Below are 142125 nucleotides of genomic sequence, written 5' to 3' on the forward strand. Positions count from 1 at the left end.
TGGAGGCTGGTGAAGGCCCTTAAGTGGCCGTTAAGTGGCAGTTTTTTGCCCACCCCGCCCTACATAAAGGGGGGCGGAGGCGGGAGCAGGTTTGGAAAGATCCCCTGCCACCATCCGGCTCGATGGGTTGGCGTAAATTCTGGCCTCTCAGTTCAAACTCTCTGGGGCCAGGTCAAAAAAAAACCTCTGGAATAGCCAGTTAGTCATGCAACCAGCTGGTCTAACAAATCCTGGCCCTTGTGGATTGTATTCTCCTTCGCAGGACCTGGAATGCGCTTCCTCACCTTCAATGTCTTTTAGTCTGCAAATGTTTTAATCCAGCCACTGCTGATCTGTTTAACAAGTCATTTCCTTGATCCAACAACTGTTAAAAATCAATGTTCATATGACAAAACCAATGTGTCTCATTCTTGGCAGGTGAGGGCCTGCATGACAAAAAGAAAAGGTTTATTGGGATGGGGCGGGTGGTGGGGTGTGGACAGGTGGTGAATGTGATTGGAGATGGGATTGCATTTGCAAATGTCACTGAAAAATCTGCTTTGAACATATGAAGTATTGAAATTTGGAGACCAGGGCTGAACATAGGATCAGAAAATAAATAAATCTGGGACTGTTCACTGGATGAATGTCATTCTGATTAGAACCTGTACAATTCTGATTCAAGAATGCCTCTGTTTCCACCTTAACCTGAAAAAGCAGGATCTGTTGTGGAGTGGGGATGGAGTGAGGTGGGCTGTGTGGAACTCAAAGTGCATCTTTCGATTTTTTTTTGAAGGGAAACATGGATTTAAATCACTCAATTTGCATATTATGATGGAAAATTATAATCATGATGGACTGGTGCATTGTATAACTCATTAGAAACATGTGGTCTCTGCTTTATTGTTATTTGCATTTATATTGATGCTAGTTTTGCAATGCTAGTTAAGGGGCAAGTCTGGATTAAGAGCCTTTGATAATGATTTTATTTTTTGTGATCAGACTCACCAATGTGTTGCATTAATCTCTATTTTGAAGTTTATTTTACAAAGCATCCTTTCCTTTCTCAGCGCTTTTCAGGGCTGGGTGCAGTTGAAGCTCAGGAATTAAAACTTGGCATGAGGCCCATGCTATTGACTTTGAGTCACCTGACTTGGTGTCTTGTTTCCATGGTTGCAGAGCAGGAAGTTTTTAAACTGTGCAGCATTGTTTCTGCCCTGAAGATTCGGGACTGTTGGTCTCTAATCCCATTTTGTGACACACAGGAGTGCTTTAGAATGAGACAAACTACACAGAGGGAAACCCAGTACTCTCTACTGTGCATGCGTCTGAGCTTGGCTAAGCAGATGAACTGACTTCAAAGAGATTTCTCTGCAATGTGAGACTAAGCTGAGGCAGAAGAGTTCTAAGATGCAGTTGATCTAGGATCTAAATCAGGGGGATAACACAGATCATGCAGCTCTCTTGATTTCTTGCCGTGCGTCCCTTTGTAAATCTGACACAAGATGTCCATGCAGAAGCATCTGACAGTCCCAGACTGCCACAATCGTTCAGTGAGTGCTCTGGGATATCACTTGGCTCGAAGAGAGTTCCTGACCGGCTTTGAGGGTAAGCGTGTAAAGCAAGTTACTGCTGTAATCTCAATATTTCAAATCACTCCTCTCATAGATTGCAGTAATGGAAAGAAACTACTTGCACTTATTTACTGCCTTTCATAACCTCAGGCACCAAAAAGTGCTTCGGAGCCAATGATAAATGTTCTGAAGTGTAATATAGGGAAACATGACAACCAACTTGCATACAATAAAATCCCAAAACAGCAATGAGATGAAAGACCAGTTAATCCATTTTAATGATTTTATTTGCGATATTGGCCAGGACACTAACTATGTTTTTCAAATAATGACCTGTGCTCTTTTACACCAACCTGAGCAAGTAGATGCGGCCTCAGTTTAACAACTTATCCAAAATTCAGCACCTCCAAGAGCACCGTACCCGCTCAGTACTGCACAGAAACATCAAGCCAGAAACCATGACCCTCTGAATCAGTAGGAAGAGTGCTCTTCACTGGGTCAAACTAACAATTGGGAATTGGTTTTATATATTATTCCAGATTATATGGTCACTTACAGTAAATTACAAATCTTTCTTGGATTGAGATGAGACGTCACCTCACCCATTATTTATCATCTTAATCACTGTTTACCTTTTCATCCGCTTTTTATCCTCGCACCCACCATTTAGCATTGATTTAGTCACATGGTACAGCACAGAGGAAAACAAAGAATCCTGGCACTGTCCTTGCTCAACACATTCCCAGTTTAGCCAAGCAATCAAAGGGAATGTTCCATGTGGAGATGTGGTTAAGGAAGGAGAAAAGAAAGGTGAGTGAGGTGTCAACTTCCCTCAGTTGGATAGAAGGTTGCCGGCTGAAGCTCTCGTGCCAGAACTAAAGTTTACAAACTAAGCTGGCACTCCATTATGGAACTGAAGTACTGCTGCATTGTCAGAAATGTTGTCCTTCTGAAGAGGCGTTAAACTGAGGGGTTATCTGCTTCTTAGGCAAGGCTGAAGCAGAAATGGGTTAGACATCCTGGAAAGGTGAGATCAAATAGGCTGAAGAACGTTCTTTATCTGAACACATTATGTGGAGCTGTTTCCCCCATCTTAAGTTTGAGGTTATTTAATCCATTATTGGCCTGAATTTCTTAGGTTTTCCTTATTGATTTCAGCCGGGCTAGCAGTTAGGTGTAACGGTTGGCCTCAGGTTAAGGTGGGAGGAAATCAGCTGCTGATACCTATCAGGGAATGCATGTTTGCATAGGAGCAGTGAGGATAGGATTGAACTATGCTTTATCCCAGCCAAAAGTTGACTGGCTTATCTACATTTAGGAATAGATTTGATGAGAGCACTAAAAACTAGCTAATCCTGGTTCACAGCTCTCCTAAAACAGCACTGACAGGAATTTGGCACCATCATATTTAGCACCCACACTCAGCGCTCAGTAAGTCCACTCCTTCGCTGTCTCTGCTCAAACGTGAAGAAATTCTGAAGGAACTGTGCACCCTAAAGGATTCACTGGCTGCAGAACAGGGGAACAGAAATAATGTGAAATAGCAAAGAAACCACAGCTGCTGATAATCACAACGGGCAAAGTGCAGTTAATGAAGATCTAAGATGGAGAATTTTAGGGGAGACATAAAGAGGATTATAAAATTCCCTCGTATCCCGTTCACACCCCACTCACTCTTCCCAATAATAATAACCAGAGTCACACAAAAACATGTGAAGAGGTGATGAGAGCATTAGGAAGACTTTTTAAAAAGTGCATCCCAATGAACTGTGGGTAACCCTAGTGAGGTAAGCAACCTGTTGAGGACCGAGCATAAACAATGGTATCTCGTCTCATCTCAATCAAACAAGGTCAATTTAATATGGATTCCTGACAGCGTAGGACTTTAGTCACAGTGTTTGCGGAAAGACTATTGTTTAGTAACCATTTGTTTTCCCAGCAATTACTCCCTTCTGCTTCAGGCAGTGCGAGTTAACTATGCAGGGGATAGGGAAGCAAAATGGTCAGCAGCAGAATAATCATTATTATGGGAGAAGAAAAATAGAACAGCTTCCTAAACAATCCAATGAGGCCCACCTACCAAGAGCCTCTGCTACTCAGTGCCTTCCTACAATGGCAGCAGGAGACTGCTATAAGAATGAAGATGAGGAGAATAATGTTATCCACAACTGATGTAATATTGACCCCCAGCGCAATGGCACTCGTAGACAGGGGTGGTCCTTATGTAGCCCCCGCAAACCTACCCCAATTACGTTCATCTACTTCAACCTTAGGATACTGCTGTTCCCAGTGTGCGAAACTGTCAGTAATGGAAGCATTGGGGTGGATCTTGTATGATAGTGTATCACAGGTGATGAGCTGGCAGCATGTTTCACATCTCTCCCATTTTTATTTCTACTGACCGAAAAACCAGGACATAATATAAAAATTAGAGTAAAGCGTGTTACGACCAGGGGAGAAAGGGGTCTAGGGTTCCCTCAGCCTTCACCTGGTCTTACCGCAATAGGACTTAATTTTAAACATGCCATTTTTTTAGCTCCCCCTTAGTGAATCCTTGTTCACTAACTTCCAATTATAAGGCATAGAAACTAGCCAAACAGGTTTTCTTAGGTTTAAAGAACAAAAGTTGAACTTTATTAAACTTCAACTCTAATTCGGTTAATGCCTATGGCTATGCGACACGCCCAGGCTAGCATGCATACGTGATACACACATGCAGATAGAGACAGAAAAGAGCAGAAGAAATAAAGTGGAAAAGTTTGAGGCAATATCTGAAGGTGGTTTTGGTTACTGTTCTTCGAGCTCACTGTAAAATCCTTGATTTTAGGTAGGTCTTCCTTTATGTTGGAGCCCAGTATTTTTCTTAAACCTTGTTCAATGTAGGAGACTTTTCTCTCTTGTGGTTCATGTGTCCTCAATGGGTCCAGAGGCTTATCAGAAAGAGATGGGAGCAGGTAGGAGAGGTCTTCTCACTCCAGGAGCAAACAGTTTTTCTGAGTTCAAAACCTCTGTGATGAGTTCAAAAAACCCTGGAGCAGCCACTTAACCATGTGACCAACAGGTTTAACCAGTCCTGGCTTTTGTGGATTGTATCATCTTAGCAGTCTCTAGAATGCTCTTCCTTACACCTTCAATATCTGGTGGTCAAAATCCATTGTAGATTGAATGTGTCAGGGAATGGTCCTTTTGTCTCTGCAAGCACGGTCTGTTAGTATGCAATTTATTTTTAGCTAAGTGCCTGGCAGCCCTTGTAACAGGCCTCCTCTTCTTCCCAGCAAGTTTAAAATCAATGTTTAAATGACAAAATTAATATGCCTCCTTCTTGGCAGGTGGTGGCTTGCAAATGCCAAAGGGAGCAAGGGATATGGGGAAAAAGTGGGAACAGGGTACTGAATTAGACAATCAGCCATGATCTTTTTTGAATGGCAGAGCAGGCCCGAAGGGCCGAATGGCCTATTCCTGCTCCTATTTTCTATGTTTCTATGACAAACCATTCAGGAGCAACATCAGGAAGCACTTTTCCTCACTGAGGGTAGTGGAAATCTGGAACTCTTTCCTGCAAAAGGCTGTGGATGCCAGGGTCAGTTGGAGATTTCGAAAGTGAGATTGATAGCTTGTTAAGTAAGTGTATCAAGGGATAAGGTGCAATGGCAGGAAAATGGAATTTATGTACAGCTTAGCCATTACCTAATTGAACAGCAGAACAGACTCGAGGGGCTGAATGGCAGACACCTGTTCCTAATTAAAACTTTGGGATGGGAACACTGAATATGGAGTGTGATGTTTGTTCAATAAACACTTTCTCTCTTGTCTTTGTTCAGATGGTGTTATTAAATGGTGGGATTTGGAAACCGGGCAACTGACCTTTTCAGTCTTTGAGCACAATGGTATGATCACACAGTTTTTGTACTGGGCTGAACCCAAGCTCCTTTTCTCAGCATCAAATGATGGGACTATTGTGGTATGGACTGTCGGAGCCACCGTATTTGACCGGATTACGGTAAGTGCTGCATCATGGGGGTTTCTACTTTCATCCTTGTTTTTTTTTCATCATTGTCATTATGGCTGGAGTTTTATGGTGGATGGATGGGAGCCAGACTCCAACGTGAAAGTCGGTGGCGAAACTGCTTCCGCCTAGCCTGGGGATCCTTCCCGTATTTTACGGGTCCCCAGGCTTTAATTGTCCCGAGGCGGGACTTCCACCAACTTGAGGGAGGAGGTCCCACCTCAGTGAGCTGCCGGCCAATCAGTGGGCTGGCAGCTCTTAGGCCCAGCAGCGCCACCGGGAGCGGTGGCCACTGCTGGGACTGCAGCCCAGCCGACGCCATGGATCGAAGAGGGAAGTTAAGTAGGGGCATGCCTCACCAGGGGGATCGGTCCTTCCCTGGTGAGGCTGGAGTGGTCCTTTGGAGGGAGGGGGGTGTCTTGTGTCTCGGGGGTGAGTTGGGAGGCGGGGGCGGAACTCAATCGGGCACCCTATGCCTGACTGCCATGCACCCCCCCCCCCACCCCCCTGGGGCACAGACAGGCCGGCAGCTATCGCTGGGTAGCCTTTCATGTCCCCAGCACACCCGCTTGCCGTTAAGTGGCCACTTAAGGGTCTTGATTGGCCTCGGGCAGGTGGGTCGTTTCCCAGCCCCCGCCCCCCCACTTGACCTCCGTAAACCTGCCCGGAGGCGGAATCGGGGTTGGTAGGCCTCCTGGAGCCTGCCGCTCAATTTTATGCCGCCTCCACGCCACCATCCGACCCGCTGGGGCGATGTAAACTTTCGGCCTATGACTTTCATTCTGAATTGCCAAGAGGATTGGTTAAGTTGACACTTGTAAACAATGGTGAAAAGTTAAAATTCCAGAGAGCACTAATAGAAAACAAAGTTAAGAATAAGGAGGAAAGTTTTGAAGGGTCGTCGCTGTTTTAATGTAGTCAATTTGCACACAGCAAGCTCCCCTCAGCAGCAGTGTGATAATGTCCAAATAATTGGGTTTAATGTTATTGGCTGAGGGATTAGTAGTGACTAGGACACCAGGAGAGCACTTCTGTGTATCTTCAAATACTACTATGGGATATTTTATATGAACCTGAGAGGGCGAGCGGGGTCTCGGTTTAACATCTCATCTGACAAACAACACCTCCAACAGTGGAGCACTCCCTCATTATTGCAGTGGAGTTACTGCCTGGATTACATGCTTAAGTCTCAGGAGTGGAGCCTGAGCCCCTGGCCTTCTGCCTCAGAGGCAAGGCTGCTACCACTGAACCACAGCTAGCATCTGAATGCCTAGTAATAAATAATTTGATTGGGGCATATGTATACTGATTTAAGAAAGAAAGGGAGAACTCGCAATTATATCGCACCTCTCGTGTCCCCAGGATGTCTCTCCCTTTACAGCCAATGAATTACTTTGGAAGTGCAGTCATTGTGGTAATATAGAAAATGCACTGGTCCATTTGTGCACAGAAAGATCTCATAAACAGCAAACAAATGAGCATTACCTGCTTCTGTTGATTCTGTCTTTTGCTTAATTCCAGTTAAATACTTCTATATTTTGCATGGCGATCAATCACCGGAGGCATCAGCTCATCTGTGGATTCAAAAAGAAGCTCAGGGTCTTTGCTTTGGATGATAAGAAAGATTCTGGTCACGTGTTAGATTTGGGCAAGAGCTTCACTGATCACAGGCATAAGGACATTGTGTCAGCTGTAGTCTGCCTTGATACACGAATATACTCTGCTGGGTGAGTACTTGTAAAACAACGATAGATAAAGACATCATTTTATTTAAGAGGCTTGAAGTCATATTATGGCAAAATGTACAGAAGCAGAGTCTGTGTTTGCCTGGTGTAAAATACGCCCTCTCTCCTCACGGTGAGACTTGCCGCTTAACAAATTCAGAGATCTTAAGCACAGCTTGACTAGTACCAAGGCACAGGGACTCCCCAAGCGTGTTCAATGAAAACAACACTTGCATTTATCTTCTTCTTTGGCCTCCTTATCTCGAGAGACAATGGATAAGCGCCTGGAGGTGGTCAGTGGTTTGTGAAGCAGCGCCTGGAGTGGCTATAAAGGCCAATTCTAGAGTGACAGGCTCTTCCACAGGTGCTGCAGTAAAATTTGATTGTCGGGGCTGTTACACAGTTGGCTCTCCCCTTGCGCCTCTGTCTTTTTTCCTGCCAACTACTAAGTCTCTTCGACTCGCCACACTTTAGCCCTGCCTTTATCGCTGCCCGCCAGCTCTGGCGGACACTGGCAACTGACTCCCACGACTTGTGATCAATGTCACAGGATTTCATGTCGCGTTTGCAGACGTCTTTAAAGCGGAGACATGGACGGCCGGTGGGTATGATACCAATGGCGAGCTTGCTGTACAATGTGTCTTTGGGGATCCTGCCATCTTCCATGCGGCTCACATGGCCAAGCCATCTCAAGCGCCGCTGACTCAGTAGTGTGTATAAGCTGGGGATGTTGGCCGCCTCGAGGACTTCTGTGTTGGAGATACGGTCCTGCCACCTGATGCCAAGTATTCTCTGGAGGCAGCGAAGATGGAATGAATTGAGACGTCGCTCTTGGCTGACATACGTTGTCCAGGCCTCGCTGCCGTAGAGCAAGGTACTGAGGACACAGGCCTGATACACTCGGACTTTTGTGTTCCGCGTCAGTGCGCCATTTTCCCACACTCTCTTGGCCAGTCTGGACATAGCAGTGGAAGCCTTTCCCATGCGCTTGTTGATTTCTGCATCTAGAGACAGGTTACTGGTGATAGTTGAGCCTAGGTAGGTGAACTCTTGAACCACTTCCAGAGCATGGTCACCAATATTGATGTATGGAGCACTTATGACGTCCTGCCCCATGATGTTCATTTTCTTGAGGCTGATGGTTAGGCCAAATTCATTGCAGGCAGCCGCAAACCTGTCAATGAGACTCTGCAGGCACTCTTCAGTGTGAGATGTTAAAGCAGCATCGTCAGCAAAGAGGAGTTCCCTGATGAGGACTTTCCCTACTTTGGACTTCGCTCTTAGACGGGCAAGGTTGAACAACCTGCCCCCTGATCTTGTGTGGAGGAAAATTCCTTCGTCAGAGGACTTGAACGCATGTGAGAGCAGCATTTATATAGCACGTTTAATGTAGTAAACTATCGCAAAGCATTACACAGGAGTGGAATTGCTGGCAAGGCCAACATTTATTGTCCATCCTTAGATCACCTGAGAAAGTGGTGGTCGTGGTGGTGGACCTACACCTAGAATTGCTGCAGTCCTGGTAGTCATGATGCTTCCATGATGATGTTAGTTAGCAAACTGCAGGATGGTGACCCAAACTGAAGGAATGGTAATATGTATCCAAGTCAGGAGGGGATGCTTCTTGGTGGTAACAGTCTTCTCATAACATTGCTGCTCTCCTGTAGTGTAAACTGGCTTCTGACTAATTCAGGAGAATGTTCATCCAGTGAATTAACAGAACTGCATATGAAGTGATAGCTAGAGTGAATAGAGTGTTGGGGTGCATTTGTGGGACAATTGACTATAAGACAAAGCAAACTACTTTGCCTTTGGTCAAGCCTCAGTTAAAATACTATCCAGTTTTGTTCTCCTCACATGGTGGGTGATACTGAGACTTTGAAAAAGATGCAAAGGAGACTTAGGGGTGATTTGATTGATGTTTATAAGAGGATGAAGGGAATAGGTTGTTTCTTCCAATTCATAGGTTAAGGAGGACCAGGGAGTCACAATTTTATGACATCCAAGGTTAGGGGTGGCACAGTGGTGCAGTGGTGAGTACTGTAGCCTCACAGCTCCAGCAACCTGCGTTCGGTTCTGGGTAGTGCCTGTGCGGACTTTGCAAGTTCTCCTTATGACTGCGTGGGTTTCCTCCGGGTGCTCTGGTTTCCTCCCACAGCCAAAGACTTGCAGGTTGATAGGTAAATTGGCCATTGTAAATTGCCCCTAGTGTAGGTAGATGGTAGGAGAATGGTGGGAATGTGGTAGAGAGTATGGGATAAATGTAGGATTAGTATAAATGGGTGGCTGTTGGTTGACACAGACTTGGTGGACCAAAGGGCCTGTTTCAGTGCGGTATCCCTCTATGACTCTCTCGGTCTGGGTTAGATGTCCAGAGGTAGTTCTTTTCAGAAAATCATTCACCTCTGGAACAGTCTGCCAGCTCATGCATTTGATACTGATTTGCTGAATTCTGTCAAAAGAGAACAGGACCTATTTCTGGCTGGGGCACAGATCACCCCATACAAAGTTAAGCACTGCTTAGAATTATCAGGGCTAGAGTGATCTCCTGGACTTGTTTTGATTGTCCTTATGGGATGGAGAGGAATTTCCCACATTTTTCCCCCAAATTGGCTTGGGGTTTTATCTGTTTTTTCACCTCTCTCAGAAGATCAGATGGTTTTGACTGGGGTGGGGAGTGTATATATTGTATGGGACAGGCTGGGTGGATCAGAGGGCCTCCTTTCGTCAGTCATTATTTGTATGTTCATATTAAATTTTGAAGCTAAGCTTTGCTTAAATATTAAATGACAAACAGGGATCTTAAGCTAAGTCAAGTTGCTGTTTTGGTTATAAATTCATGCAGAGTGAATCGGAAGTACATAAATTCACCAAGCAATACTGTATTCAGGTGCAAACTGTCTAGAAATGCAAGTGTACACAGGAAGAGGAAATACCTCCATGAGATGGCAGAACTGGTAGTGTGGGCTTAAGTGTAAAGATAGAAAAATAGAGTGAATTGCGAATGCTTAGGGTCAACACTGCTGTTCAAATAGCAGGCACAGGAAGTTGATAAATAATGTGTTAAACATCCTTACATGATGCTTGATCAAAAGAAAGAATTTGAATTTAAAGCACATTTTTTCACCAGGATTGATCTGTTTGAAGTGTTGAAGATGTTAAAGTGATTTGAAAGAGTGAATACAGAGAAACTAAATCCTCTGGTGTAGGAATCAAGAACAAGGGAGCCTAATCTTAAAATTAGAGCGTGGCCATTTAGAATTGATCTCAGAAAGCACTTCTTCACACAAAGGATCGTGGAAATCTGGCACTCTCTCCCCCAAAAGACTGTGGATGCTGGGGTTCAACTGGAGCTTTCAATATTACGATCAATAGATTTTTGTTTGGTAAGAATATCAAGTGATTTGAAGTGAGGTGCAGATAACCCGTGATCTGATTGAATGGCAGAATGGGATAGAGGGGCTGAATGGCTTTCTCTTGTTTCTATGCTCCCCCACCCCTCCCAGTAGAGCTAAAAGAAGCTGAGGGAAGGTGACAGAGACACTGACACTAAGGTAATCATCTCAAATAAAACATTTTTTTAACCCTTGGACTGACAAACATTTCCACTCCTCTTGTATAACCAGGTACGACAAGAAACTCATCATTTATAACACCAGCTCATATCCTAATAGCAAAACCCTGCAGGTTGTCTACTGTAACCCCAGTGCTCACGATGCGGGAATCACAAATCTCATGGTCGTCCGAGAATATGAGAGCACAAGGTAAGAGCTGCTGTGATTCCTCGCTGCCGAGCATGGCAGAATGTGCCTCCTGATTATTAATAGTTTGGTCTGGGATGCCTTACCAAGCAAAAGATTTAGATCTGGAAATTTGGCCGTGCGGTGCCCATTTTTCGGGCATGAAACCGCATCCTATACCTCCAATATGGCAGGCAGGCAGGACATGTACAGTCATTAACGAGCCAAAAGTGTGTCCCCCAACATCTTTGTAAAGGTGCTCAGTGCCCAATACTTAACTTGCACAGGAGAAAGAATGTACTCTCATAGAAGAGTTATCATCATGCATGATGAATGAAGAGATGTGGAGGACACTTACATTGGCTCTGACAATCATTATTTGAGGACAATGATTTCCTCTTTCAAGCCTGTTTTCATACTTCACTGTCTCTGGGTCAAAATTCTGGAACTCCCTAATTAATAGTATTGTGGGAGTAACGTCACCACATGGACTGCAATGGTTTAAGAAGAGGGCTCACCACTACCTTCACGTGGACAACTAGCAATGGGCAATTAATGTCCACCTTGAAAGTGGTGCCCAGTTCCCAAGAATGATTTTTTAAAAAGAGGAGAAAAGGAATACTAAGCGAGGTGAGGATTTTCATTGAATTGTGTGTGTTTGATAAAAGGAATGCATTATTTGGACTGACTTTACGATGTTGCTGCATTTGTCCACAGAGATAGTATTAGCGTTCAACTTTAACGAGCTTTCTCTCTCAACCTTATATAGGCTGGTGACTGGCTCTTTCGATAAAAGTGTGAAAGTCTGGTCGCAGGATGGACAACTGATCACGAAGCTCCCTTACTTTGCCAGTTTTATAAGCAGCCTCTGCTTTGTGCCCTGTGTGAACTCTGTCTGGATCTGCAGTGGTGTTCTGTCCCCTTCCATCTTTGATCCAAGCTCGGGAGAGATTGTGAGTGCACCCATTCCTTCCCTCATTGAAATAATTCAGGGACTTGGAGAATTTCTGACTGACGGTACTACAATTGTGGATTTTGTTTACCAAATATCCCGACTCTTCCAATAGGGACAGTCTCTTGCTGGGGGATCAGGGACCTTCTCTCAAGTGGTCTAGGCAGTGAACATTGGCAGGCTAGTCAACTGTGGTAGCATAACAGCCAAGCCCCACCTGTCTTCCTCCAGTATCCACACATATACATTTTCTAGCAGGATGAAAGAACTTTCACTTATATTGCACTTGTCACATCCTTAGGACGTCCGAAACAACTTCACAGCCAATTAAGTGTTTTTGATACAGTTGTTATGTAGTAAAACACAGCAGCCAATTTGGGCAGAACAAGGTCACACAAACCACAGTGATGTTGACTGAGGGATAATTATTGGTCAGGACACGGGGAAAACTCCCCTGCTCTTCTTTGAAATAGTGCCATAGGATCTTTTACAGGCAGACAGGGCCTCAGTTTAATAGCTCATCCAGAAGACAGCACCTCCAACAGTGCAGTACTCCCTCAGTACGGCACCGGAGTGCCAGCCTAGATCGGGAGTGGAACTTGATCCCAAAACTCCACTCAACCAAGTTGACATTTCAATCAACCCCCCAGCATTATCCAAAATTTAGCATTAATCTCTGCTGTGAGCAATTAGGAAGAAAAATCATAAGGGGGGGGGCGGGGTGGTGGTGTTAAAAACGTTATGCTTTTCTTCACTTTCGATGAACTCTAAGATATTAGTTCTAAAAGTATTGGAAATGTGGGGTGAGAAGGCTATTTAACTGAGAGTCAAGATCAGTCAATCGGGTAATGAAGAGTCTGCTCGCTTTCCAACTGGTGTGGGAACAGTGGGGAGGAATTGCCACGAGGATGAGTGACCAACGACAGGAGAATGTCACATGACTTATTGTTAGTGTTACAAACAGGCAGTTGATTTTTTTTCTTCTGTACAAATTTCCCTGTTTTTCCAACTACCTGTCCGTAAATAGATTAGTGATGGAATTTCTTTCCCTCCCTTATAACCTAATAATAAATGACCGCATCAACAACATGGTTTTTAAAGTTAAAACAAAGAAGTCAGGTTTATTAACACACTCTTAAACTCAGGAAGGGTTTTAACTTCCCAACACATGCTTACAAATATTCAGGGGAAGGCTAAAGACCTAAAGAAGGCAAGGACATTTACTAAATAGAAATATAAACTAACAAGAATTTCAGTTAAAGGTAAAATCCATTTATATTATCACAATAAAGAGTTCAAAAATTGGAGAGCACCGATTAGAAATACCAAATAGGGGAGGAACTGTTGTATATATGTGTTCTCTTGCAAATTTATTTTTCTCTGCACTCCCAAAGGTAATAATGGAGACAACTAAATTGCTGAAGTCCCTTTCAAGTCTAGCTTCTTTTTAATTTTTTTCTTGTCGAAAAACCTTTAGAGAGAAGTCTATGCAGCATCAAGCAGTTCTTCTTGTAGAGAGGTCTCAATGAAAAGTCTCTGTCGTGCATGGCAGCTGAGTAAAGGAAGACAGCATGTACTCACAAATGTTTACAGTTTTGAGTCCAGGCAGGTTGGATAGGGATCTCCTGGGTCTTAAAGCTAGACCCTTTTTAAGTTGCTGTCCCATCTGACCTCCCTCCTCCATTTTGACAATCGGAACACAGAAGTACCAAACTTAAACATGGTGGATAAAATGGCGATTGACATTAATACTCGAATGCACACCACAATTTACAAGGTGGTTCGCATCTATTCGTGACACCTTTACCCCTCGGGGAAAGAAATGAATTCTACTTCATTTTTTGCGTTACATGGTTTTCATAAAAATCGCTCATTCATGCTTAAACGTTTGCTGAAGTCTGTGGGACCTAATACCGGATCATTTACAAAGATGGCTTTCAATTTTTTTCAATGCCTTCTGACACGCCTCTGTGCATATCACTTTTGCTTTTTGCGTTAGTGCCTCTATTCGTGGGGCGGCTAGAATAGAGGCCTGCTACCTGACCCAAACCCGACGGGACCCGGCATTCGGGCTTGGGTCGGGTCGGGTCGGATCAGACTTTAATGTTAATTTACTTTTTGGACTTTAAAGGTGGTTTTGCTACAGTTATTTTAAGCTTGTGCAGGTAAGGAACAAAGTGAAAAATGGTAGATAAGTTAACTGATGGTCAGGTCGGGCGCTGGAAAAAATGGAAGGACCCGGGCTGGGTCGGGCTCGGATGCAATTCTGTCGGGTCGAGTCTGATTTGTAGACCCGAGCAGGTCTTTAGGCTAGAGTGCTAAAGTTTGGGACCAGCTTTTGGCTCTCAATTCAGCGCCTTATGGATTCCCAAAGCTACAGAACATTTGTGTCCAATACAGTGGAATGATTTCTGGAAGGCAAGTTGTCAGCAGACATTCCTGGTTTCAGCATTTCTTCCCGAATAGTGTCAGGTACAGGTACAGTGACAGAACTAGAAGGAAAAGAGCAAATCCCATTATTCCCTTGGTTCAATGTCTTCAATTTTTGTTCTGATTGCTTGACACTATTCTGATAAAATTCAGTTAGGCCTGTTCTCTTTCTGTGGTTGTATGAACACGCAGATTCACCAAGCCAGATGAGCTCACTGATGGATTCAGATCCAGCTCCATCCCAGGTAGGAACAGAAGACGAGCAGGCTTTTGATGAATGTGCTCCTGCTCCAGGTACTCTCTCTTTGTACGAGTCTCCTAAGTCCTCTTGAAGCACATCTTTAATTACAGATATGGCTTCACTGGACAGCAAGTCAGGGTCACCTAAGGAAAGCCTTGATAGTGTCACCTTTGTAGGAGTGTTTTCACATGTCTCTGGAAAATTATGGACAATGGATGCTGGTTCCATTTTCTCACTGACCGTTAATGTTGTATTTGCTGTATGAGCACTAGTCTGATAACTGGTCAGATGTGCACCTTGGACTGTAGACCCATGCTCTGCACGGTGGTAAGGAGTCTGCAGGGGAACAGCAGGTGGTATGGGTCCATTCAGCTTTGGGACCAGTACAACAGGGGAGTTCCAACCACTTCGGCCAGGCTCAACTACATCCTTATCCAGCATGTACTAGATTTCCTGTCTAACCTCAGCTAGCTTGTCGGAGCTCAGTCGGCATGGGTCCCACCTGACTGGTGGTGTGTGTCCCACATCTACACAGCAGACTACTAGGGTGGTACACCCTGGCTGATCTTTACAGGTCCCTTTGAATATTTTTTTGGAAGGTAGACACGTCTTCCTACTATTTGTGTATTAGATGTGCCAGCTGGGTGATTAACTCTTTCCAGACTTCGGCATTTTCCAGTCTAGTAGCCGGCGATTCAATCGGGGTCTCCTCCTCCTCGACTGACTCCTCCTGGCTGCCCTCAGATATTTCCACCTTCTGGAAAATACTCACCGGTTGACTGGGCTTGATTTTGGGTAGTGGTCCCACACAGTTTCACAAAGTTTGGTCAAAGGGTTCGGCAAATGCCAGAATGGGTTGGGAGGGTGGTGGGGGGGGCATGATTTAATTGTGGCCTGGGGTTTGCCTGCAACCTAGCAAGCATGGCAAGTTTTGCAAAATTTATCCACTTCGGACTGGAGGTAAGTCCAGAAAAAGAGTTTACTTACTTGGGCTAAATTTTTCTGAGTGCCCACATGTTTAGCCATCGGGGTAGCATGGACTATCTGTAAAATCTCTTGCTGGTATTGTGGGGGCACTACAAACTGGTGGAGCACTGTCCACTCTTCCTCCGCAGGTCTCCCAGGAGGTCTCCACTTCCGCATTACTACCCCATCCCTTATGTAGTAACACTCAGGGATCGGGGTGGCCTCTGCCACAGAACAAGCTGTCTGTGCTATGCGCTTTAGTTTAGTTTAGTTTAGTTTAGAGATACAGCACTGAAACAGGCCCTTCGGCCCATCGAGTCTGTGCCGACCATCAAGGATCTCCCTGCTGGGCATCAATTAGGGAGGCTCCGCTGAGCACCTTCTCCCCTTCAGATAGGCCCTTAAAGAATGCTTCAGCTAACCAGACTTCCAGCTCATCCAGCTGGGGCACTGATTCCCTTTCAACTAATCTTGCCTGTCTAGCTTGGGACAGAGTCACTTGCAATAGGGACGATCCCTGGTACTTCCTCTTGTAGTTGTTCAGTTTCCCTGGTTTCACTGGGCTGGTCAAGGATTATAGGGGTTGCTATTATCTTGCTACCAGCCAAATAATTTCCCAGTAGGAAGTCTATCCTTGCTACCGGTAATTCTGGGACAATTCCTACAGTTATGAGGCCTGAGACTGGGTCACACTGTAGGTGGAATCGATGGAGGGGAACAGACAGGTAACCTCCTCCCAGTCCATTGATCAGGGCCTTGGCTTTCATGGAGGTTTCAGGGGGAAGGCTTAGGCTGTTTATTTATTTATTTATTTAGAGATACAGCACTGAAAAAGGCCCTTCGGCCCACCAAGTCTGTGCCGACCATCAACCACCCATTTATACTAATCCTACACTAATCCCATATTCCTACCACATCCCCACCTGCCCTATATTCCCCTACCACCTACCTATACTAGGGGCATTAAGAACTGAGTCGTCCCTGTATTCCTGAGCAGTATAATGGACATGCTCATCTCCTGGGAAGGGTAGGGGGACACAGTCCTTACAGGATAAAACTTGAATAACTCTCAGGGAATTTGTCCGGTCCAGCAAAGCATTGGGTAATATCCTCAGAGGGTCCAGGCTCTACCGTGAGGGCCTCTGCCGGTCCTGCTACACTCTTTACTGGGGGATCCTCCTTGGGACTGCCCTTGTGGAGACCTATTAGACCCACTGGTTTTCCCTTTAGCCCACAACGTTCTGACCTGGAGTGACCCACTTTGTTGCAGTGGGAGCACACTGGTTTCCAGGGTTTCTCTTTGTGATCTTGGGGTGGACTCTTTGCATCTTCGATTGTACTCCCCCTTCCAGGTGTGGCTCCCTTTTTATCCCACTTTCCCTTCTTATTCTTCCACTGCTTTTGGGGGTGGCTTTAGAAGGATCTGCCTAAGTTGCCAGGCCTATGTGTGAGGTCATAACTATCGGCAGCAACCATGGCCTCTCTAGCTGTGTGGACTGTCTGCTCCTCCAAGTGCACTCTTAGGTTGGTGGGGGGGAGGGGGGGGGGGGTGCGTGGGGTGGGTAGGCAATTTGCAGACTCCTCCAGCAACATTAGCTGGTGTAGTTCCTTATTGGTGTGCTGTATTTTTAGAGATTGGACCCACTGGTTGAAAGCAATTTGCTTTTGCCTTTCGAATTCTAAATAAGTCTGCATGGGTTTCTTTCGACATTCCTGAATTGTTGGTGATATGCCTCTGGAACTAATTCATAAGCACTAAGGGTTGCAGCTTTGGTCTGCTCGTAATTAGTAGGTATTTCAGGGGTCAGCATAGAATAGACCTTCCCTCTAACTGACCCTGAATTATGAGGGCCCACATTTCTTGTGGCCACAGTAGCTCTGCCACTACCTTCTCAAAAGTAGCAAAAAAGTAGCAAAAAAGTAGCAAATTTTGATATGAACTTAGCATACCTAAGAGCCTCAAAGCCTAATTCTGGGTTAGGGAGATTTGGGTGGTTACTGGGTGAAGTGAGATTTTCCCCAGCAGCCTCCAACTGTCTCGCCTCTCTCTCTCTGCTTGAGTCTTCAGCTCCATTTCCAATTTATTTGCTGCAAAACGCTTTCTCCTCCCTCTTTCTCTCCTTCCTTTTCTCTCTCTCTCTGTCTCTCTCTTTTTCCTTTTCTCTCTCCTCTCTCTGTCTCTCTCTCTTTCCTTTTCTCTCTCCTCTCTCTCTCTTTCCTTTTCTCTCTCCTCTCTCTCTCTTTCCTTTTCTCTCCCCCCTTTCTCTCTCTCTTTCCTTTACTCTTTCCTTTTCTCTCCTCTCTCTTTTTCTTTCCATTTCTCTCTCCTCTCTTTCCTTTTCTCTCTCCTCTCTCTGTCTCTCTTTCCTTTTCTCTCTCCTCTCTCTCCATTACTCTCTCCTCTCTCTCTTTCCTTTACTTTCTCCTCTCTCTCTCTTTCCTTTACTGTCTCCTCTCTCTTTCCTTTACTCTATCCTCTCTATCTCTTTCTTTCCTTTTCTCTCTCCTCTCTTTCCTTTACTCTTTTTCTCTCTCTCTCCTGTCTCTCTCTTTCCTTTTCTCTCTCCCTCTTTCCTTTACTCTTTCCTCTCTCTCCTTTTCTCTCTCCTCTCTCTCTCTTTCCTTTTCTCTTTTCTGAAACTCCAGTTGCATCCTGAGTTTTGCCAGTTCCATTCTGGCCATGGGAAATGGGTCAGTTTCAGGAGTTAATCCCCTCATCTATCTGTTCCAGAATGGGACTGTGTCCTAAATGCTCAGGCAGCACTTTTAGGACCTCAGTGTGTTTCACCTTGCTGGGCAGTTTCACTTGTATTTCCCCAGCTGTAGCTGTTAACTGGTCCATACTCAGGGTTGCCAATGTTTCAGTAGTTACATCACCTTGCTCCAGAAACATCTTTGAATCAAGATGTGCCATTTTCTAAAGTTAAAGAAAGTTTTTTGCTGCAGTCATTTATTTGTCTCAACAATCTTTTCAGTTACCAGATTTTCCCCCTTTGGCTTCCAATCAGTTTATTTTAATTTCCGATTCAGCTTGTTTCTTAAATTTGGTCTGTTTCCTCGGTTTATTGCGGATTTGAGCTCCCAATTTCTATGTTTCGAACAGGCAAATAACTTTTTTTCTTTTGTACAAATTTCCCTGTTTTTCCAACCACCTGTCTGTAAATAGATTTGTGATTGAATTTCTTTCCCTCCCTTAAACCCTAATAATAAATGATCAAGTCAACAACACGGTTTTTAAAGTTAAATCAAAGAATTAGGATTTATTAACACACTTTTAAACTCAGGAAGGGGTTTAGCTTTGCCATGCATGCTACAAGCATGCAGGGAAAGGTTAAAGGCATAAAGAAGGCAAGGAAATTTACTAAATAGAAATATAAACTAACAAGAATTTCAGTTAAAAGTAATGTCCATTTATATTATTAAAATAAAGAATCCAAAAATTGGAGATCACTGATTAGAAATGCTGAATCGGGAAGGAGCTGATGGAGATATCTTTTCTCTTCCAAATTTCTTTTTCTTTGCACAGTCAAGACTAATAATGGAGTCAGCTATATTGCTGAAGTCCCTTTTTTTGGACAGAGAGAAAATTGGTAGAAATCAGACTTTTCTGTTGTTACTTGGAGCTTGTCTTGTTGATTTTGCTTGCTGGATTTGTCAAAGTTTGGCTTCTCTTTAAGTTTTTCTTGTTGAAAAGCCCTTAGAGAGAAGTCTATGCAGCATCAAGCAGTTCTGCTTCTTGTAGAGAGGTCTCAGGGAAAAGTCTCTGTCGCACAAGCAGTTGAGTAAAGGAAGACAGCATGTACTCACAAACGGTTACAGTTTTGAGTCCAGGCAGGTTGGATAGGCATCTCTTGGGTCCTAAAGCCAGACCCTTTTTAAGTTGCTGTCCCACCTGACCTCTTTCCTCCATTTTGACAATCGGAACATAGAAATAAAAACTTAAACATGGTGGATAAAATGGCGGTTGACATTAATACTCAAATGCGCAACACAATTTACAAGGGAGTTTGCATCTATTCGTGACATGAGGGTTTTAGTTTCAGTTTTGTAGTGTGAAAAAGACCAGGGAGCTGGAAGCAGCTATCAGTGAGCTGTCTGGGACCTATGTTTGCAGACCAGCGAAAAAAAGACCTATTCTCTGAAAAAGAAGGCTTGCTTCTCTTGTAAAAAGAAATTCTACATTTGAGGTGGTGACTGTGGTCTGCCTGGAGAGAGAAAAGACCCAGGAAAAGAGGAGTTGCTGCTCTTTGTGCAGAAAGGCTCTTTTGCTGAGAGGAAGCCCTGCATTTTAAAATACAGCAGACTCCTATTACCTCCCATCTCCAAGAAATCTCTGTACTACCAAATGATCTTCATTTTTCTTGAGTAAGATTTTATAGTTACCCTTCATTCTGCCTCACCATTGCACCTCAGTGAGCTCATAAGATGCTGAATGCCCATCTTCATGGCAAACTGCATGAAACATTCATTTGCAAACTGTGGTCCATTGTCTGATAATATTTCATCTGGAATCCATTTGTCGCAAAGATGTCCTGAAGGTTTCTGATAACTACCTGATTCTCTGTGGACTTCATGTATTGGCTTGTGTTTATACAGGTCTCTAGTGCCTTCCTTGCTGCTGTTGCCTTGTGGCTGCACCTGCCTTCTGTTTGTTTGTGTCCTACTGTAACTTCTGGCTGTGTTTTTGGAGCCAGATTTCTTGAATAGGCTGGCCCGGTGTCCTTTTGCACCGCACACCTTGCACAGATCTTGAAATGCAGGACAACTTTGCGGCGAATGGGACCAACCACACTTACCACACAGCTTGCTTACTCTTATCAAGCTGGTTATCGTGCCGATACCGCTGGGTGCACCTCGTGTTTGCAGATGCTGTTGTCCAGCTACAGTAGCTTTGTATTTCCTGCCATCTTTTAGCAATGCATCAATGCTGTGTCCTTTCTTTTTCCCAAAGAGGTCTTTCTGAAAAGCTTCAATGGGTGTTGAGACAATCACCAGCTCCATTAGTCACTCTGACAGCTTAGTTTCTGAAAAATCATATTTGTTGCCCTTACTACAGCATCTACTGACAAATTTGTCTATTGATTCCTATGGCAGTTGCCTGTAGGACATCAATTCCAGGTGGTGAATTCTAAAATTCAATCTTAATCCGAGCTGATCTTCTAGCATTTTCCATATCTATTCGGAATCTTTCTGGTCCTCTTCCGATAAGACAGAGGTATTGATTCTGTACAACCCCTCATTTCCAACTGCTAGAAGTATTTTTAGAGCTTGCTTCTTTGGTTCTACAATTACTTGGTCTGTAAAGCATAACTGCATTCTTTGTTTAAAATGTTTGAACTCAGATAGGATATCGATGGCCTTCCAGTTCGTGCAGGGAAATTTTGTATCTATCTTTCTGCTGTTCGTTTTCTTTCTGCTCTATGTTCAACTTTGTTCTATTCACTCTTTACTGTTTACCCTTTACGAAATTCTTTTTTGTTATTTAGATGAGCTGCCTGGATGGAGAGTAATAAGTGGTTGACAGTGTTCTATGTTTATCTTGCTTGCATCACTTAAGCTTGTCTGTTTACACAGCTGTTCAATAGACAGTTAATTGCTATTTTTTTGCTCGAGTTTCTTTATAGTTTAGTTTAGAGATACAGCACTGAAACAGGCCCTCCGGCCCACCGAGTCTGTGCCGACCATCAACCACCCATTTATACTAATCCTACACTAATCCCACATTCCTACCACATTCCCACCTGTCCCTATATATTTCCCTGCCACCTACCTATACTAGGGGCAATTTATGATGGCCAATTAACCTATCAACCTGCAAGTCTTTGGCATGTGGGAGGAAACCGGAGCACCCGGAGGAAACACACGCAGACACAGGGAGAACTTGCAAACTCCACACAGGCAGTACCCAGAATTGAACCCGGGTCGCTGGAGCTGTGAGGCTGCGGTGCTAACCACTGCGCCACTGTGCCGCCCCACTCTTCACACTCAAGTGGTTTAATGATTTTTTAAAGTTTGGCTGCATTAAATGGGCTTCTGCAGTGTTCGGTGGTTTCCCGCGCTTTTTGCAATCGGATGCCTCCTATAATGACGCCGACCTCGATCAGCTTGGGAGAGGAGTCAGCCTTTCCCTGTTTTGTTTCTCTCCCACAGAGGCTTTGAAAGAAAACATCAATTATTTAAGCACTTTAAAGTTTGATTTTTTTAAACGGGGATTCCTCGACCATCAGCACAATTAATCACCCAATCGCAGGAATTTACTTGCAGCCTGTTATTCTGAGCTCTGTCTTCCACAATGGGAGGTAAGTTCTTTTCTCTTTCCACTGTTTGGGCCAGTATTTCTTTAGAACTTTCTTTCTAGTGACTGTAGGAAGGGTTATTTTCACAGCTGTTTTATCTGTGGTCAGCAAACTTAGGCTTTGTCTTTTCACCACAGCAGCCACCATGTAATGAGTTTTTTATGTTGTCTAATGCAACATAAATGAGATGCGTGGAGTCCAGTTGGTTGAAGATCTCTAACAGTTTTATTGACAGCTAAACTATTATATACAGTACAGAGAAAACTATTTACAGAACCTTCACCTGGGTTTTACAGTTGCAGAGTGATGTTGACTTGTAGTCACATGACTAAATTCTGGTACTTAACTCATTAACATACTGAGCTCTTAAAGGGACATCACTCTTAAGCAATCATACAACAGGTATATCTGTCAGTTGTGGGTAATGTCTCCTAACCCATGGCTCTTGATCAGACAGTATTGTGATGTTAGCCCCATGTCAAGCTTAAAATTTATGAGGTGTCCATTCATGTAGATATCTGCTGTCCAGAAATCTTGGTCTGGATTATTGATTTCTCCCAAGAAGTCTCCTGGTTCTTTCTCTTGTGGGTATTGCTGTACTTGATTCACTGGTGTTTGCGTCAAGGTCTTCTGCTTTGTACCCTTAAGCAAAGAAGTTTTGTTGTGGCACATCTTCCCCGAGTGCCCAGTTTTTCCACATTTAAAACACTCAGTTTTATTTGCTGGGCACTGCTCTCATCTGTGGGTCTTCTTGGCTCCACACCGTTGACAAGGTTTTCCTACGGCATGAGCCTTCTCATCCGTATGTTTTTTCTGTTCGTCAATGTGTTTCCCTGGCTTTGGCTTAACAAATTGTATGGGCATTGGACTTCTTCTCTTCCACGGCTTGTCTTTTGCTTGTAGGATGTTCCTATGCTGTTTGCGACCTTCAGCCTGTCTTACAATTTGAATGGCCATTTCCAGTGCAATGTCTTCTTTAGATTGCAACAGATCTGACAACGATTCATCAGCTATACCGACAACTATCCTGACTCCAATTAGTGTTGCCTTTAAATCACTGTAGTCGCAACATTTTGCCAATCTATATAGGTCATTAATATAGGAGTTTACAGATTCACCAATCTTCAGTGCCTGCTTATTAAGTTTGGAGCTTTCCAGGATTTTATTGCTGCAAAGATCAAAGTATTTGTCAAAAGCTTGAAGGACATCTTCAAATTTATCAGAAGCCTTGTTGACCCCTTGCCGGACAATTACACCTACTGAATATAAAAGGTTGTTGACTTGTTCAACTTCTGACTTTGTATGGAGTAGGGAAGCAATCTGAAACCTTAGGAATCTCTTCCTCCAAATAGTCCAATTTTGAACCTGATTGGGTCCTTCTAGATCTTGAAAACTTTCTAGCATTCCGAATTTCAAACCCATATTAGTTTCTTTAGTAAGGCTTTCTAGGGCGTTCCCCTTTGTTTTAAAATCTTGCAGGCTTAAATGGAGGTTTTCATGGTCTTTTGGGTATTTCCAGCACTTCCCAACCTTTCCCGCGCTTTCTCTCCACGGTCTGGCTGAGCAATGGCTTCTGACTCCACCCGACTCCTGAGTTGTCACTTCACCCAAGATCAACTTCTATACCCGTGGTTTTGACCCAGTGCACCATTAACTGTGACCGGCCCCCGTACAAAATCTCTCACCGCATCCCGGACCGCTGCCTGGCGCTGAAACTCAGATCCGATTGCTGGATTTGGATGTACCGATGCAGACCTCCACGCTTCTGTGGTGTGGTCTGAGAGACTGCAGGGCTTTCTCACCGACTGTCTGCATCGTCTGTGACTATGGAGCAGCTCCTGAGTTCGTTTTAGTTCCCCGAATAGATCTGCTGTTTTCCTGGCTCTTTTCCACAAGGTAGGGAGATCTTCAAATTTTCTTGGTTGTTTTAACCACTGATTTACTGTTGCTTTACTGCTGCCACCATGTTGCATATTAGTAGAGTTGCAGGACATTCTAGAGAAAGTATTAGGCTCAAGTAAAGGTTACCTCAGAACTGTTTATTATTTACACTTTATATACACAATCCTCAAGCTTCCTAAGCTAGCATCCTGTGTGCTGCTCCTTCTTCTTCAGCCAATCTCATATGACTGTTACATCATTCCTGTTACAGTGGGAGGGGTCTCTCTTACTGTCTTCTGTATTAACCCTTTACACCGTTATGCTACACCATTTAGTTAATATTACCTCTCTTCATTCTTCCTACCAAAATGTCTCACTTCAAACCTCTCTTCAGATCTGCCATGTTCCTACCCATTTCACCAATCTATCTATGTCCTCCTGAAGGCTGTAAATGTTCTTCTCATTTTTACTACATTTCCTGTCAACTGCAAACTTTGAAATTATGCCCTGTGTGCCCAAGTCATTCATATATATCAAAAACAGCAGTGGTCCTAATATTGACCCCTGGGGAACACCAGTGTTTACTGTCTTTCAGACTGAGAAACAGCTGTTCACCACTTTTCTCCATTTTCTGTCCCTTAGGAAATTTCATATCCACATTGCCATTCTTCCTTTAATCTTCTGGGCTTCAATTTTTGTGGCAACTCTATGATGTGTTACTTTGTCAAATACCTTTTGAAAGTGCATACACAAATCTACATCTAATCTAAGTGCATATACGTACTACACTCATCAACCCTCTCCATTACTTGCTTATACACCACCTTATCACATCTCTCAGAAGTATCACAAAGCACTACATGGTGAATTACTTTTGAAGTGCAATCAATGTTGCTATGTACCCAAACACAGCAGCCATTTTGCACAAGTAAGATGTCACAAACAAGACAAATGAACCGATAATCTATTTTTAGATGTAGGTTGAGAATATTGAGAATTCCTTTGCCCTTCTTCTGAATTGTGCCATGGGATCTTCTATGTCTAATTGAAGAGGAAGACGGGGCCTTGGTTTAATGTCTCATTCAAAGGACAGTACATCTGGTAGTGTAGTGTTCCCTCATTAATACATTACAGTGCCTGCCTGAATGATTTCCTCAAGTCCTGGAACAGAATCTTATGATCCACTGGTGAGAGTACTACCAAATGAGTCCATGAAGGGAGAGGTGAGAAAATTGAGGGCGCATTATATAGCGTATTAGGCTACATGCCGAGTACAGTAAGATGTACATGAGCTATGAGTTCTCAGCAAATGGCAGATGTGATAAATTCAATGTCTACCACTAGATGGTGGCTGAGAGCAGCTTGAAAAGGATGCTCTCCTGCTTTCTCTCTCTAACTGGCCTCTACTTTGAGTTTCCCAATGGCAGCGCAACTGTGATCATGGACTTAAAAAATCACAGGACTGAAGGACGAACCTCTATCCATGTGGCTGCTTGGCCAGAGTGCACCGCCTCTCTTACGGGTCCTTCCTCTTCTCTGTGTTGTGTCCCAATTTTGAGCCCCTCACTTTAGAAAGGATCCTAAGTCTTTGGAGAGGGTACAGAGGAGATTTACTAGAATGGTACTAAGGATGAGGGACTTCAGTTATGTGCGACACCAGAGATGCTGGCATTGTTCTTCTTAGAAAACTGCTCTCCTCTGTTGACTTCAATGGCAAAAATATTGGACTGAGTATAAGAATGCTACCTTCTAAACTGGGTTTTATTCCTGGGGTTTCTTGCCTATTTAATTTAACTGCCTGTCAATCAGCTGAAAGTAGTTAGTTCAATATGTGTTAATTACTGTAGTAGGAAGTTTAGCTAACTAGCAAGTGACGCATTAGGAACTCTATAAAAACAGTCAGGATTTCAACTTGCATGGATTGTGGGGTGTGCTGAGTGGAGACTTCACCAGAGTGAGACGTAGTCCGAGTGTGAAGGTGGGAATTTGGTTTACCTGGGAATTCGGTGCAGAGGGGGAAAGAGGGATTGATGTGAGATGTTTCAGCATAAAAGATAAGTGATTAGTTGGTGAGCATTTTCTCTAATCCAAACTGTGGAATTTTAATTGGGGTTGGGATAACATTAATTGGAATAGAAACCATAAGAATCTTCTAAGACTCAGGTTATTTATTAGTATGGTTTTATTAATTGTAGTAAGGTTTACCAGCAGTAGTAAAGCTTCCTAGAAGTGGGGCTTAGTAGTAGTGGGGTTTATTAATTATAAATTAATTAAGAATATGTTGATTAACCCCTTATAAAGATGACAAGGTCAGTGATGTGCTGTGGTGTGTGGGAGCTGGTGGATGCCCGTGTGATCCATGGCAAACATGTCTGCAGTAAGGGTCTGCAACTCAAGGAGTTTTGGCTCAGAGTCAATGAATTGGAGGCTGAAATGCATCAGGGAGAGGGAAAGTTACCTGAACACTGTTCCAGAAGGCCGTCACACACCTTAGGCTAGGGTCGTCTGATTTGGTCAGTGGTCAGGGATAGGAGGTAAGGGGATCGCGATGGTGGAGTGGTGGAGCCTCAGCCCTTGGAATTGAGCAACAAGTTTGAGGTCCTTGCAGCTTGTATGGACAAGAGCGAGGGCTGTATTGTGGATGAGCAGACTGACCATGGCACCATGGTACAGGAAGCCAGTCAAGTGCTGGGGAGTTAAAAGGAATGTCGTGGTAGTAGGGGACAGTAATGTCAGGAGTATAGACTATATCCCCCTGTTCTCTGCAGCCGAGTGTGAGAATCCAGACAGCTGTGTTGCCTGCCCAGTGCCAGGGTTCAGGACATCTGCTCAGGGCTGGAGAGGAACTTGCAGTAGAAGGGAGAGAATCCAGCTGTCATAGTCCATGTAGGTACCAACGACAGAGGCAGGACTAGGAAAGTGGTTCTGCATAGGGAGTATGAGGAGTTAGGCACTAAATTAAAAAGCAGAACCTCAAATAATCTCTGGACTATTACCTGAGCCACATGGAATTTGGCATAGGGTAAATAAGACTAAAGAGACGAATGCCTGGCTTAAAGACTGTTGTGGGAAAAGTGGGTTCTGGTTTCGTGGGACACTGATACCAGTCCTGGGAAAAGTGGGAGTCTGTAGCGTGTTTTAGCGACTCGTATAACTAGGGAAGTAGAAAGGGCTTTAAACTATTTAGGGAGGAAAGGGATCATTTAAGGGAAGATTGAGTAAATTAAAGGGAAATGACAAGGCAATAAACAAAGGTAGCAATAAAAGTAATGATATTGTGCATGGCAGGAAGGGGCAGTAATTGCAAACTTATGGGTGTACCAGCAGATAGGGCCAGAGTTTACAAAAATAGTAAAAAAAACTGAATTAAGGGCTCTGTATCTGAATGCCTGCTGCATTCCCACACCAGTCTTTAAGCCAGGCATTCGTCTCTTTAGTCTTATTTACCCTATGCCAAATTCCAGATGAACTGTCAGCTCAAATAGAAATTTTTATGTATGACCTTATAGCCATTAGAGACGTAGTGACATGAAAACCAAACTGAGGACCTGAATATCCAAGGGTACATGACATTCAGGAAGAACAGGAAGGTGGGAAAAGGTGGTGGGGTAGCTCTGTTAATTAAAGACAGATTAGTACTGTAGTGAGAGATGACTTTAGTTCTAAAGATCAAGATGTAGAATCAATCTGGGTGGAACTAAGAAACAGCATGGGCAGAAAATATTGGTAGGAGTTGTTTCTAAGCCACCAAACAGCAGTGGTAATGTAAATCACAGTATAAACCAGGAAATCAGAGGTGTGTGTAACAAGGGTAATTAAGTAATCATGGGGGATTTCAATCTAAATATAGACTGGATAAACCTAATTAATACTAATGTTGTGGAACACGAATTCTTGGAATGTATGCGCGATGGTTTTCTAGAGCAGTACGTTGAGGAACCAGCTAGGGAATGGGCTATTTTAGATCTAGCATTGTGCAATGAAAAAGAGCTAATTAATAATCCTGTTGTGAAGGAGCCTTTAAGGAACAGTGACCATAATATGACAGAATTTTACATTAAGTTTGAAAGTGATGTAGTTCAATCAGAAACTAGGGTCTTAAATCTAAGGAAAGGAAACTATGAAAGTATGAGGAGCAAATTGGCTATGGTGGATTGGGAAACTATGTTAAAAGGTATGATGGTAGATAGGCAAAGGCTAACATTTAAGGAACTAATACTTTAACGCACAAAAATTCAGCAAAAAAAGTGTTCCAACCATGGCCAACAAAAGAAATCAAGGAATGTATTGGATCAAAGGAAAAGGCATATAAAGTTGCCAAAAACAAAATGGTAAGCCTGAGGCTTGGGAGCATTTCAGAGCTCTGCAAAGGAGGACCAAGAAAAAGATTAAGAAAGGGAAAATAGAATGTGAGAGTAAACTAGTGAAACATAAAAACAGACTCTAAGAGCTTCTATAGGTATGTAAAAAGAAAAAGATTAGCAAAAACAAACGTTAGCCCATTACAAGCAGAGTCAGGAGAATTTATAATGGGGAATAAAGAAATGGTAGAGAAACTAAACAAAGAATTTGGGCTGGATTTTACAGCGACATCAGCGGGGTGGAGGGGGAGACGGAAAATACCTCTGGCAGAGGCCCACCACAGACCTCGACACCAGGAAGGCCAGGCCCGATATTGCCGATGGCGGCAAGTCGTCATGGTGGGGCACTCGCCGCTTGGCGATGGGAGCCAAGTTTGCATATTTAAAAATTGTAAATCAATGAATAAATGACTTCCCCACTCCTGCCACCATTCCGGGGTGATATTGGTGCCAGTAGCTAGCACTTCCACGTCTTTGGATCTCCGATTTTGCTAATCTTTTCCTTTTTACATTCCTATAGAAGCTCCTCCAGTCTGTTTTTATGTTTCACTAGTTTACTCTCTCATTCTATTTTCCCTTTCTTAATCTTTTTCTTGGTCCTGCTTTGCAGAATTCTAAAGTGCTCCCAATCCTCACGCTTAGCATTTTGTTTTGGCAACTTTATATGCCTTTATTAATACACAGGCCCCTGTTCTTTTCAGACAGAAAGAACATGTACACACATTGTGCCTGTTTCAGCTGAGCAAAATAAGTGACAGCCATTTGTTGGTTCATTCCTCAGGGGAATGCTTTGATCAATCAGAATCAAGCTGCCTGGTTTAAATTTCAAACAAAGCTTGACAGTTCAATGTCAGTCACCATAAACTGGTGCATTCTCCATGGAAATCCCTCTACCAATCAGAGTTCACTTGCCAACCAATCAGCACTCTCTTCTCATACTGTATAAGTTGTTGTTTTCCCTTATGGTGATTATTCTTGCATATTGTCCTGATGAGTGTGTTATGTATGTATATATTGTTATACTATCTATAAAGTGTTAGGCACTAATTAGCTAGGAACTAGTTGTTATATTTAAGTGTTCCAGTGGGGGGCCTCATTCACAGCTGCACTGGGGAGTCATGTTATATGTAACACAAGAATCAGGCTCCATAGCACAAAGAATGGTGCTGCAATAAACATGACTGACTCCAGCCTTTTCCAAGTTTAAAGTGTGATTCTTCCCAACACCTGGGAACCAGAAACAACATAGAGATGAAACATGGTGGTAGCGAATGTCTGTGAGTAAACCTAGAACATTTTTAAAAGCATCAGATTGAGAAAAATGACTCAAATTAGTGCCAGAGAAAGAGAAAGAAAAACTGAGTGGCTTGTGTGAAAACTCTTTAAAAAAAAAAATAATGTCAGCCAGGACAGGAATGAATGCACTGCTACAGCCAATCATGAATTGGGAAGCTGATGATGTCGGAGAGGGATTTGAAAAATTTAAACTAAAGTACAATTTGGCAGTTGGTAGTTTCAGCAAAGGCACTAGTGCAGAGGAGAGGGTCAGCTATATCCTTCTGTGGGCTGGAGATAAAGGATTACATTTATTTAACAGCTGGGACCTAAGTGAAGAGGACAGCAGAAACCCAGACAAAATGTTTTAAAGATTCAGCACCCATCTCCAGGTAAAATCAAATCATCGGATATATCGATATGAATTTCAAGGGCTCAGATAGGAACTAGGTGAGCCTTTTGACAATTTGCTTGCAAGATTGAAAAGTGCAGCCGGAAAATGTAAATTTAAGGACACAGATGAAAGGCTGATAGATCAGCTCATTTGGGTTTCTGCACATTCTGAAGTACAGAAAGCTCTAATCGGAGAGGACAAGCTCAAAATATCACAGGCTGTAGACACTGCCAGAGCACATGAAGCCACGGGCAGACAGATGAAGACTTTGACCTTCCAAATGGCTAGCTTTCAGTTAAGCCAAGAGACAAGCAGCAGAGTCGATGCAATGAAGCAACAACTTAAGAATGTACACCAAACAGAAAGAAATATGTGCAGAACAAGGCAAGACGGTGGTAGATGAGTCCTCAGAGTCAGAGTAACAGGGCAAAGGAACAGTGAAAGAAACCAAAACATTCATACCCTCGAAGATGGCGATGGGTTTGAGAACACGATAGACATAGGAACCATAGAATTGCACAAAATATATGGATGTGACATTTCCTAGAGAAAGGAAATTCACAAAACCATTCAGATCAAGAAGAGGCTGAGCAATAAGCCCACAACGATAAATCTGAAGGTGACAATTGATACTGGAGCGCAGAGGAACATCATCCCACTCAGACTATACCAGCAGATCTTTCCTGACAATTTGGAGAAAAATGGTTATCCAAGGGAAGGTGCTCTGAAACCAAACAACGTCATGCTAACAGTATATGGGGGAACTGAGATTCGACAGTTAGGAACAACCCAAATCAGAGGAACACACAAAGGAAAAGATGTTAACTGTATGTTCTATGTCACAGAAACAGAAGGTCCTGCTGTCCTGGGGTTCAGCAGTTGTGAAGAGCTGCATATCATCTCAGTAAACCATGAGGTGAAGGAGGTGACACTGAGGGTTGAAGATAGTACACCCATTGAAAAGTACCCTCCGATCAGAATCAAAGAAGATCTGATACAAATGTACCCAGAGTGTTTTTATGACACAGTTGGATACTACGAAGATCTTGAGTATCACATCACTATTGACCCAGCGATGAAACCAGTGATTCATCTCCCACATAAAATACCAGTAAAACTAAAAGGAAAGCTTGAAAGAGAACTCCAAGAAATGAAAGAAAAGAAGGTGATTGCCAGAGTCACAAAGCGTACAGATTGGGTAAATTCCATTGTGGTGACAGAGAAGCCAAATGGACGGCTAAGAATTTGCCTGGATCCCAAAGATCTTAAACAAGCAATAAAGAGGGATCACTACCCTATTCCAATACTGAAAGAAATCAAATCAGCACTGGCAGGGGAAAAAGTTTTTAGCAAGCTTGAAGCCAGAAATGGCTACTGGAATGTGAAGCTAGATGCAGAATCTTCCCTGTTGACAACATTCAACACATCCTTTGGATGGTACAAATTCCTGCATCTACTCTTTGGCCTCCAAGTGAGCCAGGATGTGTTCTAACAGAAAGTAGATGAGACATACAGGGGATGCAAAGGAGCAGTCGGCACAGCTGATGATATCCAGATATATGATGTAGATGGAAAAGATCATGACAACCATCTACATGAGGCCATGGAGATAACCAGGAAAGCTGGGATTATGCTAAACACAGACAAATGCCTTGTGAAAATGACAGAACACCAGTTCTTCAGAATGGTGTACAAGCCTGATGGAGTTAAGTCGAGCCCTGAAAGAATCTCAGCCATCTCGGGGATGGAAGCCCCAAGAGATAAGAGAGAGTTGAGAAGTTTCCTTGGTTTGATACAATACATGAGCTCCTTTATTCCACACATGCCAGAAAACACAGCAAACCTGCAGGAGCTGATGAAAGAAGATGTAGAGTACCAGTGGTCAGAGTCACATGACAGGAGTTTCAACAAACTCAAAAAGGTAGTATGCAAGGAGACAAGTCTGTCGTACTACAGCAGAAAGAAACCTGTCACTCTGCAAGTAGATTCCTCCACAAAAAGGCTGGGAGCAGCCCTGGTACAAGAGGGAAAGCCACCAGCATTTACATCCAAAGCTCTGACATCAGCTGAGACAAGATATGCCAACATAGAGAGAGAGCTTTTGGCAGTCATGCATGGATGTGAGAAGTTCCACATATATCTCTATGGGAGGAAGTTCACAGTGGAGAGTGATCATCGTCCACTGGAGCAGATCTGCAAGAAAAATCGATGTAAAGCACCAGCAAGACTGCAGTGGTTACTCTTGAAGCTTCAGAGTTATAATTTCACTCTGAAAGATAAGCCAGGAAGAGAAATGGTGCTGGCTGACATCCTATCTCGGTTGTTACCACAGGGGAAACATGAGAGAGAAGATCTAGGCATAAAGAATCATCACCTGGGAAATGTAACACCACCGAAATTGAGTCAAATTAGAGATGAGACCAGCAAAGATGAGGAGTTACAGATGCTATCTCAGCAAGTGATCCAGGGATGACCTGACAGGATACAGCACACACAGCCAGCAATACGGCTGTACTGGTCTATCAGAGATGACATCTCACGAGAAGATGGTGTTCTGCTGGCCGGATCCAGAATAATCAAACCCAAAACAATGCAGAATAAACTCCTCCAAAAGATACACGAAGGCCACATGGGAATGGAGAAGTGTAAGCTCAGAGCCCGATCAACTGTGTATTGGATAGGCATATACAAAGATATCAAAGATATATGGTGTCTACATGCAATGTATGAAATACCGAAACTCACAAGAGAAAGAGATGATAGCTACTAAAGTACCACCCACTGTAGGAGTCGATTTATTCACACAATCAAGAATGGTATCTCATAGTCGCAGACTACCGCTCAAAATTCCCTTTTATCCGGAAGATGAAGGACTTGAGAGCTACAACAATAATCTCAGCAGTACGAGTTCTATTCACTGAGCAAGGGATTCCTGAAAGATTAATATGTGACAATGGCACTCAGTTTACATCCAGAGAATTTAAGGAATTCGCTGACCAGTATGGGTTCAACACCATCACTTCATCACCAAACGACCCACAGGGACACGGATTTATAGAAAGACACATCCAGACGGTCGAAAGAACACTTGTGAAATGCCAAGAGATGAAGGAAGACCCAAACCTGACCTTATTGTCACTCCGATCCACACCTCTCAAGGCTGACAGGAAATCATCTGCAGAACTGTTAAATGGAAGAAAACATAAGACTACTCTGCCAAGCAAAATACGTCCTTCAAGTGACCAGGAGGAAGTGACCAACAACTCATTGCAACACAGGTAAGAGGAGAGCAACACTTCAACAAATATGCTAAATCCCTACTTGAGCTGTTGAAAGGACAAACTGGATTCTGTACGTGTACAATCATGAAAACCTGGAACCCAGCAAAGGTTGTCAGTGAAGCTGAGACTCCAAAGTCATATATCATTGAGACCGAAACCAGGAACCAAATGAGAAGGAACAGAATCCATATTCAACCTGCACCTGAGCTGAAACAACAGAAAAGACCATCAACAACACCCGAAACATCACTATCCAGCGAAACATTAACAACATCACCAGCAAGTGACACAACATTGCCTGTATAGCGTGCCAACTTGCCACTAAAAGCAACAAATGCCAAATTTACAAGATGGAGGCACAACATCTTACCAGCCAAGCGATATCATGAATAATATTTTTTAAAAAATACACACTATAAAAGACTCGAAAAAGCAGTTCAGATTGTTTCCACTAGTTGGATGATAATCATCTTTATTTATATTGACAGTTATATTGATATAGGGGCATTATTTTTGAAAGAAAGAGGGATGTTATATATGTTTATATTGTTATGCTATTTGTAAAGCATTAGGAATAATTAGCTAGGAACTAGTTGTTATGCTTAAGTGTTCCAGTGGGGGGCCTCATTCACGGCTGCACTGGGGAGTCATGTTATATGTAACACAAGAATCAGGCTCTACAGCACAAAGCATGGTGCTGTAATAAACAAGACTGACTCCAGCCTTTTCCAAGCTTAAAGTGTGATTCTTTCCAACATCTGGGAACCCGAAACAACATAAAGTCGAAATAGAGTGAAAGACGAAACGCTTCGACAACATGTCTCTATTTTCAGCAATTCTCAAAAATGAAGATCTTGCTATCTCACTCCTAGTTTATCATTCAATGCCATTAATGTGTGGATTATCACCAGCTGAATTATTAAAGGAAAGAAAGCTAAGGACACAGCTTTCAGTATTACCTCAACAATTAATGTCTGGATTGAAAATTCAAGACTACGTGAAAGTTCGTGAAAAAGGAAACCTCTACAGAAGGAAACAATCCCACAATTAAAATAGAATATTTCAAGTGAGAAGCTTACCCAAGTTGAACAATGGACAAAAAGTTTGAATAAGTGACCTGAAACTGGAAGGTCCAGTAATCCATAAACATGAGGACTATCGTATGTTATACGAGCAACTTAAGGGAACATATGAATGAATCGAAGGAATATCATTCCTATTCTGCAAAAATAACAGCCAGTAATCCATCTGCAAGATCCGCATGAAGATGAACAAACCCAAACCGAACGAAGTACTACAACCCGTAGAAATAAAAAACCAAGTCAGCAACCCAGACTTCCTACAAAGACTAATGATGGTCCCAGACAGATTACAAATGGATCAAGGAGAGTGGTCAAACCACTGATGAGACTGAATCTGTAAAGTCAGAGACTTGGGGGAGAGAGGATAGTAGAGAAGTCATAAATGTATGTATGTTTGGAAAAATGTTGGATAAAGACTTGGGGGGAGATGTAATATAAGGAAGTAAAGAGTTAATACTCTAAGAGGGATGATGTAACAATCACATGGGAAGAAGAAGAAGGAGCAGCACAGAGGATGCTAGATTAGGTGGCTTGAGGAGTGTGTATATCTAAATGTAAATAATAAGTAATTCTGAGTTAGTCTTTACCTGAGCCTGAGACCTTCTCTAGGTAGCCCTGCAACTCTCCTAATACAACTCATAACAAATGATACAATCTTAAAGAGGGTGCAGGAACAAAGAGACCAAGGATGTATGTACACAAATCTTTGAAGGTAGCAGAACAAGTTGAAAAGGCTTTCTTTAAAAAAAAGCATATGGGATCCTTCACTTTATTAAATAGAGGCATAGAGTAAAAAAGCAAGGAAATTATGGTGAACTTTTATAAAGCACTGGTTCGGCCTCAACTGGAGTATTGTGTCCATTTCTGAACACCATACTTTAGGAAGGATGTGAAGACATCAGAGAGGGTGTAGAAAAGATTTATGAGAATGCTTTCAGAGACTTCAGTTACGAGAATAGATTGGCGAAGCTGGGGCTGTTCTCTTTACAGAAGAGAAGGTTGAGAGAAGATTTGATAGGAGTGTTCAAAATAATGCAGGGTCTGGCCGATTAGATAGAGAGAAACTGTTCCCATTGGCGAAAGGGCTAAGAACCAAAGGACACCGATATAAGGTGCTTGGCAAAAGAACCACAGGCGACATGAGGAAAAACTTTTTCATGCAGTGAGTGGTTAGGATCTGGAATACACTGCCTGAGAGTGTGATGGAGTCCGATTCAATTGAGGTCTTCAAAAGGGAATTGGATAACTATCTAAAGAGAAAAAAATTGCAGGACTTTTTTCTTAATTCGTTCGGGGGATGTGGGCTTCACCGCTAAGCCAGCATTTATTGCCCATCCCTAATTGCCCTTGAGAATTTGGTGGTGAGCTGCCTTGAATTGCTGCAGTCTTTGGGGTGTAGGTACACCCGCAGTGCTGTTAGGAAGGGAGTTCAAGGATTTTGACCCATTGACAGAGAAGGAACAGCGATATAGTTGCAAGTCAGGATGGTGTGTGACTTGGAGGGGAATTTACAGCTGGTGGTGTTCCCATGCATTTGCTGCCCTTGTCCTTCTAGGTGGTAGAGGTCATGGGTTTGGGAGGTGCTGTCAAAGGAGACTTGATAAGTTGCTGCAGTGCATCTTGTAGATGGTGCCACTGGGTATTGGTGGCGGAGGGAGTGAATGTTAAAGGTAGTAGATGGGGTGCCAATCAAGCAGGCTGCTTTATCCGGATGATATTGAGCTTCTTGAGTATTGTTGGAACTGAACCCATTCAGGCAAGTGGAGAGTATTCCATCACACTCCTGACTTGTGCCTTGTAGATGATGGGCAGGCTTTGGGGAGACAGGAGGTGAGTTACCTGCCACAGAATTCCCAGTCTCTGACCTGTTCTTGCAGCCACAGTATTTATGTGGCTGGTCCAGTTCAGTTTCTGGTCAATGGTGACCTGCAGGATGTTGATAGTGGGGGATTCAGCAATGGTAATGCCATTGAATGTCAAGGAGAGATGGTTAGATTCCCTCTTGTTTGTCATGGTCATTGCCTGGCACTTCTGTGGCATGAATGTTACGTGCCACATATCAGCCCAAGGTCTTGCTGCATCTGGACACTGGCTACTTCAGTTCTGAGGAGTTGTGAATGGTGCTAAACATTGTGCAATCATCAGCGAACATCCCCACTTCTGACCTTATGATGAAGCAGCTGAAGATGGTTGGGCCTAGGGCAGGACCCTGAGGAACTCCTGCAGTGATGTCCTGTGACTGAGATGATTGACCTCCAACAGCCACAGCCATCTTCCTTTGCGCAAGGTATGACTCCAACCAGTGGACAATTTTTCCCTTGATTCCCATTGACGCCAGTTTTGCTGGGACTCCTTGATGCCATACTCTGTCAAATGCTGCCTTGACGTCAAGAGCAGTCATTCTCACCTCACCTCTGGAGTTCAGCTCTTTTGTCCATGTTTGGATCAAGACTGTAATGAGGTTAGGAGCTGAGAGGCCCTGGTGGAACCCAAACTGAGTGTCAGTGAGTAGGCTATTGCTGAGCAAGTGCCTCTTGCTAGCACTGTCGATGACACCTTCCATCACTTTGCTGATGATCGAGAGTAGACTGATAGGGTGGTAATTGGTCGGGTTGGATTTGTCTTGCTTTTTGTGCACAGGACATACTGGGGCAATTTTCAACATTGCCAGATAGATGCCAGTGTTGTCGCTGTACTGTAACAGCTTGGCTAGGGGTGCGGCTAGTTCTGGAGCACAAGTCTTCAGTAATATTGCCGGAATGTTGTCAGAGCCCATACCCTTTGCAGTATCCAGTGCTTTCAGCTATTTCTTGATTCCATGTGGAGTGAATCAAATTGGCTGAAGACTGGCGTCTGTGATGCTGGGGACCTCAGGAGGAGGCCGAGATGGATCATCCACTCAGCACTTCTGGCTGAAGATGGATGCAAATGCTTCAGCCTTGTCTTTTGCACTGATATGCTGGGGGCTCCCCTATCATTGAGGATGGGGATATTTGTGGAGCCTTCTCTTCCTGTCAGTTGTTTAATTGTCCACCACCATTTGTGACTCAATGTGGCAGGACTGCAGAGCTTGGATCTGATCCATTGGTTGTGGAACATTTAGCCCTGTCTATTGCATGCTGCTTCTGTTGTTGGTATGCAAGTTGTCCTACGTTGCAACTTCACCAGGCTGACACCTCATTTTTACGTATGCCTGGTGCTGCTCTTGACATGCCCTCCTGCCCTCTTCATTGAACCAGGGTTGGTCCCCTGGCTTGATGGTAATGGTAAAGCGGGGGCTATGCCAGGCCATGAGATTACAGATTGTAGTTAAGTACAATTCTGCTGCTGCTGATGGCCCACAGCGTCTCATGGATACCCAGTTTTGAGTTGCTAGATCTGTTCAAAATCTATTCCACTTAGCACAGTGGTAGTGCCACAAAACACGATGGAGAGTGTCCTCAATGTGAATACTGGACTTCGTCTCCACAAGGATTGTGCGATGGTCAGTCCTACCAATACTGTCATAGACAGATGCATCTGTGACAGGCAGATTGGTGAAGACGAGGTCAAGTATGTTTTGCCCTTTTGTTGGTTCCCTCACCACCTGCTGCAGACCCAGTCTAGCAGCTCTGTCCTTTTGGACTGTGCCAGTAGTGGTTCCACTGAGCCACTCTTGGTGATGGACAGTGAAGTCCCCCACCCAGGATACGTTTTGATCCCTTGCTACCCTCAGTGCTCCTTCTAAATGGTGTTCAACATGGAGAAGCACTGCTTCATCATCCGGTCGAGGGGGGTGGGGGAAGGTGTGGTGGTGGTGGGTGGAAGGCAGGTAGGTGGTAATCAGCAGGAGGTTTCCTTCCCCATGTTTGGCCTGATGCCATGAGACTTCATGAGAGTCAATGTTGAGGACTCCCAGGGCACTCCCTCCTGATAGTATACCACAGTGCTGCCACCTCTGGTGGGTCTGTCCTGTCGGTGGGACAGGATATACCCAGGAATGATCATGGTGGTGTCTGGGATATTGTCTGTAAGGTATGATTCTCTGCGTATGACTATGTCAGGCTGCTGCTTGATTAGTCTGTGGGACAGCTCTCCCAATTTTGGCACAAGCCCCCAGATGTTAGTAATGAGGACTTTGCAGGATCGACAGGTCTGGGTTTGCCGTTATCATTTCTGGTGCCTAGGTTGATGCCGGATGGTCTGTCCAATCTCATTTCTCTTCTTAGACTTTGTGGCGGTTTGATGCAACTGAGTGGCTTACTAGGTCATTTCAGAGGGCTGTTAAGAGTCAACTTCATTGCTGTGGATCGGGCGTTACATGTAAGCCAGACCATGTAAGGACGGCAGATTTCCGTCCCTGAAGGGCATTTGTGAACCAGATGGGTTTTTAGCACAATCGGCAATGATTTATTAATTGACTTCAAATTTCACTCTATGCTGTGGTGGGATTTAACCCATGCCCCCAGAACATTAGCCTGGGGCTCTGGGTTACCAGTCTAATGACATTACCGCTGCACCACCACCTTCCCATTAGAGTGAAAAGGCAGGGGAGGAAGCCTAGCAGAGTCATTCTTAAACAGAGCCAGCATGGACATGATGGGCCAAATGGCCTCCTTCTGTGTTGTAACCATTATATGATTCTCTGATTCTATACAGTGAGTTGTAATCAGGAATCTGCTCAATGAGTCTGCTGAATGAAGACTCCAGTTGACCCATGGATCTGATGTTAGTGCAGATCAGATACTGAGGACTGAATTTTATTGGCGCACCGCAAATCGTGGCAGCGCACTTTGAAGTCGGCGGCCTTCAGGTGGGATGCACCATCGCTAAGCCCCCACGATATTTCACAAGGGGACTCATTTAAATGGAGGGGGTGGAGCAGCTGCCCCCGATGACGTAGAGGGGGCGGCCGTTCCGTCCCCAGCAATGGCCTCTGCCAACACCGTGCAGGCACCGGCGTCATTTTTAAAGGGCTTCAAGCCCTTCAGTTCTGTTTAAATGTTTAAAAAGACAGGGTTGTTACAAAATAGAAATAAAATGTTATTAACACTTCCAATCCCCTCTCCCACCGCCCTCCCCAATGAATAATCCATTGATTTTTTTTGTCCTATCCACCCCAAAAAAGTGTGTTCACTCATGACCTTCCTCCCCCCCCCAAACCTTAATCCCTTTGACCCTAAACCCCTTCCCACCATCCCCACCATCAATCATAACATTTTCCCCGTTCCCACACCCCTCCCAAACTGAAGATTTCTCTCCTCCGCGCTCCCCACCAGTGTCACGCCCTGGAGTTCTTGACCCCAAGCAACTTATGCAGGGGTAAGGACTGTCAGGGGAGTGTGGCGGAGGACCTGTGCAATGTAAAAGAGGTTACTGGTGATCACAGACTGGTTGCACACTGATGCTGTGGAATTTTCAATTTATGAAGGAGACCACAGGGCGTTAATGAATGCAGTCAATGAAACCCTAATCATGGTGGAATCCTGCAATCTCTGCCATTCCCAGAGCACGATCCTGCTGCTTCTGATTCTGCATAGGAATAAAAATGTTTGCTCTAGAAAAAATGGCATCAGTCAACTGCTTAAGGAAGCAGGAGAATGTAATTGGAAAGTTTACTCTTGCTAATCACTCTAACCTTCTCTGTTCTTATCAGTCCCAACTACTGGCCTATTTTCTTAGTCGGTTACTAGCTGTTTATCTTCTTTATCCTCCTGTCATCTTTTTTCATTGAGGTTCTCAAAATGCTCTTGTTGCCTGCTGCAGGGTGAGGTCCTTTGCAATTCTCATTGACACAAGCCAAGCTCACTTCACTCGTGACGCCATCATAAATGTCTTTAAACTCTCTGCTCAGCTAAACATTAACCCAGATCATATTGCTGGAAAATGCCCATCACCTCAATAGCTCGATCCCTAACTGTTGTCCCAAATTCCTTTTTCAGGTTTCTGAGTCTATAGAAACTTTCCAAACACATGAGATTGGACAATCGTTGCATCAACTGGTCTGCATCCCAGAGACCAATCATGTGATCGGTAAGGAGTTACATCACCACACTTTCTTCAATGGTTTTGTCAGCAATGCTTTAAACTCAGTTCTTGTTCTTCTGAACAGAACAAAAGATATCTTGAATATTTTCAAGGGGACAGATTCTCAAAGGAACTTTTGCATAGTCAGCTCATTAGGTGTAGTTGAGTGAAGCTGCTGTCTCTACCTGCAGTGCTTGGTGCTGACGCTAAAGGGCTGGCTTAACTCCAAGCAAGTTTCAGGCCAGAGTTAGGGCTAACAGTAAACTCAGTCACTGGTCCAAGATCGATTTTAATTCACTAGCCTTATCTGCCCGCCTGAAACTTGCAGGCAAGTGATAGCTGGCCGGCGAGCAGGAGTGGAAGTCCCAGTGCCAAGAGGCTGCTGGACAACACCAGAACAAGGCTCTCCAGGCAAGAAGGTAAGTCATGGTGAGGAGGCTTTGGGAGAACCTCGCAAGAGGGAATGGGGGAGGGGAGAGTCTCAGGGCCTTGGAGACTGCACTTAAGTGTGGTCAATGAAACCATTCTTACTCCTCCTGGTCTCACAAATGAAAGATTTTCCCTTAACTCGTTGGGACCTTTTTATCCTCCTGACAAATTCTGACCTGGCGGGAAATCTGCAGCACCATTCCCCTCAATCAGGCCCGAGTTGAAAGGAAAGCGGTTTTCTGTAAACATAATGAAATCCCTGATCTGCATGAATTTGAGTCTTCAGCCTACTTCTGGTGAGTGGCTCAGCTGCCAGCCACAGTGAGCAGTTAAAATGGGAGCCAGCAGGAACGGGGCATGAAGATTGAATGCCAGGCAAGATGTTACTGAGGTGAAATGTGTTCTATTTTGCAGCACTAACATCCCCCACTTTTAAGAAAAAAGAAAGAGAAAGGATTCATTTGGTGCCTTTCACATCCTCAGGATGTTCCAAAGTGACTCCCAGCCATTGAATTATATTTGAAGTGAAATAGGAAAACACGGCAGTCAATTTACACACAGCAAGGTCCCACAAATGGCATCGAAATAAATGACCCAATAATCTATTTTATTGATGTTGGTTGAGGGATAAATAGTGGCGAAGAGTCTGGGGAAAACTCCCCTGCTCTTCAAAATAGTACCATGAAATCTTTTACATCCAGCCGAGAGAGTGGACAGGGCCTCAGTGTAACGTTTCATCTGAAAGACGGCACCTCTGACAGTGGAGCACTCTCTCAATATCTCACTGAAATGTTAGCTTGGATTATGTGCTTAAGTCCTGCAGTGCAGCTTGAAACCAAGTATCTTTAGACCCAGAGATAGAATTGTTGCTGTCACTGATCCAAGCTATCACATCAACAAATTAGAACGAAGAACAACGAACAGTACAGCACAGGAACAGGCCATTCGGCCCTCCAAGCCTGCACCGATCTTGATGCCTGCCTACACTAAAACCTTCTGCACTTCCGGGGTCTGTATCCCTCTATTCCCATCCTATTCATGTATTTGTCAAGATGCCTCTTAAACGTCTCTGTGGTACCTGCTTCCACCACTTCCCCCGGCAACAAGTTCCAGGCACTCACCACCCTCTGTGTAAAGAACTTGCCTTGCATATCCCCTCTAAACTTTGCCCCTCTCACCTTAAACCTATGTCCCCTAGTAACTGACTCTTCCACCCTGGGAAAAAGCTTCTGACTATCCACTCTGTCCATGCCGCTTATAACTTTGTAAACCTCTATCATGTCGCCCCTCCACCTCCATCGTTCCAGTGAAAACAATCCGAGTTTATCCAACCTCTCCTCATAGCTAATGCCCTCCATACCAGGCAATATCCTGGTAAACCTCTGCTGTACCCTCTCCAAAGCCTCCACGTCCTTCTGGTAGTGTGGCGACCAGAATTGCACACAATATTCTAAATGTGGCCTAACTAAAGTTCTGTACAGCTGCAGCATGACTTGCCAATTTTTATACTCTATGCCCCGACCGATGAAGGCAAGCATGCCATATGCCTTCTTGATTACCTTATCCACCTGCGTTGCCACTTTCAGTGACCTGTGGACCTGTACGCTCAGATCTCTCTGCCTGTCAATACTCCTAAGGGTTCTGCCATTTACTGTATACTTCCCACCTGCATTAGACCTTCTAAAATGCATTACCTCACATTTGCCCTGATTAAACTCCATCTGCCATTTCTCCGCCCAAGTCTCCAACCGATCTATATCCTGCTGTATCCTCTGACAATCCTCATCACTGTCCGCAACTCCACCAACCTTTGTGTCATCCGCAAACTTACTAATCAGACCAGCTACATTTTCCTCCAAATATTTATATATAATGCAAAGAGCAAAGGTCCCAGCACTGATCCCTGCAGAGCACCACTAGTCGCAGCCCTCCATTCAGAAAAGCATCCTTCCATTGCTACCCTCTGTCTTCTATGACCGAGCCAGTTCTGTATCCATCTTGTCAGCTCACCTCTGATCCCATGTGACTTCACCTTTTGTACCAGTCTGCCATAAGGGACCTTGTCAAAGGCTTTACTGAAGTCCATATAGATAACATCCACTGCCCTTCCTTCATCAATTATTTTCGTCACTTCCTCAAAAAACTCAATCAAATTAGTGAGACACGACCTCCCCTTCACAAAACCATGCTGCCTCTTGCTAATAAGTCCAAATGGGAGTAAATCCTGACCTGAAGAATCCTCTCTAATAATTTCCCTACCACTGACGTAAGGCTTACCGGCCTATAATTTCCAGGATTATCCTTGCTACCCTTCTTAAACAAAGGAACAACATTGGCTATTCTCCAGTCCTCTGGGACCTCACCTGTAGCCAATGAGGATGCAAAAATTTCTGTCAAGGCCCCAGCAATTTCTTCCCTTGCCTCCCTCAGTATTCTGGGGTAGATCCTATCAGGCCCTGGGGACTTATCTACCTTAATGCTTTGCAAGACACCCAACAACTCCTCCTTTTTGATAATGAGATGACTGAGACTATCTACACTCCTTCTCTAGGCTCATCATCCACCAAGTCCTTCTCCTTGGTGAATACTGATGCAAAGTACTCATTTAGTACCTCGCCCATTTCCTCTGGCTCCACACATAGATTCCCTTCTCTGTCCTTGAGTGGGCCAACCCTTTCCCTGGTTACTCGCTTGCTCTTTATATACGTATTAAAAAAATCCTTGGGATTATCCTTAATCCTGTTTGCCAATGACTTTTCATGACCCCTTTTAGCCCTCCTGACTCCTTGCTTAAGTTCCTTCCTACAGTCTTTATATTCCTCAAGGGATTCGGCTGTTCCAAGCCTTCCAGCCCTTACGAATGCTTCCTTTTTCTTTTTGACGAGGCTCACAATATCCCGCGTTATCCAAGGTTCCCGAAACTTGCCAAACTTATCCTTCTTCCTCACAGGAACATGCTGGTCAAGGATTCTAATCAGCTGACATTTGAAAGACTCCCACATGTCAAATGTTGACTTACCCTCAAACAGCCACCCCCAATCTAAATTCTTCAGTTCCTGCCTAATATTGTTATAATTAGCCTTCCCCCAATTAGTCCATAAACAAAAGATTCTCTTCATAGAAAATGTGTAACTAATGAATGGATTAAATAATTTGCCTTCCTGCTCCACTGTCTTTATTGCTATATTCTTTGTTCATGAATTATTAACCTGTACAGATCACAAAAGCCCCAGATTCACTCCTAGGTCAGTTCCAATGTGGTGCTACATTTAGACTCTGCATCAGGAGATGGGAGCAGAAAAATGAAACGGGGTCCTTGATTCCCATCTCTGTGGGAGGCTACTGCTGGAAGCTGGGCCTATGTAGATATCAGGGGAGGGCAGGATCGGCACAGGCTCGGCTGGCGATGACCCCTGTGATTCAGTAGGCTGTAGAACTGACTGGATACACATATGAAAAATATTGCTTAGGTGAGGCACTAGAGGGCTGTCTTTGCTCCCTTCCTCTCCCGTGGAACTGTAACCTGGGATGAGGCAACAGCTGCGGAGAGAGGGGGTAGGAAAAGAGTACGAAGATAAGGAAACTAGGAAATGGCTCTCTAATCTTTGCGCTTCTTTCCATGACAGGTGCCAGCAGGCAGCATAGAGATGTGACGGTGTGGAAGTACAACAAGATGGGCTGCATCACAGTGTTACGAAGCAGGCAGCCCGTGGAGTGCCTGACTTACAGTGAGTACTGTGCAACAGGAGCAGAGACTGTACGCCTATTCCAGTTCACCATCAGCTCCGGCAAGATTAATCCACTCTGTTCACTGATGAGTTTCACACTTCAAGTTCATGTTTAATGAAAGGAGTCCCAGCAAGTGATGGGGATGAAGGATCAGTTTCTGGGGAATTGAGCAGCATAATTGAGTTTGAGACAATTCAGCCTAAACTCAATGATATGCTATCTCTTTGAGTTGGAAGGTTGTGGGTTCAAGCCCGACTCCATGGACTTGAGCATCTCGCCTAGGCTGACATTCCAGTGCTGTACTGAGGGAATGCTGCACTGTCAGAGGTGCCATCTGTCAGATGAAACATGAATTCAAAGCCCTGTCTGCCCTGTCAGATGGATCTAAAAATCCCATTGCACTATATTTATCTCTCAACCAAAAAACAGGTTATCTAGTCATTATTTCACTGCCATTTTGTGGGATTGGCTACCGCATTTTCTCTGACAACACCAGCTACACTTTCAAAACTTTCTCATTGGCAGTAAAGTCCTTAGGGATGACCTGTGGTTGTGAAAAGTACTCTCCCTGTGATTGGATGCATTCCTGGAGAGGGAAGGGGTTAAGAGATATGATAAGAAGGCTGGTATGTAACGTGTCAACAAGCTTGTTGGACTTTAAAGTCCTTTTCCGAAACCATTCTCTCCTTCTTAAAGGCTTCCTGCTACAAGTGACTAATGGAGCAGGAGACAGTAGGATGGATTATTGCCATAACTGCCTGGACATAAGGTGGCTCCTGGGTGGAGGGTAGAGAAAAAAATTGCGTAGAGAGGATGGCATGGCCATTAACAAAAGGAAGAAAATTGAGCAGGACCCATTTAGAACCTGCCTGACTCCATGCAATATTTGCCTCTCCACCTAGCTGGACTAACACCCAAAATATTTATCCCATTGTTTTTTGGTCACTTGCGAGGTTTGCAAGTGACCTGATGAGGTGGCATGTATGGAAGCTGTCAGAATTGATGCACCCAAACATCTGTTTTGGAGGTGGGGGTGGTGGGTGGAAGTAAATAGATAAGACTGTTAATGCAGGGGCTGAATATGGTACTCAAGACAAGGCTCCCATACCAAATGGGCTTGGCTGTCTCTTGCAGCTGGCAAAGATTTTTATGCATCCCCTTCAAATAGCTGCTGCTCATCTCGCAGAAGCCCCTGTTGCCTTGGAATGCATCCTCTTCCAGGGCCTCCATGACCAAGCTGTTCTGCAAGGCAAAGTTATTCAGTAGACAACACATTCCTGCGATCCCTGAGACCATAGGTAGACTGTAATGCAGAGCAATATTGGATTCTTGATTTTATAAATAGATGTGTCGAGGACAAAAGTCTGGACGTTATGCTAAATATTTATGAATCACTGGTTAAGCCTCAACTGGAGCACCATGTCCAATTCTGCACACCCCCATATGCTAACAAGGATGTAAAGGCCTTGGAGAGGATGCAGAAGAGATTTACTGGAATGGTACCAGGGACGAGGGAGTTCAATTGTGTGAAGTGATGAAAGAACCTGTAATTGTTCTCCTTAGAGCAGAGAAGTTTAAGGTGAGATTAAATAGAGGCATATATAATGGGTTTTGATAGAATAAATAAGGAGAAACTGTTTCCACTGGTGGGATGATCAGTAACCAGAGGACGCAGATTTAAGATAATTGGCAAAAAAAAAAACAATGGGACGAATGAGAATTGTTTTTATATAGCAAGTTGTTATAATTGAGAATGCGGTGCCTGAAAGTGTGGTGGAAGCAGATTTAATTTGCCGGCATGGACACAATGGGTTGAATGGCCTCCATCTGTCCCATAAATCTTTCTATATGATTCCAATAGTAACTATCAAAAGGGAATTGGATATATAATTTGAGAAGGAAAAAAACTGCAGGTCCACAGAGAAAGAATAGTGGAGTGGGACTAATTGGATAGCTCTTTCAAAGAGCTGGTATAGGCACAACGGACCAAAAGACCTCCAGATCTGTAAGATTCCATGATTTGAGTACTTCTAGACCAATCCAAACTCTGGAAGAATGCATTCAAAATTCCAACAGGGATTTCTGTGAGGACTCTTGTGAAAGAATGGACCTCATTATAGAATCCATGTGAGCTACTCCGATATTATCAGCTATGGCTGGAGAGAACAACATTGATCTCCCAGGAGCCACCTAAAGTTTAGTTTAGTTTAGTTTAGAGATACAGCACTGAAACAGGCCCTTCGGCCCACCGAGTCTGTGCTGACCATCAACCACCCATTTATACTAATCCTACACTAATCCCATATTCCTACCACATCCCCACCTGTCCCTATATTTCCCGACCCCCTACCTATACCAGGGGCAATTTATAATGGCCAATTTACCTATCAACCTGCAAGTCTTTGGCATGTGGGAGGAAACCGGAGCGCCCGGAGGAAACCCACGCAGACACAGGGAGCACTTGCAAACTCCACACAGGCAGTACCCGGAATTGAACCCGGGTCACTGGAGCTGTGAGGCTGCGGTGCTAACCACTACCCCACTGTGCCACCCCAAAGATCAGCCTTTCTGGGTGAAAGAGTGTAGGCACATATGATTGTCTTAAAACAGTCATTGTGGGAAGCTACCTTGCATTCCCTTGCTCAAGGTGGTTCTTCTGGTTGCATTTCATTTTGCATAAAACGGCTTCTGTATTTCCCTGCATTACAACAGTGACTGCACTTCAAAGGTACATTTATTGTCTGGAAAGTGCTATAGGACATCCTGACGATGTGTAAGTTGCTATAAAAATAAAATTTGCTCTTTTCTTTCTGTTGTAATGCCCTGACTGCCAGTGGAGGCCGACTCATTGTGAGCTTCCTGGCTGATGGCTCAGTACCATACAGGGTGGGGCATTTACCCACTAAGGATGGAGCTGCTCTCTTAAGTGAATTCTAATTAATAAAACTATTGTCTGAATTACGCCATGTGCCCTTTCCTCCCTAGCCCAGAAGGAGCCAATGCTCTTTTTCAGTGGACACAGTGACGGGACAATTCTAAAATGGGAACGACAACAGTCATCTTACTTCCTGTACAGGTCAGAGTTCATGCTGAAACACACTTTTTATTGTGCCAATTTCCGCTGCTGTAGGTGTTTACTGGGGTACCCCTTCAAATATTTTACCCACTGGGCATCATTCAACTGTGAGCCCAGACTCTCAGGCCATCTGATGATGGAGAAGGACACCACAACCGAGATTCAAATTAGATTGATTTCTCACAGAAAGTAACATTTTGGGATATATATATAAGTAATTTGAGTCAATCATGTTTGGGAGAAGCAGGTGGCTTTGGATCTATGATTCACAAAGCTTTCCCTCCACCGGGAGTTTCCTCACATCATATCTGGGTCTGTTGTGGATAACAGATCGATTGCCATAATTTGTCAACAAATCCATTATCATTGTATCATACGACGGCCAGGATCGTAAAAGGTGAACTGGATAGGCCTTGGTCTTTTTTCATCCAGAAATTCCAATGATCTTGTTTCTGAAGCCCTAATTTCCAGCACTAGTTGCTGGATTGAGATTGAGTGGGAGCACAGGCCAATTTTCACTGGGCCATTGTAATCGAGCATGATTTCACTGTGAACCCTTTGTTAGAATTTGCAGGTATGTACCTGTGTGTAACAATCCCTTAACATCAGACCACTGATTCTCTAGGCCTCCTGGTGTTAAGAAGTTCCTGACATGGTTTATTGAGGGGTTGTTTTTTAAGTTTGTCCCCTGCAGCTTAATTCTGAAATTGCTCTTCAATTATCCTTTGATCTTCGGTTCAACCCACATAGTTCCTACTAACCAGCTGCTGTGATGTTGTTTCCCCTCCTTCAGTCATGAATTGTTCAATATGTTTGAAGCACAGTCCAAAAGAAAGGACATCTACAGCACCACCAAAGTGACGAGGAACACCAGTCGCCGAAAAATCAATTCAGTCTATCATCCTGTAGACGTAGTTTCAAGTGCGGGAAAGGAATCATCAGGAGTCACAGCATCACATAAACCCATTCAACCACCTAGCTTTACCAGGTAAATCTTAGGATTCAGCTGGGCCTCAGTTGGTAGCACTCTCACCTTTGAGTCAGAGTTTGTGGGTTCAAGACCCACTCCAAAAACTTGAGTATACATTTCAGGCTGACACTAACGTGCAAACGAGACATTAAACCGAGTCCTTTCAGGTGGATGTAAAAGACCCCATGGTACTACTTTAAATAGGAGTGGAATTCTCCCTGGTATCCTGGCCAATATGTATCCCTCAACCAACATGACAAAAACAGACTATTTGGTTACTTAGCTCATTGCTGTTTGTGGGATCTTGCTGTATGTAAATTTGGCTGCCACATTTTTTATATTACAAAAGTGACTACTCTTCAAAAGGACTTCATTGGCTGTGAAGCACTTTGGGATGTCCTGGGGTGGTGAAAGGCGCCATATAAATACAAGCTCTTTACATGGACAGCAAACATCTTTGTGCAAGAAGGCATACGGCATGCTTGCCTTCATCAGTCGGGCATAAGAGTATAAAAATTGGCAAGTCATGCTGCAGCTGTACAGAACCTTAGTTAGGCCACACTTAGAATATTGCGTGCAATTCTGGTCGCCACACTACCAGAAGGACGTGGAGGCTTTGGAGAGGGTACAGAAGAGGTTTACCAGGATGTTGCCTGGTCTGGAGGGCATTAGCTATGAGGAGAGGTTGGATAAACTCGGATTGTTTTCACTGGAACGACGGAGGTGGAGGGGCGACATGATAGAGGTTTACAAAGTTATGAGCGGCATGGACAGAGTGGATAGTCAGAAGCTTTTTCCCAGGGTGGAAGAGTCAGTTACGAGGGGACATAGGTTTAAGGTGAGAGGGGCAAAGTTTAGAAGGGATGTGCAAGGCAAGTTCTTTACACAGATGGTGGTGAGTGCCTGGAGCTTGCTGCCGGGGGAGATGGTGGAAGCAGGTAAGATAATGACGTTTAAGAGGCATCTTGACAAATACATGAATAGGATGGGAATAGAGGGATACGGTCCCCGGAAGTGCAGAAGGTTTTAGTTTAGGCAGGCATCAAGATCGGCGCAGGCTTGGAGGGCCGAATGGCCTGTTCCTGTGCTGTACTGTTCTTTGTTCTTTGTAATGTTCAAACTTTGCCTCATATGTGACAGGGGAGTTGGTAGGGGCTCTGGACAGGCACATCATCACTTCTTCATTTGACCTACAAACCAGAGTCCAGGGAGCAATTTCTTTACAGAGCTACAAAATATGGAATAGATGAGCAGATGGTAAAACTCTCAAGTTGTTTAAAAAAGCTAAGAAAGATAAGCTAAAAGAACTTCCATTGATACAGTGCCTCTTTTGTTCTCGGTACATTCCAAGATAATTCACTTTTGAAGTGTAATCACTGTTACAACGGAGGCAAATTTGCAGAGCCAATTCTCATAAAGCAAGATCCCACAAACTACAAATGACATGAATGAACAATTAATTTGTTTAAGAAGGACTGTGGTTCATGTCACCGGGATACCAGGGAGAACTCCCCTACTCTCATCTAAATAGTGCGGTGGGATCTTTTGCATCCACCTGACCAAGGAAATGGGACTTAGTTACTATCTGTTCTGAAAGACGGGACTGAACAGTAATCGAATAAAAATTTGGCACTGAGCCACAGAGAGATATTAGGGCAGGTGACCAAAAGCTTGGTCAATGAGCTTGGTTTCAAGGAGTACTTTAAACAAGGAGAGAGCGATAGAGTGGTGAGAGGTTTTGGAAGGCAATTCCAGAGTTTAGGGCCTAGGCAGCTGAAGGCACAGCCACCAATGATGGACCAAGGGAAGTAGAGGTTTTTTTTTATTCATTCATGGGATGTGGGCGACACTGGCCAGGCCAGCATTTATTGCCCATCCCTAATTGCCCTTGAGAAGGTGGTGGTGAGCTGCCTTCTTGAACTGCTGCAGTCCATGTGAGGTAGGTACACCCACAGTGCTGTTAGGAAGGGAGTTCCAGGATTTTGACCCAACGACAGTGAAGGAACGGCAATATAGTTCCAAGTCAGGATGGTGTGTGACTTGGACAGGAACTTGCAGGTGGTGATGTTCCCATGCATCAGCTGCTCTTGCTCTTCGAGGTGGTAGAGGTCGCGGGTTTGGAAAGTGCTGTCAAAGGAGCCTTGGTGCGTTGCTGCAATGCATCTTGTAGATGATACACACTGCTGCCACTGTGCGTCGGTGGTGGAGGGAGTGAATGTTTGTGGATGGTGTGCCAATCAAGCGGGCTGCTTTGTTCTGGATGGTGTCGAGCTTCTTGAGTTTTGTTGGAGCTGCACTCATCCGGGCAAGTGGAGAGTATTCCATCACACTCCTGAGTCAGGAGGTGAGTTACTCGCCGCAGGATTCCGAGCCTCTAAACCTGCTCTTGTAGCCACGGTATTTATATGACTACTCCAGTTCAGTTTCTGGTCAATGGTAGCCCCTAGGATGTTGATAGTGGGGGATTCAGTGATGGTAATGCCATTGAATGTCAAGGGGAGATGGTTAGATTCTCTCTTGTTGGAGATGGTCATTGCCTGGCACTTGTGTGGCGCAAATGTTACTTGGCACTTATCAGCCCAAGTCTGGATATTGTCCAGGTCTTGCTGCATTTCTACACGGACTGCTTCAGTATTTGAGGAGTTGCGAATGGTGCTGAACATCCCCACTTCTGACCTTATGATAGGAAGGTCTTTGATGAAGCAGCTGAAGATGGTTGGGCCTAGGACACTACCCTGAGGAACTCCTGCAGTGATGTCCTGGAGCTCAGAAGATTGACCTCCAACAACCACAGCCATCTTCCTTTGCCGAAGAAGGGTCACTGACCCGAAACGTTAACTCTGCTTCTCTTTCCACAGATGCTGCCAGACCTGCTGAGTGAATCCAGCATTTCTTGTTTTTGTTCCTTTGCGCTAGGTATGACTCCAACCAGCAGAGAGTTTTCCCCCTGATTCCCATTGGCTCCAGTTTTGCTAGGGCTCCTTGATGCCATACTCGGTCAAATGCTGCCTTGATGTCAAGGGCAGTCACTCTCACCTCACCTCTTGAGTTCAGCTCTTTTGTCCATGTTTGAACCAAGGCTGTAATGAGGTCAGGAGCTCAGTGGCCCTGGCGGAACCCAAACAGAGTGTCACTGAGCAGGTTATTGCTAAGCAAGTGCTGTTTGATGGCACTGTTGATGAAACCTTCCATCACTTCACTGATGATTGAGAGTAGACAGATTGGGCAGTATTTGGCTGGGTTGGACCTGTCCTGCTTTTTATGTACAGGACATACCTGGGCAATTTTCCACATTGCCGGGTAGATGCCAGTGTTGTAGCTATACTGGAACAGCTTGGCTCGGGGTGCAGCAAGTTCTGGAGCACAGGTCTTCAGTACTATTGCTGGAATATTGTCAGGACCCATAGCCTTTGCAGTATCCAGTGCCTTCAGTCATTTCTTGATATCACGCGGAGTGCATCGAATTGGCTGAAGTCTGGCATCTGTGATGCTGGGGACTTCAGGAGGAGGCCGAGATGGATCATCAACTTGGCACTTCTGGCTGAAGATTGTTCCAAATGCTTCTGCCTTATCTTTCGCACTGATATGCTGGGCTCCCCCATCATTGAGGATGGGATGAGGGTGCACAAGTGGCCAGAATTGGAGGAACACAGAGTTTCCCAAACAAGAGTGAAACCAACTGGGCAAAGCTGATATTTCCAAATAGTCTATTTTGTGAGTGAGATCACGAGAGTAACAGAATGGGGTAAAATGTGGCTAAATAAAGAGGGCAGTGTGTTGGGCTGACTCTGGGCCTGTGTATCTTTATGAATGCTCATGGCAGCCTGACGTCTCACTGAGAATTTCTGGCTTGCAGGTCCTTGTTTATGGAAGACCTCGATTTGCTAATCCTTGCTGCTGACGATGGAAATATTTACCTTTGGGGCTTTGATGACTCCCTTTCTAGTATCCTCAAGATGATGCCTTCAAATAGTACACAAGAGCAAGATAAGACAAGGGTGAGGGAGCACCCAGAGATGGGCTGTCACATTCTGCCAGATCAAAAGAAGGCAGTTGGTATAATCTTGACTTGAGTTTTATTGCTTGTTTTCGAATCATGAAAATTGATTTACCAATTAGGATCTCTTGGGGCTGGGTTTGATTCTAATTGGGGGTGCTGGGGGTGGAAGGGGAGGGGAGCTAGTGTTTGAGTACTACAACTGCCTGTCCATGTGACCGTAACACATCACACTCAAATTTCCTAAGGCAGGTCTAATTAAGTAATCGGGCCATTCATAGCAAAGACACTGCTGCCTTTTGGTTTACTACCATTAGAAGGGAGGGAACTATTAGTACTTCAGCAATTAAAATGATACCATTGATTACTTGGGCTAATGTCAGGGAGCAGCAGAACAGTGCAGCAATGAGTGAGAATCGAACAACCTTGAGGAGGAGGGTTGGCTGCAGGGAAGGCTCACAGATTTACTGGTGCTTTGGTGAATGTCCTTTAAGCAGAAATGAGGATTAGAAGAGAAGGGATCCTAGGGAATGAGGGCAGGAAGCCCCTTGAGCAGCTGGTGCAGACATTCTGGAGGAAGAAGAAAGAGTGAGAAAGAGAAACAATTTGTCTAGTGCCTTGTACAGCCACAGGAGGTACCACAGCACATACAGCCAACTAAGTTCTTATGTTAAGTGTTATAATGTGGGAAACAGAGCAGCCACTTTGCACACAGCAAGGTCTCACAATCAGCAATGTAGTCATGACCAGATATTCTGTTTTAATGATGTTGATTAAGGGATAACTATTGGCCAAAATGCCAGGGAGTTAGGCCTGGACTATTTGAATGAGGCCTAGGAGTTAAAACAGCCCAGGTCCTCACGTCAGTGAGTCAGGACGAGGCTGCTACTTTCCCCATCCACCCCAACACTCACCTCTCACCCCAGGTTAATATTGGGGCTCTGGTGACCAACAGATAATGAATATTAAATTGGGCCGCATAGCAACCATTTTTCAGGCGCTATACAGCTGCCTACAATCCACAATGGCATTCAGGAAGCTTGTGCACCACCCACCATATTGCTTTAGGATAAGCAAGATGTGCCCCTAACCCAAGCCTGCAGCAGATATTAGGACCATTACATCTGGATTTTCATGCCTGCTTCAGGACCCCGCTGCAATTTTGGTTTACCCTGAGGCAGCCAGCACACTCCTGGAAAACCAACCCTAAACATCGCAGACGCAACAACAGGCAATTATTTCCCCCAAACACCATTTTGATCACTGCCACTCACAGTCCCAAACTCCAGGCATCCCAAAGCCCCCGATCCCTCCCTGACCACCGCCCCCCAACCCAACCCCAACTTCGAGGACCCCAAGCCCGAGTCTAACCACTCATCACAAACCAGAAACTTGCAGGATCCATTATGTGCTGTTTCCTCCCGCAGAGCCATCCTTGAAGCTCACCGTTCATATGAAGGATATTAACAATGGGTGGGGTCTGGAAGGGTGCGAGGGGGTTTGAGGGGGGAGTCAGTGCTCCCGAATTTTACCCTCATTCTGCCTGAACGCAAAACGTAAGGGGAACCACACCAATCCTAGACTCTCAGCGGAGACATATCATGGAAGAAAGTCTAGTCAGAAAAAGGGCGACAACATCATAGTGACTTCAGGCGATCACTGGGATTGTGGGGCTGGTGTTGCAAGAAGTTGAAGGTGAAAGTTAATTACATTGATCTAGGGTCTGAGCCACAAAATGAAATTCACTTCGGGCAAATGGAAGAACAATTTCTCTTTGGCATTTTTTCTAGAGATTCGAAGTCTTGTTGGAGCAAACTGTTGACAGACAGTACTCTCCAGTTGAAGAGGAGAATGGTTCGATCAATAATCGTGTCTCAGGTAAAGGAAATGATTGAGAAACTGGCCAGGTCTGAATTATCATGGCACATACGGAAAGCCAACAATCCACCACTCAGAATCGGTTCTGGCCAGCTGACCAAAGGCATCGGTTTTGGCTCCAGCAGATGACTGGGCCCGTTTACCAAATGAGTAGCGGAGCCATATGGAACAGAAAGGTTCCAGGTTCCCTGGTCTGGGTGGAGTTAACTGATCTCAATGCATCAGTAAATTTCCAACAGTTGGATGTCAGAAGCCCTGAGTTGGAAATCCCATTTGGGTTATTGCTGCAAGGATGAGTATTTTAAACCATTGGCCTAGAATTATATAGAATATAAAGCACAGAAACAAGCCATTTGCCGCCACAAGTCTGTGCAGGTATTTTTGCTCCACACAAGCCTCGTCCACTCTACTTTGTCTAACCATATCAACATATGCTTCAATTCTTATCTCCTTCATGTCTTTATCTGACCTCTCCTTAAATGCATCAATGTTGTTCACCTTAACTACTCCTTGTGGTAGCAAGTTCCACATTCTACCTAATCTCTGGAGAAAGAATTATCTCCTGAATTCCTTATTGGATTTATTGGCAACTATCTTATGTAGATGGCCCCTAGTTATAGTCTCCCCCACACAATGAAACATCTTCTCTACATATACCTTATCAAATCCTTTTATAATATTAAAGACCTCTAACAGGTCACCCCTCAGTCTTCTTTCTTTGAGAGAAAAGAGCCTCAGCCTGTTCAATATTTCCTGATAGATATAACCTCTCAGTTCTGGTACCTTCCTTTTAAATCTGTTTTGACCTTAATCAGTGCTTCTATATCCCTTTCATAATATGGAGACCAGAACTGTTCACAGTATTCCAAGTATGGTCTAACTAAGGGTCTATTGAAGATTAGCACAATATCTCTGCTTTGCAGTTATACCTCTCTAGAGATGAACCCAAGTACTTTTTTTTCATGGCCGCATTAATCAATGTTGCTACTTTTAGTGATTTTGCTGAAAATAGAGACATGTCGTTGAAGCTTTTCATCTTGCACTCATCAGCACAATACGCAAGAATAACCAATGTAAGGGAAAACAACAACTTATACTGCATGAGAAGAGAATGCTGATCGGTTGGCAAATGAACTCTGATTGGTCGAGGTGTTGTCATGGAGAATGCAGCAGTTTATGGTGACTGACAGTTAACTGCCAAGCTTTGTTTGAAATTTAAACCAAGCAGCTTGACTCTGGTCAAGGCATTGTCCGAGGAATGAACCAGTGAATGGCTGTCACTTATTTTGTTCAGCTGAAACAGGCACAATGTGCGTACATGTTCTTTCTGTCTGCAAAGAACAGGGCCTTGTGTATTAATAAATGTAGCTTTCAGTACATGCAAATGCACCACACTGCGAGCCCTACTGACAATCTTAAATTGGTTGTCAGCATAATTCTTAGCACACTGCAGATTATTTAACAAATTTTGTCCAATCGCAGGATCACGTCTAATGTTGGACACTGTGTTTTGAGTTTTGCAAGTGCAGGCTGCTTGGGTACGGCCTGTACCTTGCCTGTTGTGAACAGCAGAAGGGACATGTTGTTTGATATGATCCACCAGTCTTTGGGACATATGGCCTATATATCTAGCATCACACTGCCATTGAAATTCATATATTACATTACGCATGTTTGTGATAGGCAGAACGTCTTTTTGGCTTGATGGCAGCAACCCGTTAGCGGCAAAAACCACATGTGTTGCTCCTGTATAGTAGCAGCATGAAACAGCTAGCTTTACCTGTTTCTCAAATTATTGGGGTACATTACCCTTGCAGGGTAATTCGAGGTAGAATGGCCACTTTTCAGGCCCAAAAATGACAGCCTTAGGCCCGTTCATAAGTTTGCGCAATATACAGCGAGAAATTATCTCATCAGAGAAGTCATTGTCATGCAGGATGTCTTTGATTCACCCTATTTCAGCATCAAGCTTGCATGGTGAGCAAATGGCTCAGGCCCTATTTACGAGGTTACCGATAAGGCCAATCTTATGGCATGTGGAACTGTAAGAATCCCAATGCGTGTATTGACCAGTAAAGGTAGGTTTGCAGTAGACTGTGGTCGAGAACTCCTTAACAGATTTCTCAACTAGTACTTCAAGAAAAGGGAGTTCATTTAACGGCTCCATTTCAAAGGTGAATTTGAGCACAGGATGGAGCCCATTAAGACGTGCAAGGAAATTATTGCATGCATCTGCGGATTCAAATATAGCAAATGTATAATTTACATATCAGAAATATGCAAGAGGTAGGCAGTTAGGTGTCATTCCATCAACAAAGTGATTTCTGACAACGTAGCGGCTTGCTGACATCATCAGTGTGCTCCAAGCTGCACATGCACAGCTACATCCTGCCAGGACTAAGTGGCACATGCGCAGGATGGTGTCAGCGCGCAGCGCCAACGCCATAGCTTATCCATGCCTGGTCCATCTTCGCGCATGCGCAATACAGCATCATCGGGTATCCAGCCCCGCACTCGGCTGGAGGAAGCGGCTGAATGGGAGACCTTGAGGCTGGAGCTCTCCCCCCTCAGCCGCTCGCTCTGGACCTCGCTGCTCCCTTCCCCCTTCCACTCCACTCCCCTGGCCGATTGTTCCCCGCTTCTCGCCACCCCGCTCTCCAGTTGCTCGCTCCCCGCATCCCCCCACCGGCTTCTACCCCGCCCTCTCCATCCCGCTTTCCCGCCCTTCCTCCAGCCGCTATCTCGAGGCCATGCCTCTTCCCTCCTCTCGGCCACTCACTCCTACGTCGCTCCGTCACCCCTTGTTTCCTTGGGCGGTGCATTGAGACCAATCAAACTGCGAGGAGGGAAGTGGCGCGGCATGGAGCTAGCAGTTGGAGGGGGTTGGGGGGGGGAAGCAGGGAGAGAGCAACCAGAGAAAAGGGTGCCAGGGAGAGGGGAACAATTGGTCAGGGGGTGCAACGAGGTCTGGAGCAAGCGGCTGAGGGGAGGAAGCGGCTGGTAGGGAGGGGGAGAAAGAAAGTTGCCGAGTCAGGGGAGAGTGGCCTTTGGGGCAGGAGCTAGTAGCTGCGTTCAGGTGAAATCAGTCCTGGTCAGTCATATAATCGAATTGCAATAACGAATTGGCAGCACATTTTATACTCTGCCCAATTTCCAATGGAAATGCAATCATAAAATTCCTTTTGCATTTAATAGGATTACTGGAAGATTAAATGGATCTGAGGATTACAGTTAGTATCCTATTCTACACAACTAGTATATTACTACGCTTCCATCCAACTTAATGTATATTAGTTTGCTAGAACGATCTAACCATAAGCATTTCCTGTGATAAATTGAGCAGCGCCATCTTTAATCCTGGCAGCTGCCTAAACGTCGCAGACACTGATGTTCCAGTTGAAGAGCCTGCATTTGCGCATGTGCAAGTACTGCGCCACCTAGTGGCTGCCTTTTCAGCAAATGCAGCCTTCCATCAAAGGCACCATTCTCATGGAACCCAACAAAGATGTTTGCGAGAGCTAGGCCTAGAAGGGATCCCATGGCAACACCATCTATTTGGGCATACACGATGTCTTTAAAACGTATAAACAGGCCTAAGGCCATCATTTTCGGCCCAGAAAAGTGCCTAGTCTAGCTCAAATTGCCCTGGAAGGGTACTGTGTCCCAAAAATTTGAGCAACGGGTAAAGCTAGCTGTTTCAACTGCTACTATGCAGCAACATTTGTGTTGCTTGCCACTGACAGGATGCTGCCATCAAGCCAAAAAGACATCCTGCCTATCACCCAAATGAGTAATGTGATATATGAATTTTAATGCCAGTGTGATGCTAGGTATACAGGTCATATGTCCCAAAGACTGGTGGATCATATCAAACAACATGTCCCTTCTGCTGTTCGCAACGGGCAAGGTACAGGCCGTACCCAACCAGTCCGTGCTTGCAAACCTCAAAACACAGCGTCCAACATTAGATGTGATTCCGCAATTGGACAACATTTGCTAAACAATTTGCAGTGTGCTAAGAATTATGCTGACAACCAATTTGAGATTGTCAGTCGGGCTCGCAGTGTTGCGCATTTACACGAAATGGAATCTAATATATTAATACACAGGGCCCTGTTCTTTGCAGACAGAAAGAACATGTATGTATTTCAGCTGAACAAAATAAGTGACAGCCATTCGCTGGTTCATTCCTCAGGGCAATACCTTGACCCATCAGAGTCAAGCTGCCTGGTTTAAATTTCAAACAAAGCTTGGCAGTTAACTGTCAATCACCGTAGACAGCTGCATTCTTCATGGCAATACCTCTACCAACCAGAGTTCACTTGCCAACAAATCAACACTCTCTTCTCATGCAGTATATATTGTTGTTTTCCCTTACGTTGGTTATTCTTGCGTATTGCCCTGATGAGTGCAAGACGAAAAGCTTCAACAACATGTTTCTATTTTCAGCAATACTCAAGTTCTGTACTACCAAACGACTACTTTAGTGATTTGAGTATCTGTATCCCTAGACCCCTTTGTTCCCCTACAACATTTGGACTCTTATTTTGCAGGAGTACTTGGCCTCAGTATTCTTGCTGCCAAAATGTACCAACTCACACTTATTGATATTGATATTCTTTTTTCAATTATTGATGGATTTTGTATTTTGCAACAATCTTCCTCACTATTAACTTTACCCACCAATTTGGTGCCTTCTGCCAGTTGCCTTCAGCTGCCTAGGCCGTAGCTCTGGAATTCCTTCTCTAAACCTCTTCTCTCTCTGTCTCTCTCTCTTCCTTTAAACCTTTCTGTTTGATCAAGCTTTTGGTCACCTATCTTACTATCCCCTTATGTGGCTCAGTGTCAAATTTTGTTTGATAACTCTTTTGTGAAGTTTAACTACATTAAAGGCCCAATTTATGTGAGGGTTGGTGTTGCTGTGTTTTGGTAGTAAGAGCGAAGGCCATTTTGCCTAGACTGTTGTGAAATGGCTGGAGGAAGCCTTTTTGCTATTTAGTTTTCTTCTCCCTATTCCATTTTTCTGAGACCCCATTGCCTGCCTTGTTTGGCCAAGAGAGCGGGCAATCGATATTTCTCCGCAACTACTGTCAATAATTAACCAGCTGCTGAGTTGCGGTCACGTGGATGATTTCCTTTCATCAGGGCCCCAGGAGAGGCTAATCAACTGGATTTGAATAACAGCAGAGATGGCTGAGAGATAACTGCTGTGCTCATTGTATGCGGAGCAGAGACCAACTGGGGCCCAATTTTAACCCATTTAAAACCCATTCACTTAGAGTTAAAATCAGTCCTTGGATAGACTAAGGCAGGAGCAAGCTTTTTTATTTCCTTAACCTGCAATTCTGTTATCGATGTAATTTTATTCCGTCATGCTGCAAAGTCTTTGCGTTTTTCATATGATTGAACACAGAATGATACGCGAAGCGAAACAACCTTCTTAGCCTGAGCTGCAGAGGAAACAGAGACTCTTTGTCCTCAATGACTCCCCACCATTACCATGTTTCTTCTTGCACTCATCCCTTGAAACCACTGGATCTTGCAAGGGTAAAGATCCTAGGCAATTTGACCATGGAGTGCTTCAAAGTTGTGCCCAAACCTGTGCACTTGACATTCACAAGTGTGCACATTCCAGCAGGGGTCACTGATCAGGAATCAGAAAAAGGAACCCAAGGTGATTGATTCCCTCCCCCTCTCATATTTACATTTTACACAAACAATCAGGTTTTTAGAGGGATCCAAGTTTGATCCTCAAAAGCCTTTTTCCTATGCTACACACAAAAGCACACTAACTGCCTTCTTTTTCTACTGTAGGGTTTGTCTGTAAGAAGGTGTTGTCTCACCATGTTCAGCCTGTGGGAGGTGTTGCTGTTGTTGGGAGAGACCAGGGCTACAGCACTGACTACCTGGTGAGTTAACTCAATGCAGCCCCTCCAACATGAACCTATTCCAAAGGAGTGTTTGCAAAACACATCTAAAAATAAAAATTCAGCTGCTTAAAAGGATGGACAGGGTGGCGAAGTGATGACAGGTGCAACAAAGTAGAAAATGTCACACTGAGCCACTGTACTGATGTTAGGATGGAGGCACAGTGCTGAGGGTGAGGAGAGAAAGCTTGATTCTCCCTCTAACCTGTATTGTTTCTGACTTGGGAGTGCTTGATCTCAAATCGCAGGACAAGTGTTACAAATTCAAATACTTCAGTCCATAAATTATCAGGTTCACTGCATCTCACCTCCCAGAGTCGATACATGCTCCCCAATATTTACTGATACAATAGTGTAACCCATGAAATTTAACAAAAGTGCCCTCTTGTGATCTGTACCAGACATGTATACCTTGTACATGTGTACCCATGAGCCTCTCCAAACTATTTCATGGGAGACCAAGGTAATGCTTGGTAACACTAGTTAGTTATAAATCATTAAGCTGCTTTTTTGCACAGCAACTTAACCTACAGTGCAACATTTATGAGCAGTCTCACAATTCATCAGTACAATTTGTCTTTGTAAAATAAAGCAAAACTAATGAACATGCTATGCTTCTCCACAGCACTAGATTATCTTGGTTGACTTAAACAAAATAATTTCTCCATCTGAGTCTGACCATATCTTCCTTCACAGCTATCTCTTTTTAATCACTGACTGATTTTGCAGCTTTTACTGAATCGGACTAACAAATCTCCTTACACATGGGTCTTTGTTCTTTTGTTTCCTTTTCCTCAAAGTATGAGATTGGTCAATAAGCCAATGGTTGGCCAGAGGACCAGCCAGTCAACGTGATGTTGTTTCACACCACTTATGCAGCAAGCATAATGGAATGTTCAATGGGAAGAGACATTCCAGGTTGCGAATGTTCACTAAGAGTACCAAAAATGAGATAAGGACTCCCCTATTGTCCCTGATTGACGTGAATAACATTGTTCACATCTGTGTTTAATGCATAGGCTCCAAATGATTGCAGTTCCTGACTTTTCTTTCTAAACATGTGTGAATCAAATTTGCTTTAAATCATAGCAGTAAAACATAGTGTAGAGGGAGCTTTACTCTGTAGCTAACCAGTGCTCTACCTGATCTGGAGAGTCTGATGGGACAGTACAGAGGGAGCTTTACTCTGTAACGAACCTGTGCTGTACCTACAACAGAAGTATTTGATGGGGCAGTGCAAAGGGAGATTTACTTTGTTTCTAACCCCTGCTGTACTTACCCTGAGAGTGTTTGATGGCATACTGTAGAGAGGACTTTAGTCTATATCTAACCTGTACTGTTCCTACGCCGGAAGTATTTGATGGTGCAATGTAGAGGAAGCTTAACTCTTTACCCTGGGAGCTCTTGACACTGTATGAAAACAAAACTGAAAGTTTGACTTCTTGGAGATGTGACTGTTTACCAAATGTTTACCTTCTAAGCTGGACAGATGTGCAGCATCCTAAACTTCCCACGCAGGTTGGCCCCTTTAAGTTACCACACCTGCAGCCACACAAAAAAATGTGACTGACCCGCGCACTTAAATAAATCGTTCATGCACTAAAAAAGTTAGACGGTGCACTGTTTCATTTCCTGTTTGATATTTGTCAGATCTCTGGGGGCTGGGACAGGAGACTTTGTGTGTGGGATCTGCAAGCAGGTGTGTTGCACGACACATTCTCCAACACTGCACCAGGTAACAGGAGTGATGTACAAGAGCTGGCCTGTGATGGTGCCATCTTAGATCTTGCCTACAGCCCAAAGCGGTGAGTAGTACTCAGCACAAAAAATTCTGACTACTTTGATTAAATCCCTAGATAGTTATCTGCAAACCCATATCTTTGGCCTCCTTATCTCGAGCGACAATGGGTAAGCACCTGGAGGTGGTCAGTGGTGTGTGGAGCAGCGCCTGGAGTGGCTATAAAGGCCAATTCTAGAGTGACAGGCTCTTCCACAGGTGCTGCAGAAAAATTTGTTTGTCGGGGCTGTTACACAGTTGGCTCTCCCCTTGCGCTTTTGTCATTTTTCCTGCCAACTGCTAAGTCTCTTCGACTCGCCACACTTTAGCCTCGCCTTTATGGCTGCCCGCCAGCTCTGGCGAACACGGGCAACTGACTCCCACGACTTGTGATCAATGTCACAGGACTTCATGTCTGCAAACCTACCTACATGAAATCCCCCTCTCCACTATTAACAGATTTGGTTCTCTGCACAGGTATATAGGAACATGACACAAACACATCGTCATTTACAGCACAGAACTGACTCTCCATGGAACAATCTAGTCAGTCCCACACCCCTGCTCGATCCCCATAACCCTGCAAGTTAACTTTCTTAAAGTGCCCATCCAATTTCCTTTTAAAGTCATTCATTGTCTCCGTTTCCACTACCCTTGTGGGCAGCTGGTTCCAGACCATTATCACTTGCTGTGTAAAAAAGTTCTTCCTCACATTCCCCCTGCATCGCTTGGCCAAAATCTTCAATGTGCATCCCCTGACCAATGTACTCAAAGGAATTTAACTGCCCAAGGCTCTACGCTTCCCTACAGGCAACAAAGCTGATCAAAGCAGAAATGATTCACGAGAATGGCTCCAGGAATGAGAATCTTCAGTTATGAAGATAGATTGGAGAAGTTGGGACTGTTTTCTTTAGAGAAGACTGAAAGGAGATTTGACAGAGGTATTTAAAATCGTGAAGGATCTGGACTGAGTAGATAGGGAGAAACTGTTCCTACTCATAAAAGGATCGAGAACAAGGGGGCACAGATTTAAAGTATTTGGTAAAAGAAGCAAAAGCGACATGATGAAAACTGTTTTCACGCAGCAAGTGGGGGTTAAGGTCTGGAATGCACTGCCAGAGATTGTGGTGGAGGCAGGTTCAAAAGGGAATTAAACAGTTATATGAAAAGGGTCATGGGGAAAAGGCGGGGGGAGTGACACTAGATGAAATGCTGATTAGGAGAGCCAGTGCAGACGCAATGGGCCAAACGGCCGCCTTCTTCATTGTAACAATTCTTTGATTCTGTGAAATACATGTGGCTACCTCTCTTCCAAATTCCCCTTATTTATAAAGCTTATCACAGCTCTCAGCTCATTTGCTATAGTCATTCAGCTCCACCCCCTCCCCCACTCCTTGCACTCATTCAGCTCCATCCTCTCCCCTACTCCCTGTACTCTGTACTCCATCCTCTCCCCTACTCCCTGTACTCATCCAGCTCCATCCCCTCCCCCACTCCCTGTACTCATTCAGCTCCATCCCCTCCCCCACTCCCTGTACTCTGTACTCCATCCTCTCCCCTACTCCCTGTACTCATTCAGCTCCATCCCCTCCCCCACTCCCCGTACTCCTTCAGCTCCATCTCCTCCCCAACTTCCTGGATTCATTCAGCCCTTCATCCCACTCCCCTCACTCCCAAAGGGAAACAAAGGGATCAGTGAATGAGACACAAAAGTGAGAGTGTAAGTGACAGAGATTTAAAAAAAAGGGGACAAAGACAAAGTCAAAAAGGGAATCAAAGTAAATTTGATTTGCTCAAGGAAATGAAAAATCGAAAATGGAGACACTCCAGAGGGCTGAAAAAAGCAACTTGAAATAAGAGCCAGGAAAACCTGTCCATTATTTCACTACTGCCAGTATCTCACAATGTGTACAGTAGTAAATGTTTATCTCGTTGCTATGGACTGCAAATTAAAAGTTGGATTATCAGCAAACAAATGATTAACAGGTAACGCAGTTCGCATGACAGTCCTCAAAAAAGCACATAAGTTTTAGTACAAGCAGGTTCGTGGTCGTGCAGGACAGAATCTACCCTAATGTTAGCACTGAGCACTTTTTCGATTCTGTGTATCGCATGTCAGTATCCCAGGTCTAACGGTGCATCGGCACATACTTTTACCAGTAATGAGCCTTAAGCCTAGAGTTGCCAACTCTGATTAGATGTGTTTCATGAGGTTTCATCATATGACCTCCCTCCTCCAAATACCCCACCCCTACCCTTCCTCCACTGATTACCCAACATGCCCATCTGCACAGAGCCCCACCTTCTCACATCTGATGGACAGTAACTCTTTATTATCCGATTGGATGATTTCAACAGCCTTTTTCCCACCTGGAATATTTTTATAAGTAATAAACAAAAATATTCAAAGATGATTATAAACAAATTTTAATGCCTCCACGATTTTTCTCTGGGGTTGCTTGCAGTTGTGTCCAGGAAATTAAACTTCAATTCTTCGAGATGCCAAGATAATTCTTCACCATCACCTATCTCAACCCTCCACTGCATTTGATTTGTCATGCTGTTTGTCTTACATCTGGTACTGAATGAGTAAAATTTCTTTCAACTCAGTATTGTGAAGACCGATGCCTTGTCATCTGTCCCTGCCACAAACGCCATTCCCCAGCCACCGACTTCACCCCTCTTCCTACCACTGCCTGAGGATGAACCGCTCAGTTCCCAAACTCGGTGTCCTATTTGACCCCGAACTAAACATCTAACCCCGTATCCTCTCCATCACCAAGAATGCTTACTTCCACCTCCATATTATCGCCCGTCTCCACCCTTGCCTCTATCTGTCACTGAAACTATCCACCCGTCTCTGGCCCGGCCTCCATCCATCTATCACTAAAACATTCCGCCTATTTCTGGCCCCACCTCCATCCATCTGTCACTGAAACATTCCGCCCATCTCCGCTCCTGCCTCAATCCATCTGTCACTGAAACTATCATCTATGCTTTTGCTGTCAAAATTAACTATTCCAACGTGCTCCTGGTCAGCCACCCACCATCTACTTTCTGTAAACTTCAGCTTTTCCAAACCTCTGCTGCCCATATACTAGCTTGTACAACATCCCATTCATCCATTACTCACGCGCTTGCTGACTTACATTGACTTCTAACACCAACATCTCAAATATAAAATTCTCATCCTTGTGTACAAAGCCCTACATGGCCTCACTCCTCCCTATCTTTGTGACCTCCAGCGAATGTTGTCAGTAGGTTGCACATGCAGGTAGCCTTGCAGCAACCCGGAATGTACCGCGCCGACCACTCAAGTTGTTCCCTTCAAAAAAATTTAAAGGTACTGTGGATTCAAATGAACAGGCGCCATACAATAAAATATATTTCGAGGGAACATTGCCTCCAGCCCTAAAATCCCTGAGATCTCTGCGCTCCCCCAATTTTAGGCTTTTGCCCATCCCTGATTTCTATCATCCCACTGTGCCTTCAGCTGCCTAGGCCCTACGTTCTGAAATTCCTTCCCTAAACTTCCCTACTCCTTTACTTTTCTCTGTTCTTTTAATACGGTCCATAAAACCTACCTCTTTGACTAAGCTTTCGGTCACCTGTCCTAATATCCTAATATGTGGCAAGGTGTCAAATGTGACTTGATAAGGCTTCTGTGAAGCATCTTGGGGCATTATACTACAATATAGGCACTTTAGAAAATCCAAATCCTGTTGGAGGCTTGGCGACCCTACTTAAACTCAGCTTCAAAACTCCACCCTTGACTGCTCCTCTTCGTTGATCAGGCATTTGCAGTTTTTCATTGTGGAGTTCACACAGACAATAAGCTCTGATGAAACTGCCTCACACTCAATACATGCTGCTTAGAGAGAGGAGACTTTCATCAAATCAGTCAAGGCTTGAATTGAACCTAGCTTCTAGGACTGTATCACACACATTCAGGTATAGTAAAATATGATAATGTTGCTAGACTAGTAACACAGATTAGTAGTGGTGATCTGCCTAAGGGCAGGTTCTCTGTTCATTTCTCCTTGCCTCCTGGTCGTGTGCTTTGCTCTTGAGAGCATCCCATTTTTTAACTTCCATGAGAAATGAGCAATATGACTATGGAAAAAGTATATGAGGTAGTTTCCCATTGCCTCCCTCATGTGCACTTTAAAGGAAACACAAGTCCTCTTCCCGAAGGATCCTTCGCCTGTAAGCAGCCGTTATCCCTTGAGGTTCCAGCCCTTCCACCATCACCACTGAAAATTCACTGGTTCCACTGTTGGCTATGACTCATAACCTTGAGCATGGGACCCTTATCTGGGCCTGGGGTGACTCGCAAAAGGGCAGGGTGACCACTCCCTGAGATCTCAAATGACTCTGCTACCTGATAATCCAGAGTCCAGGACTACTTTCCCAATACTAACACAACAGTTTGAGATTCTGAATTCGTTTTCTTTTCACAAATCTCAAAATGAATAGCTGGTATCAGCAAAAGTGACTATTAAACAGTCAGATTTTCATTAAAAAAAAAGTCAAGTGGTTCACTAATGTTCTTTCAGGATGGAAACTTGCAACATTTATCCAGTCTGGCCTCTATGTGATTCCAGTCGCACACCAACGTGGAAGACACTTAACTGCCCTCTGAGGTGGCCTAGATGCATCCATCTGGATGTATCAAACCACTAGAAAGAGGAACAGTTGTGGGAACACTTTCACTACACAGACTGTAGCAGTTCAAGAAGAAAGCCCACCACCACCAGCATCTCAAGAGCAACTAGGGATGGAAAATAAATGTCAGCCTTGCCAGTGATGTCCAGACCCCAAGAATGAATAATGATAACAAACTCCATAACCATTGTTAAAATAGAGTCAACAGGTCAGGTCTTGAGTTTCAAGTTCAGTAGCCCACCCAGTAAGTTAAGGCTACTAGATTCCAGAGAATATCCACCTGCACCAAAGAATTAATATTAAAGGCTAACTCTCAAAGCAAACTAAGCCAATCTGTCCCTGTTTGTTATTGATTATCGCTTCGATTGATTGCAATTATAAAATACATGTTTGCTGTTAGAAAGAGGATTCACACACAGTCCCCTTGTTGTTGCTTAGGAATGAATTTGCCTATTCCTCGAGTGATGGGATGGTGTACATTCGCCATTTCAGTCCCGTTACAAGTGAGATGAAGCTCATGAATGTGCTGCAGGGTCACGAGGCCGACATTACTGCTATCTTGTGGCATTCTCTCTTGAATAAGTGGCTCAGCGGTTCAGAGGATGGGAGTATCCGGATCTGGGTAAGTCCCTCACAGGGAATGTCATGTGCAAGACTGTATGCAGTAATGGATTCTGAAGATGGCCTGATAGAGATTAAAGAAAGAGCTTGCATATATATATATATATATATATATAGCACCTTTCAGAACCTCAGGATGTGCCAAAGTGTATTACAGCCAATTAAGTATTTTTGAAGGGTAGTTACTTTTGTAATGTATGAAATGCAGCAGCCAATTTGCACACAACAAGGTCCTACAAACAGCAATGAAATGAATGACCAGATAATCTGTTTTAATTAAGTTGGTTGAGGGATAAATATTGGCCAAGACATAGGGAGAACACCCTTCCAACAGTGCAGCTGGTACCAGACTGGATTATATGCTCAAGACTCTAGAGTGTGGCTCAAATGTGTGATTTTCTGACTTAGGACTGAGTGTGCTACAGGGCTGACACCTACACATGAGCAGATATGGACATTACATGGAATACCTCTTCTTCAACCTACTGTGGGCTACCTGTGAAATGATAATCTGAAAAACTGGGACAGCTAAAGGACACTGACCCATGTGAATATTCCTCAATAGTTACCTGACCATTTTCTTATAACAGAGTGAAGATGGAACACAGTGTGAGCAGAACCTGGTCACACATGGAGCAGTTAATTGCCTCTGCATCGATGAGGTCAATGGTTGCATTCTAGCTGGGATTCAGGAAATCATGAGGTAAGACTTGGTGGTTATCACTGTTATTAACAACTTTACCAGGTCATATTATAGTGTCATTTCAATTTGACTGTTTCACTGGTTTGTACATTATGCCCACTGCCTGTTCCGGAGGTGTGTGGTTAGGACTAAATCGTCAAGATCTCTCAAATACATTCACAGACACATTCAAGGAGTCAGATTCAACCTCTAGCCTAGGCTAGTGTTGGGGGTCATACCCTGGAAGCCCCTGGAAAGTGTGCAATTCAGTGAAGGTAGAATGGGCACATCTGTGATGTGCTCGAACACCATGACTATGTAGGCTAACACATAGAATTACTATTTTGCCAAGATACTATAGAGCCGGTTGTGGGCTCATGTCCCATTCCAGAAAAATCTGAATTCTGCGCTTTTGAAGATGCCGTCTTTCAGATGAGACATTAAACCCATCTGCTCTTTCAGGTGGGCATAAAAGATCCCATGGTACAATTTTGAAGAACAGCGGAGTTATCCCCAGTTTTCTGGACAATATTTATCCCTCAGTCAGCATCACCAAAAAACACACCGATTATCTGGTCATTAACATTTGGGCGGAACAGTGGCGCAGTGGTTAGCACCGCAGGCTCACAACTCCAGCGACCCGGGTTCAATTCTGGGTACTGACTGTGTGGAGTTTGCAAGTTCTCCCTGTGTCTGCGTGGGTTTTCTCCGGGTGCTCCGGTTTCCTCCCACAGCCAAAAGACTTGCAGGTTGATAGGTAAATTGGCCATTATAAATTGCCCCCAGTATAGGTAGGTGGTAGGGGAATATAGGGACAGGTGAGCATGTGGTAGGAATATGGGATTAGTGTAGGATTAGTATAAATGGGTGGTTAATGGTCGACACAGACTCGGTGGGCCGAAGGGCCTGTTTCAGTGCTGTATCTCTAAATCTAAACACATTGCTATTTGTGAGAGCTTGCTATGTGCAAATGGCTGCTGCACTTCTGATATTACAACAGTTACTGCACTTCAAAATTATTTCATTGACTATAAAGTGCTTTGGGACATCCTGAGATTGTGCAAGGCACTATGTGAAAGCTTTCTTTCTTTCGTTCAGATTCAGTGCAAGCGTACCCTAGGATGAATTATCACCTTATGAAAAAGGGGGGAGCAGAAAAAGGAAGATTGTGGATATTTAATCGGGATTAGAAGTGGATGGCCACATTTTCCTCCATTCATTTTAGCATAAATGTTAATGTGATTATAATAGCTATGCTAATCATTTACCAAAATTAAATGACAGAGGGAAAAATAGCAGGAGATTTTCTCCACATTTTGCACATGGTGCACCTTTCTGGAAATTGCTTGCTGACCTCTTCCAGCCTGCAGCTTTCTGCCCTTTAACATTTTTTGAGGTTTTTTTTACTGATTTGAGATGAAGTGTCTTTGCTTCAATTTGTATATTGCCACAAAGTTAGATTCAGTTCACAAATGGTTAATTTCCAGAGGCACACAAACTATTTGCCATGGTATCAAGAGTCCAGTTCACCAATCATCACTCTGTTTGTTGACCTAGTCCTGGTCCAGTCCCGATTTTAAAATTGTCATCCCAGTTTTCAAATCCCTCCATGGCCTCACCCCTCCCTATCTCTAACTTCCTCTGGCCCTACAATCCAACAAGATATCTATGCTCCTCCAAATCTGGCCTCTTGCACATCCCTGATTTTCATCACTCCACCATTGGTAGCCGTGCCTTCAGCTGGGGTCATGTGTGGATGTAAAAGCACTGGCTGAAGATCTCTTCTAGATTACTGAGGTTGAACCAAGCTTTCTGAAGACAGTCCCTTTGATCTCTTGCAGTTCCTTTACTGTGAAATAAATCTTGTCTTTAATTAATATTTCATCAGAGTTTATGACCCCGAATCCTTCGTACAAGTGCAGAGAAATATTGGGCACACTGATTCAATTCGTTCCATCATCCACATCCCTGAGAGAACCCAGGTAAGCCAGCCTTTTTGAGACCAATATTTTCTCCTAGACTTTTTTGTGTATATTTTCTGCTCAGCAGTGAGGGGTGTCAGTGTTGGGGAATGGACCACATTTCTATTTCAGACATCCATTGTCACATCAAACACTCCCAGGATAGGTAAGTGGAGTGTTGACTGCTGATTGCAGCAATGAGCCTCAGCTGAGAGTGCTGGTGGCAGTTGCAGAGGTGGAGAGAGGAGCTAGACTGAGCAAGGGAGAGCAGTTACAAACAAGCAGAGGAAAACTTCAACAACAATCGCCATTAAAGAGAAGAAAGAGACATTATTTTTTGGAAACAAGGCTTTGTCTGGAGGTGGGTGCTGAACACCACTAGTAATTTACTTTGGACTGTTGGGGGAGGAACAAGTGGCTGGAACAACAAGGGGTGGGGCTGCCAATTGTGCTGCTGCACAAGTACACAGGGAAGCTCCCTCCCCACCCCAATTGCCCAGCCTGGGTCAGCTGAAGCTGCCCGGCTAAACAGACGGAAGGGGATAGATAGTGCCTGGGCAGCTTCAGCTGACCCAGGTGAAGGCGCCTCCCCCAACCAGAAGACCAAGTGCAAAGACTGTTTTAAGTGTGCTGTGAGCACCACCTCCAGAAAGCAAGTCATCCCATACAGCCTGTCTTTACCTCTCCTCTATTACCTCAGCCTCTCCACTACCTGTTGTTTATTTGTTTGTTTGTTTTTAATACATATTCAATATTTTTGTGAATCTCTGGTATTTGGTGTGCAAGCCCACAATTTGGGGTGGGTTTAGCTCTTAGACCCATGGCAAGCCCTTCATCACAGGTGGCGGGGCCCTCTACTACCTATGCAGCTGCAGCCTCTGTGGCTGCCCACGTGGCCCCGTCACCCTTTAAATTGATAACATCCAGCCATGGGGTGAAGAGCTATCCCCACCCCAACATGTCTATTGAGGCCTGCGTAAAGGCAATGGCCGAGGTTGTCGGCCCCTCGGCCATTGTTGCGGCCTCAAAGATGTATGGGAAGGCTGTGTTCTTTTTGAAGACCGAGTGGGCGGTGTCCCTGGCCCTGAGTAAAGGGCTCACTGGGGGGGGGACTTTCCTGCCGGTGGACTCTCTGGGGGCCACTGCGCAGCGGATAATGCTATCCAACGTCCCACCCTTCATTCACAGTGAGCTCCTCCTCCCCCACCTGCACCATCTGGGGGAGGTGAGGTCGGGGATCACCCCAATCTGGCTTGGTCTTCGGGAACACACCCTCCAACATGTCTACTCCTTCCGCCGCCAGTTATTTATGCAGCTGGCACGGGAGGAGGACTCGGAAGGCCAATTTAATGTGGAGTTCCAGGGGACGGCCTACCGCGTCTTTTGGACCTCGGACGGGGCGCGGTGCCACGTCTGCAAGGGGGTGGGGCATGTTCGTAAGAACTGCCCCAACCTCCCGGTCGCCAGCTCCACCTCGGCGGCCCAGGGTGGTTCCACAGCACCACCTCCCACTCCCCCACACATCCAACAGACACCGCTCAGTTGGTTCCGGAGGCTGTGGTTTTCACAGCCTCCAGCGGGGAGGGGAGTGCCCGTCCGAGTGAAAGGAAGACGCGGAGGAAAAAGAAACATCAAGAGGCTTGTCCCCTGGACACATTGAAACAACCCAAGCCTGAGCTCAGCCCAAAGCCCGTTCTCACGGAATCCACCTGTCCTAGGGCTGGGCTCAGGCCCAGGGTAACTAAAAAAAAGGAGGGTGCAGAGGCGAAGGCCTCTGATGACATTTGAGGTCTCTGAGCCTCTGCGCCCTAGTGGGAAAAAGAGGAGAAGGCACCCCTCCACAGAGGTAACAAGGGGCCCTGAGGCTCAGGGTCCATCTGTTGGAGGGGAGCTGTCTCATGTTTCGGGTCCCCAGGTTTCCCCTACCGCCACCACCAAGGCTACAAAGTTCGGGCAGGAGCTCCCTATTCCTCAGGCTGGAGGGGAGGGGAAGGCCCCTCCTGAAGGAGTAAGTGGGGCCATGCTCGTGGTGGGGGAGCCTGAGGACTCTGCCCATTCTGCCACTGCCACTGGGTCGGGTGCCTGAGTAGAGGGGAGGGCAAGGCCCCAAAGGGTCCGGCCCTCCCAGCCGGAGTCCACCACCAACCCGACTTGGCTATAACTGAGAATGCTGCCCCATCTGCTGGGCCTGTGGGTGCTGGTGGAGCAGGAGATGGCCTCCTCTCTCCGCCTCCGGTCTCGGCTCCGGCTGGATTTCCGGGGTCGGGAACTTCTGTCTCCCCTGGACCACTCATTGGCCTGGGGATGGAGGTGGAGGGGGGTCCTGAACTGCTGGCGCCCACAGGCTCCAGTTTCACAGTAGAACCCAGAGAGGACTCCTCCGCCATCGATCCTGGGGGTGGGATCGTGACGGAGGCGGGATCAGCTGGCGTGGCCGGGACGTCCACCCCACAGTGTGTGGTGGATATGTCGGCCGCTGGCGGTGACAACCCGGAGGAGGGTGGGGATTCGGTGTGGGGCACGGAGGATGACCTTGATTCCATCCCAGTGAGGTGGTGGAGTCCCTCTTGCCTCCCACCGAATCTCCTCTCATCCCCACGGCGGAACTCCGGGATTTCCTCGCGGCTTGCAGAAGTTGCCGCAATAAAGTTCAGCTGGCCCTCGGCCGTTGGTCGAATCTGGCGCTGATCATCCAGTTCGTCCGTGCCGCCCTTAAGAAAGCGGGCAAGCGCGCGGGCGTGAAACTGGTTGAGAGGCGCCGTTTTAATGTGTTCCTCAATGGGTTGTTGGGGGAGTGGAAGGCCAGGTGCACTTCCACTCCCTCCTCACAGAGAGGTGTTGGTGACGGGTTTTAAGTACCTTTGACATGAAGATAACCATAGCCAGCCTAAACATCAATGGCAGCAGGTGGTCTCACCGCAGATTTCACAATCTCTCAGTCCTTAGGGAAGGGAGATACGCGGTGAGCTTTCTGCAGGAAACCCACACCGTTCCGGGAGACGAAGCCACCTAGCTCCTGGAGTGGCAGGGTGGGGCCTACATGAGTCACCTCACCCCTATTTCTAGTGGGGTGGCTATCTTGTTGGCCCCGACTTTTCAGCCGGAGATCTTAGGGGTCAAGGAGCTAGTGCCGGGCCGCTTGCTCCACCTCGCCGTTCACCTGGGTAGCGTGCCGCTCCACTTTGTGAACGTGTACGCGCCCAGGCCCGGCGCGTTGCAAGCGCGCTTCTTTGAAGAAGTGTCTGCTCTCTTGAGCTCCATCGCTAGCGGCGAGTGCATCATCCTCGAGGGGGGATTTTAACTGCACTCTTGAGGTGGGGGATCGCTCCGATCCCCAGCGCGGCCAAGCGTCGGTGGAGAAGTTGAGGGGACTGATCAGCTCCCTTAACTTGGTGGACGTCTGGCGGAATCTCCATCCCGACTCCAGCACCTTCACGTGGAGGTCTGGAGGAGGAGGGTCGCAAAACGACCGCCTCTACTTTTCGCTGGCGTACGTCTCCCGCGTCTCGGTGGCCTCCATGCGGCTGGTGCCGTGCTCGGACCACCGCCTGGTGTGGGCGGAGTTCACTCCGCTCCGCACGCGGGCGGGGTCCACGTACTGGCACTTTAACAACCGGCTGCTGGAGGAGAGCGATTTCGGGACTCGTTCTGTCGATTCTGGGCTGACTGGAGAAGGAAGCAGGGGGGCTTCCCCTCCTTGAGGCTATGGTGGGATGTGGGCAAGACTCACATCCGCGTCTTCTGTCAGGAGTATGCGAAGGGGTCAACCAGGAAGCGGGAAGCCGAGATCAGGCGCCTTGAGAGGGAGGTGCTCGAATTGGAGTCCCGCCTCGGTCATGCCGTCACGGACCCAGCCTTGTGGCAGGCGTACAAAGAGAAGAAGGGCGCGCTGAGGGGCCTGCAGCTCATAGGGTCCCGAGGCGCATACGTGAGGTCACTGGAAGATTTGGACCGGGCCTCACCGTTCTTCTACTCACTGGAAAAATGGTGGGGGTCCGTAAGCAACTCGTCGAGCTGCTGGCCGAGGACGGATCCTCCATCACGGATCCGGAGGGAATGGGCCTCCTGGTCCGTACTTATTACAGTGCGTTGTTCTCTCCGGATCCGTCCAGCGAGGATGCGCGCAGAGTTTTTTGGGAGGACCTGCCGCAGGTCAGCCCGGAGGATGCCGAAGGATTGGAGGATCCGCTCACGTTGGTGGAGCTGACCGGCGCCCTCCACCAGCTCTCAAGGGGCAAATCCCCAGGGCTGGACGGGCTGACTGTGGAGTTCCTCAGGGCTTCTGAGAAGTCCTGGGGGACGATTATTTTCCTGGGGGAAAGCCTGGCGACCGGGGAGATGCCCCTCTCGTGGCGCAGGGCGGTCATCGTCCTACTGCCGAAGAGGGGCGATCTCCGCCTGCTTAAAAACTGGCGTCCGGTCTTCCTCCTCAGCACGGATTATAAGATCTTTGCCTTGCTATGTCTACCCGCCTGGGCTCCGTGCTGGCCCACATGATCCACCCCGACCAGTCCTACACTGTCCCGGGCCGGTCCATCCAGGACAACATCCACCTGGTTCGGGACCTGATCCATCTTTCCCAGAGGACTGGTCAGTCGGTCCCCTTTCTCTCCCTCGATCAGGAGAAGGCGTTTGACAGGGTGGATCATGAATACCTTTTCGGGACTCTGCGCGCTTTCGGACTTGGGCCGCATTTCGTGGCCCAAGTCCGACTTTTATATGCCGCCGCAGAGTGTCTAGTCAAGGTTAACGGGTCCTTGACGGCGCCCCTTCGCTTTGGGAGAGGAGTACATCAGGGATGCCCCATGTCTGGCCAATTGTACACCATCTGCGTGGAGCCCTTCCTGTGCCTGCTTCGCAGGAGGTTGATGGAATTGGCTCTGCGAGAGCCGGCCATGCGGGTCGTCCTCCTGGCTTACGCCGACGACGTGCTCCTCGCGGTCACAGATCCCGTTGACTTGCGGTGGATGCGCGACTGCCAGCAGACCTTTTCTGCCGCGTCCTCCGCGAGGATCAATTGGGAGAAATATTCCGGACTCCTGGTGGGTCAGTGGCGGGTGGACTCCCTGCCGGAGGAGTTGACATCTTTTGTGTGGAGCACCACGCACCTCCTCTATCTGGGAGTTCACCTTAGCCCCGCTGAGGAAGCCTGGCTGGCAGACTGGCAGGAGTTGGAGGCGAAAGTCACCGCTCGGCTGGGGCGCTGGACAGGACTGCTCCGAGTGCTTTCCTACAGGGGCCGAGCGCTGGTCATAAACCAATTGGTGGCCTCCATGTTGTGGTACCGGTTAGTCACTTTGGCCCCGCCCCCTGCATTTGCCACCAAGATCCAGTAGAAACTCGTCGATTTCTTCTGGGGCAGGAGGAAACACTGGGTCTCTGCTGCGGTCCTGAGTCTCCCGATTGAGGAGGGCGGCCAGTCGCTGGTGTGCGTCCGCACCCAGGCTGCGACTCTCCGCCTTAGGACCCTGCAGAGATACCTGTGCGTCGAGCATCCTCCCAGATGGTGTGCGTTGGCGACGTATTTTTTCCGCCAGTGTCACTGCCTTCAAGACGACACGTAGCTCCCGGTGGATTCCGTTAGCCGCGCCTCTCTGAGGGAGTTGCCTGTCTTTTACCGGGATCTATTCCGAATCTGGAACATGGTCGCCTCCAGTCAGGGCGCTCCCCCGCCGGCGGAGGAGAGTGGAATGCCCTCTGTGCCATTCCAATCGGCGCGGAGGGGTTTCCTGTACGGGCTGCTCCTGCACACTCTCCACTTCCTCGTCCTCGTCAGCCGGCCGGACACGCCCTGGCGGTCTGCATTGCCATCTGGCGGCGAGGGGAAACCGCGATGGAGGTCGGTCTACGCGGGAGTCTTCCCCCTTTTACATCGGGGACCTGGGGTGGAGGGTGTTGCACAGGGCAGTCCCGTGCAATAGACTTTTAAGTAGGTTCACGGACTCCCAGGCCGCCTGTACTTTCTGCGGCCTGGACGAGTCCGTGTTCCATGTATATATGGAGTGTGCAAGGTTGCAGCCCCTCTTTGAGTATCTGAAGGGGCTGCTCCTCAAGTTCTGGCTGCACTTCAGTCTCACATTCCTGATCTTTGGGCACCCGGTGCGGAGGGGCGTCGGCCGGGAGGAGGATCTCCTCGTCGGTCTGCTCCTGGGCCTGGCCAAGGTGGCAATTCACAGGTCCAGGCTGCGGGCCGTCGGGGGGTCCGTCCTCCCCAATTGCCTGCCCCTCTTCAGCGGTTATGTTCGCGCCCGGGTGTCCCTGGAGAAGGAGCATGCGGTGTCCGCTGGTACGCTTGAGGTCTTCCGCGGCCGGTGGGCACCGCAGGAACTGGAGTGCATTGTCAACGCCGAGAATGGCATTTTAATTTGAGTTTTTGTTTATTTCTGCTTTTAATAAAGTTATTTAAAAAAATATAAGTATGTATATAAAGGGGGCCTGAGCAATAAAGGCCCCCTTGACATGAAAAATATAAAAGGGGCCTGGGGTATAAAGGCCACCTTCCAAAAAAAAATGGGGTTAGTTGCTAAGAAAAAAAAAACAGGTTAGATATAAAGTAAAGCTCTCTCCACAATGTCCAATCAAACAGTCCCAGGTCAAGTACAGAACTGGTTAGATACAGAGTGAAGCTACCTCTAAACTGTCTCATCAAACACTCCTGGGTAATGTTAAGGGGAAGTTTAATGGAGGTGTTCAACAAAAGGAAAAAGAGATAAACCAAGTGATTATTGGTCAGTTAGTCTAACATCGGTGGTGGGGAAACTTCTGGAGACAATAATTCGAGACATAATTAATTGTCACTTGGTAGAACATGGGTTAATAAATGATAGCCAATATAGATGTATTGAAGCCAATTAATATCTGCTTAATTTAAGATTGAGTTCTTCGATGAAATAACAATGAAGATAATGCAGTTGATGTGAATATTGACTTTCAGATGGCATTTGATGAAGTACCACATAATAAACTTATTCGCAAAATTGAAACCCATGGGATTATAAGGGCAGTGGCAGAATGGACATGAAATTGGCTGAGAGACTGGAAGAAAGTTTCCAGTGGTGTGCCCCAAGGGCTAGTATTAGAATCACTGCTGTTTGTGATACATATTAATGACCTAAACTTGGGTATAGCAGCATAATGCTAAAGGTTTGAAGAAGGTACAAAACTTGGAAAAGTAATAAACAGTGAAGGGAATATTAACAGACTTCAGGAAGACATATTCAGATGGGTAAAATGGGCAGATGAAATTTAATGAAGTACAAAATTGTACATTTTGGAAGGAGATACAAGGAGAGGCAGTATAACTATGATACAATTGTAAAGAGGTTGCAGGAACAGAAACTTTAAAAGTGGCAGGGCAAGTTGAGAAGTCTGTTAAAAAGCATACCGAATTCTTGGTTTTATGAGTAGAGGTGTAGAGTACAAAAGCAAAGCTTTTATATATCACTTGTTAGACCTCCGCTAGTTCTGGGCAACTTTACGAAGGATGCCAAGGTCCTGGAGATAGTGCAGAGGAAATTTACCAGAATAGTACCAAGAATGAGGGAATTCAGCTATGTGGCTAGACTAAGAATGTTGGGATCATTCTCCTTAGAGCAAAGAATGTTAAGGGGAAATTTAACAGAGGTGCTCAAAATTATGAGGTTTCACTGAAAACGTAGATAAGGAACAACTATTTCCAGTGGCAGAAGGGTCAGTAATCATAGGACACAAGTTTAAAATAGTTGGCAAAAATACCAGAGAGTTGTTATGATCTGGAATGCACTGCCTAAAGGTGGTGATAACAGATTCAAAGTAACTTTCAAAGGGAATGGGATACATAGTTGAAAACGAAAAACAAATTGCAGCACTATGGAGAAATAATAGTAGAATGGGACTAATTTTGATAGCTCTTTTCAAAAGTCAACACCCTTTTAGGCATTCTCCTCATCTCCCCTTTGATTCTTTTACCAATTATCTTAAATCTGTGACATCTGGTTGCCAATTAGCCCCTTCTATTAACTATCAAAACTGGTACACTCTTTTTCAGTATGTTACTGCATCATGGGACTATAGTCTGCGTGTCTGGAATGCTTACATCAAACTTCCTGCCAGAAGCAATGAAACGAGGGAAAATGCAAGTGCAACATGCTGAGAGAAAATAACAATGGGACATCAAATACCTCGGTGCTTTATCGCTTTGAAATTAAGTTGAACTTTTTCTCATCAAGTGAGACATAAAACTGTTTACCACCTGTTATCTCCAAGCAGTCTTTTGTAATTGTAGTCACAACAATGCCATGACTGCTAGAACAGGTCAGAGTCTGGGCATTACGTAACTCATCCCCTGACTCCCCAAAGCCTCTCCATCATCTAGTAGGCACAAATCAGAAGTCTGATGGAATACTCTCCAGATGCCTGGATGAGCACAGCTGCCACAACACCCAAGAAGCTCAAAATAATCCATTTAAAAGCAGTCTGCTTGATTGGCATTCACCACCTTAAACACTCACTCCCTCCCTCAACCTCCAGCAAACCCTGGCTGCAATGTGCACCATCTACAAAATGCACTGCAGCAAGTCGCCGAAGATTGTTCAACGGCACCTTGTAAATCCTTGACCTCTACCACCCGGAAGAAAAAGGGCAGCAGTTGCATAGGTGCATCATCACTTCCAAATATCCCTCCAATCACACAGTATCCTAACTTGGAAATATATCTCTGTTCCTTCATTGACACTGGGTCAAAATCCTGGAGCTCTTTACCTAACAGCACTGAGGAAGTAACTTCACCACATGGATTGCAGTGATCAAGAAGGCAGTTCACCACCACCGTCTCCTCAAGGGCAATGTAAGCTGCCGGCCTTGCCAGTGATTAACCGCATCCCAAGAATTCATTTTTTAAAATTGCGAAGACCCCAGATGAAGGCCCAAGGCCTGCAAATCAGGAGCTAATGGTCAGCGAATATATAATTTCCTTTAGAGAATGTGCTCTTAATTCCCTTTTTTGCCTGGAGTATTTCCTGTTAATGTATGCGCTTCTCAGCTTTGTTGACATTTCACTGAAACTGCCCTCAGACTCTATTGAGGTGCTCCAGCTCTGGTCAACATCAACAGTAAGGGACCGGGGGTCTCCTGAACTTCCTGCAGCTGGATTTTTCCGACCTGCCCCATCATCAGAGGATCCCCATTGGACTTTCTAATCCTGGTTCATTTGCATTTGCCATTTATGGTCAATTCTTCTTGAAGCCCTTCTTTAAATCAAATGGCAATTGTTGCTAGATCAATTGTAAATTTTAAATCTGAGATTTTGTTTTGCTATCCAAAGCTATTAAGGGATATGGGAAAAGGCAGGCTTATGGAGTTAGGTCACAAATCAACCATGATCTCATAGAATCGCAGAACAGGCTCAAGGGGCTAAATGGCCTACTCCAGTTCCTATGTTCCTATCGGAACAGCAAGGTGCAACGTATACATGTCTTGGCAATATAATCCTCTGTCTGAAATCTGCCTTAAAGTCATTAAAGCTTACAATATAACAAAAATGTCAGCTGAGGCCTTTTCATTCATTTAACTCAATTGACTCATTTCATTCAGAAGTGCAAGAGGGTGAAACTTATTTGCCAAATATTTGTTTGGCAAATGTATCAATCTTCTCCATCTAAAAGAATGGCCAACTGGAAATATAAGTACGATACTGTTGATGAATTGGCAACTATCAGTTCATGCCGGTCTTTCCTTGTGTGATATTTTTGGAAGATTCAGTTGCAGCTCGACAGTGATGGTGTGTCCCACTTCTGTCTCAACAGCCAGTGAAGGTACCTAGAACTTATGCACCAGGAATTTCCTGAGGGTTCTCCTGATCACCCCCTCCTGTATATTCAGTGGAAAATGAATGGAAACATCGAATAAACTGCATAGATATTCCATCACTGTAAATTGCCCTTGGAGAAACAAGGGATAGGTAATTAATCCCACCTTGTCCATATTGCTCCCATCCCATGATGAAAATCGTTGATGTGCATACAATTTTATGTGCGAATCATAGCAGGGGGTCATTTTAATTTTCAACAGTAGCATAAAACTGGCCATTGTACACGCCACCTGATTTGCATGCAGTCTCTTCAGCTTGATCTGCTATTCAATTAGAGCTTGGCTGATCTGTATCTCAACTTACTTGCCTGCCTTTCCTCCATATTGTTTGATACTCTTACCCAACAAAAATAAATTGATCTCAGTCTTGGAAATTTCAATTGACCCCAGTCTCCACCGCCTTTTGGGGTGAGACTTCCAGGTTTCCTCTACTGTTAACAGCTATGATACAGGTCGAAGGAGCTGAATGACAAGCTCAATCTTGTGGGTTGAACTAAACTCAGCCTTGATAGCCATCCCCTATCATGATCATTGGCCTCACATGATCACCAGCCTGTTGAGGAAAACATGGCTATTTGACAGTCCTAGGAATATTAAAATCACCACCAGTACAATCTATGTGGGCGTAGACAACCAATGCACCGTTAGGTTTCTTTTTCTCTGCAATCAGGGAGAGTGGTGTTTTCCTTACAGCAGTACTCATATCGATCTCGTGTGGAGGTAGCAAAGGTAGTTGATTTCACAATATCAATGGGCCAAGTGCTGGCAAATGGGATTAGGTAGACAGGTCAGGTGTTTTAATGCATCGGTGCAGACTTGATGGGCCGAAGGACCTCTTCTGCACTGTATTATTCTGTGATCAGTCCATATCTTCACAACCAATGACCCACTGTAAGGTAAGATCACCCTTTGATTCAACAAGATTAGAGTGGTAGGGTTATCAGTCTGATCCACCCTGCTGTGATTCTTGACATTTTGTATCACTTTTACTCACCACCTAGGATTCAAACATTTCATCTGAATTACTGATCAGGAGCATAGTTTTTGCTGTTTGCGAATATCCACTCATTGCATCCTATATTTCTTCTGATATTGATGGCTTTGTTTTTGAGACATCCTGGGAGTGTACCAATCAGTTGGAGTGAGCAGCCTTTGTCTCATTTCTGTAGGCTGGTATCTCCCATCTTTCCCGCAGGTGGGTGTAATGGATTATCCTCCTCCTTGACCTATTCCTTCCACTGTCTGCCTGACCACACTGAGTATATCTCCCTTGTACTCTTTCAACTGGTTGGAGCGATTTATCTTTTCCCTTTTGGAGGGCTATTTTGTCCACAGATGAACTGGCTTTATGGATGATGGTATATGCTCCTGAATGGCCCTGTGCGTTGTTGTTTTTACCAAAGATGATTGTCCCATATACCATTCTACTATTTTGACTTCGGTGTCAAGATACATCTTGTTGGCCTTTTAGATTATCCAATATTAGCAGTTGCAAAGATTTTTATCTGGTGCAGTTTGTCATATAATTGATTAAAATGCCTCTCCTAAGTCAAGGCCTGATACTAAAGGCTTATTTTTTTGGGCCCAACCAGGGGTGGAAATAGAGGCAGATGGGGCCAAGAATATTAGTGCCAGCTTGCGAACCGAGATCCTGGTGCTAGCCATGCTCACCAGGGTGGGGGGAGTGTGGCATTGAACTCTCACCCAATCCCTGATTAAAGCCAATTAAGGTTGTTGAGTAGTTCATTAAGAGCTTGGTAATGGCGCGTGTTGAGATTTTCACTGGGGCACATGGCCGGCACGTGCTGTCTGGGGAAGGTCAGATGAAAGGAGGCAGGTACAGAATGAAGAACCAGTCATGGCAACCCGAAGGGAATTACCCCGGATCTATACAAGGTTAAATGGCATAGAGGGGACTCGGCCATTGACAATCAGGTGGTGTTGGGAAGAGTGGGCAGTAACCATTCAGCAGTTCATGGAGCCATCATCCTCCTGCAGCACAGGTGCGAAAGAGGAGGGGGCAAGGCTGCCAAAGACAATTGGTTGACCAGCTGAGTGCAAGGAAGGCAGCAAATGGCAATGGGACACAACTCTAAGATTTGGGCCCAGTGGCGATGAGGAGCAACACCATTTGCAGGAAAGGCAGAGCCCTGGGCAACGGGGCAGGGGAGATGAACAAGGAGCTGGAAGAACATGGAGGCTATTCCCTCAGCATTGGATCTACCAATGAAGAAGGAACTACCTGGAGATGACCAAGACCCAGTGTCACAGAAGGCTGTGACTCTCCAGGCAGATGGTCACAGAAATCTGTGCCCTCGCCACAGAAATCCTCACACCTCGCATCACAGGTTGCCATGCCCTGCCAGTAGCCATCAAAGTCACTCTGACCTTGAACTTCTTCATTTCTGGCTCCTTCCAAGAATTAGCTGGACAGTACATTCACTTCACAATAGATGAGGCCTCACAGGCACAAAAGACAGTGGGTTTCTCTACCATCGCTGGATTTCTCCCATGTGCAGGGCAGCATCGATTACACCTATGTGACAATCAAAGTATTCAGCAACTGGTCAGTGAGATTCATTAACAGGAAGGGCTTCCACTCCCTTAACATTCAGCTGTCTGCAACCACAAGTGCTTCCTCCATGTGTGCGCTCGCTTTCCTGGCAGCTGCCATGACTCCATCTCTGCCAGTTCATGCTGCCGCAGATCTTCACTCCAACCGGCAAAATCCATGGATGGATCCTCGGGGATAAGGATCTTCTTGAAGACATGGCTACTCACTCCTCTACAAGTGGCCCACAGGCACAGAGGTGCTATAACCAATGCCACCAGCTGACTAGGACATCCATTGAGCAGGTCATTGGTCTTCTCAAGATGCAGTTCAAGTACCTGGATCGGTCAGGTGGTGCCCTCCAATATTATCCGGCAAGGAGCCAGAAGGTCTCAGCAGGATGCCGTGAATGTCAGGGACCTTTTAATTCAGGAATGTTTTAAGTGAGACCCTATGACCCAGGATGAAGGACATGGTATGAAAGTCAGTCTGAGGTACTTGTGCTAACATATCCATTGAAAACGCAGGCTGAATCATTTAAAGTCTTCCCGCCAATGAAGGAAGCACATCTGCACAAAGGCTTTACCATAACCATGGAGGAATGCTCGATTTGCTTAACCACCTCATAACTCTTCTTGTCCTGCCAGCAATAAAAGAAGTCTCAGATGAGTGGCTTAAAGTGACATTATTTACATAGTGCTCATAAATGGAAACAGTGCAAATAAAGCCAAAAAGCACTCCCATGACCCATTCAGTCATCCATCCAACTAGTGGCCTCTGCACTCAGCCACTTCGATGCAATGCTCCTCCTTTGGCTTTGAAGGAGTTGAAGGAAGCCTGTTCACTTGTCTCAGGTTGTTGCTGAGATGCATGTGATGTCCTCCTCATTGTGGAGGTGCCCGAGGAGGCATATCCAGATGCTGTTGCACCTACAACATTTCAGGGGCAACTTTCGTCACTTGGCCCTGTTGCACAGAGACTGCAACTGTCAGAGGTGCCGAGGAGGCTGAGGAAGATGAAGGCGCCTTGTAAGGGGTGGGACCCTCAACCTCCTCAGTGATATCCTTGGCCCTTAACGTATGCTCTGGATGGTTGGAGGAGAGCACCAGCTGGAGCACAACTGGCATCCACGCCAAACATCCCTGCACTACCAGCACCAGTGACCGCTCCAGGCTACACAGTGTGGAATGCATCCTGTGGATGTCAGTGCACAGTTCCTGCATGTACTTCAAGTGCTGCTCACCTATGGCTCTCCATTAGTTTGGCCACTCTCTGAATGGAGGAGCTCACAGCCATAAGTCATGAATTGGGTGGATTTCTCCATTCTCTGCCCACGCCCCTGCACTGCAACAGGGAACTCTGACATTAAGAGTAAATCTGCTGCTGGTCTAGGTAAAGCCTCCTTTCCTGTGACTCCTGAGGCCCTGCATTTGCATCCAGCTGAGCAGGGCTGTGTCTGACCTCCCTCCTCTGAGGAGAACTGACCACAGCTGCATCTGCCTCTGGCACCTTCTTTTGCACACTAGTGCTGAGAGGCTCACACCATGCCACCTTACCCAAATGCACACAAGGACCCAATGAGGTGAGAGTGTCTACACTGTTGGACTGTGCGCATGTAAGGTGCAATGGTGCTTCTTCAGTTCCATGCTGGGCTTCTGAGGCCACAGACGGAGAGGGTACCATTGGGTGGATGTCTACACTTGTGGGAGACAAAGGAAGAGATCTTGAGAGCTAGCCTAGAAGAATAGAAGCCTCTGTAGTGCTGAGGCTACCCAATGCAACTCAGTGTTTATCATGCTGTCAGATGGGGTGGAGTGCACTGCACCTCCTTAATAAGTGTACTGCTCTCTGTAATTGCCATCTCCACCATGATTGCCTTTTTTTACCAGGCTTTCTTCCTCCACAATCCTGGCTATTTTCATCACTCAGTCCTCCAATTGTGTGATAATTTGGAAGTACGGTCCCCATCTGCCTGTTTGGTAGATAAGGCACTGCTGTCCTCTGTGACCAATGGCATCTACCCAATTCATTAGAAGCTACATCTTTCAGTCCCCACTTCCATTTCCTGCCCCCATGCAAAATTCCAGCCCTAAGATTCAGGCATCTCTTAATAATGTTATGGGGTTCTCGTCACTCTCCCTGTCGTTATCTCATGGGGTGAAATCATGGTGGTATCTGACTCAGTGGATCTCATAGCCATTAATACCAAGGGAAACAATGGTCCCGTATTTTTGCGGGATTGCCCAATCAGCTACTTTAGCATAGCGTTTAATATTCAATTCATTCTCTTCAATATGCCAGTTTTGGTTCCTAGTAGTTGCAATGCGGTTTGCAGTGAGATGATTCCCATAGTCCCAATCAATGGACTTTGGTAGCCTTCACCTGGTGAATACCTGGTTCACCGGTTTCTTAGCTGTGGCTTGTGTTGTTGCATTTTGCGAATGTGCCCGCTGAGAGCCAATCCCCTTCCCTTGCTGTCAACCCCTCTGCACCCCTCCCTCATGACCCCCATCCCGCGAAACCCCTCCTGCCCTGACTTACCTGTGCCTGGGTGCCTCAGCAATCCAGGGCTACTGGTGAGTCCATTACTGGCAGCAGCCATTGCCTCTGTGGTCTCTGATTGGCTGACAGCTCTAAGCAGACGGGACTTACACCGCTGGGGTCCTTGATCCCGGGGAAGGCCTGCCGTTGTCCACTTAGGTGCTCAATGTCTTGGCAGGTTGCAGTTCTTGAATATCTGAAATTAAAAAGGGACAAGTTTGGAGTTGTGGTGAGGGGAGAGGAGAACATATGAGTGTATGTTTACACCATCTACAGCATGCATATCAGAAAGGATTGAAGGATGAAGAAGAAATGGGATCAGAGAAGGAAAATTAGGTATGCAAATATTCTCATCATTGATCCTTTCAGCCTGGCCACTGGCAATAGACTCAGTATTGGCCTTTCCCATAATGGCTAGTGTTGTCTCCTCCATGGGGGTTAGAACAAGCAGAAATGCTGCTCTCCCTTCCTGGTTGTGCACCACCTTCTCCTGCAAGAAATAGGGAAATATGCCATTGAGCATCATGCAATCTTTATGGGTGATGTGGCTGTTATGACTGAATATCTGGCAATGTGTGCAAGCTGTGAGATGTGAGTGTGAAGCTTGTACCTGTGCTTAGTGTGTGAAGGTGAGGTGAAGCTATGAATGTTAAGTCAGAGTCTGGTTTGTAAAGATTGTTAATAGGTGAGTGATGGGGGTGTGGGGAATTGAGGAGTGGCTGAGGCTAGTGGTGCAGTTGGTGCGATATGGAATTTGAAGATCCATTCACTGACCTTAAAACTCATGTGGTCATTAAACCTCTTCTTGAATTACATTCAAGTCCTTGGGGCCATACTCCTAGCATTGACCTCTACCACTAACTTTTGCCATTTCCTACTGAGTGTGTGTATGGAGGGCCTCCGGCGACCCTGAGGATACAAGACATCGCTCCTCTTTTCCACCAAGACCTCCAGTGTAGCATCTGAAAACCTTGCTTCCATGGTCAGTCATTGTTGATTCTTCCAGAGCACTCCAGGAGCCACAATGCACCTCCCCTTTTAAGAGGTGCAGGCTGGCTTTAAGTAGTACTAGACACTCACAATATTGGCCACAAGACACCCTGCTAAAGTAGTGAATGTATTACTGTTCTAATGTACTTCTTTGCTTCCCGGGGTAACGATACTGTTATATTGATTGGGGAAGGTCAGATCCCTGCACATCCTTTCATTCTTCCATAATCATGCTTATGTTTGGTGAAATCCATCTTGTTCCCTTTCACTATTTGTTGTAGCACAGGGCATAATTTACAAAATATTTCTTTCAAGCCATACCCCTGTACCTCTGTGATCATACAAATCTCCCCATATCCTGGGATCACTACCGGTTCCTCTGCCTCTATCTTCTCAGCATGCCAAAGGGTGCTATTTGCTAAGCCCACAGTCAGACACCTCCCGAATATATCTATAAATCTCGTGATGTATTCTGTGCCAGAATTATTGGTATGCATACCCACTGTCACTAGATCCTATTTTTATAGGGATTGGCTGGGTTCCAACACATGCTTAGGTGTTTCCTATGAGTCTACTTAACCACAAGGGTTCCCTGGTGAAAAAAAAAAATCCTTCTGTTCTCACATGGATATGACAATTTTGGATGCTCCCATATCAACCAAATATGCCACCACAGCCTCCAACCTCACCAGTGACACCATGGTTGTCTATGTAAGTCATATTGTAGCAAGCACAAATAGGAGGCTTTTCCTTGTCATCAGGGACTGAGGGAAGGTTAACTGACCTCCAGCCCCCTTGATAATCCACAGGGCTAAGTAGATGTTAGTTGCTTGATTCATAAGGTGAATACAGTGGGCTTGGCCTTGATGCCCTCGAAAGTTTGAAGTGTCAGCTGCTACTGTCTAGGGTCAGGTACCAACAATGGCCAAGGTGCAGGAAATATATTGGTGCTGCTCCATTTACCCAGCATGGCTCAGGAGAGGAAGGGGAGAAAATTGGAGGAAAGTTGTAGAGGGTGGGGTTGGAAATTGCCTCAGTGTGACAAAAGAACTGTAAACATCACCAGAACTGGGAGTTCGAAAGTAACCCGACTAACTTGAGTGAAACTTTGAAAGAAATAGTCTTGTGTGACATTAACACACCAAAACGGTCACATGAAATTCTTTCCTCTGCTATTTTAAAGTTTATTTTAAACTCTCAGCTTCATTTGGTTTTAGAAGCCTCCATTTCAAATGTTTGCCTCAATGTGGGGGACAGAGGAATGTATATTATGTGGACTTTGCTGATCAGAAAACAGAGCACTTAAACAGTAAGAGTGACTCTGCATTAGAGAAATAAAAACAGTAGGAATGAGAATGTCACAGTAAAGATAGAGAGAGCTGTTTCCCTGCAACAAGTATGTTTTCAGAATACTCACCCTTCATTCCACCGACTGCTTGAAAACAAGAATGAAGCTCTGTTTCATGTTGTTTTGAATTTTAAACTATTCATTCACAGTAACACCATTCCACACAACATAACATTACATTACATAGAATTCACAGTACAGAAATAGGCCCTTTGGACAAACAGGTCTCTGCTTAGGTTTATGCTCCACACAAATCCCTTTCCACCTTCCTTCATCTAACTCTAACAGCCTCCCGCATATACTTATCTAGCTTCTCCTTAAATGTATCTATTGCCATTCACCTCAACCACTCCATGTTGCAGCACATTCCACATTCTCATTGCTCTCTGAACAAAGAAGTTTCTCCTGAACTCTTTATTATGTTTACTGGTGGCAGGCTTTTCTTTATAGCCCCTATTGTTGGACTCTACTAAAAATAGAAACATCTTCTCCACATCTACTTTTAGTTTTGGTTGCAGCAGCTTTGACAGAAGCGGAGGTACGGAGCGAACTTGCAGCTGGGAGGTCAGTTTCAGTGTAAGTTAAAAGTTAATTCCCTTTTGTTTTTGGAGGACCAGGGGACTGCTGGGTAAGTAAAAACTATATATTTGGGCGGTGGCTGTACCCAAGACAGTACACGTGTACTGTCTCCCACCCACCCTCCTCCTCTAACCAAAAAAAAAGGACTCTGGTGTGTTGATAAGGTAAGCTTTTTATTTAAAACGTTCTGTCCGTCGGATTGATAAGCTAACAAGTTTTGACTTTTTTTTTTGGTTTTTCAGTAGATTTGTTGGGAATTTAGAATAGTGGGAATGGAGGTTAAGGCAGTTGTATGTTCCTCCTGCAGAATGTGGGAGGTAAGGGTCGCCAAGAGTGTCCCTGCTGACTGCATCTGCGGGAAGTGCACCCAACTCCAGCTCCTCGAGAACCGCATTAGGGAACTGAAGCTGGAGCTGGATGAACTTCGGATCATTCGGGAGGCGGAGGGGGTTATTGAGAGGAGTTATGGGGAGGTAGTCACACCTCAGGTAAAAGAAGTAGGTAGATGGGTTACCGTCAGGGGAAGGAGAGGGAACCAGCAGGCAGTGCAGGGATCCCCTGTGGCCGTTTCCCTCAACAACAGGTATACCGTTTTGGATACGGTTGCGGGGGACGACTTACCAGGGGAAAGCAATGGGGTACAGATATCTGGCACAGAGTCTGTCCCTGTTGCTCAGAAGGGAAGGGGTAAGAGGAGCAGAGCATTAGTCATTGGGGACTCCATAGTTAGGGGAACAGATAGGAGGTTCTGTGGGAACGAGAGAGACTCACGGTTGGTGTGTTGCCTCCCAGGTGCCAGGGTTCGTGATGTCTCCGATCGTGTTTTTGGGATCCTTAAGGGGGAGGGGGAGCAGCCCCAAGTCGTGGTCCACATAGGCACCAACGACATAGGTAGGAAGAGAGATGGGGATTTAAGGCAGAAATTCAGGGAGCTAGGGTGGAAGCTTAAAGCGAGAACAAACAGAGTTGTTATCTCTGGGTTGTTGACCGTGCCACGTGATAGCGAAGCGAGGAATAGGGAGAGAGAGGAGTTGAACACGTGGCTGCAGGGATGGTGTAGGGGGGAGGGTTTTGGTTTCCTGGATAATTGGGGCTCTTTCTGGGGTAGGTGGGACCTCTACAAACAGGATGGTCTTCACCTGAACCAGAAGGGTACCAATATCCTGGGGGGGAGATTTGCTAGTGCTCTTCGGGGGGGGGTTTAAACTAATTCAGCAGGGGAATGGGAACCTAAATTGTAGTTCCAGTGTACAGGATGTTGAGAGTAGTGAGGTCAGGGATAAGATTACAAGGACGCAAGAGGGCACTGGCAAGCAAGAACTTGGTTTAAAGTGTGTCTACTTCAACGCCAGGAGCATCCGGAATAAGGTGGGTGAGCTTGCAGCATGGGTTGGTACCTGGGATCTCGATGTTGTGGCCATTTCGGAGACATGGGTAGAGCAGGGGCAGGAATGGATGTTGCAGGTTCCGGGATTTAGATGTTTCAGTATGAACAGAGAAGATGGTAAAAGGGGGGGGGGGTGGCATTGTTAATCAAGGAGAGTATTACAGCGACAGAAAGGACGTTTGAGGACTCGTCTACTGAGGTAGTATGGGCCGAGGTTAGAAACAGGAGAGGAGAGGTCACCCTGTTGGGAGTCTTCTATAGACCTCCGAATAGTTCCAGAGATGTAGAGGAAAGGATAGCGAAGATGATTCTTGACAGGAGCGAGAGTAACAGCGTAGTTGTTATGGGGGACTTTAACTTTCCAAATATTGACTGGAAATACTATAGTTCGAGTACTTTAGATGGGTCAGTTTTTGTCCAGTGTGTGCAGGAGGGTTTTCTGACACAGTATGTAGACAGCCCAACCAGGGGCGATGCCACATTGGATTTGGTACTGGGTAATGAACCCGGCCAGGTGTTAGATTTAGATGTAGGTGAGCACTTTGGTAATAGTGATCACAATTCGGTTAGGTTTACCTTAGCGATGGGCAGGGACAGGTATATACCGCAGGACAAGAATTATAGCTGGGGGAAAGGAAATTATGATGCGATTAGGCAAGATTTAGGATGCGTAGGATGGGGAAGGAAACTGCAGGGGATGGGCACAATCGAAATGTGGAGCTTATTCAAGGAGCAGCTACTGCGTGTCCTTGATAAGTATGTACCTGTGAGGCAGGGAGGAAGTTGTCGAGCGAGGGAGCCGTGGTGTACTAAAGAAGTTGGAGCGCTTGTCAAAAGGAAGAAGAAGGCTTATGTTAGGATGAGACGTGAAGGCTCAGTTAGGGCGCTTGAGAGTTACAAGCTGGCCAGGAAGGATCCAAAGGGAGAGCTAAGAAGAGCAAGGAGAGGACACGAGAAGTCATTGGCGGATAGGATCAAGGAAAACCCTAAGGCTTTCTATAGGTATATCAGGAATAAAAGAATGACTAGAGTTAGATTAGGGCCAATCAAGGATAGTAGTGGGAAGTTGTGTGTGGAATCAGAGGAGATAGGGGAAGCGTTCAATGAATATTTTTCGTCAGTATTTACAGTAGAGAAAGAAAATGTTGTCGAGGAGAATACTGAGATTCAGACTACTAGGCTAGATGGGATTGAGGTTCACAAGGAGGAGTTGTTAGCAATTTTGGAAAGTGTGAAAATAGATAAGTCCCCTGGGCCAAATGGGATTTATCCTAGGATTCTCTGGGAAGCCAGGGAGGAGATTGTAGAGCCTTTGTCCTTGATCTTTATGTCATCATTGTCGACATGAATAGTGCCGGAAGACTGGAGGATAGCAAATGTTGTCCCCTTGTTCAAGAAGGGGAGTAGAGACAGCCCTGGTAATTATAGACCTGTGAGCCTTACTTCAGTTGTGGGTAAAATGTTGGAAAAGGTTATAAGAGACAGGATTTATAATCATCTTGAAAAGAATAAGTTCAATAGCGATAGTCAGCATGGTTTTGTGAAGGGTAGGTCGTGCCTCACAAACCTTATTGAGTTTTTCGAGAAGGTGACCAAACAGGTGGATGAGGGTAAAGCAGTGGATGTGGTGTATATGGATTTCAGTAAGGCGTTTGATAAGGTTCCCCACGGTAGGCTATTGCAGAAAATACAGAAGTATGGGGTTGAAGGTGATTTCGAGCTTTGGATCAGAAATTGGCTAGCTGAAAGAAGACAGAGGGTGGTGGTTGATGGCAAATGTTCATCCTGGAGTTTAGTTACTAGTGGTGTACCGCAAGGATCTGTTTTGGGGCCACTGCTGTTTGTCATTTTTATAAATGACCTGGATGAGGGTGTAGAAGGGTGGGTTAGTAAATTTGCGGATGACACGAAGGTCGGTGGAGTTGTGGATAGTGCCGAAGGATGTTGTCGGGTACAGAGGGACATAGATAGGCTGCAGAGCTGGGCTGAGAGATGGCAAATGGAGTTTAATGCGGAAAAGTGTGAGGTGATTCACTTTGGAAGGAGTAACAGGAATGCAGAGTACTGGGCTAATGGGAAGATTCTTGGTAGTGTAGATGAACAGAGAGATCTTGGTGGCCAGGTACATAAATCCCTGAAAGTTGCTACCCAGGTTAATAGGGCTGTTAAGAAGGCATATGGTGTGTTAGCTTTTATTAGTCGGGGGATCGAGTTTCGGAGCCACGATGTCATGCTGCAGCTGTACAAAACTCTGGTGAGGCCACACCTGGAGTATTGCGTGCAGTTCTGGTCACCGCATTATAGGAAGGATGTGGAAGCTTTGGAAAGGGTGCAGAGGAGATTTACTAGGATGTTGCCTGGTATGGAGGGAAGGTCTTACGAGGAAAGGCTGAGGGACTTGAGCTTGTTTTCGTTGGAGAGAAGGAGGAGGAGAGGTGACTTAATAGAGACATATAAGATAATCAGAGGGTTAGATAGGGTGGATAGTGAGAGTCTTTTTCCTCGGATGGTGATGGCAAACACGAGGGGACATAGCTTTAAGTTGAGGGGTGATAGATATAGGACAGATGTCAGAGGTAGTTTCTTTACTCAGAGAGTAGTAGGGGCGTGGAACGCCCTGCCTGCAACAGTAGTAGACTCGCCAACTTTAAGGGCATTTAAGTGGTCATTGGATAGACATATGGATGAAAATGGAATAGTGTAGGTCAGATGGTTTCACAGGTCAGCGCAACATCAAGCGCCGAAGGGCCTGTACTGCGCTGTAATGTTCTAATCTGAAAAAAAAATCTGGACAATCAAATATTTTCATAATTTTAAAGACCTCTGTCAGGTCACCTCTCCATTGTCTCTTTTCTGGAGGAAAGAGCCCCAGCCTGACCCTTCTTTCCTAATAATTATATAAGTGTTCCAAAGATCCAACACACATCAGATAGCCAAGATATAAGAGTAACGTCACTGATGCTAATGGTGCATTGAATTTGGGAGCCATGTTGAATGAGAAATATGCAGTGTACATTTTGGTCATGCTATACATCGGACGACTATCAGTTATACCATCACTCCTGTTAATGTGCCAGTGTTGATAGCATGTTTTCCTCTATGTAGAAAGGTTGCAAGTTCAAGCCTGCTCCAGATACTTGAGCATATAATCTAGCCCACTATTTAATTATATCATGGCTGATCAGTATCTTTACTCCCTTTACCAGCCTTAGTCCTGTGAGCCTTAGTCTAACGAATAGCCTTATCTGCCCTATTAAATCTTTTAAACATCTTAGTTCACTCCTTAATATAACTGTAGAATAACTTCCCTTTATTTTCCATCCGTCTAGAGATTAAGACCAACATTTCATTTGCCTTTTTAATTATCTTTTCTACCTGTCCATTAGCTTTAAGTGTTTTTTAATACTTGTAGCCCTAAATAAGGTCAGAAGTGGGGATGTCCACTGATGATTGCACAATGTTCAGCACCATTCACAACTCCTTCGATAGTGAAGCAGTCCGTGTAGAAATTCAGCAAGACCTGGACAACGTCGAGGCTTGGGCTGAAAAGTGGCAAGTAACATTCGCGCCACACAAGTGCTCGGCAATGACCATCTCCAACAAGAGAGAATCTAACCATCTTCCCTTGAAATTCAATGGCATTACGATCGCTGAATCCCCCACTATCAACATCCTGGGGGTTACCATTGACCAGAAACTGAACTGGAGTAGCCACATAAATACCATGGCTATAAGAGGAGGTCCGAGGCTAGGAATCCTGTGGTGAGTAACTCACCTCCTGACTCCCCAAAGTCTGTCCACTATCTACAAGGCACAAGTCAGGAGTGTGATGGCAAAATATTCTTTCTTCCAAGTCGTCTGTAAATATAGTGCAAAGTTGAGGTAACCGTACAGATCCCTGGGGGACGCCACTAATCACATCCTGCCAATTGGAGTCCACATCCATTATTCCTGTTCGCTTTCTTCTATCCCCTAACCAATTCACTGCACATGTTAATAGGTTACCACCAATTTCACATGCTTCTATTTTAGTTAATAGTCTTTTGAGTGGAACCTTATCAAATACCTTCTGGAAATCCATATAAATAACATCAATAGACCTTACCTACCACTTTAATTCCCTCCTCAGAAAATTCAGCTAGATTCATGAGACATGACTTACCTGTTAGAAATCCTTGCTGGGTTTGTCTGATCAGTAACTTGCCCACAATAGATATTTGACAAATAGGCCTATAATTTTCTCGTTTATCTTTTCTTAAATAATGAAGTAATTTTGACAATTTTCCAACCCAAGAGGACAATTCCTGAATCAAGAGAGTTTTGCTCAGGGAATCTACAATTGCCTCACCTGATTTTTTAATTCCCTGGTGTAAGAAATGGTAATGTTATCTTTAATCGAAATTTGTGGTTGAGACTTGTGAAGCTATCTGTTATATATGTAGATATTGTTATACTATCTGTAAAGTGTTAGGAACTAATTAGATTGGAACTAGTTATGTGTAAGTGTTCCAGTGGGGGGAGGGGCTCATTCACAACTACACTGGGGAGTCATGTTATATGTAACACTAGAACCAGTTGAACCAGGTTCTACAGCACAAGCATGGTGCTGAAATAAACAAGACTGACTCCAGCCTTTTCCAAGTTTAAAGTGTGATTCTTTCCAACATCTGGGAACCAGAAACAACATAAAGAGGCAGCACTATCCAACCCAGAAGCATCGATAGTTTAAATGAAATACAGGAAGCTATGCTGTAGGTGTTTATAGGTGTACAGAAAAACTGACTACCTGACCAGCATGCATTGTGAAGTCCAAAAGGGTTTTTGAATGAAGGTAACCTGTTAACATCTGCAAGCTGTTTTCATTAAATATGAACAAAGTCGCTGGTGAAAAAACACTTTAAGGCTATGGAATGTTTAGTAGAACTTTGAAATGCAAAATTGTGGAGCCACAGTGTCTGGAAGCATGAAGATAAGAGACAGATCAAATGTTAAAAATACTAATTCAACTGGCTTAGGAAGCACAGAGTGTTTTGAAAAGCTGCGAAAAAATGACAAACTGATACTGATTGATGACATCAGAGTTGCTTCTTTTGCAATGCAGAGAAACTAACTCTACAAGAAGCTATGTTTTCTTTAATTATTTCTGCTTTAACAGATAAACTATGGTAATTAATTCACCAAGCAACAGTTTGTAAGAAATAAGTAATTTAAGGGATTCTGATTGTCTAGTTGTCCTACGCTTTTAAAATGTGTATCGGTCAAGGAAAGGAAGCTGCTATTGTGTTTACTGATAAAGATCTTAAAACCACCTGTAACCTTTGCAAGAGGTGAAGAGCTTACTGAAGTAAACATATGCTGATCGTCAAGGCAGTTTCTGATGTTGTAGTTTGAACAAAGAATTAGATGCTTCATTTGAAAATTTTGCTTAAGGTGGATTTTGATAGAACAGGATGAAATTGTCAACAGAACATCCTGTATACCTTGGAAAGAAAGGTATAAGAATCATTGCAAATAATGATTCAGTGCTTAAGTTGAGTAGCTTGGTCAGCTACTGAAGCGAACAATTGACAAGGACGTGACTGCTCACTGGGTGATCGTCAGGGATAGGCACCAACATGTTGCACCATGGATATTTGACAAAATTATTGACTTAGCCACAGGCATGGGACCAATTAATCTGTATATACATTGTATAACCAACCTAATACCATCAAAACATAGCCCGGTTTAAAGCACATTTCTTCCTATTTAATGAGATAGCTGGCATTGTTTTTGCTTGCACAAGCAGTCAATGTCTGCCCGTACACTTAATGAGCAATGCAAAGAATTCGTATTGATGTCCATCTGTCAGGAGTGATCTTGATCTCTTTCTCTCTCTCTCCCCATCCCTCTCCTTCCCTCCTCTCTATGTCCATCTCTCTCCCCTGTCCCTCTCTCGCTCTCTGTCCATCCCTCTCCCTGCTGTGTCCCCCTCTCTCTTCCTCCTCTCTCCCCCATGTCCTCCTCTCTCTTCCTCCTCTCTCGCCTCTGTGTCCCCCACTCCCCCATGTCCCTTTCCTTCTGCCCCCTGCCCCCTCCCTTTCCCACCTCTTTATCCTCACCCCCTGCCTCCTCCCTTTCCCACCCGCATCTGTCCCTCACCCCCTGCACCCCTCCTGCTCACCCCCTGCCACCCCTCCTTCTCCCCCTTTCTCTCCCTCCCCCTCTCTCCCCTCCCCCACTCTCCCTGTCCCCCTTCTCTCTCTCCCTCTACTTGTCTCTCTCCTACCCTCGCCCTTTCTCCCCTCCTCCCTACTCTCTCTCTCCCCCCTCAGCCCACACCCCACCACTGTCTCCCTCTCCCCCCTCCACTCTCTCTCTTCACTCTCTCTCTCCCCACTCCCCCACACTTTCTCTTCCCCCTCTCTCTTTGCCTACCCCCACCCTCCGCCATGCACCAGGAGCGGAAACAGTGCCGCTCGGCCGCAGCCCCACACTCTGAGAGAAACCAGGTCCTTTGGAGATGAGAAAGTGGATTGTCTGCTGAACAAAACAGCTTGCTCTGGCTCAAAGAAGTCTTGCCTTTCCAGTTCTAGCATTGCTTTCCTGTGCGCTATCCTGTCTGTTCTACTGAAATCAACACTCTCCAGGGCTGATTCCACAGGCCAGACACAGGCAGGGAGCAATTGATGGCTCCACTCTTTCCAGCGAGTCTCACCTCCCCCGTGCTCCAATTGGATGCAGGTCTGCACGCAGGCAAACCATTTGGGCTTTTGATTGGTGCATTGGCGGACTGGATCTAAAACTTTGGTGGGCTGTAGGAACTAACCTGATGCCCCTACCCTTGGTAATTACTTTCGCTCCTGATAATTATAAATGTCTTGTTCCAAGCCTTTAAATTTGTTTTTTAAAACACAGGTTTAAAGGCTTGGAGCAAGACTGTTAAAATTACCACGGACGTCAACGTTTTTGCCACAGACACTGGTGTCTGTGTACGAACACGTTGTCGACCCCTGGTGATCGTGAAAGTATAATTCCTTATAATGTATTTGTGACTAACAGTTAATGAGTGTATTGCTAACTAATATTCCTCCCAAACCTAGTAAAATCAAAAGTGTTTAATTTGAGCTTTGAGCTATCTCCTTATTTCTCGTAATTCTTGTGTTTGAACCTTAGAGTAATCAATCAAGGTAAAAGGTTGTGTCCTGCACTGGGTTGGAAACCATCATGTCCTGAATATTTATCTGTCTTTAGTCCCATTATTCTCTCCATTTTTGTCAACTTATATTACATTTAGTAAATTCCTCCCCTTGATTTATGTTTAGGTTTCCTTGTATCTCTAATACTTTATCGTCATCCTCTACTATGATGACTGATACAAAGTAAGTATCTAACTAATCTACCATTTTCTTATTTTCAGTGACAATATCACCTGAGTCTGTCTTCAATGGCCCACATTATTCTTAACCATCCTCTTTGTTTTAATATATTGATAAGAAGCTTTAGCGTTGTCCTTAATATCCCTTGCAAGTTTTCTCATCATCTGTTTTTGTAATTCTTACTAGTTTTTTTGTATCCCTTTGCTTTTCTTTGTAACTCAGTCCATGCAATCTCCATTATCCTTTGCATTTGTTTCAGTCCTTTATTTTAGTTTTGTAGTGTTTCTCACTTTTCATCTTGAAGAACATTGTGTAACTATACAAGTCAAGATCTTGATTTGTAGGTGTATGTACAGGTCTACAAAGAAAAAAGGAAAGAAAGTCTTTCATTTATATCGTGCCTTTCATGACCACCAGATGTCTCAAAGCACTTTACAGCTAATGAAGTACTTCTGACATAACACAGGAAATGCAGCAGGCAATTTGCACACATCAAACACCCACAAACAACAATGTGATAGTGACCAAAAATCTATATTTGTGATGTTGATTGAGGGTTTAATATTGGCCAGGACACCAGAGATAACTCCCCTGCTCTTCTTCCAAATAGTACCACGAGATGCCAGAGCAGGCAGATGGGATCTTGGGATAACACCTCATCCAAAAGACAGTACCTCTAACAGCACAGTACTCCCTCAGCACTACACTGGAGTGTCAGCCTTGCTTTATGTACTCAAGCCCTGAAGTGGGACTTAAACCTAGAATCTGGTGATTCAGAGGCAGGAATGCTCCTGACAGAGCTGATACAATAGCTATGTGTTTGAACACATTCCAATGTATTTTTACACATTAGCAGTTCTGCCCAGTCTACTGATTGGCTCATGAATCCTGCTGTCCAGAATGTAAAGGGCCATGCACCCCAAATTCCTGCTGTCCCTTTTCCCTGGGAAATATATCTGCTTTCACACCCTTTCCCACCCCAGGTCGTTTCATTGCTTCCCCTTTTTATAAATCCTGGTCAATATTTAGCCCTCAATCAAGATTACTAAAATGGACAGATTATCTAATTATTATCACATCGCTGGTTTGCTGTTTATGGGAGCTTGCTGCGCGCAACTTAGCTGTCCTGTTTCTGACAATACAACAGTGACTACACATCTATAGTATTCATTGGCTGCAAAGTGCTTTGTGATATCCTGAAAGGAGCAATATAAGTGCAAGGGAGGAAGGGATAGACTAAGTAATTGCACGCCAGTCAGGCTAACCTCAGTGCTGGGCAAATAATTAGAAAAAAGTCAGAGGAGAAGTATAAATGGTCATTTAAAAAAGCGTCATATTAATCAAGGACAGTCAGCATGGATTTGTTAAGGAAAGGTCATATCTAACTAACTTGATTGAATTTTTTGAGGCAGCAACAAGGATAAGGGTAGCGCATTTGATGTAGTCTATAGGGATTTTAACAAGGCTTTTGACAAGGGTGCACGTGGCAGACTTTCAGAAATGTTATAGCTCATGGGATCCAAGGGAAAGTTGGATCCAAAATTGGCTCAGTTGCAGAAAGCAAAGAGTAATGGCCAATAGGTGTTTTTATGACTGGAAGGATGTTTCCAGTGGAGTTCCACAGGACTAGGTCCCTTGCTTTTTGCGCTATATAATCAATAATTTAGACCTAAATGTAAGTGGGGGGGGAACGTGATTAAGAAATTTGCAGATGGTACAAAAATTATTATATGATTGATAATGAGGAAGAAAGCTTTAGGTTGCAGGAAGATATTAATGGCCCAGTCAGGTGGGCAGAAAAGTGGCAAGTGGAATTTAATACAGGGAAGTGTGAGGTAATGCATTTGGGGAGGGTAAACAAACCAAGACAATACACAACAAATGTTAGGATTCTAAGAAGTGTAGAGGAACAGAGGGAGCTTGATGTGCGTGTCCACAGATCCCTGAAGGTAGCAGGGCATGTAGATAAGGTGGTTAAGAAGGCATACAGGATACGTTCCTTTATTAGGTGAGGCATAGAATATAAGAGTAGGGTGGTTATGGTAGAATGGTATAAAACACTAGTTAGGCCACAGCTAAAGTACTGTGTAGAGTTCTGGTCACTGCATTACAGGAAGAATGTGATTATACTAGAGAGGGTACAGAGGAGATTTATGAGGATGTTGCCAGGAATGGATAACTTGGGCTAAGAGGAAAGATTGTAGTTGTTTTCTTTGGAACAGAGGAGGCTGAGGAGAGATTTAATTGTGGTGTATGAAATTATGAGGGGCCTAAATAGAGTGGATATTTCCCATAGCAGAGAGGTCAATAACCACAGGGCATAAATTTAAAGTAATTGGCAGAAGGATTAGATGGGAGTTGAGAATTTATTTCACCCAGAAGTTAATGGAGGTCTGGAACTCATTGTTTGAAAGGGTGGTAGAGGCAGGAGCCCTCCTCACATTTAAAAGACAAGAGGGTATACATTTGCATTGGTCTAAACTCCAGGGCTACTGACCAAGAGCTGGAAAGTAGGATTACGTTGCATAGCTCTTTTTTAGATGGCCAAGACACAATGGGCCGAATAGCCTCCTTCTGTGCCATAAATTTTTCCATGTTTCTATTCTGACTTTCTTATTTTTTTATAACAGCCACTCCATCTTTCTCTTTCCAATACATTAACTGTTCAAGTCTAATTTCATCCTCTTCTAGGTTCGGCCAAAATACCCATAAGTAAAGGTGCAGAATCTGAGGGCTGTCTCCCCACAAACTTTGAGTCCCTCCATTGTCAGTAGGGGATTGATTTTTTTGAATGAATAAAATAAAATGTTTAAAACTTCTGAATAAAATGTCAGTTTCAGAGTTTTTCTTTTAAATTTATGAGTTTCCCTTTCTCTAACGATATTTGTCAATCTGCAATTATCTGGGGAGGAGTTCAGAATGTAATGCTGGCACCATAGAACAGCTTAAAAATAGAATGCAGTTAAAAATGCTAAATAAAAATTCCCCTATTGGTCAACAGGGGATTTGAACTCATGGGTGAGGGGAGCCCCCTCAACTGCTTGTTCCACTTCCGTATTTGGTTCTGGGCTTTTATTTCTCACAGATTTTTTTTTCTGTTGAAATGTTATTCTAATTGAGGACAGTGTCTGGCTTTCACACTCTCCAGTCACAGGGACTTGATATTTAACATAAAGGTGTTTTTTTTTTGTCAGTATGAGAGTGAAGGGAATGCTGATGAGCTGTTCCACACACATCCTTATGAGACAGAAAGAACTTGTATTTCCAAAATGGCTTTCATAACCTCCAGACATCCAAGGGTACCTTACAGCCAGTGATGCACTTTTTGAAGCGTAGTCATTGTTGTAATGTAGGGAACACAGCAACCAAATTGCATGCAGCAAGATTCCACAAGCAATAATGAGATAAATGAGCAGGTAATGATGTTGGTTGAGGAATAACTATATTGGTCGAGGCACCTGGGAGAATCCCATTTCTTTGAAATAGTTCTGCATCTTTCACAACCACCTGAGGGGTCTCAATTTAAACTCTCACCTGAAAGAAGGCACATCTAACAGTACAGCACACCCTCTGCCAGATCTCTGAAGTGGGATTTGAACCAACAACCTTCTGACTCAGCAGTACCAATACAACCTGACAATCAGTGGTCTATGTGTAATATTTCCATTTACTTGAACAGATGTAGTGCAAACTCTATCTACATCCCAAAAATATAGTTTACCACAACTGAAATGTTGTGACTGTTGTGGGGCCAGGTTGTCTTTTGCTCCTAACCATATTATGGGGGAGAAATAATCTTGGGTGGTAACACAAAACAGCAATATTAAACTGGCCACCCATTTGCTCCCCATATGATATTCAGTTCCATTGATTTCAATGGGCTGGAATTTGTGCTGTAGGCAGGGCTTCCGCCGCTGGACGAAAAGTGGGTGGGGGGTCCCCGTCTCAGCCAAGATCTTCCAAGAGCTGCTGGCCAATCAGAGGGGCGACAGCTCAGCAGTATCGGCAGTGCCACTGGGAGCAGGGGCCACTCTGGAAGGCCCCGGTGAGGTGGGGCTGGCGTGTGGTCTTGCAGTCCAGAGAGAGGAGGGTCCCGGGGGTAAATTGGTTCCTGGTGGGGGTCCTCCGTGGGCCACAAATTGCCACTTAAGAGCCTCAATTGCCCTCAGGGGCGGAATGTTGTTGTTGGCCTCTTCCGCACCTGGGAAGATCAACTGGTGACAGATAGGTAACAGGCCCACTGTGCCCCTACCCCCCAGCCTCTGATTCCACCTCCTTCCACACAAAATCCAGCCCAATAAAACTGAATATCAAGCACAACTTATAATTGGTGACCATGCAATACCACCTGTTTAGCGATGGTACCCCAACCAAATTTCTCCCCTTATATTCGGCAAGAGGTCCACTCAGTGAAAATGGTCTCTGGTCCTTGAATTCTTATAATGTCCCCACTTCTGGCAGAAGGACTTAACATAATTTTCTTATTTGCCACCAAGATTTAACAAATGGTATTTGTCATAGGATTTGTCACTCCTGATTCTCTCACAGAGAATCAAGTCCTTAGCAGTGACAGAATGGTAAATCTGAGGGTATATCTGTTCCAACACCATTGTCAAAGAGCAACTATACAGCAGAACTTGGGTGGAACATGCCATTTCCTGTGATGTGTAGCAATAAGCTATTGAGTCACTGCCAACTCTTTGGAATGTAATTGGCCATGAACTGTACAGCAGCAGTGCAAAAAGAAATATCAAAGCAGCCAAGAGCCTCTATACAATGGTGTTTCTTGCAGCTGCAATGAGTCTTCTTCATCGTACAAAGGGCTGACAGAGAATTTAAATGTTTTCCGACAATCAAGCCTTTAAGAAAGGACAAGAAATGACTCAGCTGCAATCATTTTGTGTTGCAATATAATTCACAACAATGGAGTTAAAGCTTCTCAATATCATTCTGCATCCAAATCAGAACACAGAATTTGTTTTGGGAAGGTATACCAGTGAGAATTGTGTTTTCTCACTTCCAGGAGCTAGTGTCAAATCCAGCCCTGACTGAAGGAATGAGTTTTATCTCTAGCTTGGCTGTAAAGCTCCAACATGAAATGAGTTTGGGCAGTCTCAATCCAGTTACTAATTTACTACCTCTCATTCTACCTATCATGATTGGCATAAGTAAAAGCAAAATACTGCAGATGCTGGAAATCTGAAATAAAAACAAGAAATTCTGGAAATACTCAGCAGGTCTTGCAGCATCTGTGGAGAGAGAAGCAGAGTTAACGTTTCAGGTCAGTGACCCTTCTTCAGAACTGGGCATAAGGTTGGCATAAAGCCCTGGTGAGAAAACAAAGAAATGTTCACGTTAGATGAGTCATTAGAGAGGGTACAGAGGGGATCTACCTGAATGATCGCAGGGACACAGGTCTTCAGTTATGTGGAGTGTATAAAAGGAGCTGGAATTGTTCTCCTGAGAGCAGGAAAGGGTATGGGGAAATTTGAAACATGGTCAAAATTATGAAGGGTTTTGATAGAGTTGATAGGGAGAAACTGTTTTCACTGGCAGGACAATAGGTAATCAGAGGATAAAGATTTAAGATAATTGGCAAAATAACCAGAGCAGAATCTTTGAAACAAAAAATTGTTGTGATCTGGAATTCTTTGCCAAAAAGCGGGTGGAAGCAGATTCAAAGATAAGTTTCAACAGTGAATTGGATGTATACTTGAAAGAGAGAAATTCCCAAGGATAAGGAATGAAGTGGGGAAATGGGACTAATTGGATAATTCTTCCAAAGAGGCAGTAAAGGCATGGTGGACTTGAACGGCCTCCTTCTGAACTGTAAGTTTCTATCATTCAAGTGTACTAGGAATTGTGGCTCAGTGAAATTGTTGGGGCAGTATAGAGGGAGTTATAACTTTTATTTAACCTGCGCACAACAACTCTGCACAAGTTAGAAGTTGACTTTGCACTTTCCAACATGGTGCAGAAGTAGACGTCTAATGCACAAGCAATAGATGCTACCACTTATCAGTCTTCTTTTACATACGAACATATGAATTAGGAGCAGGAGTAGGCCACTCGGCCCCTCAAGCCTGCTACGCCATTCAATAAGTTCATAGCTGAACTGATTTCTCCACATTACCGCCTACCCCCGATAACCTTTCACTCCCTTGTTTATCAAGAATCTATCTGCCTTTGCCTTAAGCATATTCAAAGACTCTGCTTTCACTGCCTTGTGACGAAGAGAGTTCCAAAGACTCACAACCCTCGGACAGAAAAACATTTCTCCTCATCTCTGTCTTAAATGGGTGACCCCTTATTTTTAAATAGTGACCCCTGGTTCTAGATTCTACTACAAGGGGGAAACATCCTTTCCACATCCACCCTGTCAAGACCCCTCAGGATCTTATATGTTTCAATCAAGTCGCCTCTTACTCTTCTAAATTCCAGCGGATACAAGCCTAGCCCGTCCAATCTTTCTTCATAAGATAGCCTGCCCATTCCAGGTATCTGTCTAGTAAACTTTCTTTGAACTGCTTCCAATGCATTTACATCCTTCCTTAAATAAGGAAAGCAATACTCTACAAGGTGCTCCAGAAGCAGTCTCACCAATGCCCTGTATAGCTGAAGCATAACCTCCCTGCTTTTGTATTCAATTCCCCTCGCGTTAAACAATAATATTCTATCAGCTTTCCTAATTATCGCTGTACCTGCATAATAACCTCTTGCGATTCATGCACTAGGACACTCAGATCCCTCTGTATCTCAGAGCTCCGCAATCTCTCACCATTTAAACAATATGCTTCTTTGTTATTCTTCCTGCCAAAATGGACAACTTTGCATTTTCCCACATTATACTCCATCTGCCAGATTTTTGCGCACTCACTAAACCTACCTATCTCCCTTTTTAGCCTCCTTATATCCTCTTCACAACCAACTTTCCGACCTATCTTTGTCTCATCAGCAAATTCAGCAACCATATTTTTATTATTTATTTTGCTTAGAGATACAGTACTGAAACAGGCCCTTCGGTCCACCGAGTCTGTGCTGACCATCAACCACCCATTTACACTAATCCTACATTAATCCCATATTCCTACCACATCCCCACCTTCCCCTACCACCTACCTAAACTAGGGGCAATTTATAATGGCCAATTTACCTAGCAACCTGCAAGTCTTTGGCTGTGGGAGGAAATCGGAATACCCGGCGAAAACCCACACGGTCACAGGGAGAACTTGCAAACTCCGCACAGGCAGTACCCAGAACTGAACCCGGGTCCCTGGAACTGTGAGGCTGCAGTGCTAGCCACTGTGCCACTGTACCACCCATATTTTCAATCCCTTCATCTAAGTCATTTATATAAATTGTAAAAAGTTGAGGCCGCAGCACTGATCCCTGTGACACACCACTCGTTACATCTTGCCAACCAGAAAATTACCCATTTATGCCTACTCTCTGCTTCCTGTTAGCTAACCAATCTTCTATCCATGCTAATATGTTATCCCCTACACCATTAGCTTTTATCTTCCACAATAACCTTTGATGTGGTAACTTATCAAATGCCTTCTGGAAATCTAAGTACAATACATCCACTGGTTCCCCTTCATCCAAAGCACATGTAATTTCCTCAAAGAACTCCAATAAATTGGTTAAACATGATTTCCCTTTAACAAAGCCTTGAATGCCTGATTACCTTGAATTTTTCTAAATGCCCTGCTATAACGTCTTTAATAATAGCTTCTAACATTCTCCCTAAGACAGATGTTAAGCTAACTGGCCTGTAGTTTCCTGCTTTCTGTTTCCCTCCCTTTTTGAATAAAGGAGTTACATTCACTTTTCTAGTCTAGCGGAACATTACCTGAAGCTAGGGAATTTTAGAAAATTAAAACTAACGCATCAACTATTTCACTAGCCACTTCTTTTTAGACCCTAGGATGAAGTCCATCAGGACCTGGGATTTGTCAGCCCGCAGCTCCATCAATTTGTTCAGTACCACTTCCCTGGTGATTGTAATTTTCTTGAGTTCCTCCCTCCCTTCCATTTCCTGACTTACAGCTAATTCTGGGATGTCACTTGTATCCTCTATAGTGAAGATCGATGCAAAATATCTGTTCAATTCATCTTCCATCTCCTTATTATCTATTATTAATTCCCCAGACTCACTTTCTATAGGACCAACGTTCACTTTGTTAACTCTTTTTAAAGATATCTATAAAAACTCTTACTATCTGTCTTTATATTTCTGGTTATTTCTCTTATACTCTCATTTTACCTTCCTTATCAATCTTTTAGTCAATCTTTGCTGTTTTTTTATATTCTGTCCAATCTTCTGACCTGCCACCCATCTTTGTGCAATTATAGGCTTTTTTCTTTAAGTTAAGTTAAGGGGGAGGTGCAACAAGACCTGGGTGTCCTTGTATACCAGTCGCTTAAAGCAAGCATTCAGGTGCAGCGAGCAGTTAGGAAGGCAAATGGAATGTTGGCCTTCATTGAAAGAGGATTTGAGTACAGGAGCAAGGATGTCTTACTGCAGTTATACAGGGCCTTGGTGAGACCACATCTGGAGTATTGTGTGCAGTTTTGGTCTCCTTATCTGAGGAAAGATGTTCTTACCATGGAGGGAGTGCAAAGAAGATTTACTAGACTGATTCCTGGGATGGCAGGATTGACGTAAGAGGAGCGATTGGGTCGATTAGGCCTATATTCACTAGAGTTTAGAAGAATGAGAGGGGATGTCATAAAAACCTATAAATTTCTAACAGAACTAGACAGGCTAGATGCAGGGAGGATGTTCCCGATGGCCGGGGAGTCCAGAACCAGGGGTCACATTCTCAGGATACGGGGTATGCCATTTAGAACCGATTCACTCGGAGGGTGGTGAACCTGTAGAATTCTCTACCGCAGAAGGCAGTGGAGGCCAAGTCATTAAATATATTCAAGAAGGTGATAGATATATTTCTTAATGCCAAAGGGATCAAGGGATATGGGATATGGGATATGGGAAGATTGGAGTGTTAGACCATCAGCCATGATCTTTTTTGAATGGCAGAGCAGGCCCGAAGAGCCAAATGGCCTACTCCTGCTCTTATTTTCTATGTTTCTAAGTTTGATATTATCTTTAACAGTTTTAATTAACCATGGATGGTGCGCCCCCCCTTGGAATTTTTCTTTCTTATTCGAATGTATCTATTTTTAAAGGCTAGTGCCTGGAAACCCTTAACTGTGCTCACTGTAGCATAGCTTATATGTGAGCTCTCCCTCTGGAGAGTGATAATCTGTGGTTTACCACCACTAACACCTCCCCCCACCCCACCCCACAGAACCCCCATCTTTTTGCTCCTGCTTACCTCTGCTGCAATAACTACAGGGGCATCTCACTCCTTAGCATCATGGGGAAGGACTTTGCTCGGGTCATAGTTAGAAGTCTCCATTTACTTGCATACCGAGTGTACCCAGAGGCGCAGTGAGGTTTCTGTGCTGGCAGATTTACTGTCGATATGATCTTCTCCATACGCCACATAAAAGAGAAGTGTAGGGAACAGAGTATACCCCTTACCTTACTTTTGTAGATCTCACTAAGCATTTGACACCATCAGCTGAGCCGGGCTCTGTAATGAGTTCTTTATGTTGTCTGATGCAACGCAAATGAGATGTGTGGAGTTCAGTTATGCTGAAGATCTCAAACAAGTTTATTACAGCTAAACTATTATATGCAGTACAGAGCTAACTATTTACAGAACCTTTCTCTAGGTATCACAGTTGCAGGGTGACTCTGGCTTCGAGTTCCATGACTGCATCCTGGTACTTAGCTCATTCGCACACTAAGATATTGAACAGTCATCACTCTTAAAGACAATCATACAACATCCCCTTTCTTTCCAAAGATAAGTCTCGTATGCTACAAGTAAAAGCATATAACATTAGATAACATCAAAACTAGGTATATATAGATTATAAAATTTACAAGTGTAGAAGCTGAAGAGTCCATCTATGATTTTGGTGGTTTGACAACTCTTCCAGATCTGATTATGGTACACCATTCTGGGATGAGGATTTCACCCTTGGCTATTTTGGGTTTGCAGGCATGTTGTCAATATATTGTCCTGTTGTTCCATCATGTCCTCATCATTGGAGTGTTTTCTTTTGAGCCCACTGTGCTCAGTTGGAGTATTGCACACTTCTCTTCGTTGGCTTTGGTTCCTTCTCAATACCACACTGCTAGATGTTGTAATCTCGTAGGACCTAGGCTCACTGCATACTCTGGACACCTCTGCAGGTAACCATGTTCTCATTGTGGGGTGTATGACCCTGACCTTTTGTCCTATGCGTAGCTGAGCTAGTTCCACCCCTGCGTGTCGGTCATGCACCATCTTCAATCTCCCCTGTTTTTCAAGCAATGTCTCCTGCATCTCAGAGAATTTGGACACATGATGACTTGGCAGAGTCGTCCGCACTTGTCTGCCAAACATAATCTCTGCTGGTTACAGGAAATCCATATCCATGGGTGTAGCTCGGAGGTGGAGCATGGCAAAATGAAGATCTTGTTTCGTTGGCCTAAACCTCAGGATAAGTGCTTTGACTATACAAACCATTCACTCGGCAAGACCATTAGATTAAGGGTAATATGGTGAGGACGTCACATGGTTTAAGCCCCATTTGGCACACATATTCCTGAAAGGTTTGCCTGTATACTGTGGCCCATTGTCAAAGAACAAAGAACAAAGAACAAAGAAAATTACAGCACAGGAACAGGCCCTTCGGCCCTCCAAGCCTACGCCGATCCAAATCCTCTATCTAAACATGTCGCCTATTTTCCAAGGGTCTGTATCTCTTTACTTCCTGCCCATTCATGTATCTGTCTAGATACATCTTAAAAGATGCTATCGTGCCCGCGTCTACCACCTCCGCTGGCAACGCGTTCCAGGCACCCACCACCCTCTGCGTAAAGAACTTTCCACGCATATCCCCCCTAAACTTTTCCCCTTTCACTTTGAACTCGTGTCCCCTTGTAATTGAATCCCCCACTCTGGGAAAAAGCTTCTTGCTATCCATCCTGTCTATACCTCTCATGATTTTGTACACCTCTATCAGGTCTCCCCTCAACCTCCGTCTTTCTAATGAAAATAATCCTAATCTACACAACCTCTCTTCATAGCTAGCGCCCTCCATACCAGGCAACATCCTGGTGAACCTCCTGTGCACCCTCTCCAAAGCATCCACATCCTTTTGGTAATGTGGCGACCAGAACTGCACGCAGTATTCCAAATGTGGCCGAACCAAAGTCCTATACAACTGTAACATGACCTGCCAACTCTTGTACTCAATACCCCGTCCGATGAAGGAAAGCATGGCGTATGCCTTCTTGACCACTCTATTGACCTGCATTGCCACCTTCAGGGAACAATGGACCTGAACACCCAAATCTCTCTGTACATCAATTTTCCCCAGGACCTTTCCATTTACTGTATAGTTCACTCTTGAATTGGATCTTCCAAAATGCATTACCTTGCATTTGCCCTGATTGAACTCCATCTGCCATTTCTCTGCCCAACTCTCCAGTCTATCTATATTCTGCTGTATTCTCTGACAGTCCCCTTCACTATCTGCTACTCCACCAATCTTAGTGTCATCTGCAAACTTGCTAATCAGACCACCTATACTTTCCTCCAAATCATTTATGTATATCACAAACAACAGTGGTCCCAGTACGGATCCTTGTGGAACACCACTGGTCACACATCTCCATTTTGAGAAACTCCCTTCCACTGCTACTCTCTGTCTCCTGTTGCCCAGCCAGTTCTTTAGCCATCTAGCTAGTACACCTTGGACCCCATGCGCCTTCACTTTCTCCATCAGCCTACCATGGGGAACCTTATCAAACGCCTTACTGAAGTCCATGTATATGACATCTACAGCCCTTCCCTCATCAATCAACTTTGTCACTTCCTCAAAGAATTCTATTAAGTTGGTAAGACATGACCTTCCCTGCACAAAACCATGTTGCCTATCACTGATAAGCCCATTTTCTTCCAAATGGGAATAGATCCGATCCCTCAGTATCTTCTCCAGCAGCTTCCCTACCACTGACGTCAGGCTCACCGGTCTATAATTACCTGGATTATCCCTGCTACCTTTCTTAAACAAGGGGACAACATTAGCAATTCTCCAGTCCTCAGGGACCTCACCCGTGTTTAAGGATGCTGCAAAGATATCTGTTAAGGCCCCAGCTATTTCCTCTCTCGCTTCCCTCAGTAACCTGGGATAGATCCCATCCAGACCTGGGGACTTGTCCACCTTAATGCCTTTTAGAATACCCAACACTTCCTCCCTCCTTATGCCGTCTTGACCGACAGTAATCAAACATCTGTCCCTAACCTCAACATCCGTCATGTCCCTCTCCTCGGTGAATACCGATGCAAAGTACTCGTTTAGAATCTCACCCATTTTCTCTGACTCCACGCATAACTTTCCTCCTTTGTCCTTGAGTGGGCCAATCCTTTCTCTAGTTACCCTCTTGCTCCTTATATATGAATAAAAGGCTTTGGGATTTTCCTTAACCCTGTTTGCTAAAGATATTTCATGACCCCTTTTAGCCCTCTTAATTCCTCGTTTCAGATTGCGCCTACAATCCCAATATTCTTTCAAAGCTTCGTCTTTCTTCAGCCGCCTAGACCTTATGTATGCTTCCTTTTTCCTCTGAGCTAGTCTCACAATTTCACCTGTCATCCATGGTTCCCTAATCTTGCCATTTCTACCCCTCATTTTCACAGGAACATGTCTCTCCTGCACGCTAATCAACCTCTCTTTAAAAGCCTCCCACATATCAAATGTGGATTTACCTTCAAACAGCTGCTCCCAATCTACATTCCCCAGCTCCTGCCGAATTTTGGTATAGTTGGCCTTCCCCCAATTTAGCACTCTTCCTTTAGGACCACTCTCGTCTTTGTCCATGAGTATTCTAAAACTTACGGAATTGTGATTACTATTCCCAAAGTAGTCCCCTACTGAAACGTCAACCACCTGGCCCGGCTCCCCAACACCAGGTCCAGTATGGCCCCTTCCCGAGTTGGACTATTTACATACTGCTCTAGAAAACCCTCCTGGATGCTCCTTACAAATTCTGCTCCATCTATACCTCTAACACTAAGTGAATCCCAGTCAACGTTGGGAAAATTAAAATCTCCTATCACCACCACCCTGTTGCTCCTACATCTTTCCATAATCTGTTTACATATTTGTACCTCTATCTCACGCTCGCTGTTGGGAGGCCTGTAGTATAGCCCCAACATTGTTACCGCACCCTTCCTATTTCTGAGTTCTGCCCATATTGCCTCACAGCTCGAGTCCTCCATAGTGCCTTCCTTCAGCACAGCTGTGATATCCTCTTTGACCAGTAATGCAACTCCTCCACCCCTTTTACCTCCCTCTCTATCCCGCCTGAAGCATCGGTATCCTGGGATGTTTAGTTGCCAATCATGCCCTTCCCTTAACCAAGTCTCAGTAATAGCAATAACATCATACTCCCAGGTACTAATCCAAGCCCTAAGTTCATCTGCCTTACCTACTACACTTCTTGCATTAAAACAAATACACCTCAGACCACCAGTCCCTTTGCTTTCATCATCTGCTCCCTGCCTACTCTTTCCCTTAGTCACGCTGACTTCATTATCTAGTTCCTTACAGGCTTTCATTACTACCTCCCTACTCTCCACTGACCTCCTCATTTGGTTCCCATCCCCCTGCCACATTCGTTTAAACCCTCCCCAACAGCAAAAGAACCCCCAAGGACATTGGTTCCAGTCCGGCCCAGGTGTAGACCGTCCAATTTGTAATGGTCCTACCTCCCCCACAACCGGTCCCAATGTCCAAAAAATCTGAACCCCTCCCTCCTGCACCATCTCTCAGAAATGATTTCTTCAGAGGCACCAAATAAACTGAATATGGCACTCAGTGTGTCTGCGACTACTGTGCTAGAAGTATCTTTTACCTGTCTGATAATTGGAAATTTGAAAAAATAATCAGCAACGAGGATAAAGTCGACTCCATTAATGGAAAATAGATCAGTGGCGATTTTGAACCAAGGGACTGATGGAATCTCGTGAGGGTGTCAAGGTTCTTTGCATTGTTCTGGCTGGAGGCTCTGCTATGCCTTGCACATCCTCACTAACCTTTCAATATCATTGTTGATTCCCTGCAAATAAACAGCGTCTCGTGCCAGTTGTCTTGTTCGCTGCATGCCCATATGACCTTGATGAAGTTGTGACAAGATGTCCTGTCCGGAGACGGGGTGGCCGACTTGATGCCGCTGTTGCAAGCTGAAGAAAAGGCTCGAGTGAGCCAGGATCCAGGGAGCACATGACGTCTCAGACTTAGAGCTTGGGGTCTCAGATGAAGAGAGTGAATATTGCCAAACACAGAATGATTGCTAATGATATTTTCTATGCAAACATTATGCTGTCAGCATTATGACGTGCAGAATAGCACCTAAATGTTTGTTCTTCACATTGTATCTTGCAGGGCGACCCTCCAAGTTGGCCTTGGAGACCCTGGAAGTGTCAAGTACCTCTGAGGAAGAGATACACTCAGAGGATACACCGTCCCATGTCACGCATGCACTTTCCACAAGCGCAGAAACGCTCACTTCGGTGGATATGTGATCGGCATTAGATTTGGGGTCACAAGCTGGTGAAAGCACCACACACATGTCCGAGAAGCTGGCTGAGGCTGAGGCTGAGACAACTGAGGCCTCTGACAGTCGGAGGACTGCGGGTGGCCAGGCCCATGCTGAGCCCCAGGCTGATGATGGGCCTCTAGTGTCAGCAGCACAGGGAATGCTGGAGTTGCAGGGAGAGATTAGGCAACATCTGGCAGAGATGCCAGAGGCCATGTGCAGCCTTGAGCAGACGATGGGGGAGTCCGTCCATGTCATGACTGCTGCCATGCCCCAGGCATGTGAGCGCATGGCTTCATCCATGGAGAGGATGGCGATCCTCATGGAGAACCATATTCCACAGATGCTCCATAACCTGCAAACCATCGCTGTGACCATGACTCCAAATCATCAGTGGCAGGGCGAGAGAAGGACAGGTGCCTGGAGAATGCTCCCACTCCTAGCCCTTCTCAGGAGAGCAGTGAGGTTCTACCGAACTGTCAAAGGGAGGAGGAGAGGCTGCGCCCCACATCTGGGGTCTCCATTCAGGGTGATATGTGTGGACACCAGCTCCTCAGCCCTGCCACCAATGAGTCCAGCTCCAGCAGCTGCTATGCCTGAGGACTGTCCTGCACTGGTGCAGGAGGCCCTCAAGCAGCCGGGGTCCTTCTGGCCTCAGGCACCCAGAGAATGTCCGCTAAAGTCATCCCAGGTCAAGAGGTCTCCTACTCAGCAGCCTGCCTCCAGTCCAGCTGCTAGCACAGAGGTCACAATGTGAAGGAGCACCCGCAAATGGTTCAAAAAGACACATTGACACATATGCGTATGCACGGGTGGGATGGTTATGTCATTTATACCTTCATTAAATGTGCTTTTCTGACAACTTCAGCCTCCCTGTGCGAATAATGTATGCCACCATGTATCGGTTGTGTGTCTTGCCATTACGTTATAAGCCTGAGAGTACTGCCAATGTCAGGAACAACATCATTAATATGCCAAGATGCATGACATGACACTGCATGGATGCAGTCACATGGGCAATGGCTCAGTCAGCTGCTGCCAGTCATGATGAAGAGTTGGATAATACAGGGGCAGCAGACTTCAGACGACATGCATGATGGTGGTATGTGGTGTTAAGAGCATATGTTGCACTTCAGGGATTGCAACGAAGCAATGAAGGATCAGGCGTTGTCTTACCTCCCTTGGTCACTACTCACCATGTCGGCTCTCCATCACTGCTCCCCATGCTCCCATACGTGGTTGCCCTTGGATGCCATCTGTGTCCTCATTATCTGAGGATGTCTCCTGCTTCTGTATCTCATCATACTGCAAGGCCTCCCCCCCTTTGTACTGCGATGTTGTGCAGAATGCAGCACACAACAATGCATCTAAACCCGTCTGGTGCATACTAAGGGGCCCCACCTGAGCTATCAAGGCAACGGAAGTGAATCTTCAGTATACCCATGGCCTGCTCGATGGTAGCATGGGTGGAACCGTGGCAGGATCATTCCTGGGGTCCCTCATTGGCGTCAGAAGCCATGTCAGCAATGAGTATCCCTTATGCCCAAGAATCCACCCCTGAATGTGAGCGGGGATGTCGTCTGAAGTCTGCTGCCCCTGTATTATCCAACTCTTCAGCATGACTGGCATCTGGGACTGGCGCAGGATCAAGGAGTCAAGGCAGTTACCTGGGAAATGGGCACACATTTGCAGGAAGTACTTTCTTTGGCCACAAACCAGCTGGACATTGAGCGAATGAAAGCCCTTTCTGTTAATGAATGCAGCTGGTTGTTCTGTGGGAGCCTTGATGGCCACATGTGTGCATCTGTGGGAATCCCCAATGGCCCCAAAACCAACGACCCTCTCGGCTTGACTGTCAGGGTCCATCTTGAAGTGCACATAGTCGCGGCCCTCCTGCACAAAGCATCGATAACCTCCTTGATGCAGTTGTGTACTGCTGATTGCGAACCCCACATAAGTCGCAGTGGAATGATCCAGAGGCATAGAAGTTTAGGGCTGCCATCACTTTGTGGACCACAGGCATATGGTGACCACCAAAGCCCAGTGGTTGCAAGTCAGTGTTCAGCATTGAGCAGAGATGTGTGACCGCCTCTCTGGTCATCTGCAGTCGTCTCTGACACTGGTGTTCAGACATCTGCAGGTAAGTCATCCTAGTCCTATGGACCTACTGGCATCCCTGGACTGTTCTGTACCTTGGTGGCTATTGCTGCTTGCATCTTGGAGCTTCCCCATGGGCTGTATCTGCCTGTTGATCCTGACTCCAGTGGATATGCCTCAATACAGCACGAGGATCCAGAAAGACAGGGTGAACCATCCCCATCTCCATCCTCCAGGTAAACTCAGTTCCTTCACAGGCCAATGGCACATATCTGGGCAGAAAGTAGTGTTAATTGCTGTGTTGCAGCATGAGCTGTATAGTACAGCATGACATTGCCTGCAGTAACTTTAAATATGTGCAAGGCAGCCTGACCACGGTTATATAATTCAAGGTGCCTGCAGTGGACCACCAGCAACTGGAACATATACAGTTTCACATTTGTGCCCTCCCACCCACAAAAGTGGTACATCCATTTCCAGTGTTGCCTCCCTACTGCCCCACAATATCAGTACCGAAATGCAGGCTGACCTCCCCCCTCCCCACTCCCACCCATCCATGAATGGGTACAGAGTGGCCCTTTCACAAAACAAAGCTGCAGGATTCCCCACCACCTCCAAAATGGATGCAGAATTCCGACCCCCCTTTCCCCCCCACTGCCAACAACATGGATTCAGATTTCCGAACCCTCTCTCTTCACCACCACCCCCCAACCCCCCCGTCCCCCGCACCACCAACAGCATGGATGAAGAGTTCTGACCCCATTCTCTAACCACCCCACCGCCCCCCCCACCCCCACCACCCCCCCGACGATAACATAGATGCAGAATTCCGACCCTCTCTCTCCTTGTGCCCCCTCCGCGGACCACATGGATGCAGAATTCCGAACTCCCTCTGGACATTTAACTCAGCTTTGCAAAAAAAAGGAGAGCAGCACAGTACTTACCAACATTCACCGGCTCCAAGCACTTTTGCCTCGGTGGCGCCGGCTTTTCTAGGACGGCAAACTGAAGGCAAGTAAGTGCCACACATCCACCTGAAGATCAGTAATTGTCGATTGGATTATGACGGGACACATGGTAATGAATGCAGATGGCTGCTTTACATATACTAAGTTGGGTCCCATCGCAGAACGGCGTAGGGGCCACTACAGAGCTTCCCCGGCGGAGGGAAGACCAGGCCTGCATTCCCAGTGTTGGGCTCTGTGGTGGGCCATTACCGCTCCAATCTTCTACACCCTCCTTCCATGGAACCCAACGCCCGGGGGTGGGGGGGGGGCAATAAGTTTCAGCCCAAGAATTATCAAATATTTGGCCAAAGAGTTCTTTTTTTGTTTTTTTTTGTAACAGAGCTTTAAAGAGAAAATCTCTTTATTTTTCGGTTAACCAGTGTGTGTGTGTATGTATGTATGCATATTAGAACATTACAGCGCAGTACAGGCCCTTCAGCCCTCGATGTTGCGCCGACCTGTGAAACCATTTGACCTACACTATTCCATTTTCATCCATATGCCTATCCAATGACCACTTAAATGCCCTTGAAGTTGGCGAGTCTACTACTGTTGCAGGCAGGGCGTTCCACGCCCCTACTACTCTCTGAGTAAAGAAACTACCTCTAACATCTGTCCTATATCTATCACCCCTCAACTTAAAGCTATGTCCCCTCGTGTTTGCCATCACCATCCGAGGAAAAAGACTCTCATATTCCACCCTATCTAACCCACTGATTATCTTATATGTCTCTATTAAGTCACCTCTCCTCCTCCTTCTCTCCAACGAAAACAACCTCAAGTCCCTCAGCCTTTCCTCGTAAGACCTTCGAGGTATCTCCGAAACATACAACGTTTCTTGGACTCATAGTCTCATAGCGTTATACAGCACAGAAACAGGCCCTTTGGTCTATCGTGTCTGTGACAGCCATCAAGCACCTAACCATTCGAATCCCATTTTCCAGCACTAGGCCCATAGCCCTGTATGCTATGGCATTTCAAATACTCATCTAAATACTTCTTAAATGTTGTGAGGGTTCCTGCCTCTACAACCACTTCAGGCAGTGTGTTCCAGATTCCAACCACCCTCTGGGTGAAATTTGTTTTCCTCAAATCCCCTCTAAACCTCCTGCACTTTCCCTTAAATCGATGCTCCCTGGTTATTGATCCCTCCGCTAAGGGAGAAAGTCTCTTCCTATCTATCCTATCAATGCCCCTCATAATTTTGTATACCTCAATCATGTCCCCCCTCATCCTTCTCTGCTCTAAGGAAAACAACCCTCGCCTTTTCAGTCTCTCTTCATAGCTGAAATGCTCCAGCCCAGGCAACATACTGGTGAATCTCCTCTGCACCCTCTCCAGTGCAATCACATCCTTCCTATAGTATGGTGCCCAGAACTGTACACAGTACTCCGTGTGCAGGTGTGTATGTGTGTGTGTGCATGTGTGTGTGTGAGGGGCTTAGGTAAAAAGGGAACTGTCATATTTCAGTTTGTGTGTTAATGCTTTGCTTCGTTATTGATTTAAGTCTTGTTTTATAATGAACTGATAATTTTGTTATTTATTAAGGAAACCTGGTTGGTTCATTTTTATCCTGGCAGAAAAATGAAGTGTCTGATTGACTATATCAGTAATTGGGTAAACATTTAAACATATGTTGTGACCTGTGGGGTAGTGGAACTGGAAAAACAGTGCATTCCTCCCACATCGGTTGTAACATATAATTGGGGGCTCTGTGTGGAATAACCCAGCACCAACAATATGCAATTGTAAGTGGGGTAATAATAATTGAAAAGAGGAAAAGTAAAACAAACAGGTTTCTTGTGCGTGAAAGTTTACATTACCAATATGGATTTTTCAGTTGCTATGACCTTTCTGGTGAAGAAGGACTTATCCCTGAGTGATTTGAGAAACTTAACCAAGGTTAAGCTAATAGCATCGGCAGCAAAATTAGGGGTAGAGTTAAAACCAGGAACTACAAAAGCAGACATAATTGAAGAAATAGCACAGCATTTGCAATTGGAAGAAGAAAAAGGCGAACCGGATGGTAGTGCCATTGAATTAGCTAAAATTCAGTTGCAGATGAAGCAGCTTGAACATGAAAAGGAAAGAGAATTGACAACGAAAAATCTTGAACTAGAATTTTAAAGGGAGCAAGCAGAGTAGCAGGAAAGAGAAAGACAAAGAGAAAGAGAAAAGGAAAGAGAGAAAGAAAGATGGGAATTCGAATTTTAAAAGATGGAACTCAGACAAAGGGATGATCTTGACTCCAGTAAAAGTTCTGGTGAGGAAAGAGCTAACTCCATCCAGGACGCAGTGGAGAGCTGTTTAAATTTGTACAAGCCCTCCCGAAATGTGAGGAAAGGGATGTAGAGGCATTTGTCATTTCTTTTAAAAAGATAGCCAGAGAGATGAAGCGGCTGAAGGAAAGCTGAACACTGCTTATGGACACTGCTTATACAAAGCAGGTTGATGGGCAGAGCTCATGACGTTTATGCCATGCTTTCTGAGGAGACTTCAGCAGATTATGAGATGGCAAAAAAGGCCATTCTCACTGCTTATGAGTTGGTCCCTGAAGTGTACAGGCAGAAATTTTAGAACCTGCGGAGACAGTCTGGACAGACTTATATAGAATTTGAGAGGGTCAAGCAAATTAATTTTGATCGTTGGATGCAGTCAACAAAGGTAAAGGCCACATATGAGAACATTAGGAAACGAATTCTTCTGGCAGAATTTAAAAACTCACTCCCTCCATTACTAAGAGCCCATGTAGAGAGCCAGAAAGTTTCAACAGCCAGACAGACAGCGGAAATTGCTGATAATTATAAGCTTGTTAATAAGCACAAATCCTTTGTCCATCATGTTATCTATATGGACTTCAGTAAAGCCTTTGACTAGGTCCCTCATGGCAGACTGGTACAAAAGGTGAAATCACATGGGATCAGAGGTGAGCTGGCAAGATGGATACAGAACTGGCTCGGTCATAGAAGACAGAGGGTAGCAGTGGAAGGGTGCTTTTATGAATGGAGGGATGTGACTAGTGGTGTTCCGCAGGGATCAGTGCTGGGACCTTTGCTCTTTGTAGTATATATAAATGATTTGGAGGAAAATGTAGCTGGTCTGATTAGTAAGTTTGCAGACGACACAAAGGTTGGTGGAGTTGCGGATAGTGATGAGGATTGTCAGAGGATACAGCAGGATATAGATCGGTTGGAGACTTGTGCGGAGAAATGGCAGATGGAGTTTAATCCGGACAAATGTAAGGTAATGCATTTTGGAAGGTCTAATACAGGTGGGAAGTATACAGTAAATGGCAGAACCCTTAGGAGTATTGACAGGCAGAGAGATCTGGGCGTACAGGTCCACAGGTCACTGAAAGTGGCAATGCAGGTGGATAAGGTAGTCAAGAAGGCATACAGCATGCTTGCCTTCATCGGTCGGGGCATAGAGTATAAAAATTGGCAAGTCATGCTGCAGCTGTACAGAACTTTAGTTAGGACACACTTAGAATATTGCGTGCATTTCTGGTCGCCACACTACCAGAAGGACGTGGAGGCTTTGAGAGGGTACAGAAGAAGTTTACCAGGATGTTGCCTGGTCTGGAGGGCATTAACTATGAGGAGAGGTTGGATAAACTCAGATTGTTTTCACTGGAACGACGGAGGTGGAGGGGTGACATGATAGAGGTTTACAAAGTTATGAGCGGCATGGACAGAGTGGATAGTCAGAAGCTTTTTCCCAGGGTGGAAGAGTCAGTTACGAGGGGACATAGGTTTAAGGTGAGAGGGGAAAAGTTTAGAGGTGATGTGCAAGGCAAGTTCTTTACACAGAGGGTGGTGAGTGCCTGGAACCTACTGCCGGGGGAGGTGGTGGAAGCAGATACGATAGCGACATTAAAGAGGCATCTTGACAAATACATGAATTGGATGGGAATAGAGGGATATGGTCCCCGGAAGTGCAGAAGGTTTTAGTTTAGGCAGGCATCAAGATCGGCGCAGGCTTGGAGGGCCGAATAGCCTGTTCCTGTGCTGTACTGTTCTTTGTTCTTTGTTATCCCCACAAACCCAAGAAAGACAGAAGGTGGGAGGATAAAAGGAAGGCAAGTAGCCGGGGACAAGAAGGGATAGCTGGGAATGCTCCCAATCTCCTCTTCAGGCCAGAAAAGAAGGTGCTGAGGGTGGAAGTGAGGTCCTCAAGCTCCCTAAGTGTTACCATTGTCACAAGGTGGGTCACCTTCGTGCAGAATGCTGGAAGTTGCAGGGTAAGCCCATGGGGTACACAGAGCAAATGTAGAGAAAGGGGCGCTGACCAAAAGTATGACAGATCAGGCTGTAACTCTGATTGCAGCTGTAAAGCCAAGTATAAAAACCACTGTGAGTGCATGGGCATGAACAAAATACCTGAGAGTTATAGGGAATTCTTGTCAAAAGAAAAAAGTAACTCCTTATCCCTCAAGTGAGGCAGGTAAAGCTATAGTTATACTTGGGCATACAGAAGCCACCCAAACTCTTTTGCTGGGAAACGGCATAACATTTCCACCAGAGAGTGCACTGAATGCCAAGGTTTCAGTGAACAGTATTGGTGGGGAGTATATACCCGTACCTTTGTATTGGGTGTACCTAGAGCGTGACCTAATGTCTGGAACGGTAACTGTCGGAGCATAGTTTGCCTGTAGATGGAGATGACCTACTCCTGAGTAATGATTTGGTCGCAACGAAGATAGTACCTTCTCCAGTAGTCACGGAAAGACCAAGTGAAGTCAAAGAGAACAGTTGCAGGAAAAGGTTCCACGAATTTTTCCTTCATGTGTCGTGATCCGAGCAATGGCAAAACAATTTCCATTGTCCAAGGTAAATTTGGCGCCACAGACAGCTAGCTGAATATCTGAAAATTTCTTCGGGGATTTGATAATCTGGAGGAAATGTTCAATAAACCTTCTCTGATAAAGGCTCAGCAAGCCGATCCAGAATTAAACAAAATGGCACAATCCGCTTTAACTGAAGCTGAGGCAAAGGGAGTTCCAGAAGGTTACTAATTTAAAAATGGGATTCTGATGAGGAAGTGGAGACCTCCTAACAGACCTGCTGATGAAGAATGGCCGATTGTTCAGCAGATAGTGGTACCACCAAAACATCGCTGGGAAATATTAAGGATATGTATGAAATTCCTATAGCGGAGTATTTTCTCCTGAAAAGCCTGCCAGAACCCCCAGTTGCCACATTTCTCTTGGAAAGCCTGCCAAACTAATCTTCAACATCACCTGAAAAGAACTGTTCTAGAAAGATCCCAGTGACAGCCGTCCAGGCTTGTTTTGGACACCAAACCCAAAAAGGACAACTGACATCTTACCACATTTTTTTTCTTCAAGAATTAGCAAGTATTTGGCCAAAGTATTCTTGTTTGTTTTTTTTCTAACAGCTCTAAAGAGAAAATCTCTATTTTTCAGTTAATCGGTGTGTGTGTTTGTGTGTATGTGAGGGGCTAAAGTAAAAAGGGAACTTTCATACTTCAATCTGTGTTAATGCTTGCTTCATTACTGGTTAAGTCTTGTTTTATAATGAACTGATAATTTTGTTGTTTATTAAAGAAACCTGGTTGGTATATTTTTAATCTGCAATAAAAAATAGAGTCTATAATTGACAGTAACTGGGTAAACCTTTAAATATATATTATGACCTATATGGAAGTGGAACTGGAAAAACAGTGCACTCCTCCCACCTCGGTCATAATACAATCCAGAATAAGGTCACCTGATCTCTCAACTCCATCTTGCTTTTTCGGAAAAGTGTCTGTTTTTGGGTTTGTTTCATAGGTTCATTATATAATCATAATTTCTCCTTGCATGAACGTGACAGTATTCAATTATAACATGGTACAAGATATAGCACTTGACAGGACCTTGCATGTAACACAATAAAACAAGTAGCTTCTCCTCTTTTCAGATACAATATCTGGCCTGAAAGATTCTCAGGTATCCTAGTACATTTTTGAACAGACTTTCTGTGCGTCCAGTAAAACTAGCAAGGATCAGAGTTTTTCTCGAGTCTTTTAACATTCCATCAATTGATGTCCTTACACAAGCCCTCTGCTGAGAATTGGGTAAATCAGCTATGATCTAAACAGCCTGGCCTCAAGGAATCATAGAATCACAGAATCTTACTTCATAGAAGGAGGCTATTCAGCCCATCATGCCTGTTCCAGCTCATTTAATGAGCTACCCAATTGGTCCCACTCCCTTACTCTTTCCCCATAGTATTTTTCTCCTCTTCGACCATTTCTCCAATTCCCTTTCAAAGTTACTAACAGCATCATTGGTAAGCCCCATTATCTATCTTATTGGAGAATACAGAAAGGAAACACAAAGCAGCTGAATGGAATTGGTTTGAGTCTGTTGATGACAGTGGTGGGCAGCAGGTAAGCTCCAAAAAGCTTCTTCTAGCTGTAAGATCTCATATTGTAGATCTGCTATTGTAAATCTCTGGAAGAAATACAAGGCTCTACCTTCTGGATTGCTGATGTAAACTGAAACTTTATTATCGACTCCTTCTAGGGGTACACAGCGCATGCTGCACAAAACATATATGGTGGCTCAAATGAACTGTACTCTACATGAACAATAAATGAACAATACGCTATACTATCTAACATTATCAAAGTGAATCACCTACACTGCTTCACACAGGAGGTGAAATCTTCACCGAACACCAAGGAGTAGTCTAAAGTATGATTTCTTTGGGTTTTAAAAGCAATAAAATTAGGAATCAAACATATTATATTACATCTGCTTTCCTACTCTCTCTCATATTCCATTTCAACATAGTTCCAATTTTTACAAGGTAATTTATTAGGAATTTGATTGCATTTTGTGGCGATCACCAGTATATGAGGGTCAGCTGGCAGGTATTGTCTATCTGGGACTTTCAAAAGCCTTTGATAAGGTATCTCAAAAGAGGCTTCTCTACAAAATGGAACCCAGAAGGAATTGCAGCTTTTTAACCCAACCACTGCATTTGCAACTGACTTGTGGGTTTCCCGACCAATTAGCGTGAGTGAACTTGATGACGAGCTACACGAGTTGATTTCAACTGCACCATTTAAAGTGACATTGCAAAGATAACAGCTGATGGATTGTGGAGGTGGGGAACAATAGAAGTAACTGTTTAATGGAGTCCAAATATGCCAAATGTATACCTCACTATACCGAAACAAAAACAAGAAATGCTGGATTCACTCAGCAGGTCTGGCAGCATCTGTGGAAAGAGAAGCAGAGTTAACGTTTCGGGTCAGTGACCCTTCTTCCGAAGAAGGGTCACTGACCCGAAACGTTAACTCTGCTTCTCTTTCCACAGATGCTGCCAGACCTGCTGAGTGAATCCAGCATTTCTTGTTTTTGTTTCAGATTTCCAGCATCCGCAGTATTTTGCTTTTACCTCACTATACCGAGGTTGCCCTGGATCTGATGCTGCATTTTGTAAGGGCCTGCAGGGAGATACTCTTCCCCACCAATGGGAGGAAGATAAAATGCAACTGAAAGCAAGAAGATGTGGCTGGAGATTTCTCTAGAGGTGAGCAGCAGGAGTGCAGTACCAAGTTCCTAGATTCAGCGCTGACAGCAGTTTAATAACCTAATCAGGGCAGGAAAGGTGAATGCACATTCAGCTACATTCTGATGTATCACCCCATTCCCCTGATTCTGCCTTCTCAAACCTGCATATTACTCCTTACACCAACTTACCTTGCAGGTTTATCCATACCTCTTTGTCTATGCACTTCATCATATCTCCATCTTTCCGTCCACTACTGCCACACATCCTCATCTTAATACAATGTTACGCCTGTCACTCATAGTAACCCTCAACAAATGTTGTCCATTCAATACATTCTATTATAATCACTCATCGACCTCTTGACACTGCAGCACTCCCTCAGTACTGCATTGGAGTGCCGGCATAGAAAGTGATCACCTAATTAGAGGAAATCACCTGTGAAATAGTGAAGGTAATCTGTAAAGTACGGCAGTAAAACTGAACAAGTACTGTGGGAAAAAGCCTTTCACACAATTAGGCAAGGAAGCAGCTGTGAGGTTTCAGTGCTTATGGGAGTTTTTGCCTGTCATTTCTTCAGCCCCTTCCATTGCCAATGTGCCCTCAGCTTGCTTCCACTGCCAAGGTCCAGGAAGCTCAGGGAACGTGTGCACCCACAGTGAAATCCTAAAATCGCTGCTAAAAAAGTTCTCAATGAGTTATTAACATATGTAAATTGCCAACCCGCCTCTCCCAAGAGGGTTGCTCCCATGCAGTCTAACATGCTGCAGTTAAATTCAGGAGTCGATGTTGGAATTGCCTCTCCAAAGTGTAGTCAATTTCAATGCTTTTAACCCCCCACCCCCAACTCTTCCCAAACACCCTTGCACTTGGATGTTAAAATTCTCTCTATGTCTTTGACTATTAATGCCCTCTGACATGGTCTAGCAAGCCACTCAGTTGAAAAACAATTGCTGCATAGATTAAAAATAATGGCTGGAAATTGTGGAAATTTCCTCGCACTTCTAGCAAAGCTGTGGCGACAGACCGAGCACAGCTCCAAGGAAATTCCCGACCAGTGACGCAAGGAGAATAGCTGTCATCATTGCCTCAAGGCAGCACAACTACACTGTAATGAGGTAAAAACACATTGCTCATCTTCTACTCTAACCCATTCTTCCCAGGACCTCAAAGCCATGGAAACAGGTACCTTCCTCAGTCTCCCAGCTAAAACCAAAGCAAAGCTTGGCATCATGTAACAAACACTTGCCAATTGAGTTTGCCCCTTCGCCTGTCTCGTTTTAAACTTTGGTGCTGCCCTTCAAGTGGATTTCTGAAGCATTTTTTTTTTTAAAAGCTGGGTTAAATGCCAGGGATTGGAGCCAAAATTTATTTTTCAAGTTGAGACTCAGTCACATACTTTAGATTTCTTCCAGGCTCTCTGTAGGTGGGTTGAAGTATTTCTTGAAGGAGCTTATGGTAGTGAGGCTGCAAACAAGCTTTTGAAAATCTTTTTCTGTGCTTCTGTTGTGCATGTGTTTTCAGCTTGTGCGTATGTGTATGTGTGTGTGTGCAATATTCAGAGGCAACTTTGCTGTCATTATCACCATTATATTTTTTGCACCCAACACCTGATACTGATCTTAGGAAAACAAAGTCATGTGGGACTCTGCAATTTCAAACTATTAGTAAAAGCCCACTACTTCTTCGGAGAAAGTACAATGATGGTCTGACTGATCAAATAATAATGACTATTAACATAGTGCTTCAAGAGTTAGCAACTTGAGAGTGTTGTGTGTTTCTTGCTGCAACACCTGATTCCTTGTTATCAGATGTTTTTGAGCTTTCATTAGTTGAGTCTTGGCATTATATAGGGAGCTCATTCCTTCCCAAAGTCTGATCAGTTTCAGATTCAGCCTCTGTGAGTGAAAGATATGACTCTGGGTCTGTTGTCTGCCATGTCATGTGGGTCTCGCGAAAACATAGGCAGCACCAGAGATGACTTACCAGATTCCACAATGCTGACAGGTGTAAGAAAGAATACATCTTTTAAACTTCCACCTGAACAGGCATACATCATTTCAGTCTAACAAAAGCAAAATAGAATGGATGCTGGAAATCGGATTTATAAACTAGGAAATGCTGGAAATACTCAACTGGTCAGGCAGTATCTGTGGAGAGAGAAGCAAGTGTTAACATTTCAGGTGAATAACCTTTCAACTGAGTTACTTGCAGAATGGCACCTCTAAAAATCCAGCCCTTGTTCAGTACCGTGCTGGAAGATCAACCTATATTACATATGCATGGATTTCTTCGATGTATTGTTATGTTTAAAGCTGGAATCAAATGCTTTTGTGGCAGCTTTGAAATTTGAAATCAGTTTAATATTAAAACAAAAATCTGGAAATAAAAATGTTGGGATCAGTAAAAGTGAACATGAAGCTGTCAGATTGTCATAAAATCCATCCAAGTGGCAGTTTGGATATAGAGTTGCCTCTGTTACCTGAAGCATAGGGTGGTGGTGGATGGATGTTTTCAGACTGGAAAGTGGTTTCCAGTGGTGTTCCCCAAGGAGCAGTTTTGGGTCCATTACTCTTTTCAATTTTTATAAACAACTTAGACTCAGATATAAGGAGCAACATTAGAAAGTTCACAGATGATACGAAACTTGGCAATAATGTAAATAGTGATGAGAATAGATGTAGACTTCAGCATTGCATAGGCTGGATGATGAAATGGGCAGAAGCATGGCAAATGGAGTATGAAGTGGTACACTTTGGGAGGACTAATATGGACAGGAAGTATACTATAAATGGCATGATTTTTGAATAGTCTAGATAAAAAGAGAAATATTGGTCTCCATATACACCAATCCTTAAAGGATACAGGCCAAGTTGATAAGGTGGTTAATAAAAGCATAAGTATTACTTGGATTTATAAATATAAGCATGGAATATAGAATATAAAAGCAAAGAGATCAGGCTAGAATTGTACAAGCCATTAGTTAGGCCTCAGCTGAAATATTGTGGACTCTTCTGGGTACTTCAGGAGAGATATAAAGGCCTTAGAAAGGGTACAGAGGAAGTTCAGAGGAGGTGGGGGAGGGGGAGGGGGTCCAGCAGTAGTGGGGGAGGGGGGGACAGCAGTAACAGCAGCAGTGGGGGAGGGGGGGACAGCAGAAACAGCAGCAGTGGTGGGGGGGGGAACAGCGGAAACAGCAGCAGTGTAGGAGGGGGGACAGCAGAAGCAGCAACAGTGGGGGGGGGGAACAGCAGAAACAGCAGCAGTGGGGGGGGGGAGGACAGCGGAAACAGCAACAGTGGGGGGGGGACAGCAGAAACAGCAGCAGTGGGGGGGGGGAGGACAGCGGAAACAGCAGCAGTGGGGGAGGGGGGGACAGCAGTAACAGCAGCAGTGGGTGGGGGGACAGCAGAAACAGCAGCAGTGGGGGAGGGGGGGACAGCAGTAACAGCAGCAGTGGGGGAGGGGGGGACAGCAGAAACAGCAGCAGTGGGGGGGGGGGAACAGCAGAAACAGCAGCAGTGTAGGAGGGGGGACAGCAGAAGCAGCAGCAGTTGGGGGGGGGACAGCGGAAACAGCAACAGTGGGGGGGGGGGAACAGCAGAAACAGCAGCAGTGGGGGGGGGGGAGGACAGCGGAAACAGCAGCAGTGGGGGGGGGAGGGACAGCAGTAACAGCAGCAGTGGGGGCGGGGGGGACAGCAGTAACAGCAGCAGTGGGGAGGGGGTCCAACAGTAACAGCAGCAGTGGGGGAGGGGGGGACAACAGTAACAGCAGCAGTGGGGGAGGGGGGGACAACAGTAACAGCAGCAGTGGGGGGGGGACAGCGGAAACAGCAGCAGTGGAGGACGGGGGACAGCGGAAACAGCAGCAGTGGGTGGGGGGACAGCAGAAACAGCAGCAGTGGGGGGGGACAGCGGAAACAGCAGCAGTGGGTGGGGGGACAGCAGAAACAGCAGCAGTGGGGGGGGGGAGGGACAGCGGAAACAGCAGTAGTGGGGGGGGACAGCGGAAACAGCAGCAGTGGGGGAGGGGGGTCCAGCAGTAACAGCAGCAGTGGGGGAGGGGGGTCCAGCAGTAACAGCAGCAGTGGGGGAGGGGGGGGGGGTCCAGCAGTAACAGCAGCAGTGGGGGAGGGGGGGACAGCAGTAACAGCAGCAGTGGGGGGGGGACAGCGGAAACAGCAGCAGTGGGGGGGGGGACAGCGGAAACAGCAGCAGTGGGGGGGGGACAGCGGAAACAGCAGCAGTGGGGGGGGGACAGCGGAAACAGCAGCAGTGGGGGGGGGACAGCGGAAACAGCAGCGGGGGGGGGGGGACAGCAGAAACAGCAGCAGTGGGGGGGGGGACAGCGGAAACAGCAGCAGTGGGGGGGGGACAGCAGAAACAGCAGCAGTGGGGGGGGGGGACAGCAGAAACAGCAGCAGTGGGGGGGGGGACAGCAGAAACAGCAGCAGTGGGGGGGGGGACAGCGGAAACAGCAGCAGTGGGGGGGGGACAGCAGAAACAGCAGCAGTGGGGGGGGGACAGCGGAAACAGCAGCGGTCGGGGGGGGGACAGCAGAAACAGCAGCAGTGGGGGAGGGGGACAGCAGAAACAGCAGCAGTGGGGGGGGGACAGCGGAAACAGCAGCAGTGGGGGGGGCGGACAGCAGAAACAGCAGCAGTGGGGGGGGGAGGGACAGCGGAAACAGCAGCAGTGGGGGGAGACAGCGGAAACAGCAGCAGTGGGGGGGGGGAGGGACAGCGGAAACAGCAGCAGTGGGGGGAGACAGCGGAAACAGCAGCAGTGGGGGAGGGGGTCCAGCAGTAACAGCAGCAGTGGGGGAGGGGGGGGTCCAGCAGTAACAGCAGCAGTGGGGGAGGGGGGGACATCAGTAACAGCAGCAGTGGGGGAGGTGGGGTCCAGCAGTAACAGCAGTAGTGGGGGCGGGGGGGACAGCAGTAACAGCAGCAGTGGGGGAGGGGGAGTCCAGCAGTAACAGCAGCAGTGGGGGAGGGGGGGTCCAGCAGTAACAGCAGTAGTGGGGGAGGGGGGGTCCAGCAGTAACAGCAGCAGTGGAGGATGGTTGGGTTCTGAGTGGGGGAAGGGCAGTCCAGTAGCATTCCAGAGTTACTGTATCAGTGAAAGGCAGCAGTACAAGCAGGGCTGACAGCTGTTTAAATATGGCACCAGCACTTGTGTTTTCGTCAGCTGATGCCCATTAAAGCTTGTAGCCGGTTCATGTCCTGCAATGGGATGGGCCCCGCACTGCATCCTGGTTATGGTAATTGGCCGAGCACCTCGTGATCAAGGTCAGCCGGCCGCACACGTGACATGTAACGATGGCACCCGCTTCCGGTGCTGCCACCATGACCCATGTCAGGCTGTCAAAATTCAGCCCATGCTGTGCAAATAAATATATTGATACCTATTGTATTCTGTATCAGAATAGAATGTGTTTCCTGTATGGTATCTTCTCAGACAAATTACATAAATTATTCTGCACAGAATGTCTAATTATAAAGAGTGAATTCCTGGTCAGGCCTTCCAATGAGGAACACTACCTGTAGGAAGTGCTGGTCCAGAAACCATGGACTCATCGTCCCTGAGTGCCCATCCATTCTTTTTATTGGGCAGTAGTGGAAAATCTAGCATTTATTGCCCATTCATTCCTATTTTCCTTTGGAAAGGTGGTACTAGACATTCTTCTTGAACCACTGCAGTCCATATGATGAAGGTACTCCCACAATACTGTTCGGAAGAGAGTCCCAGGTTTTTAACCCAGAAATGATGAAGGAACAGAGATATCTGCCTAAGTCTGAATGGAGGAGAACTTGTATGTCATGACATTCCCATGCACTGCTGCCTTGACCTTCTAGGTGATGGAAGCCACATGGTTTGCAGGGTTTCAAATGAACGGACAATCCAGGATTATGAACTGGCATTGGTCCCTGGGATCTCCACTCCTTGTCAGATTGATAACTAAAATGCTATCTTCTACAGTGACTTGCAGGATCATGGAATCTTGCAGACTTTCAGTTGTTCTTCAGGTAGAGGCATGGTCAGTTACATCTGGGAAGCACTGCCTGCTGCTTTTTCTCTTCTGTGCAATACTGAGGGAGCTTTGCACTTTTCAGAGCAGCCATCTTTTAAATGAGGTGTTAAAACAGAGCTCCCTCTGCCCTCTCAAGCAGACATAAAAGATCCATTGACACTATCAGAGAAAGATTATGGGAGTCATCCCCAGTGGCCTGGGTAATAATTATCCCTTAATAAATAGATTAATTGAGTGTCATCTCATTGCTGTTAGTGGGACCTTGCAGTGTTCAAAATTGGCTGCCATATCTCCTATGACAGAGATTACATTTCAAGAAGTACTTCACTGGCTATAAAGTGATTTGAAATTTGGTGAAAGGCATTCGAGAAATCCAATATATTTTTTTCTTTTAATGATGGTGACTTAGTGGCAAAACCCCCCCAGAACATTTGAAAACATTCCCTGACTTTATAAATGACTCGGAGTTAGAGATTCCGAAAAGAGGTTTCTCCATGGCTGACTTGGAAAAAGCATTGTTGAACTGACCCACAGAAGTTCCAGACTATATTCTAGCCTTTTTTTTTGGTTAGTTTACTTCAAAAGTACTTCATTGGCTGCAAAGCGCTTTGTGACGTCTGGTGGTCATGAAAGACGCTATATAAATGCAAGGCTTTCTTTTTTCTTAGCTGACCTGAACCTGGGCAACTGAAATAAAAACAGAAAGTGCTGGGAATACTCAGCAGGTTTGGCAGCATCTGTGGAGAAAGAAACAGAGTTAACATTTCAAGTCTGTGACCTTTCATCAGGACTGAGTTCTGAGCTCACCCAGGCCCACCACTTGTAAGTATCATACTGGATATCGACCTTAAATTCAGAGTCAGAGTTCCAAGACTGTCTTAAACAGGGATTGAACCCTGCACCTTCTGACTCAGGGAGGGATGCCACCGCTATATCAAAGGCTCAGATTCAACCAAGCTTGTCAATTATACCAAACTGATAGCAGCAGCTTAGTGGGTCCCACAAAAATGAATTATTTATACTATTGGAAAATTAATGGAGTGTATCATTTGCAGTAAGGAGGAGCCACTTTTGCATGGTCTGTACCCCTTGCTCAATCTCAAACATTCTTTAGATTTATCAAAACCAAACCCTACAAATTGGACGGAGTGGTGGAATTTGGGGTCTAGCCGCTCCAAACTGATTGCCTAGCAAGAAGTGAAGTCATAAACGTCTTTCTCAGAGTCCTTACTGCACCCGTTATGGGATTGGTCAGATCCTCCAGTGGAAAGTGCCTTTGTTTTTCACTGGTGATCCATGGATCCCTTACTGGGAGAGGCTGCTAGAGGGATGAGCTTGACTGGGCCGAGTAGTTCTTTTTCCCTCATTTGAAATTTGTAATCTTTTATAATCATCAGAAATGTAAATTCTGGAAGGAACTGAAGTGGAAAATCCAGCTCTTTAACTGCAAAATGCAATTAAATTGAATAATTCAGCAGTCATTTTTCAGCTATAGCACCTCCCTCCAAACTGAAATTATAATTCAGCTATAAATGGTACTCTTGGGAGCCTGCTTTTCATTGTGGTTACTGCTCAGCAAACCACGGCCACAATTGTCTTTTGTTTAAAGCGGGAGACAAAACAAAGGCGTGTTTCTGTTTGCTAGATGTGCCTTAAACTTTAAATCTCAGTGCACCAGCTCTTAGTCAGATACAGTCTAAGATGGTACATAGTTACAGGGAGTTTCTCAAATAAGTAACGGCACTGAATACTGATCTGTAAATGATCTCAGCCTTGCTATAAAGTGTGGTAAGATTCCATCAGAAGTGTAGAGGGTTAGACTCAGAATATAGGACCAGGGAGAGGAAAAGCCATTAGGACCCAACAACCTGTCCTAATTATAGAGAAAAATCCCATCTACCACATTCTCACCATATTTCTGAACCTCATCTAATTACCATGTTCTCATCATATTCTTGATGCACTTTCCCACCCATTTTCCCACCACATTTCTCGAAATCAGTATTAGTAGAGAAATGGTGTTGAGGAAATTGATGGGATTGAAGGCTGATAAATCCCCAGGGCCTGATGGTATGTATCCCAGAGTACTTAACGAAGTGGCCCTAGAAACAATGGATGCATTGGTGGTCATCTTCCAAGATTCTATAGACTCGGGAACAGTTCCGACAGATTGGAGGGTAGCTAATGTAACCCCACTATTTAAAAAGAGAGGTAGAGAGAAAGCAGGGAATTATAGACCAGTCAGCCTGACGTCGGTAGTGGGGAAAATTCTACAGTCCATTATCAAAGATTTAATAGCAAAGCACTTAGAGAGCAGTGGTAGAATCGGGCAGAGTCAGCATGGATTTAAGAAAGGGAAGTCATGCTTGACAAATCTACTAGAATTCTTCGAGGATGTAACGAGTAGAGTTGATGAGGGGAAGCCAGTGGATGTGGTTTATTTGGACTTTCAGAAGGCTTTCAACAAAGTCAAGCATAGGAGATTAGCATGTAAAATTAAAGCACATGGGATTGGGGGTAGTGTATTGCAATGGATAGAAAATTGGTTGGCGGACAGGAAATGAAGAGTAGGGATAAATGGGTCTTCTTCCGAATGGCAGGCAGTGACTAGTGGGGTACAGCAGGGACTGCTGCTAGGACCCCAGATATTCACAATATATATTAATGATTTAGATGAGGGAACTAAATGTAATATCTCCAAATTTGCAGATGACACAAAACTGGGTGGGAGGGTCAGTTGTGAGGAGGATGCAGAGAGGCTTCAGGGTGATTTGGACAAGTTGAGTGAGTGGGCTAATGCATGGCAGTTGCAGTATAATGTGGATAAGTGTGAGGTTATCCACTTTGGTAGCAAAAACAGGAAGGCAGATTATTATCTGAACAGCTATAAACTGAAAGAGGGGAATATGCAGCGAGACCTGGGTGTTCTCGTACACCAGTCACTGAAGGTAAGCATGCAGGTCCAACAGGCGGTAAAAAAGACAAATGGTGTGTTGGCCTTCATAGTGAGAGGATTCGAGTACAGGAGCAGGGATGTCTTGCTGCAATTATTTAGGGTCTTGGTGAGGCCACACCTGGAATATTGTGTGCAGTTTTGGTCTCCTTATCTGAGGAAGGATGTTCTTGCTATAGAAGGAATGCAGCGAAGATTTACCAGACTGATTCCTGGGATGGTGGGACTGACGTATCAGGAGAGATTGAGTCAGTTAGGATTATATTTGCTGAGGTTCAGAAGAGTGAGTCGGGATCTCATAGAAACCTATCAAATTCTAACAGGACTTGACAGGGTAGATGCAGGAAGGATGTTCCCGATGGTGGGGGAGTCCAGGACCAGGGGTCATAGTCTAAGGATATGGGGTAAACCTTTCAGGACTGAGATGAGGAGAAATTTCTTCACCCAGAGAGTGGTGAGCCTGTGGAATTCGCTACCACAGAAAGCAGTTGAGGCCAAAACATTGTATGTTTTCAAGAAGAAGTTAGACCTTGCTCTTGGGTCTAAAGGGATCAAATGGTATGGGGGGAAAGCGGGAACAGGTTACTGAGTTGGATGATCAGCCAGGATCATAATGAATGGCGGAGCAGGCTTGAAGGGCCTAATGGCCTACTCCTGCTCCTATTGTCTATGTTTCTATGTAACCCCACCCAAACGCGTTCTCACCATACCACTCAACCTCATTTTTTCATCATTTCCTTGAATGCAGCTTCTCACCTACTCACCATCTTACCAGACCCCTGAATCCAATTTACCTTTTCAACACATCCTTAAACCCCACCTACCCAGCCTTTCACTATACCCCTCAATTCCATCTCTTTCCAGATAAATATCAAATTGTCTAATGAACCCATTCATATTGTCCATTTTAATGTCCTTGGCTGCTATGTTACAGAGATAAGGAGGGGCAAGGCCATGAAGTAATTTGAACACAAGGATGAGAATTTTAAATTCAAAGTGTCAGTGGGCTGGGATCCAGTGTATGTCATTGAGCACAGGAGTAATGGATGAACGAGACTGGATGTAAGTTAGCATATGGACAGCAGAGTTTTGGATGAGCTGAAATTTATGGAGGTTGGAAGGTAGGAGGCCGGCAAGGAGAGCATTGGAATAGTCAAGTCTAGAGGTAACAAATGCTGATGCATTGGCACAACTGTGTGTCTCAAGGACCCATAAAGGAAGTTTGGGCTACCCCAGGCTTCCATTCCTGCACACAAGATCTTCCACAATTCGTCCATCCCACTGCAGCCCTGGCAGGGGAGAAGTCTTGATCAAAGAAAAAAGCTGGCAGGGGAGAGACCATGATCAGTGGGCTTTGATCTTGCAGATGGCGTTTTTTTTTTTTGTTTGGGTTTTTTTGGAGGGGTTTCAGCACCATTTTTATGGCATTTCGCCCTTTGGGATTGGAGATCTACCATGGTTGTTGTTTTCATGTTGGTTGGGGTCTTAGTGCCCGTCCTGGCAAAACTTGAAGAAGAAAATGGCTGCAACCAACATCAGAGCTCCAGGCCAGGGGGTGCGTCACACTGTTGGGGTGGTGGTGAAAGATAGCGAAGAATATGCACCCATTGACTGCACCTTCTTCATTAAGAAAATCCTGATTGAATGCTGTGGATTCCTGGCTGCGGACATCTTCTGCCTGCAGGACTTCCCCAGCAGTGGCTATATCGATGTGACATTCAGGAACGTAGCAGGATGCATCAAATTCTTGAAAGTGTTCAAGGAGAGAGGAAACCAGGCACTGCTGTCGATCCTCGGGGTGGAGCTGCTCTTTATGCTGCCGTCGCAACTGAACCGGGTGGTGACAATTCACTTCTACAACCCCCATGTTCCTGTCGTGGATGTGCTCACTTTCCTCACCAGGTACGTCGAGATGACCGGGAGCAGCACTGACGTCAAGGACGTGTTTGGGATTTGGACCAGCAAGCGGCAGGTCAATGTGACCTTGAAGGTGGACGCCACCGGAGTCATCCTCCACCCTCCCTCCAGCTTCGCTATCTGGGGAGTCAAGATTTTTGGTCTACGCCGGGCAGCCCGGAGTTTGTTGTACCTGCAGCAAATCTGGTCATGTGGTGGACAACTGCAGCACAGTCGTCTGCAAGAACAGCAAGCAGGAAGGACATCAGACAAAGGACTGTAAACAGAGTAAGTGCTGCAACCTATGTGGTGGGGCAGGCCACCTCTACAAGACCTGCCCCAAACGGTACCTCAGTTACGCACAGGTGGCAAGGACCAAGGAAAGGCTGGGCGAAAGAACGGTGAATGTGCCTGGTGCTGCGAAGGAGACCAGCAATCCTCCCCCCAGCAAGGAAAATCTGTCTACGAAGGAGAAGAAAGGGGAAGCAGCTGCAACCAGTGACTCCACACCTACCCCGTGCCCGGAAACTCCTCCTCAAGACACAGAATCATTTGGAGGAGGAGCCAGTAGAGGGACAACCAGCTGTGTGGCAAGTGGTCAAAAGGAAAACCACAAAGAAGAAGCCCCAAAAAAAGGAACAGGCCACCACCCAATTCAGTGGCAAAAAGAGGCGAACATCTGAGACAGACTATAGCAGTTGTTCCTCATCGGATGAGGAAGGGCTGGAAAGACAGCACCTGCAAAAGAAGCAGCAAAATGCAAAGGAAGTGGAAGAGAAAGCCCCCCAGCTCCGAATCACTGGAAGCAGTGATGTGACCAGCATGCCCTAACCCCAAAGCGCTGAACCCAGCGAGATGCCTAGTGCGCCCCAGCTCCAGGAGACCAGGAGCAGTGAAGCGTCCGGCGCACTTGAGCTGCAGAAAGCCCGGAGCAGAAACATCCTCGAGGAGGAACAGGCGGGAAAGATACCACCAGCAGAGGACAGTCTAATCCTCACTGCCTGCAAGACCCCCCTCCCCCCCATGTCACTCCAGCAGAACAAACCCCCGTGACTGACCAGGGAATTTTCCTGAGCCCAATGACTGTGCAACAGTTTGCACACACTATGGGTATGCAGGAAAATCCCCAATGACTGGGACTAGAAAGGACACCAGGATTGGTAAGAAATATCCAGCTTTAAATGAGTTTAAAGATTGCTTCCATTAATGTGCGTAGAGTTAAATCCACTACACGATGTGTTTCGACCTTGGGCTACCCTGCCAAGGTCAAAGCCAACCTACTGTTTCTGCAGGAGTGTGGGACACTGCGCCTCAGCACTTACAGGCAATGGTCACCATGGTGGTCCCACGGGCCATCAATCTGGTCAGGGGAAATGATTCCCGTTCTGCTGCGGGGAGGCAACTTCACCAACTCCGAAGTTAAGGAGGTGGTGGGCTGTCACCTCCTTGTAGCAGACGTAATGTACAACAATGCTCCGCTCCAGATAATCAACGTGTATGCCCCGGACCAATACAGCGACTGGCTGATTGTCCTCCAATAGCTTCCACTGCTGCTGTTGATGTTCAGGCCAGTCATTCTAGGTAGTGATTTTAACTGCATTATCGATGCAGCTGGATGATCTGTCAGTGACGTCAGCTGACTGGATGCTATGTCCAGACTCCTGATGGAAATAGTAAAAGATGCCAAGTTGCATGACACCTTCAGCAACCCTGCAGATGGAGCGCAGCATTGATCTACCTTGTCAAGTCTGCCCATTCCAGGATTAACTTCCTGTTTGTGTCCTGTACTTTCATGGTCAGATCCACCGATGTCAAGCTGGTGTTCTTCTCTGACCACTGCCTCTTACTGGCCGACTGTCACTTACAGGTAGATCAGCGGGTTGGCAGGGAAAACATGGAAGCTGAACATAAAACTGCTGACCCCAGAGAACATCGAGGAACTCAAAAAGGATAACAAAAGTTGGAAAACTGTGAAACCTCTCATTGAGTCTCTGGTGCACTGGTGGGAAACGATAAAGGTGAATATCAAATGGTCTTCATCCTCAAAGGTGTTCAGAAGGCAAGAGAGAGACAGAGAGAAATGTTCCAACTCCAGGAAAGAATGCAAAATCTGCTCCGGCTGCAGTCAATGGGGGACGATGTCAAGGAGGATCTCCAAGAGGTGAAGAGCCAGCAGGCCTCGCTCTTTGCCACGGAGGCCTCCAAGATCATCTTCCAGTCCAGAGTCCACTCCGTTGAGCAGGATGAGATGTGCTCACGTTTCTTCTTCCAAAAGATACACAGAGAGAGCTCTGTGATGAGCAGCCTGAAGGAAGAGGATGGCTTGGTAACATCTTCGCAGTCTGACATTTTAAGGATTAGCAAATCCTTTTATGCCGGTCTGTATGACGTGAAGCCCACGGATAGCATGGCCTCCCAGCCCTGCCTATCATCTATCACGGACGTCTTAGATGAGAGTATAAGGGAGAGACTGGAAAAACCGCTAACTCTGTACGAGCTGACAAAGGCCGTCAGATCCTTCAAGACGAGTAAAACTCCCGGAAGCAATGGCTTACCGGTCAAGTTGTATTTGACTCTGTAGGACTGGATTAGCCCAGACCTGCCAGAAGTGTTCAAGAGTATGCTTCTGGTTGGCAGCATGTCAGAATCCATGAGGAAAGGCATCATCACCCTTATCTACAAGCGGAAGGGGGAGAGGAGGAAATCAGAAATTGGCGGCCCATCTCACTGCTTAATGTAGACTACAAGATTCTGTCCAAAGTCATCGCCAGTCGAGTCAAGTCTGATCTGGAGTTGGTGATTCACCCTGATCAGACCTGTACTGTACCTGACAGGAAGATCTCTGATAGTCTCGCGTTACTCAGGGATACGATCGCCTATGTACGGGACAGGAGGGTGGACACCTGCCTCATCAGCTTGGACCAGGAGTAGGCTTTTGACAGGATATCGCACACCTACATGATGGACGTGCTCTCCAAAATGAGGTTTCGGGAGGGAGTCTGCAATTGGATCCAACTGCTCTACACAAACATCAGTAGGACAGTCTCAAACAATGGGTGGGAATCAGAACGTTTCCCAATTAAATCTGGAGTCAGACAATGCTGTCCTCTCTCCCCTGTCTTGTTTCTTTTCTATATCAACCCTTTTGCTTAGTCCATTTGGAAGGATGCGGGCATAAGAGGGGTGACAATCCCAGGCAGCGGAGGTACTCAGGTCAAAGCCTCCCTGTACATGAAGAATGTCGCCGTCTTCTGCTTGGATCTGCTATCCATTCACAGACTGAAGAGCGTCTGCGACAAGTTCAAACTGGCCTCGGGAGCCAAAGTAAATCACAGCAAGAGCGAGGCCATGCTCTTTATAACTGAGCTGACCAATCCTTTGTCCCCTTCACCGTCATGTCAGACTACCTGAAGGTGCTGGGGATATGATTTGGAGGGGCCGCGGCATGCGCCAAAAACTGGAAGGAGTGAGTAGCCAAGGTAAAACAGAAACTGGGCATGTGGGAGCAGCACTCTCTCTGCATTATGGGTAAGAACCTGGTCATCAGGTATGAGACGCTTACTTTGTTACTGTACCCATACCCCACTCCTGCGCCATGGCGGTCACCCGAGCCATTTTCCGTTTTATCTGGAGTTCGAAAATGGACCGTGTCCAGAGGGACACGATGTTCAAACCTCTGGATAAAGAAGGAAAAACGTACCCAACATCACTCTCATCCTGATGGCCACCTTCCTGTGCGGCTGCATGAAGCTGTGCGTAGAACCCCAGTACACAAACACCAAGTGTCACTATGTGCTGAGTTCTATCTCTCCCCAGTGTTGTGAAGGATGTGTCTAGTCACATTGCTGTGGGACGCTCCATTCAGTTGGACCGTGCCATACCACCTATCCTTTGCGAAAAAGTTTGTGCAGGAAAACACCTTTGACCATAAATCCACCAGGCATTGGTCCGCACGGAAGGTCCTCAAGGCCCTACGAGAAAAGGAGATGGTGGATCCTGTCAGATGGTTCCCTGAGCAGACTGCCAAAATCATTTGGCAGAATGCCTCATCACTAGAAATTTCAAAAAAGTACCAAGATGCAGCTTGTCTGGTGGTGAGAAAGGCCCTCCCTGTCAGATCCTTCCTGCATGCCCAGAATCTCACCGCCTCCACACGCTGCCCTCGAGGTAGCTGTCGTGGGGAAGAAACTGTTGCCTACCTCCCTCCACTCCTCCCCCCACTCCACCTCTCTCTTCAGCTCCAGATACTGACAGAGTGACTGAGTCAGATTTCAGGGAGGCAGGAATGTGCAGCTGCAGTGTTCAGGATGCCTGGCATCATTTCAAGATGGTACACTTGGCAAGGGGATGGGCATTTCTCTCTTCATATATGTGTTTCGCCAAAAGGCCAAGATCAATTGAAGGTCAATTAATCCATCCAACAATAGATAAATAAGTAGCCTTGGTGTTCCAATGCTGCTGTAGGTGTTATCTCTAGGATGCAATGCAACAACCCACCAGACTTCTTCACAGCACCTCCCAAAGCCACAACACCCACCACCTAGAAGTACAAGGACAGTGGTGCATGAAAACACCACCACATCCAAGCTCCCCACAAGTTACACAACATTCTAACAAATATTGCCACTCCTTCATCGTCACTGGATCAAAGTCCTGGATCTCCCTACCTAACAGCATTGTGGGAGCACCTTCATTATATGGACTCAAAACAGAAGGCCCGTCACCACCTACTCAAGGGCAACAAGGGGTGGATAATAAATGCCAGCTTTGCCAGTGACGTACACATCCCAAGAGTGAATAACAAAGATAAAGGATGGACACTGCCCAGTTTACTAATTGGTAAATGCGAAGCTACTGGTTTCACTCAATGACTGCACTTTGATGAGATTTCTTTGCAAATTCTCATAGCCACTATATCGACATCGCTGCTTCCAGACCAATAAGTGGGAAAATCAGGCAGAGTTCCAACTATTTCATGACTTCTGCTGGAACATGCAAAGAATTGGGCTTGGCTGGGATGCTTCCCATGGTAATTACTTTGCTGGCAGTCAGTGTGTGGCTTCATGTGACACGAATGGCCAATTGGCCAAGCTGTTGGCAGGCTGCAGGAGGCAAGAATCACGCAGGAGTCCGAGAACTGGGTTTTCTTCTGGAGTTACTCAGTGGCAAGGGAACATTAAGAAAAGGAGTTGGTCCCTCAAACCTGCTTCATCATTCAGTTAGGCCATGGCTGATCTACACCTCAACTCCATTTACTTGTCTTTGCTTTATATCACTTGGTACCATTACCTAACAAGAATCTATTGATCTCTGGCTTGCCAACTTCGATCGACCCCAGTACCCACAGACTTTTTAGGGAAAGAGTTCAAGAATTCTACTATCATTTGTGTGAAAAAATTCTTCCTGATTTCACTCCTGAATGGCTGAGCTCTAATTGAAGGTTATGTTCCCTTGTTCTTGATACCCCCTTCAGAGGAAAAATGTCTACTCTGTCGAATCCCTTTTTATTATTTTAAAAGCTGCGTTTGCTGACAATGCAACCACTAGGTGGTGCAGTACTGGCACATGCGCAACTGTAGCCTCATGCACTGAAACTTCACTGTTTGTGACGTTTTATGCAGCAGCCAGTAATAAAGATGGCGCTGCTCAATTTATCACAGTAAACAAATTAAATTCAATTGCTGTGATCGCCCCATTTCAACAATAGCCTGCTCCCTCCCGCCATCACACTTCTCTTCCCTGCCTCTGCCTCCCGCAACCATCTGCTCGTTGCTCGCTGCTTTCCCACAGCCTTCCCGCAGCCGCTCGCTCTCAGCTTCAAAACTCCCCCATCAGCCTCTCGCTCCCAGTTACAAAATCCCCCCCCCATTCAGCCTCTCGCTCATAGCTACAAAACCACCCCCCACCCCCCCCCCCCCACCCCCCCCGCCATTCAGGCTCTCCCTCCAGCTTCAAACCCCCGCAATTCAGCAGCTTGCTCCAGCTTCAAAACTTCCCCGTTCAACCGGTCGCTCCCAGTTTCATGCGAACATAAGAAATAGGAGCAGGAGTAGGCCATTTGGCCCCTCAAGCCAGCCCTGCCATTCAATAAGATCATGCCCCAGACCTCAACTCCTCTTTCGTGCCAGCTCCTCATAGCCCTCAACCCCCTGATATTTCAAAAATCTATCTACCGCCTCTTTAAATACTTTCAGTGATCTAGCCTCCACAAATCTCTGGGTTAGAGAATTCCAGACATTCACTACCCTCTGAGAGAAGAAATTACTTTGCATCTCAGTTTTAAATGACTGTCCCCTTATTCTGTAACTTTGTCCCCTTGTTCGAGATTCCCCCACTAGTGGAAACATCTTCTCAACATCTACCCTGTCACGCCCCCTCAGAATCTTGTATGTTTCAATAAGATCACCCCTCATTCTTCTAAACTCCCATGAATAAAGGCCTAACCTGTTTAGCTGTTCTCGATAAGTCAACTCTTTCATCCCAGGAATCAGCCTAGTGAATCTCTTTTGAACTGCCTCCAATGCCAGTATATTCTTTCTTAAATAAGGGGACCAAAACTGTACGCGGTACTCCAGGTGCGGCTTCACCAACACTTTGTACAGGTTGTAACAGGACTTCCCTATTTTTAAACTCCAAACCCCTATCAATAAAGACTAAAATTCCATTTGCCTTCTTAATTACTTGCTGCACCTGCATGCTAACTTTTTGTGTTTCATGCACAAGAACACCCAGATCTGTATGCCTTAGGTTTTGAATGGATACGGGTGGTTCATACTTCTCAACGAGCCCTTCTTTTTGACCGGGATGAATTTTTGCTGAGCGTTAGGAAATATCTGCTTAAACGTCTGCCACTGCTCATCCACTGACCTTCCCCTTAGTCTATTTTCCCAGCCCACTTTAGACAACTCTTTCTTCATACCTCCGTAATTTTTTTTTTATTATTCGTTCATGGGATGTGGGCGTCGTAGGCCAGGCCAGCATTTATTGCCCATCCCTAATTGCCCGTGAACTGAGTGGCTTGCTTGGCCATTTCGAGGGCATGTAAGAGTCAACCACATTGCTGTGGATCTGGAGTCACATTACTAGATCCAAAATAGCCTGTTCCGGGTAGGTTCTGCAATGTATTGCTCTAAGTAACAATCCCTGATGCACTCGACAAATTTGTCTTCCATGTTACCTCTGCCAATCTGATTTGTCCAGTCAATATGCAGATTAAAATCACCCCTGACATTTGCAGCACCCTTCTTACACGCGTCCATTATTTCCCTATTTATACTTTGTCCGACAGTGAGGCAACTCTTCAGGGCCTATAGATGACTCCCACCATGACTTCTTCCCCTTGCTATTCCTTATTTCCATCCAAACTGATTCCACATCACGATCTAATGCACCTATATCACCACTCACCACTGCACTGATACCTTCCTTTATTAGTAAAGCTACCCCACCTCCTTTTCCTTTTTGCCTATTTTTCTGGAAAGTTGAATACCCTTTAATATTAAGATCACAGTCTTGGTCAACCTGCAACCACGTCGCTATAATAACTATCAAGCCATATTCATTTATTTCTATTTGTGCCGTCAACTCATCTATCCTGTTACAAATGCTGCGTGCATTCAGATAAAGAGCCTTAAGCTTTGACTTTTTGCCATTATTACTCATTCTGGTTCTAATTTCTGCTGCACTCTTCCGCTTATATTTTCTGCCTCTTCCTGTCAGACTTTGATTACTGTTCGCCTCTTCATTACTCTGCACCTCTGCTCTCTCATTTATTTTTGATTTTTTAAACTTCCCTTCAATTGAACCCTCCCCCCCACTAGTTAGTTTAAAGTCCTGTCTACAACCCTAGTTATACAATTCGCCAGGACACTGGTCCCAGCATGGTTCAAATGAAGCCCATCCCAACGGAACAGCTCTTTCCTTCGCCAGTACTGGTGCCAGTGCCCCATGAATTGGAATGCATTTCTCCCACACTAATCTTTGAGCCACGCGTTTACCTCTCTAATCTTATTTTTTGCCAATTTGCACGTGGCTCAGGTAGTAATCCAGAGATTATTACCTTTGAGATTCTGCTTTTTAATTTAGCCCGGAGCTGCTCATAGTCCCTCAGCAGAACCTCTTTCCTAGTCCTATGTCACTGGTACCTTTGTGGACCACGACAACTGGATCCTTCCCCTCCCACTCCAAGTTCTTCTCCAGCCCAGAAGGGATGTCCTTAACCTTGGCACCTGGTAGGCAACACAGCCTTCGGGACTCTCTATCTTTGCTGCAGAGAACAGTATCTATTCCCCGAACTATGCTATCCCCTATTACAACTACATTTCTCTTTTCTCCCCCCACTTGAATGGCGCTCTGAACCACGGTGCTGTGGTCAGTTCGCTCATCCTCCCTGCAGTCTGTGCCCTTGTCCACACTGGGAGCAAGAAACTCATACCTATTGAATAAGGGCACTAGCTGAGGCTCCTCCGAAGCTAAATTCTGTATCCCCATACCTGCCTCACTCGCAGTCACACCCTCCTGTCCCTGACCATGGTCCAAATTTGATGTAATTAATCTAAGGGGTGTGACTGTCTCCTGAAACAGAGTGTCCAGGTAACTCTCCCCCTCCCTGATGTGTCGCAGTGTCCACAGCTCAGACTCCAGCTCATCAACTCTGAGCCGAAGCTCATCGAGCAGCCAACACTTGCTGCAGATGTGGTCACCGTGGATCGCAGCGGCGTCCACCAACTCCCACATACTACAGCTACAATACATCGCCTGCCCAGCCAACTCTATTCTATTTAATTAATTAACTTGGATGTTAAATATTTGGATGTTTGATGCTATGTTTGATTTAAATTAAATTAAAATAAAAGTACCTGTTTAAACAAGCAATTGTAATTAATACTTCTAGTCCTGTGTTTATGCTCTTATTATAACACTTACTGTTACACTACCACGATTGAAAACATCTTAATTACCCAGCTCCTAATTTGAACCAATACCCTTCCTGCTGGTTCCTCTTTCTCTATATATGGTAAATTATAAAATCCCCCTTAGTTTTTAGTTTTTATACTAATGAATCTATCGAGTCTTATTTTATATTTGATTAATTTACATTAAATTAAAAGCTTACCGTTTACTCACCCCGTACTGCTTTCTGTTTCCCCACGTTCCCTTTTGACTGTGACGTCACTTTTCAATTTTTGATTTGCCTCTGAACCTCTAGCTCCTCTCCCGCTGCTTCTCTCTGAATCTCCGAGGTTCTGGCGTGCAAATCTCCCCCATTCAGCCACTTTCTCCCAGCTTCAAACCCCCCCCCCATTCAGCCACTTGCTCCCAGCTTCAAACCCCCCCCATTCAGCCGCTTCCTGCAACTTCAAACCCCCCCATTCACCCGCTCGTTCCAGCTTCAAACTCCCCCATTCAGCCACTCCCTAAAGCTTCAAACTCCCCCATTCAGCTGCTG

At 45.4% G+C, this 142125-nt stretch overlaps 1 protein-coding gene across 1 annotated transcript; it reads left to right on the forward strand.

Moving 5' to 3' along the window:
* Window positions 1-1189: 1189 nt before the first annotated feature.
* LOC137375556 (uncharacterized) lies at window positions 1190-79353 on the forward strand. Its single transcript, XM_068042903.1, has 17 exons — window positions 1190-1587; window positions 5375-5553; window positions 7081-7286; window positions 10910-11047; window positions 11793-11976; window positions 40104-40194; window positions 44244-44345; window positions 47332-47422; window positions 48216-48410; window positions 52249-52390; window positions 54180-54267; window positions 60082-60176; window positions 61845-61999; window positions 67075-67258; window positions 67848-67960; window positions 69828-69921; window positions 77927-79353. Exons 1-17 carry the CDS (start codon window positions 1485-1487, stop codon window positions 78029-78031), a joined length of 2265 nt encoding a protein of 754 aa, XP_067899004.1. The 5' UTR covers window positions 1190-1484; the 3' UTR covers window positions 78032-79353.
* The last annotated feature ends 62772 nt before the right edge of the window (window positions 79354-142125 follow it).

The sequence above is a fragment of the Heterodontus francisci genome, chromosome 12, assembly GCF_036365525.1.
Source record: "Heterodontus francisci isolate sHetFra1 chromosome 12, sHetFra1.hap1, whole genome shotgun sequence".
NCBI lineage: Eukaryota > Metazoa > Chordata > Chondrichthyes > Heterodontiformes > Heterodontidae > Heterodontus > Heterodontus francisci.

Excerpts from the sequence above, each read along its gene's own strand:
- LOC137375556 (XM_068042903.1), top strand. The coding sequence starts at position 1,485 with ATGTCCATGCAGAAGCATCTGACAGTCCCAGACTGCCACAATCGTTCA. Across the intron at positions 44,346-47,331 it reads CGTGGAGTGCCTGACTTACA|CCCAGAAGGAGCCAATGCTC; the intron begins GTGAGTACTGTG and ends TTTCCTCCCTAG. Across the intron at positions 48,411-52,248 it reads CAACCACCTAGCTTTACCAG|GTCCTTGTTTATGGAAGACC; the intron begins GTAAATCTTAGG and ends TCTGGCTTGCAG.